General features: G+C 37.6%; 9 protein-coding genes and 1 long non-coding RNA gene across 19 annotated transcripts in view; 6 read left to right on the top strand and 4 right to left on the bottom strand.

Annotated features, from left to right (window-relative positions):
* Nucleotides 1-700: 700 nt before the first annotated feature.
* On the bottom strand, nt 701-27,843 carry si:ch211-133l11.10 (rho-related GTP-binding protein RhoU). 5 transcript variants are annotated; one of them, XM_058793507.1, is made up of 7 exons: nt 27,179-27,323; nt 26,158-26,351; nt 9,175-9,260; nt 4,593-4,791; nt 4,268-4,487; nt 3,988-4,046; nt 701-3,538 (listed from the first exon to the last, which is right to left on the bottom strand). In XM_058793507.1, exons 4-7 carry the CDS (start codon nt 4,593-4,595, stop codon nt 3,062-3,064), a joined length of 759 nt encoding a protein of 252 aa, XP_058649490.1. In that variant the 5' UTR covers nt 4,596-4,791; nt 9,175-9,260; nt 26,158-26,351; nt 27,179-27,323; the 3' UTR covers nt 701-3,061. The 5 variants fall into 5 exon arrangements, with proteins under 5 accessions (XP_058649490.1, XP_058649163.1, XP_058649247.1 ...); XM_058793180.1 differs by having other exon boundaries at nt 4,268-4,791; nt 27,179-27,843; XM_058793264.1 differs by having other exon boundaries at nt 4,268-4,791; nt 26,164-26,351.
* On the top strand, nt 4,684-6,078 carry LOC131552176 (uncharacterized). The gene is made up of 2 exons (XR_009273925.1): nt 4,684-4,821; nt 5,614-6,078. It is a non-coding gene; the product is annotated as an uncharacterized LOC131552176 (long non-coding RNA).
* On the top strand, nt 16,536-23,178 carry dla (deltaA). The gene is made up of 11 exons (XM_058788603.1): nt 16,536-17,675; nt 17,770-18,069; nt 18,164-18,224; nt 18,304-18,561; nt 19,331-19,391; nt 19,486-19,616; nt 19,854-20,023; nt 20,138-20,354; nt 20,444-21,278; nt 21,392-21,626; nt 21,745-23,178. The coding sequence occupies exons 1-11, from the start codon at nt 17,622-17,624 to the stop codon at nt 21,748-21,750; spliced, it is 2,328 nt and encodes a 775-aa protein (XP_058644586.1). The 5' UTR covers nt 16,536-17,621; the 3' UTR covers nt 21,751-23,178.
* Nucleotides 27,844-32,704: 4,861 nt separating the features above from the next.
* Nucleotides 32,705-41,239, top strand: triobpa (TRIO and F-actin binding protein a). 6 transcript variants are annotated; one of them, XM_058768450.1, is made up of 12 exons: nt 32,705-32,863; nt 33,589-33,651; nt 33,944-34,012; nt 34,207-34,296; nt 34,387-34,496; nt 35,089-35,515; nt 35,630-35,849; nt 36,535-36,631; nt 37,082-37,241; nt 38,416-38,529; nt 40,014-40,100; nt 40,851-41,239. In XM_058768450.1, the coding sequence occupies exons 1-12, from the start codon at nt 32,816-32,818 to the stop codon at nt 41,010-41,012; spliced, it is 1,647 nt and encodes a 548-aa protein (XP_058624433.1). In that variant the 5' UTR covers nt 32,705-32,815; the 3' UTR covers nt 41,013-41,239. The 6 variants fall into 6 exon arrangements, with proteins under 6 accessions (XP_058624433.1, XP_058624658.1, XP_058624507.1 ...); XM_058768675.1 differs by having other exon boundaries at nt 32,706-32,863; nt 33,613-33,645; XM_058768524.1 differs by having other exon boundaries at nt 32,706-32,863; nt 33,589-33,645.
* A 106-nt stretch (nt 41,240-41,345) lies between these two features.
* smdt1b (single-pass membrane protein with aspartate-rich tail 1b) lies at nt 41,346-42,391 on the bottom strand. Its single transcript, XM_058768919.1, has 3 exons — nt 42,191-42,391; nt 41,674-41,817; nt 41,346-41,593 (listed from the first exon to the last, which is right to left on the bottom strand). The coding sequence occupies exons 1-2, from the start codon at nt 42,350-42,352 to the stop codon at nt 41,680-41,682; spliced, it is 300 nt and encodes a 99-aa protein (XP_058624902.1). The 5' UTR covers nt 42,353-42,391; the 3' UTR covers nt 41,346-41,593; nt 41,674-41,679.
* A 1,148-nt stretch (nt 42,392-43,539) lies between these two features.
* dcaf15 (DDB1 and CUL4 associated factor 15) lies at nt 43,540-55,664 on the top strand. The gene is made up of 13 exons (XM_058774869.1): nt 43,540-43,660; nt 44,301-44,398; nt 44,483-44,621; nt 45,773-45,879; nt 45,973-46,118; nt 46,205-46,363; nt 47,379-47,963; nt 49,086-49,177; nt 49,252-49,374; nt 49,702-49,784; nt 49,874-49,978; nt 50,062-50,177; nt 55,061-55,664. The coding sequence occupies exons 1-13, from the start codon at nt 43,565-43,567 to the stop codon at nt 55,114-55,116; spliced, it is 1,905 nt and encodes a 634-aa protein (XP_058630852.1). The 5' UTR covers nt 43,540-43,564; the 3' UTR covers nt 55,117-55,664.
* A 370-nt stretch (nt 55,665-56,034) lies between these two features.
* rfx1b (regulatory factor X, 1b (influences HLA class II expression)) lies at nt 56,035-71,431 on the bottom strand. Its single transcript, XM_058774855.1, is given in 19 exon segments — nt 56,035-57,827; nt 57,954-57,999; nt 58,076-58,229; nt 59,401-59,609; nt 59,695-59,844; nt 59,923-60,020; nt 61,169-61,320; nt 61,398-61,507; nt 61,583-61,701; nt 61,788-61,909; nt 61,991-62,110; nt 62,501-62,682; nt 63,267-63,603; nt 63,710-63,731; nt 63,734-63,776; nt 65,193-65,270; nt 65,353-65,450; nt 67,724-68,085; nt 71,234-71,431. Coding segments are annotated over 18 exon segments (2,526 nt in total). The 5' UTR covers nt 68,064-68,085; nt 71,234-71,431; the 3' UTR covers nt 56,035-57,681.
* A 2,411-nt stretch (nt 71,432-73,842) lies between these two features.
* On the top strand, nt 73,843-76,190 carry rln3b (relaxin 3b). The gene is made up of 2 exons (XM_058784652.1): nt 73,843-74,171; nt 75,633-76,190. The coding sequence occupies exons 1-2, from the start codon at nt 74,000-74,002 to the stop codon at nt 75,929-75,931; spliced, it is 471 nt and encodes a 156-aa protein (XP_058640635.1). The 5' UTR covers nt 73,843-73,999; the 3' UTR covers nt 75,932-76,190.
* Nucleotides 76,191-77,335: 1,145 nt separating this feature from the next.
* On the top strand, nt 77,336-96,339 carry tnpo2b (transportin 2b). Its single transcript, XM_058786114.1, has 25 exons — nt 77,336-77,563; nt 79,197-79,296; nt 80,299-80,374; nt 80,465-80,614; nt 80,815-80,921; nt 82,999-83,132; nt 83,218-83,299; nt 84,022-84,144; nt 84,231-84,349; nt 84,486-84,546; nt 85,522-85,693; nt 87,254-87,406; nt 88,222-88,447; nt 88,528-88,699; nt 89,966-90,052; nt 90,201-90,308; nt 90,718-90,876; nt 91,502-91,589; nt 91,678-91,776; nt 94,029-94,124; nt 94,208-94,283; nt 94,579-94,678; nt 94,769-94,843; nt 94,941-95,086; nt 96,210-96,339. Exons 2-24 carry the CDS (start codon nt 79,198-79,200, stop codon nt 95,046-95,048), a joined length of 2,670 nt encoding a protein of 889 aa, XP_058642097.1. The 5' UTR covers nt 77,336-77,563; nt 79,197; the 3' UTR covers nt 95,049-95,086; nt 96,210-96,339.
* A 5,432-nt stretch (nt 96,340-101,771) lies between these two features.
* LOC131550186 (Na(+)/H(+) exchange regulatory cofactor NHE-RF2) overlaps nt 101,772-116,979 on the bottom strand; it is a 16,666-nt gene continuing 1,458 nt past the window's right edge. Inside the window, exons 2-7 of the mRNA XM_058792582.1 lie at nt 115,958-116,188; nt 112,978-113,190; nt 109,151-109,345; nt 105,308-105,461; nt 104,776-105,020; nt 101,772-103,705 (exon numbers count right to left, since the gene is read on the bottom strand). Coding sequence (XP_058648565.1) covers nt 103,490-103,705; nt 104,776-105,020; nt 105,308-105,461; nt 109,151-109,345; nt 112,978-113,190; nt 115,958-116,188 — 1,254 coding nt within the window. The 3' untranslated portion in view covers nt 101,772-103,489. The remainder of the gene's footprint in view (nt 103,706-104,775; nt 105,021-105,307; nt 105,462-109,150; nt 109,346-112,977; nt 113,191-115,957; nt 116,189-116,979) is intronic.

Raw genomic sequence — 116,979 nt, 5'->3', positions numbered from 1 at the left:
AAATGGGAAACCATTTGAAAAAATAACTCAGATATTATATTGTGTATTAAAAAGTAATGCTCTGCTTTACTAGTTACTTGAAAAAAGTAATCTGATTACGTATCTCGCGTTCCTTGTAATGCGTTACCCCCAAAACTGATCATAGGAGTCGCAGACACAAAAAACTTTTAGTCCTACTAGTGTCCAAACTAATAAAAAATGAACAAGAACAAAATGACTAAAACCAAAATTAATTTTGCTAATTTAATACAGAAACTAAACACAAAACAAACACTAATTCAAGATTTTAATAAATACTACAACAGTAGCCTTAGCCTATATATATATTTATATAAAAAACTCTAATGTAATTAACATGAATATATTTTCATGTTTCATGTTCAATAAATTCATGCATAACAGGGTTAAAGAAACTAGTGCAAGAACTTTTCAAGCTAAACATTTGACAAAATAAAGTTTATGTTTGAAAGGGTAAACCAACAGATGTAGCATTAAAATTAATAACGGTATGTATTGTGCCACTTTGTGTGGATATGCAAGGACACCTGTGTGAACGTGAGGAGAACTGTCTTCGTACATCTACTAAAAACCACCAAACGCCAGCTGAATAAGCACTGAGCAAATCTGAAGATAGTGAAGAAAAGAGGATCATGCAGCATTTGCAACATGCTGATACACACACTTAATTTGACTTGATTTTATTGATTTCAATGGCATTCAGACATTCATTGTGACTTAAAACATCCCTGCCAATAGCCACATGGCAGTGAAAGCATTAATGCCATCCCAGCAGCACCCGCACAGAAGATGCTTCAGTTTGGACGACCTTGACCTCTTGTGTTCACCTGATGTTCAGGACGTAACTCAATAGTGTCCTCTACAGGTGAAGTGCACTACTACTAGAGAGACAATTAAAGCCTTATATTGAATACTATTGACAGTAACAGTGTATTAAAATACGCTGAGTAGGAAATATTGTTTGCAGTCATGTTTTTGGAAAAACAAAAAAAAAGTAAGTCACTCTTTAGGATTGTCATCGCCTCAGAACACCAGCTGAACTGAATGATCTGTTTCAGTGAGTCAGACTGATAAAATCACCCAGGTTCAGCTCTCAAGGCCTGTTGTACTGGTGTTATTCCTGCAGCAGGTGGGGGTTGAGGTCAAGAGATCCTGTGAGGGGAAAACCAGTCGCCATCTGCCCGCCTAATTCCCACAGGTGGCTTCTGTCTCGACCCATTACAGGATCAGCTGCGGCACGGGAGCCGATCTGCCCACCTCGCTGCAGTAAATTCACTTTGAATTCAAATAAATCACTATTTCTGAATTTAAGTCCTCAAATACTGAGCACTTTGGTAATGACACCAAATAAATCATTACATCAAAACTGAAAATGTTCTGAAAGTTCATATGAAAAAAACAAACAAATACAATTTCCTCATTTTAAAACTTTGTATCATTTTTTTTTTTTTCTTAAGTAAATGCATGCATACATTTCTGTAGCTCAAATATTAAAACATGTTGCTAGCAAAGCCACGCTTATGGGTTTTAATTCAGTGCATGAACCGATAAAGACGCTAAATGCATAAAAATGTAAAATACTTCAACTTCCATGGATTTTGCAATTCATGTTTGTAGTTAATCAATATGAATTTTTCAGTTCTTCATGTTCTCGATACAGATTGACACACTGAGAAGAAGCTCAGGTGTTTAAACCTCACCAAACTTAGGTGGCTTAAAACAGTATATTTGCACGTATGAATCTCATTACTGTACAAGCTTCAGCCGGCACCTGCGAGTCAGATATTAGAGGCTGTAAACGCTGCTATTAAAGGGTTTTGTGTTATTTCAGTCCATTCAGATCCACTCAGAGCCTGTAGCCTACAGTAAGTGTCATTGTGCAGGTAATTGTCATTCTGTGATGGCGGTAATTACGTCTGCTGTGAGAGTCCCAGATTGCAGAGGGAAAAGCGTAACACAATGATGTAAATGAATCGGATCTGATTAAAGGCTTTAGGGCCATACGGACCTTTGACGGCTGTCTGAACAAGAGTTCATTTTCGTTGACGCAAATCTACTTTAAATGTATGAAACGAAAACACTGTAACACTTTCATTTCAGTTCCTTTATATGACTTATCATGAGTATAAAATGAAGTAAATAGTTGAAATGAAGTGGTAAACAAAATATCAGACTATACAGGAGTACAACAGGTGTAACGCAGATATCAAATCCGACTCCTTCAGTCTTGATCTTCAGTCTGTTCACAGGATCAGCTAATCCACTGCTATGAGTGCAGGGTACTGGGCCAAACGACACAAACGATTCTGGGTCACCGGTGTATACAACACGTAACAGGTGACGCTAAAGGAGGTCCAATTAAGACAGAAAAATAATTTTTTTAATATATTTACATTTTAAAATAACTTTTCTATTTGAATATATTGCAGAATGTAATTTTTTTTGTGATGAAAAACTTAATTTATTTTAGCAGTGTCACATGATCCTTTAGAAATTAACTTCTTTAAAGAAAAAAAGCATACTCCAAACTATCTATAATAATAATATATAAATTCACATATGGCTACAAATGGTATCCTCATCTTTTCCCTACTCTTACGACAAGGGCTTTTACAAAAAAAAAAAAGTCCTTGCAATTATTTATCAGTTGATCTGTCACGTACTTTCAAGTTTTTACATTAGCTTCTAATGAAAATGATCATTTTGTCATATCTAAAATGTCTAGAAGTAAACATGAATCAAAACTGACCCTATTTACTTTCCTAATGCACGTTTTCAGTATTGTGCACAATTCACTTCACATTATTCCAAACAAAAAAATGTTTGTTGTTGTAAACTTGACATAAAACAGCTACTTTTCACAGTAAAGTCACATCCCGTCCTACATTGTTGCTCGCTGAATATGCGGTTTAATTTGGAAATGCACCACAGTAAAATGTGTCTGTAAATCCCATTTCATCTGGACTTGACTTTAAGAGGGTTTGTTTATATTGTGAGCGGAAGGCAACTCAGACCGACCAGTGTGGCATAACTGGATCCTCCGTCAGTGAAGGTCAAAGCTCTGGACGCAGCTCAGTTTCCTCCACCATGTTTCTGAGAGCTGCTTGATTTTATCTGGAGTTTTTTCTCTCAGCGTAAGCATCCTCGGCCACGCCGCCTCCTCCGTGTGCCGCATGCTGGCCAGGATGGCGCCGTCGAACACTTCCTTCAGGTTCTTCTGCGTCAGCGCTGAGCATTCAGCAAATGTGGCGGCGCCGATGCTCCGGGCGCACAGGTGGGCGTCGTCTCCGCTCACTGGTTTCTCCTGGCCGTCCGCGAGTCGGATCAGCACCTGGACGTCCTCTCGCAGGTCGCTCTGGGTGCCCACGAGGATGATGGGAACGCCCGGACAGAGGCGATGAACCTCGGGGGCCCAGCGGGCCGTGACGCTCCTGAAGGAGGATGGAAGAACCACGCTGTAGCAGAGCAGGAAGACATCAGCTTCACGGTAACAGAGTGGACGGAGGCGCTCAAACTCATCCTGAAAACAGAAACAAAAGTGAGACAGCTGCCACATTTGACTTACTAATTCAAATACTGTCGCCTAAATTTATAAATATATGCATTGCAAAGAAGAGCAGTAATTACTTGCATAATTTTTTCAAACTTCTAGATTGCATGCGCTTTTCTATTTATAACAAAAGATAGCCTATGCAAGTATGGCAAATGATCTGTCACTGTGTGCGCAACATCACAGAGTCAATCTACTGGACAGTCACAAAAATCTACAGGACTCAGTACTAAGAGAATGCACGATCTGGTTCTAACACTAGGTGGCGCTCTTCCGTCATATCCTGTTGCTTACATATAGAGGCTGATCCGCTGCCCCCCATCTCTGCCATTCAAAGCACAGAGAGAAAAAGAGTTCACCCATCCATCAAGACAAACTGGTGATAGATAGAACGATAGATAGAACGATAGATAGATCACCTGTCCTGCCATGTCACACAGTTGAAGTTGAACTGGTCTTCCATCCACCACAACCCTAGCTGAGATAGTAAAAAACTTATGTTTATCAATCTGTATTAATATTTAATCAATCATGAAGCTGAGCTTAACGTATTGCCAAGGAAATATCACTAGCAAGGTGTCAAAAAGTTCATGACAGGTCTACATAGTCATATATAACTAATATAAAACGGTATATAAGGCACCAGGTGCGTACTTGAGCGCACGCTAGAGTCGATGTGGATTTTGAGTTTAACGTTACCTGTGAAGTTGTCAAAGGCGGTGGGAATGTGTTCTGCCGGATATCCGTTAGTGGTGTAGCTGATGATCAGGCTCGTTTTACCCACCGCCGCGTCCCCGACCAGTACACACTTGACCCGGCGCTCAGGTACGGCGGCGGACGCCGGTGAGTGTCGCTGAGGAGCCGCTCGCGGTGGAACCGGAGGCGGACTGTCGTCTTCATTTAGCGCCTCAGCCTCGTCCTGCGACGGCATTGCGTTGTCCGGTAAACAAGTGCAACTTTAGTGGTTCAAAACAAGCCTGTGGCCGGTCAAGACATCCTTTGTTCAATAAACGGCTTTATTTACCATTCCTGCATCGCTAAACGACGGCGCGGATCCCTCACGCACCTGCTGTGTTCTTTCTCTCGCGCTCTCAAGTCAAGTTCGAGCGCGCGCAGCCGCGTCAGGTTGATTGACAGACGAGCATCTGCTGCAGTAAGAGGATTAATACACGACACATGCGCGCAGTGTTGCGTTTCACTGAGCCTCACATCTCCTCTCAGAACTGAGAAGTTTAAGAAAACAAGAGAAAAAGGTATTTTCTCCTCCAAAACAAATCTTCGACTCCTTTAAAATAATATTTTTAGCTTTATAAAATTAATACACTAAAAACACACCAAAAAGTATATAGATGAATAGATAACTAGTTAGAATGACAGACAGACAGATAGACAGACAGGCAGACAGATAGACAGACAGACAGATAGACAGACAGTTATATATATACACATAGATAGATAAGATAGATAGATAGACAGACAGACAGATAGACAGACAGACAGACAGATAGATAGATAGAGAAATATTAGATGATAGATAGACAGACATATATATAGATAGATTAGAAACATTAGATGATAGATGGATAGATTAGAAATATTAGTTGATTGATAGATAGATTAGAAATATTAGTAGATAGATAGATAGATTAGAAATATTAGATGATAAATAGATAGATGGATGGATGGATGCACCAAAAGCAAAAATATCTCCTGAATAAAATATGAGGTCAAGTGATAAACGATGTGAAAGGTCAAGGATGTGGAGACAATTTGACAGTCCGTTACTATGAGCAACCAAGACTTGGTCTTGGTCTAAAGTTTAACTGTATTGAATTGATAAGTAAAAAAAAAAAAACATGCAGGTTGCTTCTCTCAAGAAGTGTAAAAACTGTTACTTGTGCTATCAAAACCATTGATTTGATATTCACTTTCCTTTTAAACAAGACTGTTTTGACCTCATATCTACTTCACAATCGTAACACTTTCAGTGATTATGATGAAAAACAGCAAGCTGATCCCGTCTTTTCTTCACCGCCATTTATCAGGTTCGTGTAGCTCCTCCTCAGTGAATCTGCAGCTATGAGCTGGTGCCATCTGTCCACCCGTGCGCTCAGGCAGCCACCAGAAGGCCTCAACATGTGCTGATGTAAATGGAGAGCTCAACTTTCCCAGGACAGAACTGACCCTGGCAGCCGCCCTCACACACACACACACACACACGCGTATATCACACCATCAAAGGCACCTCACGCCCCTCATCCATACACACACACACACACACACACACACACACACACACACACACACACACACACACACACACACACACACACACACACACACACACACACACACACACACAGACACAGACACAGACACACACACACACACACACACACACAGATCGGCTGAAAACACATTTGCTGAGTACAAGTCCATCAAACACCCGTCAGATCATGGCTAGATAAGAGCTGATACCAACACACACACACACACACACACACACACATTTCTGCTAACTTACAGGTGTGTATTTCTGTCAGTGCATGTTCACATCTATGTGGGTGAATATCATGAAAAATATCAAGAAATGTTCAAGTCTTATTTCACCCTAAAATCATTATAATTTTTTTTTTTAATTAATAAATTAAATGCATAATGGTAATGAGAGTTTGGATGGAAATGAGTTTAACTGGTCATTTAAATCAATATATGTTACAAATACACTACAATTATATTAGTTATAGTATATACACATTGTAACTATATACAAATATATTAAAACAACGTATTAGTATTTTAACATATCGCATCAGTAATGAGAATGATAAAAATGCATTATGGTAAGAATGTTTTCATTATGTAATGATTTTTTTAACTTATTTACTTATTGGATTATGGTAATGATAATTATTTTATTTTGGATTATGGTAATGAGAAGTTCTTGCGTTATGGTAATGATAATTATTTTATTTATTTATTTCATTGTGGTAATAATAATTACTTTATTTTTGCATTATGGTAATGAGAATTTCTTACATTATTGTAATGATCATTATTTTATTTACTTATTTTGTTATGCTAATGATAAATATGTATTTACTTATTGCATTATATTATAATCATTTTTCATATTGATTGCATTATGGTAAAGATAATTATTTTATTTGTAATATTATGGTAATGAAAATTATTTTATTTATTATTTACTTATTGCATTTTGGTAATAAGAATTATTTTATTTATTTATTTACGTATTGCATTATGGTAAAGAAAATTCCTTGCTTTATGAGAATGATATTTTGATGATCATTTTATTTACTCATTGTATTATGGTAATGAGAATTATTTCATTTTAAAATCAAGGTAATAAGAAATATTTTACTTATTTATTTACTTATTGCATTGTGGTAATGAGGATTATTTTATTTACTTATTTCCATTGTGTAAACAAGAATTGCCTAATTATCATTCAAATAATGTTGCAAAGCAAAAAATCAGAATGGTCCTAAAACGGGATTCTCTGTTTATTCAAAATATTATGTAAAACATATTACATGAAATATATAATGCAATTTTCTTTAGATTTTGAGGTGAAATATGACCTGGGCGTATGAGAGTCACTGTTTGAATGTGTACATGTGTGTTGACGCAGATGTGTCTCCACACACAATGCTTCCAATGCTGTCCCTCAGGACCTGCAGTAGTGTGAGTGTGTGTGTGTGTGTGTGTGTGTGTGTGTGTAGAGGGGGAGGACTCTATCTTAATAGTCTCAGTGTGAAATAAGGGGCCGGATCATCTGATGGGTAAAAATGATTAGAAGAGGAAGGGTCTCGCTGGAACACAGGACTCTAAGCTGGGGAGGGACGGACGGATAGAGAGATTCCCAAAAGAAAGAAAGGAAGAATGAGGGTGGGAGGGGAGGGATGAGAAAAGACATAGGGGATGCAGAGGGGCGCCAGGGCACGGCGATGTCACACACTTTTTTTGTGCCTCAGTCAACAGGCGTGTGCCATGATGTGTGTGTGAAAGCACAGCCCTGCTGTCCAGCTTTGCTTCAGAGCATGGGAACCAACTGAACACACACTCCTAATGACCCGCGTGCTGCTTTTATTATATCACTCGCACACACACACACTCCTAATGACCCCTGTGCTGCCTTAATAACACACCAACAGGCGTCATTAGATTCGTCCACACAATGGCATTATCACACAGATCTGCTTCTGCAACAGGACAACAGAGACATGGCCACATGTGTGTGTGTGTGTGTGTGTGCTGTCATCCTTATGTAGGTCAATACACATTCAACATGCTATTTTTAAGCTTTACATGAATGAAAATTACTTGAAATTACATTGCTTACATGTGTTTTCAGTCTTTCAAAATGAGTAGAAGAGAGTGATTTTTGAATTTTAGTTGTTTTGTGTAAAATAAGTTGTTTTATAGAGAAATATTCATTTTGAAAATTAGCAAGCCAAAAGAATGTTTAGGTTTACTTTTATTATATATATATATTATTATTTTCATAACTTTGCAGGAAATACTATATAATTGTTCATTACAAAATAAACATAAATTTAAAAAAATATATAATTAAAATTAAAAGCACTAATTTTAACATTAAAAGTTGTGTATGTAAATATTAGTTATCATTTATGAATAAAAGATTTCACTTGTAAAAATGATAAAATTAGAAGTTGTACAATAACTTTTAACATATATAATCTTGGTTAATGAATATATATAATGGTCAATTAATGAATATATGTGAATATACAAATATAATATAATTATAAATGCAATTGTAATAAATGTAACTGATGTTTAATTTAATATAAAATATTTGATATATCTTACATATAACAAATTCAAGTGAACTAATTTAAATAACAATAAAAATACATAATCATGTTTGGATTGCTAGGTTGCATAAAATTAGAAAACAATTAGAAAAGGTAGTAAAATGAAGAAGCAAAATGAAATTGTCTCTGCACACTCCTTAAACAATTATTTGTGGACAATTTGTTTTAATAACACACAATAAAAAGTAATGTTTGAGCACCGTACAGAGATTTCAGCATCAAAAAAGCATTAAAGTCACTAAACGCCTCCCTCGCACAATAAATAAGCCTTCATTCTCTATAACCTTGAATAAATGACACAGTCGCTCTGGAGTTTCTCTTATTATCTCATAAATGGTTGCGGAGTCTAAAGTGTGTGAGTACAGGTCACTCCAGAGCCACGGCCTCCATTGCATGCTGGACTTTGTCTTCATTAAAGTTTCGCAGAACCATGCCTTTGCATTTCTGCCTGTGAGCTGAATAGGCCACGGGTAATAGACAGAGTGTGTGTGTGTGTGTGTGTGTGTGTGTGTGTGTGTGTGTGCGTGTGTGGAGATGACCACTCCACAGCAGCTGTCTGTCCAGCTTGCAGGGGCATCGGCACACAAAAGCCCCTCTCCCCTGGGGCGAGACTCGCGGGGCAGGGGTCTAAGACCTCTACAGAGAGAGCACAAGAGCGACAGAATGCAGGAAGGCCAGAGAAAAACAGTGGAGGAAGAGAAGGCTGAGTGCTGAGAAAGAAAGAGCGCTTCACCCCCTCACCTTCAGGACCCCTGTTTGTCCCCGAGCGACCGATGTGTAAGAGAGAATTCCTGAAGAGCTCACAACAGGTGCACAGTGGAGAAACGCTGGAGAAAAAAAAGAAAAATAGAGAGAGAAAGGGGGCAACAGGAAGACAAAAAAAGACACTTAAGTCCAGTGTGACCTAAAAGAACGGACTCCACACCTGTTGTCAACAGGTGCAATCAAATATTAAATATTAAACATATACATTTACAACGCTGTTAATAAATCAGCATATTAGAGTGATTTCTAAAGGATCATGTGACACTGAAGACCGGAGAAATGATGCTGAAAATTCAGCTTTGCATCACAGGAATAAATTATATTTTAAAGTATAATAAAATAGAAAACAGTTATTTTAAATTGTAATAATATTTCACAATATAAATGTTTTTCTGTTTTTATCAAAGAAATTTATAATATATAAAATATATTTTTATTTGAAAAATAACAACTTTAATATAATTATTTTCAATATTCATTTATAAAATATGACAAATTAAATATACACAAAATTTCTTAATCAGTTTTTATATTACACCATGTTTATTATTAGTAGTACTATTGATGTTTACATTTCTTACAATAAAATCATATTAAAATCTATATCAAATATCAAAGTATATATATCCATATATCAATCAATATATATACATATATATTCAAAATGTCCTAAATCAACTCTTTATATTACACAAGATATATTATTATAATGTATTTGTAATGTCAATGTAATGTCATATTTATACATTATTTAAATTTAATTTAATTTAATTAAATAACAAATCTTAATTTAAAAATTATAATAAAAAGTCCATAGTCCATAGATAGATATCGATTATACATATACATATAATTTATGTGTGTGTATATATATATATATATATAAACTTTTAACTTTTTTTAACAATAAAAATATATAAACAATCGATTAAAATTAAAATATACATGCATGCATTTCATAAAAACATTAGTTAATAAAATTAAATAAAAAATTCACTGAAAACTGCCTTAAAAACTGACAGATTGATTGGCCTGGTCAATATCCATCATCAGTAACCCTCACTAAACAATCGCAAGGAACACAGGGGCTGGTTTTCGACAGTTATTGAGTTGTTTCGTTTAAAGGTGAACATAAACATGAGCATCATGGTGTGCGTGTCTGCGTCACTGATCTAGAGTCATATCTGATGTTGAGCAGTGATGGATGAGATGTCGGAGGACAGCCTTCGACCGCTGACTCCGGATCAGTGCGTGCATGGAAAACAAGTCCTTTTGTGATGAAGCTCTTCCCACGAGCTTCATCTTACCACCGACACACTCAACACCTGCCACCGGCTTTGTCTTAAAAGCTGATCTTAGTTATTCTGTTTTTCTGTGGCTTTGTTGAGGGCGGGTCACTTTTTGGAGGGTGTGACGCTGACATTCAACACTCGAGTTTGTTACAGAAGTGTGTTGGGGAGCGTGATTACTGTACCTGCGGCTCTTGTAACCTACAATCACGCCCAGTGTGTCCCATCACGCACCGTGCGTTTCATCCAGTGTGACACTCGAGAGCTTTAGCGTCCCATATAAATGAACTTGAATGCATGCGATGCACCCCAAACACTCACACCTGTGTTGTCAGCGTTGTTTGGAAATGAGCAATCATCTTGCAACAGATTGTTTGGGCTTGTCTGGAAGATAGTGCTCATGACAAAGGCTCATAGAGAGCTTGTGTCCTCAGGGAACATGTATGTGTGTGTGTGTGAGGGGGTGATGGAGGTATAGAGCAGGGGGTATAGTTACTGCCCCCTCCTCCTCTTTTACCCCTTTGTGGGCCCTTCTGAGGAGGATTGAGGAGGTTAAAAGGGAGGAGAGGGAGAAGAAAAGGAGGATGGGGGATGTGTGAGCCCTAAACACAGGTGCCTACATCTGTTCATCCTCAGGGCAGATGCTGCAACAGAGAGAGACGGAGAAAGAGGCTTCATTTTCAAAACAAAAGCCTGAAGTACTTCAAGTCAAAAGTTTGGACACACCTACTCATTCTTCATTATTACGGTTTTCACACTTTAGAGTAACAGTAAAGTCATCAAAACTATGGGGGAAACATAGATAGAGATCAAAACACAAAAAAATAAATGCTTTATTTCTGCTCATTCTGGACATTCATCAGTCATTCAACTTCATGAGGTGCATCTAAACACTCCTAAAAACAAAGCTTTCAAAAGGGGGTTTTAACAGTGATTCCATAGAAGAGCCATTTTGGTCTCTAAAGAACCTTTCAGTGAACAGTTCTATAAAGAACCTTTTTTTTTTCTTAGTGTGAAGAACATTTTAATATTCCACAGAACCCTTTTCTTCTATAGAATGTTTTGTGCAACAGAAAATGTGAAGAACATCATAAAAATCTACAATGAACCTTCTTCCACTATAAAGAACCTTTTGTGGAATGGAAAGATTCTATTGATGTTAAAGGTTCTTCATGAAACCATCAATGCCAATAAAGAACCTTTACTTTATGAGTGAAGGAGGAACATGAGCATTGATGGCGCTTTTCTTTCTCTGTCCTTTTCAGTTAAATTAAGTTTATGCACAATGACCCCAAAATGAATCTGACATCTAAGTTAAACTTCATGCCTGATTATTACTGCATTAGAGAATTTAAAAAAAATATTAGAGCAAGTGTCTTTAAAAGATATTTTCTCTTCGCTAACATTCCCTTTTTTTTATTTCTTTGAATAAGCTGGTGTTTTATTGATTTTTAGTGTATGTGTGAAGTCAGTTCTTCTCAAGTTCACACAGGCGTCTGAGCAGAATAGGTGGAGTTCATCACATTAATCATCAAACTAAAATAATATCAAGTTTTAATATAGTTTAAATAACCTAGTTTAATACTATTTTATAATTTAAAAACATATTTTTGAATGAATAAAAATGTTTTGTAAAGTATACTATTTTATATTAAATTTTTATGTATATGCATGTCTCATATTGGCAAAAATGTACAATTTAATTGGTATGTTATGCTATTTTATTTAATGTTTTTTAAAAATAGAATTTAATATTAATTAAATTGAATTAAAAAAAAAAAAAACTACTGCATGGTCCCATATTGACCAGATTAATCTGACTTGCATGATTTTTTAAAGTATACATGTGCTTCTTTAAAATAAATGGCACTTTGTTTGATATGTTCGTATCTACTGCAGTGACATTCAGTCATTTTCAATGTAGGTGTCTCAATACTTTTGAGGCACTGTATTTGTCTACAAAAGCTATTTAAGTGAATAAAGAGGTATTTGCAATCATTATAAACATACAGTGTGAGGTGAGTCCAAACTTTTGACTAATAGGCTAGCAAGTGGAACTACAAGATATAATTCATATAAAAAAAATTTTTTTTAAATGAATCATCACGTGGGATGAAGGCGCACTGCATCGACATCTTTAGCGTGGGGACCTTGGTGTCAAAAATGCCTATGACTTGTCAAATCAATATGCTGAGAGAGAGACAGAGGTCGATATGTTGTGGTGGCATCAGTCCCTGGAGCCCTCGAAGCAGATGTGTTTTGATACGCGTAGGCACGCGACAAGCGTCAGCTCCCAAACGTCCACGCCTGTCTCCTTACGCTCGCGCACTCCCACAAACAGACGCACGCGGGCGCAAATAAGAGGATCCCAGCGTAATTATTGAATGATTGTATCCCCGCGGGAGGCCCCCGAGAGAAGCTCAATGAAGCCACGACCATCATGTCCATGGCAACGGCGCATGATAATGAGCCTCGTGGTCAGAGCCGGGGCGCGCGTGGATTGTTGGGGCAGCTGGTCAAAGTAATATGATCTGAAACAATGCTCAGACCACAGGTAGCCAGATGAACGCGCCTGTACCTACGCGCTTTGTGTATCTTAGCAGAACCATAAAATAAATATGGGACTAAAACAATATTTATGATTCCAGGATGCGTCTAATTACCCCTGATGGAAAAAATAAAACGGGAACCATCAGAAATTCTAATGGCTGACTCTTTGCAAAAACCCGCCTTCCTTGGTTACTGTTGCTATGTCTGACAAGCTATGTTGCTCTCACACTACACATCATGTTCTCACGCAGTGAAAAATGCATCGCGGATCAAAGAGGAAACTGAAAGCACAAGACTTCTGGTGTGAAGGTCTCAGCTTTCAGATTTTGCCATTTTTTTAAAAGAAATTCAAACAATAAACCGTTTTGTGGCTCTTTAATGTGACAGATTGCTGTATTCAAGAGACACCCGAACCGACCATCTTTTCATATTTCTACTTAAGGCACGAAATAAACACGAATGAACATCAGAACGTATTTTATTTCAACCGTGGAAAGTTTAAATCCACCGAAGTTAATACTCTCTTGTGGGATTTGTTTGTCGGGCAAGATGGCGGATTCGGCGTCATGATTGGTCAGATCTCCTGTCAATCAAGCTCTTTGGAACAGTCCATCAACTTTTAACCATTAAAAAATAGTTTCCTGTATTGTGTTTTGGGACATGTTCCATTAGTATTTAGTGGTTTTAACAAGCCACCAATAAAAGGTGACCAATTATACCAGAAGAGACCGCATGGTCCATACAGTTCCATTAAAAACAGTACAATTCCCGTTAACCAGTAAAACCATTACAAATTCTGTGATGGTCTCTATTTGTTTTTTTGTTTTGTTTGTTTTTTTCCAGCAGGGAAGGCTTAAGCAAAGTCAAAACAAAAAGTTGGGTGTGTATTAGCAAAAGTGCTTTTGCTTATTCTTTTTTAAAAATGACAAGTAGTCTATATATTTCGACGGGTTTCAGTAATGATAAATGTTTAAAACGAACTAATCAAACGATAAGTCTCATTTTTTAATGATTTATTTATACATTTTAAAATAGGCTACATTACAAAAAAAATAAAAAATAAATAAATAATTAAACAGAACAAGGGACAACAACGACAAAAACACAATTAACTATGTAGGCTATACTAAACAAATACACTGAAGGGTTTGATTTTTTTCACCAAAGAAAAAAAAAAACGAATAGTCGCGTTTGCTTGAAGAGGTAACCATAACAACAATGATGCTGAGGAGCGATCAGTTTCGGGATATGTCGATAAAATTTGACAACTATTAGGCTATATCACAAACTACCAGAGCTTTACAGTGTTTTTTAGCTGTGCTAGTGGCGTCAAATTTCATTGCGCTAAGAAAATTAATTTTTATGCACATTTCACAATTGAGATCCCCTTAAAAATAATCAACCCCCTCCCCAAAAGTGATCTGTTGTGCGCACATCTTCCTCTCTCTCTCTCGCTCTGCTCTAAAATGTTACCTTCTTCAATCTAGCGCCGCGTTTTAAGACACAGCGGGGCATATCAAATCAGATTCTCCAACCCCTTCGCCGATCGATAGGTCGCAAACAACATTATAGCCCCTAATTGTGATCCCCACACGACTTCATATGATCGATCCCGTGTGATGCGAGCCCAGCTTAGGTTCCCACGGCCGCCCATGTGCTGTCTAACTCCGCTGGGACTGCAACACTTCTGGCTTCGCCTGCGCCATCTGGCCCCTGCCGGCCCATACCGTTACAGGTTCTTTAACATGCTTCTAGTTCAATTTAGACGCAGGGCAGTGAGCACACACACACACACACACACACACGGGCAGAGGGAGGGAGGAGACAGGCGTTTAGTCAGTGGCAGATGGTGTGTAAGGGTCTGGTCGCGTCTGAAGGCGTACCGTAGACCCCCTTCAGCGACTGTCCCCCGAGGGGCTTCACAATCAATGAAAAACGAAAGCGCAAAGAAAGGCAAGAACAAGAAGCGATCGAGTCCCACTGACGTGATAGTAGCTGAGGGGCTTGAGTTAGGCTACTGCAGGCTCCACACTTCACGGTTAGCTCATTCCACAGGGGAGAGCCAACGAGCAAAACAACCGGGCCAAAGCTGTGGCTCAAGAACTCGTTTTTGTACACTGTAAAAAAATAAATATAGTAAACACACTACAGTAAAACATGGCCTATAAAAGTACAATGCAAGTATGAACTATCTTACAACTGCCAAGAAAAAAACTCAACACAACACATAAAAATGACAAAAATAATATACAAAAAAATAAAAATACATGACCTAAAATTATAAATAAAAAGTATATGTTTTATGAGGGGAAAAAATAGCTAAATATTGCATTTGTTGAGCTTTATTAAAAAATGATCTGCACTGCTGTGTTTTATGTTGCATTATTGGTTGTTTAATCAATGTTTACTGCATTATGGTAGTGTTGTGTGTTATTGGCATTTTTATGGGTCACACTTTGTTAGCTGCTGGTGATGCCAATTCAATAAACTTTAAGTCATCAGGTGACATTCTATGTACCACTTGTGTTGTCATCAGAAAGTTTTACAGTTACAAATAAATGCAAAAGTGTAAATATAAGATTGGCTTGGTATTTTATTTATTAAATCGTTTAATGGCATTTGCAATTAGTAAAATATGCAGTACATTCAGAACATTATTTTACAATTAACAGTTCTTTAAATAATAAAATTGAACAGTAACACAAAAACATTATCTAGTTAGGCTACTAGAAATATATGTGATGGGGGAAAAATAGCAAGGAAACTTCTAAACTCAGATCATACACAGGGAGTAAACACAGAAAAGGAGGAATGCCATCTTTTCCCAGCTCATTCCCACTGTCCCACCCCTGCCCCCTGCAACCAGCAAAGTTTCACTGAATCCATTTTTTTCCACTCTATGATGTCAGAAAATTTGGCTCATTTAAAGGTTGGTGGATTGGAAATACAGAAAGAGTTCAAAGCATATCTTAACACAGTGATGTAATTTGTCTCACTTGTGTTTGGTTACTATGGACCTCAGGCGAAAAGCTTTTGTGCTTAAGAAAATCGCACTTAAATGAACGACCAAATTAACACCCCCCTCCACCACCCCCACTACACACGCGCAAATCTGCCTCTTTTTTCTTTTGCACACACACACACACACACACACACACACACATTTTTTTTTTCTCCAAACAACGAATACTGGCTTGGGGGGAAATCGTAGCGGGTTCTAATGTAAGACAACAGTCGGGCATCGAAGACGTTCAAAAGACCAGGAAAAACAAACATATATTTATTTAAATGGGCTGCTGAGAATGGAACGATAAGGAGGCGATTTGCTTGTTTTTGTGGGGCTCCGCGGATCCCCCGATTATGAGAACGGTAGCGCAGGTGCTGCTTGAATTACCATACAGCTGAGAGCAAACTTATTCCGCCTGCACACAATAGCGGAGCGCCCCGGGGATGGCCACGCGAGCAACACACACACACACACACACACACACCACACACTCACTCACTCACTCACGCACGCACGCACGCGCGCGCTTCGGACTCTTTCACTGCACGCGTTTAATACACACACACGCACACACACACACACACACAGCGGAAAAAGGAAAGCAAGTGGAGAATTTGGCCTCCATACAAATGATGCGTATTCTTTTGTGAGTTTGCCTGACGCACACACAGTGTTAGCCTGAGGAATGTTTTTTACACACAAATCAGGAGACTCCCTGAAGCAGGAAACGAAAAGGGAAGTAAACTGAGATTATCTGCCTCAAATGTGCTGTTAGTTAACTTTTAGATTAGTTTAATTACGCCAAATAAAACACACGGGTTTTTATAACTCCCTGAGCGAATAAACAAACACAAAACTATCACGCGTTTTTCAATTGCGTCGCATTGTACATATATTCTAATGCAAACAATGTATCTATAATAAATAATCTAACGTCTAAAACTTCAAGTTGTAAATTACAGTCACTTTTACGCACACACAAGCAGCGCTGATGTGTTGAGGAGAGGTTGGTTGGTAGGGGCTGGTTGCAAGGGAGCCGCATTGTAAAGCGTGGGACAGATTGGGGGTAGTGGTTCATTAGCATATTATTACCCCGGCATGTGGCACCCCGTATAAAACTGGCGGCAGGCGGCCTCGCTCCAGATACAAACGCACAGAGACCGCGGGAGAAGGACGTGAGGAGGGATGTTGGACCAGTGACGAACCCTGGTTTATAATCAGACCAAGAAGGAACTATAAGAACACACACGAGCATCTTTTCAACTTTTCTTCTCCGACTTCTGAGGATTATACCATTCTGACGGAATTCAACAAGTCCGTTTATTTTAATTTTGGACTTCTCTGATTGTTTCGGACACACTTTTTTCGGGGGAGAACTGGGAATTCTGTCGCTTTGTGCGCACTTGACATGAAAAGGAACTGCGTTCACGCTCAGTACCTTCTGAAAGCACGCCTCTTCCAATGAATCAGTCGGCGAAAAGAAAAGGCTTTTAATACGAGGGATCCCCTGACTGATCTGGGAGCAGCCAAGTTGCTCAAAGACTTTCAATAACCTATTTATTTATTATTTATTCATCATGGGACGCTACTTACTGTTGCTCTTCTCCATCCTGTACATGCTGCTCTGCCAGGTAAGACTGACTTCTCACTCATGTGTGAATCTAAAGCAGTGTATTAATTGCAATCCCATTTAGATCTAAAATTCAAACATTACTTCTTCTCCAGGCGTCTTCCTCAGGCGTCTTCGAGCTGAAGTTGCAGGAGTTTTTGAACAAGAAGGGTGTGCAAGGCAACAAGAACTGCTGTAAAGGTGGACTGACCACACCGTACCAGCAGTGCGAGTGCAAGACTTTTTTCCGCATCTGCTTAAAACATTATCAGCCCAATGCATCTCCAGAGCCGCCCTGCACCTACGGAGGCACCGTCACCCCTGTGCTGGGCTCCAACTCTTTCCAAGTGCCAGATACCTTACCGGATGGCTCTTTCACCAATCCCATCAGGATGAATTTCGGTTTCACGTGGCCGGTGAGTGCTGACGCATTGATGCATTGAGAAGTAATTCAGAAGTAATAATGTTCACTTCATTTTCTGATGGACAAATCTGTTTTTGCTGTTGCAGGGAACCTTTTCTCTTATCATCGAAGCAGTGCATGCTGATTCCAAAGAGGACCTGACAACAGGTATGTGGTCTCATAACAGAAAAAGAATGCAAATATGAATATTTTTGAATTGCATCACTGAAAATCATCTTCTACACAGAAAACCCAGAGCGTATCATCAGTACCATGACCACACAGCGGCACTTGACTGTGGGCGAGGACTGGTCTCAGGACCTGCACAGCGTGGGTCGAACCGAGCTCAAGTACTCCTACCGCTTTGTGTGCGACGAGCACTACTACGGCGAGGGATGCTCTGTATTCTGCCGGCCCAGAGATGATGCATTCGGTCATTTCACCTGCGGAGAACGTGGAGAAATCATCTGCGATGCCGGGTGGAAGGGCCAGTACTGCACAGAACGTGAGTTAAAATATTGTATATTAATATATCAAACATTGCATAAAATTCTGTAAATGTAATGTTGTAGGTTTGAAAAACTCAACCCAGATTTAAAGAAAAGATTGCGTGTAACTTATTTAGAAAAGAGAGGGAGAAAAAGCAAGGAAAAAAACAAAGTTAACGGTTACGAACAACTTGTAACTAATACCCCGCCCCCCACACTCACACTCCCCCTTCCAGCCCACTCTCACAACACACCACTTGATTTATTCCAGTCGGGAGGAGGAAAGTTTTTAGGAATAATCTCACGCGTGCCATAAATTTACATGCTGGCGTCCTATTGGTTGCTCCCAGAGTGGGCTGGCCGCTGATTGGCTGGCGTAAGGGAGGTATTGTTTGAAGTGGGCAGCTGCCGGGAGTGCGCAGACAATGGAGCAGCTGTCGCCCGCTGGCCGCGCATACACCAGCTGTCCACTCTTATCTTCCCTACCCGGAGACATTGAGAGCACAGGAGGGAGAAAAAAAGTTTTGACCCACAGTGAAGAGAGGGAGGAAAGAAGGGTCCCCTTGTTTGTGAGCGCCCTATTGTTGTCATGTGTTAAGCAGAAATTCTTCAGTGGTGATTAGGAGATTTGAGTATTTTTTAGCAAGAGAGACCGCTAATAGGTTTAAGTGACCCCACCTCCCTCTTCATTTGACATAAAATGTCCCAGTTAGGATTTACAGAAAAAGTTAAAATAAGAAAATTTACTTTCACAATCATAACGCAGGTGTTTTGTCCTCCTTACAGCAATTTGCCTTCCGGGATGCGACGAGGAGCACGGCTTCTGCGAGAAACCTGGAGAGTGCAAGTATGTTCATCTCATGTTTACGTCATTAGCTGTTGTTGAAATCACCTTCGGGATTGATTTTCTAATTGGACGATTTGTTTATGTTGTGCATCAGGTGCAGAGTGGGCTTTAAAGGCCGCTACTGTGATGAGTGCATACGTTACCCAGGATGCCTTCATGGAACCTGCCAGCAACCATGGCAATGCAACTGCCAGGAAGGCTGGGGTGGCCTCTTCTGCAACCAAGGTAAGAAAGCGAGCAAAACGAAAGACACACAAAAGATCAAAGAAAAGCATTTAGAATGGCCTTGAAAGACTAAGCGACACAGGGATGTTTGGTAGAGAGGAGAGAGGCTGTCTGAAAGAGAGATACGGGATAGACGTTTGAGCGTGCAGCAGCTGTCCAGCTGCGGTCCAGCCATGTGTCGCTGCTTTGGGTCGGATTAATCCACATGTGCTCAACATATGTCCGCCTCTGTTACAGATCTGAACTACTGCACACATCATAAGCCCTGCCTGAATGGAGCCACTTGTAGTAACACCGGTCAGGGCAGCTACACCTGTTCCTGTCGGCCAGGATTCACGGGAGCCAGCTGTGAGATCGAGGTCAATGAATGCACAGGAAACCCCTGCCGCAATGGAGGAAGCTGCACTGTAAGTTTGCCAACATGTAAATTAGACTTGTACACTATGTACAAACCAGCACTTTTGCACTAAACACTCATTCTCGTTGTTTTACTAAGCATCCCGTTCCTTTTGCATTCATAGGACATGGAGAACACCTACAGCTGTACTTGTCCACCTGGTTTTTATGGCAACAACTGCGAGCTTAGTGCCATGACGTGTGCGGACGGGCCGTGCTTTAATGGCGGACGCTGCGCCGACAACCCCGATGGTGGTTACTTCTGCCAGTGTCCCACAGGATACGCAGGGTTCAACTGCGAGAAGAAGATTGACCACTGCTCCTCCAGTCCATGCTCTAACGGTATGATGCACTTTTGGATTTGAACTTCAGGAATCTTAGCGATCAAAAGCGGTCCAGAATCTCATTCTCTTTCCTTTTTCGGTCCACAGGTGCACGCTGTGTTGATCTGGTGAACTCATACCTGTGCCAGTGTCCCGAAGGGTTCACGGGCATGAACTGCGATCGCGCCGGGGACGAGTGCTCGCTGTACCCCTGCCAAAATGGCGGGACTTGTCAGGAAGGAGCCAGCGGTTACATCTGCACATGCCCACCTGGATACACCGGACGGAACTGCAGCTCACCTGTGAGCCGCTGCCAACACAACCCCTGCCATAATGGCGCCTCCTGCCACGAGAGGAACAATCGCTACGTGTGTGCTTGCGTTCCGGGATATGGAGGACGCAACTGCCAGTTCTTGCTTCCGGACAGAGCGTCCCAAATCGTCGGCGACGTTCCCTGGACTGCCGTGGGATCGGGAGTCCTGCTGGTGCTGTTGTTGGTGGTTGCATGCGCCGTGGTGGTGGTTTGCGTTCGCTCGAAGGTTCAGCAGCGCCGACGGGATAGGGAGGAGGAGGTCGCCAACGGGGAAAACGAAACGATCAACAACCTCACGAACAACTGTCACCGAGACAAAGACCTGGCCGTAAGCGTCGTCGGGGCAGCGCCTTTAAAGAACATCAACAAGAAGATCGATTTTCACAGCGATCATGACGACCTGAGCATGACAACAGAGAAGGAAAAGAGGAGCTATAAGACACGACATGCGCCTGCAGACTACAACCTGGTGCATGAAGCAAAATACGAGGTGAAGCATGAGGTGAAACTGGAGCACGCTGGGAAGGAGATGGCGGCGAAGGAGTTGTCCGAGAGCTGCGAGGATGTAAAGTGCCAATCTCTGCAGGACTCTTCTGAATTTGAGGAGAAGCGCAGGAAACGTCTGAAAAGGTAAAAATTGTGTTTGAGTATTCTTGTCCAAGATAACAACTTCATTGACTACTCACTCAATGTCCACTAACATTTATGCACTGCTAACATGCTACTCTCTTTTTTCTTTACAGTGATGCATCAGAAAAGTCAAAATATTCAGAGTCGAGGTATTCTGAATCAAAGTATTCTGAATCAAAGTACTCAGAATCGAAGTATTCAGAATCAAAGTATTCCGATTCGCTGTATTCCGAGTCAGCATGTGCGTCGGCATGTGCATCGGCATCCACGTCGGCTTGTGTCGACACCAAATACAAATCCGTCATGGTGATGTCGGAGGAAAAAGATGAATGTGTAATTGCAACTGAGGTGAGTGTCACATGTAGTTGACTTTATACATTATGCAATGGAAGTGTGTCCACTTAGCATTCTTACCTTGAATCTGAGAACGAACTAACTGGCGTTTTGTTGTCTTTTCCCATCTCAGGTGTAATGGGCCTGCAGGAAGCCGATGCTCATTGTGTCCTATGGGAGACATTTTGAACTCCCTAAGAAAATGCTGCTGCTCGAAACCTGGTGGAAATGTCCCACCTCATGACTACTGCTGCTGAGAAACTAAGACTGATTAACTGATATTCAGGATGAGCTGGTTCTCTGTACTGAAAGAGGCACAGGCAGTGGTGGCCTGTAGGCTTGGAAGCTTGTGGAAATGATAATGATGGCAGGAGTGTCATTAAAATTTCAAATGTAGTTGTAAAATTTACCTGTAAAGCCATTTTAAAGGTGTTGGACAATATGTGTCCATTTTTAAATGTTTTTCAACGTGGGTTCATCACACGAGAATGGCATTAGGAAGGAAATAATGAAAGAGAAGAGAATACAAGAAAAGTAAAGTATCGCAGTGTTTTGCCATGTGATGTCCAATAATGTGTCAGCATTGTGGCAACGTTTTAGCAATATTTTGGCAACATTTGCTGGTTTTCCGCCAATAATTCCCACAGGCTTTTACTGTGCCCAGAGACTGCACCAAACATTAAGGATGTTAAGGACGTAGTTTAAAATAAATGTGTCACAAATTGTTTTGCCATTGACTGTCTTGACACCTTGGTGAAGTTGTGATAACATTTTAGCAATATTTTGGCAACATTTGCTGGCCCCACAAGTCAGTGTACAAGGGACTACATCAAAACAGTGGATGTTCAGCCATACTGGCCTGTCTTGCACTGGGTTAAAATGTCACATGATGTCATATCCTGTCACATGACCAGTGGAATCTATGTGTAAGTGCTCAAAAAAAAAATCTCAAAGTCTTCCAAGCCTCCGCTTTTTTGCATTATGGTTTAGAAAATGTATGTAATTTGTTTTTCGACATAAAAAATAAGTTTGTGTTGTTGATTATGAATAATATCCTTGTTTGTATGTTTTTTGTTTTCTTTTTATAACAAGAGTTGTATGATTTAAGTTAATTTATTTTTATTTAAGTTGTATTTCTAAATATTTGTAATGTTTTTAAGATTATTTAAGTTTGCGTTTTTCCTAAGTTGTTCCTGTTACTTGCAAAGGCACTTCGGGATGCTGGGATGTTTTGAGAAAAAGTTATTTAAAGAAGGATTGTAAAAAAATGTTATTAATGCTATTGTTTTCATTAACAGGCTTTTGTTTGATTTTCTTTCTCTGAATGAAGTTTTAGCTTAAATTATTTTTCCAAATAAAGATTATGAACTATCGAAAGTATTTCGTTGTTTTAGTAACTCCACCACACACTTCTGTTTTATATATATTGGGCTTAAATAGAGCATCTTTACATTCATATTTGAATGCTGACACAATTCTTACAGCATTTTCAGCCTAAAGAAAAGACAAACTTATAAACCACACAAACCACCAAAAACAAACTTTAAAGTATTGTGAGAGGCTTCTAAATTGGAGCCTCTTTTCTTGTAAGCCTCTTTTGTGGTGGTTCACGTTTTCTTTTCTCTGTGCTGGATTTATGACTTCTATGTGTGCCACTCTGTAAGGGTTGGAAATGGTTCTTTAGAAAATGGGGAATAGATTGGGATGCGGGTTCTTTATAGGGATGAGAACGAAGCTAATCATTAACATCTGCTCTGGCCTCTTGGTCACCCCATACTGGGCTATTCATGGCTTTACCCCACATTCTGCCTGCTGCGGGTGCATCGTTCAAGAGAGGGGCCTTTTAGAAACGCCGTCAAATAGCTGCAGGATGTTTACAAGTTTTCCAACCAGACTAGAGGGAGAAATTGAAGGCTTTGGGAAGGGGAAAAAAACCCTGAACTAGTTGGCACATTTCCTAACTATTTGGCAGGTGTTTTGGCGGGAAAGCCTTTCTTGATTTCAAACACACATCACCAAAACAACAACCAAAAACAAGTTTTTTTAATTATGTTCTCTTGCGCTATTCTAGAGAAAGTTAGTGTGAGATTTTGTATCCTAACACTGATGTAGCTAGAGAACAAAATGTCCTTTGTTGAGCCTTTATGGCTAAACATTAAGCTCGAGGAGAAGTTCAGAGGAGTTCTGGCTGAGGTCTCTTACAACACTCATCAATGGAGCTCTGGGGAACAGGCAGAGTCACACAATGTAGCGGCGGACAATAGCCGATACAAAAGGGCACCATTTGGGAGAGGCAGTGTGTGCCTATGAATGGAGGGAAGGGAGGGGGCAAAGAACGACAGATGTTGTCTGTCCTCCTGTGTCAAAGCGTCCTGCAGGCAGAAAACACCAGCTAGACCCCACATGGCCATGAAGGAGAGACACAATGGAGACCCTTCAGCTCACGTCTCTTGGTCTTCTCTGATATTTCGCAATGTAACTTTAAACTACTTCACACAGCGCTATAAAGTACTTCACTTGATTTAGACATTCAGCCTGAGATCAATCAATAAAAGCTTTTTTTTTTTACACTGTTTCGAACACTTTCTTTACACCATGAGTAGCCTCACTATTATTACTGCTCATATTTAAAGTTATAGAGTTTTCAAAACCCCTAACACCTAGCAACCTCATAGCAATGCCAAGGCAACCACTCAGAACATCTTCATAGCAACAGCCTGGCAACCACTCAGAACACCTTCATATCAACACCCTGGCAACCTCATGACAACTCCCCAGAAAGAGAATTAGAACACCTTAGTAACATCATATCAACATCCAGACAACCACTCAGACCACCTTCACAGCAACAGCCAGGCAACCACTCAGAACACTCTAGCAACCTTTATAGCAAACACCCTGGCAACCACTCAGAACACCTTAGCAACTCCCTCGAAACCACTCAGGACACCATAGCAACATCATAGCAACTCCCTGGTAACCACTCAGAACACCCTAGCAACATCATGGCAACACCATGGCAACCACTCAGAGCACCTTCATAGCAACACCCTGACAACCACTAAGAACACCTTCATATCAACCCCCTGGCAACCACTCAGAGCACCCTAGCAACCTCATGACAACTCCCCAGCAACAAATTAGAACACCTTAGTAGCATCATATTAACATCCAGACAACCACTCAGAACACCTTCACAGCAACACCCTGACAACCAATCAGAACACCCTAGCAACCTTTATAGCAAACACCCTGGCAACCACTCAAAACACCTTCACAGCAACACCCTGACAACCAATCAGAACACCCTAGCAACCTTTATAGCAAACACCCCGGCAACCACTCAGAACACCTTAGCAACATCATAGCAACACCCTGACAACCACTTAGAACACCTTCATGGCACCACCCTACCAACCTCATACCAATACCCTGGCAACCACCCAAAACATTTCAGCATCACGCTGGTGTTTCGCATGGACAAACACCACTCACATTCACTTTAGAAAGTGTGCAACCAAATGAGTACCTAAAGAGTAAATTTGGGTGTGGCCTTTTACATTAAAATAATAGCACATTGCTTTCGTCAGAAGGCCTCTGCCAAGTGCAACCCAAGATCAAGCTGGCCAAGCATTCTGCACTTCAATTAGCACCAGAGCTCGAGCTGCCATCAGTGTGACTTCATGGAAAACAAAGAGGGGAATAAGAGGTTTGCTCTGTGATCCCGTTGCATTTTAATGAGCCGATCATGTAGAGTCCTCAGGGATCAGTCAGTAACACTATATTCCGGCACATCACGGACAATAAAATACGAAACAGCAGCACACTTGAATCGCAAAGTCATCAGTCACGTCCAACTGAGCTGCGAGAGCTCGGCTCACGTCCACCGACACTGGTTATCGGCAGGGTGAAAAACTAACCGGAGAAGAACAAGAGCCAGAGCTGCAAATAACTGAGGAACACAGAGGACGAGAAGAAGAACATGTGAACTGGGAACAGGAGAACAAGGAAGCAGACTCGGGTGCAACAGGGACAGCGCAGGTGTGATGAAATAGTCATGAGGAGAGGCAGAGTCTAGCTTGAGTTACACCTGCCACTCCTAAAGTAATGAAGGAAAGAGCCAGAGGAGGAACGCCACAGAGATGGGGAGAAGAAGGAGAGATACAAGACGCTGGCAAGGGCATTAGTGAAGCCTCGGCAGCTTTGAGAAGGTTTGTGGAGTGTTTTATTTGTGCACCTCTGCTATTGAATTGATTCTATTCCATCACTGCTGGTTACTTTCGTCTTACGTTAAAAGGTGCATGTCTTGCTCACCTTGCATGTCTGTGCTGTAAGCTCATGCCTCATACATGTATAGATGTTAAACCGAGTTACTGTAAAATGAACATTGCTTGATTAGTAGCTCGAGCTCTGGCATAAAAACCATCTAACCTTTAAGCCTCGAGGAACTTGTTTAACCCACGAGCTACATTAAAATATCCTGTTTCTGGTACAGATCCTGCTAAGATTGCACTTATCGCTGTATTTAGGAGTTAAAAGTCTCTACCTTCACCTCAGAGATGTAAATTATTCAAGAGCGCTTGGATTCCGTCACAATCTGCCAATCAGGGAAATTAAGGTGATGCGTCCTGAACAAGCAGCCGCGGCGATGTCACTTTGTTCTTCGCCACTTTGTGACCGTGTGCGTCAATCCAGAGTGTGCATTGTTGAGTTGAAGGGCCGTCAGAGCAACCAGATGATCTACAACAAAACTAAAATAGTATAAAAATGCATTTTATGGTTTACATGTGAGGAAACACTTTAGTTTAGGAACCAGTTCTCACTATTAACTAGTTTCTTATTAGCATGCCTATTATTAACCCATTGGCTGTTTATTAGTACTTATAAAGCACATATTCTGCATGACCAATTCTACATCCCTAATCCTACCCAATACCTAAACTTAACAACTACCGCACTAACTATTAATAAACAGCAAATTAGGAGTTTATTGAGGCAAAAGTTGTAGTTAATGGTTTGTTAATAGCGAGAATTAGACCTTAAAATAAAGTGTGACCCAAAAAAACAAACAAACACAATTTAGTTGCGAAGTGGAATCAGACTAATGGGGAAAAATCTGATTAGGTTTTGCTTAAACCAGAGGTGCCCAAACTATTATTATAGTTAGCTAAAACTAAAACCATAAACAATTGTTTTTAAAACAAAGTAAAATAAAATAATTTAATTTAATACTTCTAATTTAATTTCAGCTAGCAATATTAATTTTTTTTTTGGTTCAACTTAATGTACTATAATAAATAAAACTAAAATTAAAATTAAAATACATTTATTCACATTTTAATAAAACATAAAAATATAGACAACTAAAAAAATAACTAATAAAAATAAAGAACACAACAAATTAAAATGAAAAATACACACACAAAAAAAACTATAATAGTATTTAATCTTAAAAACAAATAAAATCTTAACAATCAAATTCATTTATATTCTATACATTGTAATTAGAAAATAAAACAGACAACATGTTAAAACAAAAAATAAATTAGAAATAAAGTTTTCCCCACCGCTTTGCTCTCGTGATTTGGCATGGCAGGCCAAATCAAAGGTCATCATTGGCCAACTGGTTTGTGCATCTCTGTTTTAAATGGTTAACGATTACTCCTTGATTAAAAAATACAGCGAGCGCACCATTTACATGACCTGACATTTTGCCACACATCTGTTTCTTAAGATCAGTATCATTCTCCTCAAGCTGCAGGTGGAGTTGAACACTGTTGGAAATACGTCAATATGTTATTTGACCGTATCTAATTCAGATAATGGACGAAGATGAAGACTCATTAAAGTGTGTCGTGCCATCTGCTTTAATCTACTACTAATCAACTTTTCTGCAAACCAGGAACAAGCATCAAAGAACGTCAGTTTTTATAATATTTTAAACAAGTTATCTTATATTATATTATTTTATAGTTATATTATATTGAATTCCATGCTGCATATCTTCACAGATAACATAAAAAAACTAATGTGTGCCAAGCAAAGTTCAAGAAAATAGCCAGCAGAATAATCTGATGATGTTTTATGTGCAGCACAAGGACCTGAAAAACTCATCTATAAGAACACAACTATTACTGAACTAAGAGACCTAAAGCATGACTCAACTGGAACCGGCACTTCAGCGCTCAGAAAGTCGCTCTGTGATAGAAATGCAGAGCAGAAGAGGGAGCGCCAACACAAGCAGACGAGGAAGCATCAGCATGAGCAGAAGAGGAAGTGTCAGCCAACACACAGGTGAGATTTAACCCTGTAAAGCCTTACATATGAAATGATAATCAGAAAAATCCTTTTTTGAAGAAGAAGAAGAAGAAAAATGGCCCAAACTGAGCAAAATATGTAATTTGGTGTAGTCAGTGATATTTATATGACCAAAAAGCAAGAGGAAATTCTGATAGCTTGTAATGTAAATCAACGAGATCTTTATAATAGTAGACAGACTACTTACATAAAAAGCATTTAAATATCAGTTGTCACTTTATATTTCCAAGTATGTCTTAGTAAGATTTAATTGTAGTCTCAAAACTCATAATGCAATGCAATACAATGATGATTGAGAGATGAACAAATAAGCGATCCTCAAAAGCCTGATGGATCATATTTGAAACTCACATTTTAACATGGTTTTTCTTAAAAATGATGTGTGGAAAATAAAGTAAAGCTGCTTCAGTCCAGTAAGCGTTCATCTTGAAACAATAACAGTATAATAACAACAATAATTCTTACATTTACTTTTATATTCATTTATATTTACAATTCACATAAAAGGCCTTTTACTTGCTAAAAAAATAAATAAACTGTAAGAACAGAAGGCATGTAGTAGATTGTGAACAACAGTTGATAATTAGAAATGTGCATATAAATTATGATACAGTAGGCTTTACAGGGTAAGACTGCAAAAGTGAGTGTATATTAGTATATTTTGTCCTGTGTATTCAATAATCAATAAACACCACTTTAAAATTTTGGTCACACTTTATTTTTAAGGTCTAATTCTCGCTATTAACATACCATTAACTACGACGTTTGCCTCAATACACTGCTAATTTCCTGCTTATTAATAGTTAGTAAGGCATTTGTTAAGTTTAGGTATTGTAGGGCCCTATGAAATCTGTTTTATTTTTTTCCCAAATTCGCGCTTCAGTATGTGTGCAGTAAACGAAACCGTGCATCTGCGCCATTCATTCACACAGAGACACGCAGAACATGCAGGATTCATATTTAAATAGTATTTTCGCGGCTTAATATTCATAGACACTAGTCCATATCGCGTTTTGATTTAAGCGTACTGACGTTTTAATTAATTCATCCCAAATGGCAAATTCCATGATATTTCCTGTTATACAGTAAATTCTATTTTTATAGCTTGATACCGCGATTCCGTCCGCGTTTTCCGCATCTTAAAACATAGGAAGCCTGGGTAGGATTAGGGATGTAGAATTGGTCATGCAGAATATGTGCTTTATAAGTACTAATAAACAACCAATATGTTAATAATAGGCATGCTAATAAGCAACTAGTTAATAGTGAGAATTGGTCCCTATACTTAAGTGTTACGAAAATTTTAATTATTTAATAATTTAATTATTCATTTATTTCAATAATTTGTATGCATCAGCAAAATATCAATGCCATGTCTTCCTCAAACAGAGACTAGAAGAGAAACAGAACAAAGCAGCAGCAGCCGCGCCATTTTTAAAAGAGCCAATCGCTTCCTCTCACGGGACAGGGAACAGGAAGATGGCAGTCCTCTTGCTCCCATGCGCTACTTCGAGAGGGGCCACCCTCTTCCAGCCAATCACAGTCCTGAGCGCAAAGCCACAATCCCCTTCCGAAACCCCGACCTGGGTCTCCCGTCCTATAGGAGGCGCTCCAACAATCTCAGCAACGAGGCAATGAGTGGCCTCTCCCCCCAGCGACACATGTCCTATTCAAATTTCAGACGTGGGGACAGCCAATCCCGTGGAAGCCCTCGTTCTGGAAGCCCGAGATCTATGAATGTCTCTCCACAGAGGCGAGGGGAATCGCGCAGTTCGTCCCATCGCCGAGGTTCCACTGCGCACGGTCACCAAACGTCCCACACGTCCTCTCGACAGGCTTCTGGGAAATGCACTCCATCACGAAGACGAGATTCGGTGGTCACGCGCACAACAACTCCCTCGCGAAGCTCAGGTACGAATAAATATGGGGAGTCCTTTAGCCCCGCCCACAAAAGAAGCCCCTCCCAGAGCTCCTACGGACACAGCTTGGATTCTGAAAAGCTGTATAAGAATCTCAAATCAATTGCGAGTTCGGCAGAGTCAGATGTCTCCGAAGAAAGGAACGGCTGGTCGAAAAGACATTGTGATGTGGAAATCGATGGCGATTACAATGAACGCAAACACAGTGGTCGCAATAGCGGTCGCAGCAGTCGAAAGAGTGGTGGCCGCAATACTGGATACAAAAGCCGAGATTTCTCTCCTAAAGGAGGCTATTGTGATGACAAAACAAGCCACGTCAGTCGAAATAGTGGTTACAACAGTCGCAACAGTGGTTCTAACAGCCCTGGTGCCTCAACGCCTTATCAAGATTACGATGAACATGGTATACTAAAAAACGGTACTACGAAAAACAAAAGCCACAGGAATGGCGGATTCTCAGACACCTCTGACAAACAATCCAGATCTGATTCCCGCCATTCACTAAGCCCCACCCACTCCCCACTAAGCCCCACCCACTCCCCTCTAAGCCCCGCCTCACTTGCATCAACACCAAACATCTCCCAATCAAGGCCTAGCCGGAATCAGGTTCCATCCCCTGATTTGCCCAAATCCCAAGCCTTAATTGCAGAGACGGACAAGCCGGTCATTGATCGGAGCAGAAGCAACATCAGGCGGGGCTTGGAGGCGTTAATTCTTTCAGAGAACACCAGGTCTTCCAGCCAACCAGCAGTGCCAGAGATGACCATTGAGGACTATGTGATCATTGCAGATATTCCCCGATCGAAGCTGTACCCTGAGGAAGAGCAAGCAATAATAGTGAGAAGGAGACCGCAGAGCCAGAGCCCACGCAGAGACAATCAGCACAGGTCAGGGAATTGAAGCGAGACGGATAGTGGTACCACTTTTCCACTAACATGGTGCTGGTGCTAATGAATGATGGACATCCCATTACAAGTTACTCCAAATACGTTATTTACAGCTTCCATCTGAATTATAATTAAATATAATTTAATTATTGTGACCATTGCATAAGTTTTGGCAAAAGTTTGGCAAACCAAATTACTGGATGTTAAAATAAGGTCTTAAAACTAAGATTAAAACATAAATAAACAAGTAAAGTAGTACATTATCACAGGACTATTTTCCTAAAAACTGTGAATTTTTTTTTTTTTAAATCTATCTTAAAATTATATATATATATATATATATATATAGAGAGAGAGAGAGAGAGAGAGTAGCCAACATTTGAAGTGGATCAAAACAGTTCATCAAAGTTGTCCTAAGACAAGAATGCATTTTGGTTTTAGGTTTTAGGACAACTTTGGTGAAAGATTTTGATCCACTTCAAATGTCGACTAGTGTATATATACACACGCACGCACACACACAAATAAAGTCATGAGGACTATATAAAAAATAAAGATATGCTATTAAAAAGTTTATTTATTTTTAGTTTTTATCTATTTTAAAAACTAGAGCTGTCAATGACAAAAATATTTTTACTAATTTCATGATTTAAATTCCGTGAATTAAACATATTTAATTAAATTCAATAATAATAATAATAATTTTAGCATCCCTAAAAATACATTTAATGCAATCAAAAAATATTTTTCCTCTCAAAATATTTTCAGCGGCCCCAGTATCATCCACTTCATCCCATAAACCCCTTCATTACATCATCTTTTAGCTCTCAAGTCAAAATATGGACTGGTTCTTAGAGAGATTCACAGATCCCCATCAAAGCACCGGCATCATTTCAGTGGCAAAGTGAGTTTGTGAGAGAGAGGAAACCCCGTCAGTAAATTCTGCTTCTCCTTTCTGTGGTTAAAGCTATGGGGATGGGAGACACGACTATGAGCGTGAGGTTTCAGAAGAGCGAGGCAGAGGAAGAGAAAGAGAGAGAGGAAGAGACCGCAGAGAGAAAGAGCGGAGACGTCTAAACAAAGAGATGGGAGGCTCGTCAAAAACCAACAGCACTGCATCAGGCCATTCACAGGTGCCTGAGATTACAGTTTCACACACTGCTTCCCTTTCTCACTGATGTCATCTATTCTGCTGAATCTGCGGAGGCAAAAAATAAATAAATAAATAAAATTGGCATAAAAATAGCACATATTTGGGCAGATGATAAAACAGGCAAAATGAAAAATCCCATAGATTTACACTGAAAGAAGCATCTTAGAAGTAGTGTAACTATTTCAATTGCTTCATTAAAGTAACATAACTGATTACATTTGATAACTTTCTGATTACTTTTCTAAATATCTAATGTTTTCAACAGTTAATCATTTTCAAACATGTAAACCAGGCAGGGTTGACCTTACAGAACTCAACACTGATTACCTTCACCACTTGAATTAAGATTATAATCATTTAATTTTAAAGCACAGCCATTGCAAAATCAGACTTTAACACCTCTTTTTACTTTGAGATCATTCTGAGGTTAAATACAGATTCAATATAATAACTAGATATAGTTTAGTTGCTATGATACTGTTTTTGAAATCAAATCTTTGCATAGCTAGGAAACACCGGCATCTAACAATGCCTTGGAAATTAAATAAGCATGTGTGTGTCTTAAACTCCTGAAATATTGGTGTCTCATACTTAACAGCAATCAATGCAATTTATGAAAGATATCAATTAAAAATCTGTATGTGTGTGTGTATGAAAAAATTCAGATGTAACCCCCTTTGTAATCATTAACATTTTCATAAGTAACTGTAATTTAATTACACATTTTTCTCAGTAACTGTAACAGATTACAGTTGCATTTATTTTTAAATAATTAATTAAATTACGTAATTACGATGTGTTACTCCCCAACACTGATAGCTAGCAATGTTTTCTTGAGACACCATCTTAAAGATAACACTTAAAAATTGCTCAGTATCTCTCTGAATATGTTCTCAGAGGTCCAGCAAAAATGGAGAAAGCATTAGGATGGTAAACGGAAAACACAGAGGTCCAGGAGAGCCCCCTCAGATGCAGGTAAAGTCACCTGAAGTTTACCAACGCTGAGGTGTTCGGTTTCTGCTTCAGAGGCAGGTGTCTGTGCTCGCAGAAGGGACGAGAACGCACTTTTGAGCGCCTAGACAGCAAGTACATTATATTTAGCGCTAGATATAGAGGTTTTAGTTTAGCTATGAGAGGATTTGAAGCTTAAATTATGCTGAGAGAAGCTGTATAGCTCAGTTTGTTGATGTGTCAAACCGCGAGCTGCTTCGCGGAAGCTTCTTCTGGTCACATGACCAACTCTTAGAGATGCTCGCCTAGTCACGCAGGGATAATTTAACGTTTTTGTACAAGTTGTATTTATTTTAAAGCAACATTTAAGCACGGGAACTGCTTAAATGAGCGCGAATTTGTATTTATTTAATGCACGACTATATCTTTGTGCGAACACGCATTTCTGTGACATACGTACAAGCGAGAATTGAGCAACTAAAGCAGTTTCTTTCCTCTTTCATGCCTACAACCGGATACCCATGTCGGTAAGTCGCTGAAATGTATGTGTTTGTTGAAATACTTGAGTAAATGGTGTGTGTGTGTGTGTGTGTGTGTGTGTGTGAGAGAGTGTCCCGTGCTTTGGATTACTGAGCTCTGGAATGTCATATTGCTGCTCTGGGAAGATTTTTACTGTAGATGTTGAGCTGACTGTATTGAATTCCTTATACATGCACTTGATGCACGCAACTGATTCTGTTTCCTAAAAGCTTGATCTTCCGCACTGTAAAAAGGGATGGATGTATATGCTGGATGAAGATGAAGAGGTACAGGTCTGCTTCTGTTGAACTAGATCTCTATTGCATGACATTGCGTGACCGGCGACTGTCTATATGGCTGTTATAAGGAAGTTGGCATAACTTGCTATACTTTTGCTTCTTATATTTTCCCCTATTTTGTCATTTATTTATATACGCAAGTGCAAACTTACAGGTTTTTGGATTTTGCCTAAAATCTTGTTCAAAGAGCTAGAAAAATAGATAAGGTTTTGATTATTGTGCAATATTAATCTGTTGCTTTGTAAAAATGCACAGACTACTATGAGTTACTTGTTTTTATTTGAAGTGGAGGAAGCACTGGTTCGTGATCTCTGACTCAGGACTGAGATACTATAGAGACTCTGGGGCTGAAGAGGTGAGCGAGAATAACTGAAATTGCCATGCAAATAAATTATTGTCAAAGGACTGTACAGATATGTCATGTGGAAAACATGGAATAAATTTAAACATGGTAAAATTTGTAAAATAGAGCTGAGAGTACCATAGCATCTGAAAGCATGATCTGATTTAACGACACTATTTTGAATTCTGTGTTTTTCTCCTTGATAGAGAGATGAGGCAGATGGTGAGATTTATTTACGTCACTGCATGCGAGTGGAGGAATTTGATGCCGATAAAAACTATGGACTTCAACTGCATGTAAGAACTTGTCACAAAAGTTAAGAGGATCACTCATCAGGAAAAAGTAAGAATATTCCTATGTCTCAAACCTCTGCGATTGATCGGCAGATGCGTGATGGACTGGTGAGCCTGTCAGCGATGACCTCCAGAATCAGGAGGAACTGGATCGACACACTGAGGAGAAGAATCTCATTCAGGGATTCAGCTGAAAGCATTCGGTATGACAGAACTGAAGAAATAAACGCAATCAGTTACGGGGCGAATTTCATGAAAACTGTTAAGAACATGTCTGAAAGAGAAAAAAGATGACATGAAACCTATTTTTCTTTCCATAAAGTGTTTTTAATGACAATTAAGCATGTTTTATAACATGCAATAGTAGTATTTGCTGTATTGCAACTATATAGCATTACAATAATGAGCATCTAATGAGAATCATCGTTGATAATAATAATAATGAGAATTATGAACAAATTTAAAAAATAAAATAGCTGGATTACAGTGAAATTGTCATAAAAAATAATGTCCCATTGCAAAATATAATAATACAACATAAGCTTAATCCTCATGCTAAATGCAATTTATTTTGGTTGAAACATGACATGTTTTCATATATTCACCCATTGATCATTTATATCAAAATATATCAAATATTCATGAATCATTCCTATATTGATTATGGTCATCTGAAAGATTTGGCTTTGGACGTTTAAACTGAAATAACGTTACTGAGGTTTCACTGGAGCAGGTTTGAGCTTTGACTTAGGTTCCTGTTTTCAAATTGAAGTTGATATCTCTGCCTGTTCTCAGACACCCAGACAACAGTGACATTAGCGACAGAGAGAACTCCAGTTCCCAGAATGTACCGTCCCGAACCTCTCCCACACCCCATGGCCCGGGGTCAGATGATCGCCACATGATGTCCTCACCGTTAACCAACCGGCGAGAGGCCGGCGAGGGCCGCGACCGAGAGCTTGAGAGACGTCTGGAGGGCCGAACCAAGTGGTTCCAGGAGGGAATTTCCGACAGGGAGGGTGAAGACCCCTGGGATAAGGTGGAGTTGAAGAAGGGTGTCTTGACTCCAGTGATTTTGACCCGGCCGCAGGGTCCTGACGCTCAGACCGGGCCAGACATTGAGAAGAAGTGGTCGGACTTTGAGCAGCTTCCGATCGGAGAGAAAAGATCACCAGTTGGTGTCCAGAATCCCCAAACAACAAATGAGGTGCTTCAGCGAGAGGTGTGTTTTTAGATTTATACATCCTTTTGGTCTAGGACCATTTAATGTGCATCGTCTGTGTGTGTGTGTGTGTGTGTGTGTGTGTGTGTGGTCTGGATGCATTGCGTTGGTCAGGTGGTGTCTCTGAGGCAGCAGATCGAGGCTCTTCGTCAGGTCCGTGTGGTGGCCGGTGTTTGTGGTCCTGATGCGCCCTGCGCTCTGAAACTGGAGCAGATGGAGAAAGAGCACCGAGAGAGACTGCAGAAGATACACGACGAGCATGAGAGAGAAAGCAGAGAGATGGAGAGAGACAAACAGAGACTGCTGCAGGAGGAGGCCAAGAACGCAGTCCAAGGTCAGTGTGGGCTGCAGAACATCACAAGGGTCAAATAAAAGTGATAGAACATAAAGGTGTTATATAATCATTTATTGTTAAAAAAAAATAAATGCATTCAATTGGTCAAAGGTGGCAGTAAAGTCATTTATAATGTTACAAAAGATTTCTATTTCAAAGAAATGCTGTTCTATTGAACTTTCTATTTATCAAAGATTTCTGAAAAAAAGTATTATGTTTTCTACTAAAATATGAAGCAGCACAATTGTTTTCAACATTAATAATAATCAGAAATGTTTCTTGAGCAGCAAATCAGCATATTAGAGTGATTTCTGAAGGATCATGTGACACTGAAGACTGGAGTAATGATGCTGAAAATTAGTACAGGAGTAAATAACATAATATCTCACAATATTCATGTTTTTACTGTATATTTCATCAAATAAATAACCTTGGTGAACATAGGAGTCTTCTTTAGAAAAACATGTTAAAAGACCACAAACTTGTGAACAGTATATATAAAGGTAAATATAGTAATTAAATTGTCTAAATATCTAATTCAACATATTAACAAAAACCGTAGTAGTAAGTCAATGATACTAAAGTAACCCTGATTTTGATATATGATCAGGTGAGATTTAGTGACTTTTATCCATCATTTTAAGTGCTAAGCTTCTCGTCATACGTCTCATCTTCAATCCTGCAGCGATGGAGGCTCTGAGGAAAGCTCATCAGGAGGAGATTGAGAAGCTGAAGGCTCATGGAGGAGGACAGACGACAGACCCCTCCATCAGACAACAGCTGTACGTCCACATTTATACAATTCATACAAAATACATTCAGCAAGATAATCATGAGCAAACTAGGATATCCAGTATCTATGGACAATCAAGTGAACCTAATAACAATATAGGTTATTCTGATGTTTACTTAAAAAATTTGTAAAGATTTTGCAGCAAAAATACACGTGAACCATGACTTGAAGGTGGTGCAATTGTACAATTACACTAAAAGACCTTTTACTTACTAAAAAAGCCAACAACTTGTTCATACTCTCATGGGAATCCAGTGACAATAATCAATACTGTACATAAGCTCTCAGCTGTGCTCACGGCTCAGAGAATCAGAACACAGCAGGTGGCAGGTGTTTGACTGACAGTTTGGAATTGACAAGAATCCCACTGAGAGAATCAACTGATCACTCATCAGTCAGTGATTGAGTTAATCAATGCATGGCTTTGTGTGTCTCTCAGGCGCGAGTCGCTCTCTCTGCAGCAGGAGTTGGGCGGTCTGTCGGAGCGCTATTCCGAGCAGTGCGTGGAGCTCATCCGCATCCAGAACAGCACCGAAGAGCGAAACGGAGAGATCCGACAGAAGGAGAGAGAGATGGAGCAGCTCCGGCAAGAGAACCAGGTAGACAAGAAGTGGGATGAGAGGACTGGATGACACACAATCACCATCTGACGCTAAAATTTCAACTTCTAGAGTCCAAAAATGACAGATTTGCCAGTTAAATAATGTATGATACACACTTTGTGTGGATCCACCTTGGCTCTGAGACTCATAATTATATGTGATTTGATTTGGTTTTTTTTAACTTTTTGAGTAAAACAGGAAGCTTTTTTTACTTCTAGCATGACATAAAGCATTAGATGTGAAACTGATGTTTTATTAGCCACAAAGAATTATGGGAAATGTATGTTCAAAAGTTTGGGGACTGTAAGATTTTTAATATATTTGAAAATGGCCTCTTCTGTTCACCAAGGCTGCTTTTATTCAATCAAGAATAGAGTAAAAATAGTAAAATAGCAAAATATTTTTTTTACAATTTAAATAACTGTTTTCTATGCGAGTATATGTTAAAATGTAATTTATTCCTGTGATGTATAGCTGGATTTTCAGCATCATTACTCCAGTCTTCGGTGTCACATGACCCATCAGAAATCACTCTAAAATGCTGATTTGATGTTTGATTTGATACGATATATATCGTTTCAAATCAATTTGTTTTTCTTCAGGACTCTTTGATTAATGAAAGTTCAAAAGGACAGCATTTATTTGAAATAGAAGTCTTTTGTAACATTTTAAAAGTCTTTACTGTATCTTTTGATCAATTCAATGCATCCTTGCTGAATAAATTGTTACGTTCATAACGTGAAAGAAGCTTACAAAAGATTCCCAATAATAATTACAGAGCGCTAATCTCATAAATGCGATCATACAGACACCACATTTCATCCGTATGTCAGATATTGAAATCTAACTCCCAGCAGCTTTAAAATTACAACACACATATCAATTAGTCAGAGGGGAAACAGATAGAGATTTCAGTGTCTGTACTATGATGTCTCAACAGACAGCATCCTGTTTCATTGTTCTCAGAAAAGCGACTGTCTGGGTTTTGTTTACTCACCCAGTGCTGGATTACTAATACTAATCAGGGTTATTGCCACTATACAAATGCTACAAAATGGGTTTCAGATCAGCATGAAACACAAATGATGTCAATGTGTGAATGAGCATGTCTTCGTTTGTGGTTTTTAGTTTGGATGTGTCAAAATCACATTTCCTCTTGCTGTTCTCACAGGAACTTCAGGCGCATCTGACGGAGGAGATAAGTCTCATGCGATCCTTCATCACAGGTCAGAGATCAGGAGTTGTTCCCCTTGGCAGCTACGAAAGGAGCACCTCCGAACTAGAAGTAAGGCTCTGAACTTTAACCTATACATGAAATTAAAATATCTGTCACCATTTAATGATCAGCTTTTTTTTAAAAGAATAATGATTCAGAGAGATGTATATGGACATACAAGATACATCTCAGAAGCATGTTAGAATATTAAAATCAATGTAAATAAGTCAATCAGCTTTTAAGTCCCCAAAAACATACACTATGGTTCAAAAGGTTTGGATCATATTAGAGTGATTTCTGAAGGATCATGTGACACTGAAGACTGGAGGAATGATGCTGAAAATACAGCTTTGATCACAGAAATAAATTACAGTTTAAAATGTATTCAAATAGAAAACTGTTATTTTAAATTGTAAAACATATTTCATAATATTACTGTTTTTACTGTATTTTTGATTAAATAAATGCAGCCTTGGTAAGCAGAAGAGGTTTACATTTAAAAATCTTACCGACCCAAAATTTTGAATGGTAGTGAAATAACACAGAGTAGATAAATAATTAGATAATATATCAATAGTTACTAAAATTCAAACACTGTTATTATACTAGATCAGTCATGTATTTAATGCTCTGCGCCAAAAATAATCTCCATCAAAGAAATGCAAAAACATGGGGGAAAAAAACAAGGATTTATCTACACACAAAAAGTTGTTCCCTTCCCCTGCAATCCTCCTCTTGTGTCCAAAAATAATCCACAAAAATACTTATAAATCCTAGATCGTAGGTGAAGTTACATTCCCATATTGTCCATTTAGGGGAAAATAGATGGCTGTCATCTTTGACCCCATTTCCTTATTTATTTAACCCTAATTAAAAGCCCCCTGCACTTCCTATTCTGGGCATAAAGTGGTATGATGCAGAGTCTAGGGCTACTGGTCACTGTGAAATAAGAGGAGTGAGAATGAAGATGCTTCTGGAGTCCAGATGGTGTAATTACCACATCAACCAGCAGGGGCTAACTAGCCGAAACTTGAAGTGTAGACAAGTAGACAAACACTGCCATCTACTGATCTGATCACCAGCGAACCACTGCAAACCCTCTCCAGCAAATATCAGTCAATATGTTATGTTTTACAGCAATATATAGATTCAGATATATAGATAGATATAGATTTAACTTATAGATTCAGTTTTTTCTTCTTTGTCCTGCTAAATGAACTGTAATTTGTTGTCTTTGTCCATTTGTGTGGGTGGTTTATATATTATTCATGATGACACTAGTGTGGGTGTTAACAATAATACTGTTTTTTTCCCTCCATTCATGAGGGAAAGAGTATAGTTTAGGTGCTGTGACTGGTCACTGTTTCATTTTCACCAATTTGAATAATCCTTCAGCTTTTTTTGAAGTTTTGCAAGAACAAATTGTATGTAGTTTGTTCATTAAAATGTGGTCCAAAATGAATGAATAGTTGTATTAGAATCGAATCAAAATGTTATTTAAAGTAGTTTTAAGTGGAGTATTGTCATGCTGACATGTCTGTGTCCGTCTGTAGATGTTACTGAAGGTGAAGGAGAGCGAGGTGGAGTTTCTACACAAAGAGATCAGCTGTCTTAGGAAAGAGGTCCAGACTCTTACTAAGGTGCTAAAGTTTGTGTGTGAAACCCAGCATGAAATCTAAATGAATACTATTCACTTTCTTTATACATGTTCCTAGTCTTATTGCAGTGACAAAAGTGTACGTAATAAATCTAACTTCAGATGTTTTGGGTCAGTAAAAATGTTCTTTTAAGGAAATTAATACTGTTTTATTCAGCAAAGATACATTAAATTGATCAAAAGTGACATTTATATTTAGATTTCCATTTCAAATAAATGCTGTTCTTTTGAACATTATATTCATCGGTATCAAGAAAAAAAAGAATCACGGTTTCCACAAAAATGTTGAACTGTTTTCAACATTGATAATAATGTTTCGTGAGCAATAAATCAGCATATTTTCATGATTTCTGAAGGATCATGTGACACTGAAGACTGGAGTAATGATGCTGAAAATTCAGATTTGATCACAGGAATAAATTACAGTTTAAAATATATTCACATAGAAAACAGTTACTTTAAATTGTAATAATATTTCACAATTTTACTGGGGTTTTTTTTTTGGTCAAATGTATGCAGTCTTAGTGAGCAGAAGTGACTTCTTTCAAAAAAATCTTATCAACCCCAAATGTTTGAACGTTGGTGTAAATTAAATAAACCAAACAGTGTTTATCACTTTTCTTCAGTATTAATGTATATTAAAATTAATGTATATTAAAATCACTTTAAAGTGATGCTTAGCCATGAATAATGACTGTATTGATCGTTTATAGTATGTGTTCTCTGCCTGTAGGAGAATGAAGCGTTGAGCGAGCGCTATAAGCAGGTGTATGTTGAGCTGGCTGAATTACGGGGCCGCAGTGAGAGAGACATCAACGCACTTAAAGAACACCTCAAACTCACTAATGCTGCACTGGAGGAGGGGCGTCTCCTAGGCAACAGCACCAACCAATGAGAGCACAGCAAGAGGTCAAATGAGATGGATGGGATGCACTGATTTCTCCATCTCCCTTTGGTCATGTGTATACAGGATATTGTGTTATGTGAAGCTCTGTTTTTTTTTTTTTTTTTTTATCTTGTTGGTTAGAAACTACAGTGGTGCTGAAAGAGAATAAACATTCCAGGCTCTTAAATCAAGATATATTTTAAGTTAAACACAATAAAAAATAAAAATAAATTACATCTGTTGGATGTGTATGAAAGTGTATGAATTTCAATGTAATATTATTGCAAAATAAACCATGTATGATAAAAATGTTACATATAGAACAAAAACACAACCAGCAACTAACATTCAAGCAATTTATTAAATAGAAGAGAGGCGGCTGATGAGGGCAGCCTCAAGTCATTTTGTCTTTGACAATATTTGGAAACATAAAAACAGCATTAAACTTTGGCTTATGGACATGGTTAGTGTAATGCAGGTATGTAAACACAAAAATGTGTTGACAATCTTTATTATTGCCTAAATATATTCTGTTCATCCGCGTCTGGAACCGCTCAGAGGATCTTCAGACTGCTGGAGTGAAACATGCTCTAAAAAAACAAGAACATGAATATCTGAAAACCACAGACACACGATATATATGGTTATTAAATTGATATATTACTTGTACCTGAACTCAGTCATCATCATCATCATCATCTGGGACGAAGATCTCATGTTCCTCCAGAAGAGCAGCGAAATTTTTACTGATCAGGTTACCGACATAAAGGAACGGAACCACCACTATAAACATGCGGGTCAGACCGAACGGGACCTGCAGAAATATGATAGAAGTAGATCAAATTAAATAATATTAGTAATTATCAACAATTTTAATAATATATGTGTGCTGATCGAAAACTACAATTGACGTTTTAAAAAATATGGAAATATGTTTTGCATAAACAGCACGCAAAAAAACGCAGTCGTTAAACTGACATATCTTTAAATAATTGATTTTTAAAAACAACCGTACACGAAGTACTTCCTTATTTTATCAAATATGTGCCGCTCCAACAATTTGATTGGTTATTAGTCATGTCAGTCAAGCCATTCTTAGTTCTCATTGGCTAGGACGAAACCCAACCCTGGTTACTGCGTCCCTTCGGGAGTCTCCAGCAGCAATGTTTAGACACGTATAAACGCACCTTAACTGGTTTAGGAAGGACAGCCCCCGATGTGGTTGACACGGCGGTTCGACTGAAAGTCGGTCCTGTCGCGTTTACTGATTTGGAGCCAGTGTTGCGACTCAGTTTTGCTGTATTTCTAATGAAAAAAGCCCGAAAGAGACGACCTGCCAACGACGCCATGTTTCCTGCTTGCGCTTTTTAGAGACACGCCCAGTAGACCCGCCTCTTTTGGGTTTGTAATTAGGGGGCGGAGTAAATGTGAGCTGTTACTGAACTCAGCAAAAATTATTTATACTTCTGTTACAGTAATTTTTTATTAAATAGTTGTATTTAATTATTATTACATAATATTAATTAATCGTTGGTACTGTATATTTTTTACTGTATATATTTTTTTATTCTTTAGCTGAGTCCATCTTCAAGAATCGGCTAAAAACACATCTCTTCCATCTTTATTTGACCCTCTAACTCTAGCACTCTCTATTCTAATTCTGTTTTATCTATCTGTCTTCTTTGTATTTATTAGTGTTCTTTGTATCTATCTGACCGTCTAACACTAGGTTTCTTTTATCTACTTGTTTTCTTTATATATATATATATATCAAAATAAAAACACTTGCTACGTGTACTGCCTTAAGCTAACCGAGACTTGTCACAGGGCTTGCACATTGTTGCTCTTTTGTTGGTTTTGATTGCTTCTATTGTCCTCATTTGTAAGTCGCTTTGGATAAAAGCGCCTGCTAAATAACTAAATGTCTAATGTAAAATGTATATTTTGCATTAGTAATGTAAATAAAGCTTAATTATGGCTTGGGACTCTACATGTATGCATATAATAGAAAGGGAGGGATTTCACACAAACATTCATGTATCAACTATTTCAACAGAGACACACCTTCAGATCATAGGTCCTCCACCCCATAAGTCTCGACAATAACACTATGACAGTGTGACACAAATGTAGCACGTAGAATGGCAGCTTTCAAAAAACATTGTTCAAGTTTAAATTAATTAATTATTTTAATGAAGCATTGCCGAAGCGTACCTGAAAGTGATAATATAATAAAATAACATATAAAATACTTTTATAATTTACTGCAGTGCGTAGATTGAGACGGCGTTGACATTATTAGCAGACTAATCAGAAACCTCATAAAATATGAACTTATTTACAAACAATTACTTTGAAACACTTAATATGCATTATCGTAAACAAAAAATAGAGTTGTTGATTGGTGAATAATATGCAGAACCCAGCAGAACACCCGCCCTCTTTTCTTTGATTGACGACGTTTGTGACCAATCAAAGCCCTCATCTGAGAACGCAGAGCCAATCAACGAGCTGGCCGGGCTGAACTCAGGGCAAATCCAAAGAGCTGGCAAAAATCAAAAATGGCGCCCAGCTCGAAATCAGAGAAAGATGACAACAAACAAAAACAACAGAAAAAACACAGAGATCACATCGTCAAACTCCTCACGCGTGGGCGGGTATGCAGAAAGGGGGATGTGGGCAAAAAGTGGCATTTATAACGTTTAAATGTTTTTTCCTCTAAGCGTAACGTAGATAATAATGTGTGTGTTATTAGCATTTTTAGCTGTAGCTTCATTTAACGTCATTTTGCGTCTCTCATTGTTTATTATTTATATATGTGAACCTTTTAATGGACGCAACAATGGAAACATTTTTATTTGCAGTATACGGTTCTTTGAGGCAACAATAAATATTCAACAAACAATGTTTATGATTGTGAATCTGTCATGATTGATCTGCACATCAATGGTCAAATGTAGATTATGCATTATTCTATATATTAAGTAGAGTGCATTATTCTCCACTGACATCTATTATTCTCATTGTGATAACAGTTTACATCCTAAATGCCATTTCATTACTGTAAATGGGTCAATATTTAACATGAATAAATGCTAGAAATGCCTCAGACAGGTAGTGTTCAGTGCAATCTTGATCATCATAACTGTCATGGATTTAATATTTAACCAAAACTACCTTGATTAAGCAGCTTTCTCTACAAAGTCAGTCTAACAGCCAATTTAACTGAACTTATGGCTAATATTTCCAGGTGTATTACTCTGTAACTGTATTATCATCTCTCTTTATATCTGTCAGTTGAATGGGCATCTCTCTCAGCGGCTCTTCCGGAAACTCCCTCCACGCGTCTGCGTCCCGCTGAAGACCATCGTCAGTGAGGAGTTCCTCAGAGCAGGGTGAGGAGAGGATGCGATCTGTCCCATCCGTTATCTTGGAGCGATATGAATGCTGTATCTGATTGTGTCTCTCTGCTGTCACAGGCACATCTTCCTGGGCTTCACCAAATGTGGCCGGTACGTGTTGTCCTACACCAGTGACTGCGGAGAGGACGACGACTTCTCCTTCTACACGTATCACCTGTACTGGTGGGAGTTCAACCTGCACAGCCGCCTCAAGCAGGTATATATATGTTCCAATTTGAATAATAGAAATTTCTCAATTTGTGTGGATGGGTGCTCATCCTCTAAATCAGTTTTGACTTGTGGAGTTCCTCAAGGTTCTGTCCTTGCTCCCATTTTATTTTCTTTATATGCTCCCGCTGGGTTCAATTTTTAATAAGCACAATTGTTATGCTTATTGTTATGCTGACAACACTCAAATTGATGTGCCTTTTAAGCCAAATGACAACCAGGGTTTAAGTGCAACTGCTTGTCTGTCTGATATTAAAGCTTGGATGTCTCCTAATTTTTTGAACCTCAATGAGAGTAAGACTGTGGCAATTATGTTCGGACCTCTAGCTGTATCTGACAACATACAGCAAGTGCTCAGTGATCTGGCCGCATATGTCAAGCCCTCAGTAAAAAATATGGGTGTTGTGCTTGATTCTGCTTTGACTTTTGATGAGCAAGTAAATGCAGTAGTTAAATCAAGTTTTTTTCAGCTTGCTAAGGTGAAGAGTCTTTTAACGTGTGCTGAGTTCAAGAGAGTTATACATGCTTTTTTCTCATCTCGACTAGACTACTGCAATTTAATGTATATTGGTATTAGCCAATCATGTATGAATCGCCTACAAACGGTACAAAATGCAGCTGCTAGACTTTTGACTTTTGCACTCGCAAATACAAACATAGTACCCCTGTCCTACTGTCTTTGCACTGGCTGCCAGTCCATTTTAAAACAGAGTTTTTACTTTTTGTTTTTAAGATTTTAAATAGACTGACCCCAGCTAGATGCCTAAGGTCATCGAATCAGAAACTCTTATTGGTCCCTAGATCTAGGCTGAAGAAAAATGTGCAAGTAACAAAAGCAACAGCCTTTCTATGTCTAGAACAGTTGCAATGCAATCCCTTTTTAAAACAAGGCTAAAAGCTTATCTTTTAGAGAAGGCTTATAGTGTATGAGCCAACACCAAAAATGATCTGGCTATTGTTTGTCTTGTCATATTTTATGTGCTTTGATTTCTTTTAAACAATATTGTTCGGCACAATGGTCAACGATTGCTGTTTAATATAAATAAAATGAACTGAACTGGTATAAAATCTGTTGTATATAACAGACATCTAAAGATTACCCCATGATATAACATGAACTTTATCTGTCTCTCTCTGCAGGTGCATCATGTGCGCTTGTTTGCGGGTGAGGACATCTACAGCGATCTCTATCTGACTGTTTGCGAGTGGCACAATGATCATTCCAAGCTGGTCGTCTTTGGCTTTAAGTAAGAGTCTTGCTCCTCTGTGCTGTCTGTTATGAGCCAGTGGCTGGGTTAAAACATGTGTAATCTAAACATGTGCTCTCTGTGATCTGTCAGCACACGCAGCTCCAGTTCAGCCCTGATGAACATGATGATGAGCGATGAGAACAACAGGGACATCTACATCACCATCACCTCAATGCCTCCCGCACAACCGTGCAAACAGTGCTGCCCCACGTCCTCCGTGTCCACCATACGCACAGGTGCATTGGTGTTTTATTAGCATAGACGAATTGCTCCTTTCTAGTTCCTAGCAAACAAACACTTTTCTCCGTTCACGTGTGAGCAGGTGGCGAGTGTCTGCAGCACGGTTACGTTCTGAACGCTCGCTATCAGGTGGTTTATCCGTTCCCCACGTTCCAACCGGCGCTGCAGCTGAAGAAGGACCAGGTGATTCTGCTCAACACCAGCTACTCTCTGGTGGCCTGTGCCATCTCCCTCTGCTCAGGTACACAGCCAGTGTTTGTTCACAGCAGTGTGTGTTGGTTTGTTGATGGCCACATGAATGTGTGTGTTTGCTTTCTCTCAGTGCAACTTGAGTTAGGAAATCAGATTGTTTGGACAGTTCTTTTAAATTAAATGAATAAAGGAATGATTCACTTATGAGTCGTTACTCAGTAGTAATGTTCTTCAAACTGACAAATTAATTCAAACCACTGAATCATATGGAGTCATTTGAAATAAATAAATAAATAAATACAAAAAGTAAATAAAAGATAAATACCTGTATATAAATTAAAAAGTAAAAAATCTTTTGTCTTGTGAATTCTTAAATTGAAATACTTCTGTTTGACACTGTTTTCAACTCCTTCATGTACATTATCGTTCATAGTATCATAGTATAGTACTTTAATACTTTCATAATTCATACTTTTATTCAGCAAGGGCTGAGTAAATTGATCAAAATTGACAGTAAAGACATTTATAATGTTACAAAAGATTTCTATTTCTAATGATTGCTGTTCAACTTTTTATTTATGAAAGAAAATGTATTACGGTTTCCACAAACATATGAAGCAGCTCAACTGTTTTCAACATGGTTAATAATCAGAAATGTTCTTGAGCAGCAAATCAGTATATTAGAATGATTTCTGAAGGATCATGTAACACTGAAGACTGGAGTAATGATGCTGAAAATTCAGCTTTGATCACAGGAATAAATTACATTTTACAATATATTCAAATACAAAACAGTTCTTTTAAATTGCAATGATATTTCACAATATTACTGTTTTTACTGTATCTTTGAACAAATGAAGAGACTTCTTTCAAAAACATTAAAAATAAATTTTATATAAATTTCAAACATTTTACTTTTTAACATTTAATTGCTGCTATCTAATCAATGTTTTAAATGAATTTATAGTAATTATGGTGTGTTGTTTATTGATTTTAGTGTTCACGTATTAGTGTGATTTAATGATCTCTATTTCATTTGATGTGTGAATTCCTCATCGGTGTAGGAGACGGGCAGCAGGATGGTCAAAACAATCAGATTCTCTACCGTAAGAGAGATGCTTCCTCCTCTTCTCCTCCTGTTGGACCTACATCGCCTTCCTCATCCTCATCAACCTCGTCTCAGGGGTCACCTGACCTCAGACAGTTAAAGCCCCATTTCACCCCACTCTCCTCCAGCCAATCACAGGCGGCTGTGCGAGCCAGAGAGTTCGCCGCTGACATTTTCCGCCGAGCTCAGGCTGGAGCGAGGGAACACGACAGAAAAACCAAAGAGAAAGAAGAGACGGACACCCAGCGATTTCACAGCGAGGAGGAGCGAACAAGAGAGAGACCGGAACGAGACACAGAGGTCCCAGGACCCTCGTCTTCCTCCTCAGGACAGAACCAAAGTTCAGTGCCGCCCACAGAGGCAGAGGACAGTGCTGTGTGTAACACAGTCATGTCTCCTGGATCCACCTCCTCTGTTTCCTCTCTGTCTCCACATGCTCATGAGCCTTCATCCTCCTCTTCCTCCTCAGAGCCTGCTTACGTCAACTACACCACTCTCAGATACAGACTACCGCAGGCCAGAGCGTCAGAGCAGCCGAGCGGTACGACATTTCTCATCTGTTCTTGTCATTAAAGGGTTACTCCACCCCAAAATGGCCCAGAAAAGTATGAAAGACATCGTCAAAATAGTCCATCTGCTATCAGTGGTGGACGCAAATAGCGTACGCTGTTCTGTGTCAGCTGCACCACATGAATACGATGTTTTCGTTCAAATCAAAGCGTAAAGAACGTAGAAGACGTATCCGTGAGGTGCGGCTGACACAGAACAGCATACGCTATTTTCGTCCAGCGGATACTCTCCAAAATGGTGCTATGGTGAAACCGATCTGACATATTAGGTACAGTCATGGATTCCCTAGACTGATTCAAACCAGTAGCTTGTCTTTTTGAACTTTTAAAGGGTTAGTTCACCCAAAAATGAAAATTCTGTCATTAATTACTCACCCTCATGTCATTCCAAACCCGTAAGACCTTCGTTCATCTTCGGATGACCTAAAGTTCTCTTTAATTCCCAGAACCGGAGTCATTTGTTCATGAATCAGACTACGCCGGTCATGCTGTGTTTTTGATTCACTGATGAGAACTGATTCACGAGAGCCATTTTATATATGTATAAGACTATGCCAGTAAGGTTGTATGTTTTTTAACTAAAAAGATTAAACTCATAAAAGTAATTTGTTCATGAATCAGACTATACTGGTCATATTGTACATTTATGATTCACTGATAAGAAACTGGTTCATAAGAGCCACTTGGTTGTGATCACACTACACCGGTCGCACTGCATTTTGTTTTTGACTTACTAAAAAGAACCAACTCCAAAAGAATCATTTGTTTTCTGATCAGACTATAACAGTTTACGCTATGTTTTTCACTCACTGAAAAACAGACTAATAAATCAGACTACACCTGTTGCACCATGTGTTTTTGATTCACTAAATGGAACTGACTCATAAGAGTCTTTTGACTGTAAATCAGACTACACTGGTCGCGCTTTATGTTTATCTTTCACTTAATGGAGAACTGACTCTTGTTCATTTCATTTTCATTTCATTAATGATTATAAAGTATGAAGTGTTTATGATTTTTTCCCTCATTTCTTTCTGTCTAGAGCTCACCTGAACTGGTATATAATCTGTAATGTGTCTGTCTCTTGTCTGTAGGAGATGAGGATGATAAAGTCCTGCTTCCTTTCACTGTGACGGATCTGAAGGGACGAAACTTGCAGCTGGTGACGGGACAGTTCAGCGGTCAGGTGTGTGTTGATACCGCACGCGTCCGATGCTGCAGGGCTGTGTTTGATCTCTCGTGTGTTTGCGTCTCTCTCAGTGTGTGTGCATCGAGCAGCTGACGCTGGACTTCGAGTATCTCATCAACGAGGTCATCAGGAATGATGCTGACTGGGGCTCCCAGTTCTGCTCCTTCAGTGACTACGACGTGGTCATCCTCGAGGTGATGGGATTTTCTTCAGGAGGAGCTGCTGTGTTATGTGTTTCATCTTTGTTAGGATTTGTTGTCCCATAGTGCTGCCCATTTTTTCTGTTGCGTTGGTTCTGGAAGCGTTTTTTCCATTCATCTTTCCCATAGGGATTTTTAAAAAGTCTTTGTTAAAGTGTTATAAGCTACGAGGAGAATCACAGCCTGACAGTATTTGATTTGAAGTAGAAAAGTATTTGAGAATCAGACAAAAAGACAAAGATGAATGGAATGTTTACTTTGTTGCGCTCTATTGGTGCAGTGTTCTAATTTGCATGTGTTCTGCTGTTTCTATGGCAACAGGTTTGCCCGGAGACCAATATAGTGGTGATAAACATTGGGCTGCTGCTGCTGGCGTTCTCTAACTGTGAGGATGAGCACTGCAGGTACACACACACACAACACACACACACACACACACACATACATATGATGAAATGTTCATTAATACTTTGTTTTCTGTCTGTGTGTGTAGACCCAAGTCGTATCACTCCAGTCTGCAGGTCAGTTGGGATTTGAACACTGGAGCGTGTCGTACAGTCGGTGTCGGTGACCTCACTGAGGTCAAAGGTCAGACCAGGTAATGACCTTCGGATGTGTGACCTGTGTTGTCTGTCTGTTTGGCCTCGCTCAGATGTTCTCATGTGTTTGTTTCTGCCGCAGTGGAAGCGTGTGGAGCTCCTACAGGAAGTCGTGTGTGAACACTGTCATGCGGTGGCTCGTTCCCGAGAGCAGCTCGCGCTACATCAACCGCATGACCAATGAGGCTCTGCATAAAGGTGTGGTTTAGACACACATGAGCAATACACCTACATTAGTGTCCAAAGGCTTTTTTTTTTTAATGTTTGTGAAAGATGTCTCTTCTGCTCACCAAGGCTGCATGTATTTGATCAAAAATACAGTAAAATCAGTAATATTGTGAAATATTATTCCAATTTAAAAATAACAGTTTCCTATGTGAATATATTGTAAAATGTTATTTATTCCTGTGATCAAAGCTGAATTTTCAGCATCATTACTCCAATCTTCAGTGTCACATGATCCTTCAGAAATCATTCTAATATTCTGATTTGATGATCAAGAAACATTTCTGATTGTCAGTGTTCAAAACACTTAATATTTTTGTGTAAAACTATGATATAATTCATTTCAGGGTTCACTGATGAATAGAAAGTTCAAAAGAACAGCATTTATTTGAAACTTTTGCAAACTTATTAATGCCTTAACTGTCATCTTTGATCAATTTAGTATGTCCTTATAAATAAATTAATTAATTAATAAATATTACTGACTCCAAACTTTTGAACTGTAGTATTTACATGATTTTTATTTTGGGCACACATCCTCCAAACCTTACACAAATTTATATACAGTATATATATATATATTTATTTAGACATATAGTCATTTTGCAGACGCTTTTATCCAAAGCGACTTACAATTGGGGAATACATAAAGCGATTCATCTTGAAGAGGCAATCAGACAGTGGAAGTGCTCGCAACACCAAGTCTCAGGCATTGTTCAAATAAGTCCAAGCTAGCAAGGAAAGGAATAAATAAAGAGAAAGATAAAGTTTTTTTTTTTTTAATTTATAAGTTTAGGATGAAGTCAAGTAGTGTCGAAAGAGATGAGTTTTCAGATGTTGCTTGAAGATTGACAGGGATCCAGCACTCCGGATAGGGGTGGGAAGATCATTCCACCAGCCAGGAATGGTGAACGAGAATGTTCTGGAGAGGGATTTTGAGCCTCTCTGTGATGGTACCACGAGGCGTCGCTCACTAGCAGATCTCAGACTTCTGGAGGGGATGTAGATTCGTAATAGTGAGTGGAAATAGGCGAGTGCTGAGCCAGTGGTTGCTCTATATGCAAGCATCAATGACTTGAACTTGATGCGAGATGCTAGCCAGTGCAAGGAGTTAAAGAGAGGTGTAACATGGGCTCTTTTGGGTTCCTTGAAGACCAGTCGTGCCGCTGCATTCTGAATCATTTGTAGAGGTTTGATTGTGTTTGATGGAAGTCCAGCCAGAAGAGCATTACAGTAGTCCAGCCTATAAATGACAAGGGCTTGGACAAGAAGTTGTGCAACATGCTCCGTCAGAAAGGGCCTGATCTTTCTAATGTTGTGTAGTGCAAACCTGCAAGATCGAGCAGGCTTTGCAATGTGCTCTCTGAAGGTCAGCTGGTCATCAAAGATTACACCAAGATTTATGATTGAAGTTGATGGGGTAATTGTAGAAGAACCTAGCTGGATGGTGAAATCATGCTGTAGAGTCAGAGTGGCAGGGAAGACAAGAAGCTCAGTCTTTGCCAGGTTGAGCTGTAGGTGATGTTCTTTCATCCATGCCGAGATGTCCACCAGGCAACCTGAGATCCGTGCAGCTACTGTTAGATCATCTGGTTGAAAAGAGAGATAGAGCTGTGTGTCATCAGTGTAGCAGTGGTAGGAGAATCCATGTGCCTGTATGATGGGACCCAGTGATGTAGTGTATGTGGAGAAGAGGAGGGGTCCAAGAGCCGATCCCTGAGGAACCCCAGTGACCAGTGTATGTGCTTTGGATACCGCCCCTCCCCAGGCCAACCTGAAAGACCTACCAGTGAGATAGGATTCAAACCAGCGAAGTGGAATTCCAGCGATGCCCAGTGATGAGAGGGTGTAGAGGAGTATCTGATGATTGACAGTGTCAAACGCGGCAGATAGATCCAGCACGATGAGGACTGATGATTTGGAATCGGCTTTTGCAATTCGCAGGGCTTCAGTGACTGAGAGTAGTGCAGTCTCAGTTGAATGGCCACTCCTGAAACCTGACTGTTTAGCTTCCAGTTTGTTGTTCTGTGAAAGAAACAATGATACCTGGTTGAAGACAACTCGTTCGAGTGTTTTCGCTATGAATGGAAGGAGAGAGACAGGTCTGTAGTTTTCTATCAGAGAAGTGTTTAATGTAGGTTTTTTGAGCAGCGGGGTTACCCGAGCCTGCTTGAATGCAGTGGGGAAGATGCCTGTGAGGAGGGATGTGTTGATGATGTGTGTGAGTGCTGGTAAGAGCGTGGGAGAGATTGCTTGGAGAAGGTGCGAGGGGATTGGGTCTAGAGGACATGTTGTACGCTGGCTGGAGAGAAGTTTGGATACTTCCACCTCAGTGAGGGGACATAAGGAGAAGATGGGTGTATTAGCAGTGGTATGTGGTTGGTTGGTGGTTCTGTGTGCGTGGAGCTGAGAACTGACTACTGATTGTTCTAGTTTTGTCTGTGAAAAAAGTGGCAAAGTCATCGGCTGTTATAGAAGTGGTGGGAGGTGGTGGAGGAGGACAGAGGAGAGAATTAAATGTTCTGAAGAGATTACGCGTGTCTGGAGTGCTATTGATCTTGTTGTGGAAATTTGAGGATTTGTCAGTGTGGACTTCAGCAGGGAAAGATGAGAGCAAAGACTGATACCTGCTCGGGTCCAACAGATTGTTTGATTTGCGCCATTTTCTCTCTGCCGCTCTGAGTTTGGTCCAATGCTCACGAAGAACATCTGATAACTAGGGGTTAGAAGGGGCAGCTACTTTAAGAGGTTAAAGTAGAGCATACAGTGTCAGTAGCTGTATTCACATCCAGAGATGAGAAATGGGTAGGTGAGGGAAGAGAGGAGGATACTACAGAGGAAAGATGGGAGGGAGAAAGGGAGCGTAGGTTTCGTCTAAAAGTAATCGGTAAAGGGGTTGGTGGCATACGGGTGGCAAAGTTTAATGTAAAGGTAATGAAGAAATGGTCCGTGATATGTAGTGGTTTTACCAAAATGTTATCTGCAGTACAATTGCGTGTGTAAATTAAATCAAGTTGGTTGCCTGATTTGTGCGTGCTAGTAGTGGTAAGGCGTTTGAGATCAAATGAAGCTAGGAGTGAATGGAAGTCTGTAGCATAAGGCTCGTCTAGATGAATGTTGAAATCGCCAAAGACTAAAGCCCTATTCGGACTGGATTAGTTCTACAAGGGTAGATGGAGTAATGTTAATTTACCTCAGGATGTCTGTAATATTAATGGCCAATTCGCACAGGATAAGAAATCTCAGTAAAACTAGCAGAAGTGGGAGGAGCAACTCGATTTATGCACCGCCGTCCCTCCCTGTCGTCATGTGTGTGCTACATCCATCGATTAATTAATGAAATTAATTAAATTATGATTGGATTCTGTTTGCAATAGACACTTACCTAAAGCTATCAGAAGTTTCGTGCCTCTAACAAGCACTTTCGACCTTCTCTTTGATCTGAATGGTATGCATTGTCATATGCAGAAAACATTCGAGGTTTGCCGCAGACTTGTCCCACCGCCTAGAACGCAACTGAATGTTTCTTCAAGCGTGGAAAAAACGTGGAAAACTACTTTTAAATAGGAAATTGCAGAATATTTACGTACATATTTACAGCTGGTCTATTCGCACAGGATTAGTATTACCTGAGGCAATTCTTCCCGACCTTTTCACAGAAGGTAAAAGTCGCTGTAATCTTTACTGACATCGTCTGTAATGATTGCCGAGATGGCGCATTCGGATGGTACTAAAATCACTGAGAAGCTCTGGTAAAATTACTTTACCCCACCTCTCCATGTAAAACTAATCCCGTCCGAATAGGGTTTAAGAGTGGAGTGCCATCCTCCATGAAGGAGGACAGCAGCCTGTCCAGCTCCTCTAGAAGGTGCCTAGAATTTGGTCAGGGGGGCGGTAAATTACCACAATCTGGAGTTTTATAGGAGCTGTTACAGTAATGGCATGAGATTGAAATGAGTTGTAATTGAATAGTGGAGAGTGGGTTGAGTATTTCCAATTGTTTGAAATGAGCAGACCAGTGCCCCCACCCCGGCCAACTTGACGTAGGGTGTGAGAGAAAGAGAAATTTCTCTTTCTCTCACACCCCACGTCAAGTTGGCCGAGAGAGAGCAGCTGGGGTTGCTGAGTCTTCTGGACGAATCCAGGTCTCAGTCAAGCCCAAGATGCTGAGTGAGGATTGTAAAGAAAAAGCAGAAATGAAGTCTGCTTTGTTGACAGCTGACTGACAATTCCAGAGACCCACAGAGAAAGAAAGAGGTGCAGTAGAAGAAGTAGAGATAGGGCGCAGATTAGCAGGATTACGTTGCCATCTGCATGTGATGTTAGAGCAGGTTTGAGAGAAAACCGGAATGGTTTGGAAACACATGATAGAGGTAGAAGGAAAGAGGATAGGAAAAGGAGAGTGTGTGAGGGAAGATAGAAATGATACTTAAGTGTGTTGTTCGGGGTCGTTGCTCGGTTAAAGTCGCGCAGGAAAAAGTCGACGGTCTTTACACTCGTCAGTCTTCACACGAAACGGCTGAACACTCGGACATCAAATAAATACACCGTCTAAGAGACTAGAGTGAAAACAGCTGTGGCCGGTTTCTGATTAGCCCAGCCAATAGCATAGTGCAAATAGCTCAGAAATGAGCTTCCATGTTTAAAATTACATTTTTGTAAATGATTGAAATATTTTTTTCAGTAGAAATATCTTTAATTAGTAAAACTAATTAATAAACTAATTGTATTAATTCATAATAAAAAACACTTTGTTACTTTCAAAAAATAATTTGATTATAAAATGCATATTTTATGTTAATTTTAATGTCACCTACAATACTTTTTGTGACAATGTTTTTTTCTGCTCATTGCAGGTTCTTCTCTTCAGGTGTTGGCTGATAATGACAGAGGCACGTGGATTGTCCTGTGAGAGAGTCGACACACACACACACACACACTCCTCAGCGCTGCTCTGCTGTGTTCTCAGTGTTTCTGTCCGTGTGATTGTGTGGGAGCGGGTCATTCAGGGACCGAGCAGTTTCACCTGTACGCCGACAGCGCAGGACACTCTGGGAACATTTTATGAAACACGTCAACGATCACCTTCCCAATGCAGAACAGAACTGAACGTCTGTCTCTGTTAACCTTGTTTTGATGTTAGTGTAATGGACTGAAGTAGTTATTTTTCTGTCTGAAATGCCCTGTAATTGGAAAGTGCAGCAGGATATTTCCGTGGACAGAAATAAGACGTTGCTTTGGGGCTCATCTGTATTTGTTTGCTTGATTTGTTTTGTTTGTTTCAGGATGCAGTTGTTTACATCGTTTAGACCGAGTCATCAGCCAATCAGAAGCTGTCGACCCCTCCTGCCCTTTTTTAATACTGGTTGTGGCCTCACAGCTGGACTGGATGAGAATATTGTTTTTATGCAACGTTGTTTTACTTTATTTTTGATAAAAATTAAATATTCCTTCAGTACATTACTGGTTTTATGACTTTTCATTGCATCAAAGTGAGCAGTGTTATTTTAAAATGACTTGTATACAATAATAATGTTTTATTATCATGTTTTTAATTAGATTTATTTTTTCAGCTTTCATTTTAATTTTGTTGTAGTATTTTACATTAATTTTGAAATATTTTTTTAATATTTCAGTTTTAGTTTTAATAATGTTATTTCAGTTCATTGCCAAGGCTACATTTCTCATTTTCAGATTAAATGTTACTTTTTCATCTAAAATGTATACTTTGTTTCAGCTTTATTTCAGTTAACAAAAACTAAGTGAACTGCATGTTTGTAACAAACACAAAACATCAGAATGAATAATTTTCTTAAAAGCTTTTTTTAAAGGGACACTGAACTTCGAGGCACAATAATACAGATTTTTACATGGATCTCTGCTACGGGTACACTTCAAATAAGGCCATTATGGTTTCAACAGTACAAGATCATAAAACTATATCATATATTAGCATAATCATACACGGGAATAATAATAACTAAAATCATACCATTTGCAGCAACTCTTATAGTACAATTAAAGAAACACACATATATATATATATATATATTCAAAAACAATATAAACCTGTGCTAAACTCTGTTACATTAGTATTCATAATCATCACTAGCATATCTTCTTTTTTATATATATATATAATTAAAACTGCTGCAGAATTGTTCCACACATTAGATGTGGCTCCATAACCACTGGAGAGTTACACACTAGCTGCTGATTGGCTGTCAAAACCACCATAATTAGATACGGAATATTCATGAACTGCACCAAAGCGTCCAATCACAAAACATGTCTGTACTCTCCACTAATAAACGTGCTCAGTGTTTGCTAGAAATGAATCGTTTGTGCTCGGCTACATTTATGTGGATGTAGAATGAATGATTTGTGTGAAATGAGGAAAAATGACAGATGAAATGAATCTCTTCATGAACACAAGATGCTTTCATTTAATACAGTGATAAATCAATGATTAAACATTGAATCTCATTCATGTCAACCAAACTTTATAACTGAAAATGGTTTTACAATTTACACGAAATTGATTCTGCTTGTGTTTCACAAATGAGGCCTGATAAGATTTCAGATTTAAAAAAATAAAATAAAGCATTCTCATGATTGTTTCTGACATTTACTTATACATTTATGGATCTCTAGATTGAATAATCCTCTGAAGGCACGTTTGATCCATTAGCATCAGACTCAAATCATAAAGCATCAAAGATAAACAGCTGATAAAAGCACAACAATTGTATATATAATTTTCATTATTTAAAAAAAGAAAGAAAGAAAGACAAAGTCAAAAGCATGGAACGACGTGGTGTTACAGCTGTGAAAGGCTAAATCTGCTGCTGTACTTTTCAGCTACACCTGAAATGACCACACTCATGAATATTAATGAGGAACAGGCCTAGGTGACATATGATTGGCTTTGGCAAAGAATGATTTCTATGGCAGCATGGAGCAGGTGGAGGTTCATCAAAACAAGACTCTTAAAGTGACAGTTCGCTCAAAAATGAAATGTCCATCTTCAATTATTCACCCTCCTGTCTTTATACAACTTTCATTCTTCTATGGAACACATTTTTTGGAGATAGATGACTTTGGAATGACTTGTGGGGGGGTGAATCCTTTTAATTTTGGGTGAACTGTAACTTTAAGAGTCGAGAGACGAAACACATGGCAGATTTGATTGACAAAGGGAAGGCAATGAAAATGTGTGTTTGTGCACTTAATTAAGGCATATGAATGTTACCGTTTTCTAGAAAAGCTTCATTAGATCATACAGCAGCTCTGAGGGCTGATTCCCCTCAGGAAACTCAAACAATTGCTCAGTTTCTCTGTGTTTACAGGAAATGAACTGAAACTGAACTTCCTCTAATAATTAGCATAACTGAAGATTGTATTTCGAGCCAGAAAAATGAGCTCAGCATATAGAGTCCTTGTTTGCAGAGACTGACAGTGTCAGTGTGAATAAACGTTAGTTTGGTGTGCTGCTGTTGTTGTTGTAGAGCTCCGTTCGGGCGAGTTTGGTGGGCGGCTCCAGTGACTCCTCCCCCACAACCACAGGAACAGCCATGTCCTGATCCTCATCGGTCTCATCGTCCTCTTCCTCATCCTCCTCATCTACACACATTCACACACAAACACGAGATTCACAATGAGATTTCCTGTTGCTACAGTGTTTGGGTGGTTGCTAGAGTTTTCTATAAAAACTTAAAGTCTCAGGCATTTCTATGTTTCTTTACATACCTCTATCAGGATCCATTGACCTTTGACTTCTGTTCAGACAGGCGAACTGAAACAACAAACACAAAGTTAAATCTCTGCATGACTATCTGTTTGACTACGCATGTGTGTGTTTGTACGTCTACCTCTCCCATGACAGAGATGGGCGTCTCTCCTTTGGCCTGTGCGACTCTGTGCTCGATCAGGTAATACATGTACTCGTCATACAGCAGTCTGATCAGATGAAACGAGCCGAAACTGGCAGCACTGCGCAGGGTCAGATCTCTGATCACCACAGAACTACAAAACACACACAAACACTGTGAGATTACGGCAATATAGCAACTAAACGCACACTAAAACCCATAACATGGCATCAGCTTTTTTATGGGCTTTTATTAGGATAGGACAGTAGAGAGCTGACAAGAAAGCATTGAGTGGAGAGAGGGGGGCGGGATCGGCAAAGGACCTCGAGATGGGAATCGAACTCGGGTAGCCGTGAGCACAGTTGCGCTGTATGTTGACGCAGCATGGCATCAGCTTTTTGACTCGTTATTTAATCAGACTGCCAAAAGAGATTTTATACACAAAATTGGATTAAAAACGCATAATGAGGTCATGTGACAAAATGTAGCACGTTTGAAATGTTTCTGTTGCCTATTGTGCATTGTTTCACATGCTGTTTTCCACTGAAGTGCCTTGAAGCGCACAGTGTCATTCAGTCATAGACTATAAAAAAAGATGGATGACCCATCTCCACGTCCTTCCACTACAGAAAAGTGAAACCGTAACATCTCAGTTTGGCCGCCGTCATCTTGTGAAAACGACGTCATTTGGAGTTTGCATGATAGTGGTTGCATGGTGGAGCCGTGGTATCAAAGTCCCGTCCAAACTTCCACAGACCCAATCACAAGATCACAATCATGACACCACACCCCGTTTTTATAGCATCAAATAACTAACTAACAGCAAACTTATTAGATAAACATATATCTGCATGATGAGAACTACCTAAAATGACAGAAACCATCTTTGGAAAAAAAGGATTTGAAGTGGAATTTGATTATTAATTTGTCTCACGTCCCATTATATTACATGGAGAGGGAGGGGTTTATGACCTACACTGGGTCCAACCACCTGGGGGCAATCAAATGTTTTGGCTTCATATTTCAGGACGTGTGAAGCACACTTGTATTCAATTTGTTGACTTATTTCAACTGAAGCAGGAAGACAGGGCGGAATATATAAAGCAGCTCCGCCCCTTTTCTTAAATAGCCAATAGTATTTAGTTTGATCCGTCATCAAAATCGTCAATCCATATCTGTGGAAGTGAGAGACTATAAATTTTGAATGCGAATTTTATAATTTTTTTGGAGATAACCGTAAGGCTAAAATATTCATACTAAAAGCCAAAAAACTTAATGGGGACTTTAATATGCAGTATGCAGTGTGAAATAAGCAGGAATCTCACCTGTAGAAGCTCCATTTGAGCAGGAAGAGTTTGGCCGCTTTGGGGAAGGCCGGGCTGCCGGTGTACGGCTTCAGGACCTGTGAGACAACCCCATCCAGCCATGCAGCCCACTGCTCCAGAGAGTTCTGATGCTGCAGGGTGAGTTTAAAGTCCTGCTCCAACTGCTGGACCACACCATCTTCACAGCCACACACCCATGAGGCCTGCTCCTAAACTCACACACACACACTTGTAAATTAAGAACTGAAGGGAGATCTGCGGATGACAGGACATGAACCGAGCGAGCCGTGTTACCTGTACGTTGGTGAAGTCGACACGGTTGAGGTCGCTGAGCATCTGTGTAATCTGAGCCGTGTTCTGCAGGACGGCGCGGGCCGCCTGAGCCAGATGATTGAGAGATGTGTAGCGTCGCAGAGTCTGAGCGAACGCTCCAGCACACACGATCTACACAACACACACAGTGTTAGCATAAACACACCGAAAACAGAGGGATGTCAGAGGAGATCTGTGTGTGCTTCAGACCTTGATGCGGACCATCTCCTCCGGGATGTTGATCATGGCGTTGGTCAGCCAGTTCTCCAGACTCTTAGCAAAGTTACGGATGGCTTGAGTTAAGGCACCTACAGGAAGAGAGACAGAAAGAGTCAAAATAAAGACAGGAGACTAAATTTCAAATTCTGCAAGTATGGATCTCAAGTATGGAATTTATTTAAATCCATGGTCATTTGCTGCAACAAAAACTATAAGAAAGTGTTGAGAATCTTGAGCTGTACTGAGTTCTGTTGAAGTGCATAGAGGCAATAGTTTACACTAACATCATATGGTTGCATAGAGTTAAGCAACTGTTACTTTTTTTTCCTCGAATTTTGCATTTCACAGATTATGGAGTTTATAGGTTTATATCAAGTTGTATAGAGTGTGAAAAATGTTATATTTTTGTGTTGCTCATGGTTGAGCTTGTTTATAAATTGTATAAAGTTTTGGTAACTGTGTAGAGTTTTGCAACCCTGTGAATAGAATTTGTATAGAATTTGTATAGTTTTTTTACCAAGCTGTGTAGCTCACTGGGGATGTTGTTTATGTAGAGTTGTGCAAAACTGTATAAGGTTTTGTCATTTAAAGTTTGTATGGAGCTGTGTAGAATTTTATAAATCATAGAGACTAGAGTTTATATAGAGTTAGTTTTACATTGTGTAGGACTATGTAACTCACTGAGGATAGTAATGTAATGTAGAGTAATGAAGAGTTTTTTAACTAACTGAAATGATGTTTATACAGTTTTGCACAGAGTTATGTAGAGTTTTGTAACTAATTGAAATGGTGTTTGTATAGAGCTGTGTAATTCCCTGGGGATGTTGTTTACATGAAGTCTGAATTTGTACAAGGTTTTATAGGTTTGTGACTTATAGAATTTTTAATTGTCTTATAGAACGCACTGTGGATGGAGTTGATATAGAGTTTGTATAGAGTTGTAACACTGGAAAGAAGTGCATAGAGTTTGTGTTGTGTTATAATTTGCTGAGTTGTTTATATGAAGTTTGTATGTAGCATTTTGTAATTCATTGCTGTTTATATAGAGTTGTGTAACACAGGAAGTTGAATAGTTGAAATTAATGGAGTTTATAGACAGTAGTTACTGTAGTGTTGTGAAACTTACTGTGCATGTTGTTTAAATGGAATTGTATAGTATTTTGTAACAAGCTGCTGAGTTGATAGTTAGTTACTGTATAGAGACATATAGAGTTTGTGTAGAGTTGTGAGAACTCACTGGGGATTGGTCTCAGGACATCAGGGATGAGGATCTCCACTAGGCTTTGGTACAGTAAATTGTCGCATTCGCGGGCCCAGTTGAGGACGGGCTCATATTTACACAACAGAACCAGAACTGACTTGGGCAAACGTTTCTCTGATTCATCATGACTGTAGAGACAGAGACATCAGTGAGACACAACACAACATCACAAGTTGTGACTGCACTTTAAGTCAATATGTCTCACAGGTCGAGTGTATCCGTGTCGCTGCTTTGTCCTTCACTGAACCTCCAGAAACTCTTCCAAAGCGTCTCCACAAGAGGGAACTGCAGGTTTACCATCACGTCCAGAATCGCCTATAAACACACACACACATTATTCACCAAAACACTAAAATAACCACACATCTGACATCCAGCACACACACTCACCTCACAGTGATCTCTGTAGATCAGCTGATATGTGTGTACGTGTTGAGGATGGAGTCCATCTGGAAGAGGTTTACCCTCATCTTTGAGGTCAGGGAACTCCGGCAGACTGCGAGAGGCATCTGAGACACACATTCAAAAAGTTGATATAAAGTAAGATTATATATCCAAAGGGGAGAGCTGCTCCGACATTTTGTGTTTGTCTTACCTAAAAACTGCTGATACTGGTGAACCTGGGCGCTGATGTCGGATAGACCCGCCCCCTGTTGATGCCCCACCCCCAGGCCCATTCCATTGGTCAGTCCCTCCACCTTCTGCACAGGCTTTATCCTATATCAAGAGATGAGGGCTATCAGTCAAACTAACAACAGAAAGTGATCAACAACGCACAAACTACAAACACACACACACCTCTGTTTCTGCGAGTACGGCTGTTGTCTCATGGCCAGGTGTTGCTGGTCCTCCACCAGTCTGTGCAGGGGGGAGTTGCTCTTGATTCGAAGGCCATAGTAATGGTACTTAGAGTTCCCTCTGAAATACACAAACACACAGACACAGACACACAGGTGTTTTAATATTAGCCTGTTCTGTTATTTTAGTATCATTCATATACTATTATAGTTTTTGTTAATATTGTTGTTTTTTATTTTATATTTATATCTCAAATTAGCATGTATACAATTTATTTTTAATAATTCTAGCAAATAAAAAAAAGTGCTGCACAACATTATGCATTCACAGCTAATCAGAACACATTTAATGTTTAATGCGCAGTTATGTGGAGCAAATTCTGGACCAGATTTTACTGTGGGTGGAGCTACCCAGTACAATGAATATGCAAATAAAGAAAAATGGTTCATATTGCTTGTTGAGGCTTGAAGCTTTATTGCATCACAGCTGGTCCGGACAGTGTGACTGTACCTGGTGCCGAGACGTCTGGTCCTGAGGCCCATGAACACGGAGCGGATGAGTTTGCCAAAGGAGGCGGCGTTCACGGGTTCCAGCTTGGTCTGCTGGCAGTGCAGGAGGTAATGACAGTAGAGAGTACAGCGAGGAAGACTCACACCTTCAGCTGTCTCGTAGTTATCCATCAGCCACTGCACCTGAACACAGACGGCAGGTGTTAATTCACTGACTATCACATAATCAAAAACTCATTTTTTACCTGTTTTATGGGTGGATCCAGTGTTTTTTTTTCTGTGTATTTTAGCATTGTTTATATACTATTATAGTATTTATTCATATTTTTTATTAGCTTTATTTTTATATTTTCAGTTTTCATTTTTATTTTAGTTTAAGTTTTAGTCATTCTGTTATGTGCTATTATTATTATTCTATTACTTTTATATTATATTTATATTTTGCTATTCTATTGTTTTTTATATTATACTAATATTTTATTATTCTATTATTGTTTTCTATTATTTTTATAAATTTTGTTATGTGCTAAATTATTATTATTAATTTTTAGTAGTAATTTTAGTACTTAAACTTATTTTATTTCAGTTAACCACCCAGGCAACACTTCTAATTTTCATAAAAATTTCTAAAAAGTTAAATTTTTTTAAACGTTTAAGTTTTTCTTCTAGTATTTCATTTTATTTTAATTACTAAAATTAATTTTAGTTACCAATAACAACACTGGGTGAAACTCTGAATCATCATTCAAGACAACAAATACACTCACAGTCGCGGGTGATGCGCGTGTGTTGTGTGAGAAATTTTGGTTCCCTCCACCGGCTCCACCGAGCATGTACCCTCCCTGAATCACATAACTCCCCGCCCCTCCGCTGGTGACCACGCCCCCTGATGAGGACCCGCCAGCCACCACGGTGATCCCCGAACTGCCCTCTGAGAACATGGAGACCACCCCTGTGCCCGTCCCGGACGTCACAGACACAGGCTGAGTGCTAGCGGGGGACGTGACCTGCGAGCCGGAGGTGGGCGACGTCTCATAGTAAGTGACAGAGGGCGTGGCCTGAGAGTAGAGGGAGGGGTCTGGGAACTGGTAACTACTGGAACGACTGAAAAAGGGAAAGAGAGGGACAAGTACAGAGAAAGCTAAACGTCGTTTCAGTAGTAAAGAGAAGCTAAATATACACCAAAAGCACTGTGTGTGTTGACGCTCACATTGCAGTATTGTTGTAGTTGAGTCTCCCTCCACAAACTGGCTCGGGTAAACATGCTGTACAGGGACCTACACACAAACAAACAGCAGTTTCACATCAGCAGTGTTTCCCATACATTGATTTATTTGTGGTGTCCTGCTACAATATCAAAACTGAACACCACAAATAGATTATCCAAAAGGCTTTGACTTCATTGAATAAACATGAGCACTGCACGTTTCAAAATCGAAACCCGGTGCAGGTGTTTTTATATCACTGTATTTCTGAAGGAAACCAACTGTATTCAGAAAATTTTGGATGTCATTTTCATCTCATCTTGCATGTAATGAATGATAAAGCAGCTTTTGTGAGCAGAGCGCTGCTTTGTGTACAGCGTTACCGGGGAAACCTCTATCTCTACAAGCGCCTCCTGCTGGCAGAGAATGAATTTGAATATATATGCCACCACAAATAGATAGTCTGTGGGAAACACTGATCAGACTCCTAAAAGTCAGTTTAATCAGAGTTAGGTATGAGGGGAACATCACAAAGCATGTCTATATAATGTCAAATCTAAATCTTTACTTAAATACGTTAAACTAAACTTTATATATAAACATACAAACAATATACAGACACAATGTTTAATGTTCATTTGCAACTGTAAAAAACTAAATTTACCAGATTATTTCTCATGAGACATCTGAGACAACAGAATTCAAATATTATAATAATTAGACAATTACAATTAAATGACTGTCAAATTAAACTATGTAAACTATGTACAATTTGGAGGAAAAACATGAATGTATATATATATATATATATATATATATATATAATACATTCTGTACTTTTATATATAAACATTTTTAATCTGTCAGCTAGAATTTTATATAGACGTGATTTGACGTTTGTTTTTCAATTTTATTAATATAAAAAAATCAAATGTATACATTGTTGTGTACATTTTATATTTAGGTAAAACATCAAAATAAAAATATAGCAAGTAATTTTTCATTTCTATTAATTCTGATTTCTATTAATTTTAATTAATATTATTAATATATATATATATATATATATATATATATATATATATATATATATATATATATATATATATATATATATATATATATATATATATATATATATATATATATATATATATATATAAATAAATGTGTGTTTTTGTTGAAAACTATTTCTAGTAATCACGTTATTATACAAACACAATAACCTACCCCAAAAGTATGAGCACTCAAAACACACTTAAAAAAATTTACAGTATAAAAGTCATTGCTTGCTACATTGCAAAAACATTGCGAAATATTAAACCAAGTCACACTGCTTGTAAAGAAATATAATGCAAGCATACTTTGTCAAACTGATATATACTACATAACTGAAGAAGAACCCATTACAGTAGATGAGACCTCACATATATGTGGCAGGCATGTTATAATGTTATTCTGCTTAAAGCAGTTATGAAGTGTGTGTACCTCAGGTGTGATGTGTAGATTACTGACCCCCAGTTGTCCACTTTGACTCTTGGTTGTGGCCTGAACCACGGACCTCTGCTGGACACAAATCACACAGTTTTGGAATTCATTTGATCTTCATGGCTTTTATATCCCATATGTACACATGTGTGTGCATTACCTGTGCTGTCTGCACCTGTTGCACTACCTGTGTGGGAACGCCAGTCTGTCCCGCGGGAGGAGAATTCGATTCAGAGTCATTCGAGTGAAGTGAACCCTCTACACAGAGACAGGCAGACCAAAAACAAGCCACATAAACATCAAACTACTGTATAACACGCTTAGATTCTCAGACAGAAAATCATTTGCATATTAAAGAATAATATAACTGAAACAGCACTGTTCAGAATGTTTTGAGATTAAGTATATGAAATTGAGTACAACTGTATGAAAATATACTGTAAATGTAAAAACTCAATTACATGAGCCACAACAACCTGTTTAGTTTAAATGAACATTTTGGGTTCAAAAATGATTAAAAACAATAATGCAGCAGAAGTGTAGGATATGGTCACACTACTGAATCTCACACTGCAGATCACTGTGTGCGTGTGCAAGAGAGACACACACAACGAGAGGAAGACACACTGAAGAGAGAAATAAAGAGACAGAAAACAGAAATGAGAAGGAAACACATGACAAAACCGCTCTCAGAAAAGAGGAAATAATGACTGAGCGAAGGGGAAGACTCGTTTTGCTCAGTACAAAACCTACAGGAGGAAATAATACCAAAACAATAACACACAACCATCAAAATCAGTTAACATGTGCTCATACTTACGGTACAGCACATCCAGACTGTACAGACAGCTACTGTAGAACATGATCTGAACACAGACACACATGCAGCCATTTCTCTTTATATCAGGCTCATACGGGCCGGCCTTGAACAATTAATCTCCACAGATGGGCCGAGAAATCTCTCGTTCGGGTAAACACAGGTATCAGATTGAGAGAGAGATTGAGAGAGGAGTAATCAAGCTCAAGAAAGGATGAGGACGTTTACTTAACCTGTGCTTTTTACTTTGGTTTCCATTCTGTATTTTCCAGCATCCTCCAGTTTATCTCTCTACTCGTGTAAATTATTCTCTGATATCACAATCCTTGTGATCAGCTTTAAACTAAAGCCTTTCTACAGGTGTTTTGCTGTTGTCTTTTTCATACAGCAGATTAATGTTCATCATCTGCTATATACTGTTATGAAATGACATACTTACATAAAAAAATAGTTAATTTAGTGTCATTTTATATAGAAACGTTTCAAACTGTCAGCATTCATTTCATATACACATACATGGAATTTATGTTGAGATTTTACTAATATATATGTAATTTAAACAAATATATATATTTTTAATTTTATTTTTATATTTATATAACAAAATATCAAAATAAAAATCTAGTTTTTATTTTCTATTAGTGTTGATGTTTTGATCATGAATTTTAAATATACACGTAATATACGAACAAGTACGAGTACATTTTTTTATGTTTTTGAAAGAAGCCTCTTCTGCTCACAGAGGCTGCATTCATTTGATCAAAAAATACAGTAAAAACACCAATATTGTGAAATAATATTACAATTAAAAATAACCACTTTCTATTGTAATATATTTTAAAATGTAATTTATTCCTGTGATATAAATCTGAATTTTCAGCATCATTGCTCCAGTCTTCAGTGTCACATGATCCTTCAGAAATCACTCTAATATGCTGATTTGCTGCTCAAGAAACATTTCTGATTATTATTAATGTTGAAACATTATCAATGTTAACTTGGAAACCATTATAATTGTATTCAGGATGCTGTGATGAATAAAAAGTTCAAAACAAAAGCATTTATTTCAAATTTTGTAAAATTATGCTGTCACTTTTTTTAAACACATCCTCTCTGAATAAAAGTATTAATATATAAATTAATTAAAAAAATTAATTACATTTTTAAAAAAGCTTTGAAAATGCTAGTGTATATATTTACACAATTTTTTCTTTTGATATTAATTTAGATTTTTTATTTTGATATTGACATTTAAAATCTAGTTTTAAATAGACATTTTTTGTGGTCACCATATTTATTCTGTCAGGTCTCACTATTGTCCTTCTCTGCGGTAGTTAATAAAGCTGCTGCGGTAAGAAGTTCATCCACACGCTGCGGACGCTGAGTAGGCAGTGCTGTCATATCGGCTGCCAATTAGAGCGGTACAATGTTCAGTCATCAGAAAGAAACGTGTGAATGTGTGAGTGTGTTAAATAAAAAGCACAGGCAGAAGGGAACGTGTGTGTTTGTTGGGCTGCGATACGCACTGCTACTCTTGCGTGTTTATTTCGAGGTCCTTCTATTCAGGGAGAGGCCTAGAAAGTGTCAGGTGTCTGACAGATCGCATTACACACACTTTCACACACGCAATGCATATAAACCAGCGGTCTGCTCTGCAGCTTCAGTCCTAACTGGGAGAAAGTCCACATGTATCTAGTAAAGTGCGAGTGCTCACCGGTGACGGTCACCACTATGTACTGCTGGGCGCTCTGGCCGTTTCCTGCCTGGGAGGCGGAGCTTTGAATCTCTCCTGCCACATACTGCGCTGCTGTCACGGCTCCTTGAGGGGGCGTGGCCAGAACCACTTTCTTTTGAGTGGCAGGGGGCGTGGCCTGCGCTCTTATGATGGAGGCCGTCTGTGCAGGAGCGGATCCCGGCGAGCTCTGGATGTCGGAGAGGAACTGGGACGTGGTGGTGGACGTGGCTTTCTGTTGGGTCGCCGAGGCCGTCGTGACGTTGCCCCCTTGCGATTGGGAGGGCGGAAGCTCCTCGGCGGGGTAGCCTGAAGTTGCCATGGTGACAACAGCCCAAATCCCTCTGCAAACAGAAATTAAAAGCGCGGATTAAGCCCTGCAGGAAGTTGAAAGCAAACAGATTTAGACTTCTTTACTTGTTTCAATGATAGATGGTATTGCCCTGGAGATTATTCCTGCACAGTTACACTTAAATTGCACTTTCCGTGCACTGGTCCATTTTGAGATTTTCATAATATGCCTTTGTATCAGACTAGAGGAAAAAAAAAAACATTCAAAATGCATATTTAAGCGTTTAATTTATTATGCTTTGTCTATTTGCGTCTGTACATTTCAGTTACAATACAGATCTTTAAAGGCTGTTTACTCAAAATGAGTTTTTTCTCCACTTTAGTGGCAACTACATAAATCAAACTTTACAGATTTATTCCTATCTATATACTGAAGGTGTTTACTGAGGGGTTTGTTCATGAAACACTTATTTCCTTTTAAAAAAATATGAATTTCTGGCTGTTGACAGGATTGTCTGATTTGATAAGTGATACAAAGACTTCAAAAATCCTCTCAGTAAAAATCTTTACAAAATATTGAACCTGGCTCTATCCAATGTTCTAATTTCTGTAAATTTAAGTAAATTATTAGATCATGCGTGTGCAATATTTGAACATAACATTTCATAAAAACAATTCAGCTGAAAAGATGTCAAGCATTTTGTCTCACTTATGCATAGAGTACATTCCAGCAGTTTACTGTGAGACTGCATGTAAAACTAAACACATTTTCTTTCCCTGTCAGATGCACGTAAATCCTTGAGCTGGCTGAACTTGTTTAACAGTACTCTCATTTTCCTTAAATTAGAGGCAACAGGCGGCGTTGCGTGCCCTGTCTTGTGATGACAGTATGTGTTCGTTCATATGAAGTTATTGTGAGAGAGAGAACATTTCGCAATGAATCATCAGAATTAGTGTTAACCAGCTTAAAAAGAATTCACTTCATTAGAATTATTCCCGAAGACACAATGCTAAATAAATTAAAATTTAACCCATTTTAATTTAATAATTTAAAATTTGAATTTTCAACAATTTCAACAATTTTTCAACAATTTTCAACAATTTACCATCATATATTTACAGCTAATTTTCAAATATGCTAATATATTTACATCCAAAAAGCATTTTGCTGAACATTTTTAGTCATACAAAATCCTGTGTGACTAAACATTATATTGTGTCATTTATTATTTATTATCTCCATGGTATGTAGTATACAGTCAATGTTATGGTTTTAATGGCAAAATATGATCCTCATGCATGATTTTGCCTCAATAATATATCATCTATTTTATGTCTATATTAAATATAACATTTGTATGTTTTGTGTTTTAAAATTTATGTTTTGCTTATTGCTGGCAGAGGACAAATTATATATACACACATATAGTTACACAACGCTGAATAAAATGCATAACTTATAATTTACCTGAACAAGCATAATATATTCATAGGTTCAAATATGCTGACAAATTTACAAGCAAAATGTCACAGTGTCTTGCTAAACATTCAATGTCATAATGAATCTTGTGTTATAACTTCATAGACTATAATATAACAAAACATTATGTTGTGTAATGTATTATTTTTCTCTCTCTGGTCCATATGTAGACTATATAATCGATGCTATGATTTTAATGCCAAAATATCTTCGTGCATGATTTTGCCTCAATAATATACCATCTATTTTAAGTTTCTATATAAAGAAACCAATTCTCAATAAATTCTATACAAACTGACAGAGACCTGCTGGCTGAGAACATTAAGCATTATATATTCATAACTTATTGTCAAATATGCTGACAAATGTATGTGCAAAATGTCATAAAGCGTTTCGCTGAACATTTGATGATCATAAATTTGACAAAACATTATGTTGTGCAATATATTACTTTTCTCTTTATGGTCCATATTATGATTTTAATGGCAAAATATCATCTTCATGCATGGTTTTGCCTCAATAATAATATAGTATATATTTTAAGTTTATATTATATATAACATTTCTTACAAATGTGTGTTTTAATATGTATGTTCTGTGTATTGCTGGCAGAGAACAAAGTATGCATACCTATGTAACTGCATAGACATATGTGACCCTGGAGCACAAAACCAGTCATAAGTAGCACAGTTACATTTGTAGCAATAGTCAATACATTGTATGTGTCAAAATGATCGATTTTTCTTTTATGCCAAAAATCATTAGGATATAAAGTAAAGTTCATGTTCCATGAAAATATTTTGTAAATTTCCTACCATAAATATATCAAATCTTAAATTTTTGATTAGTAATATGCATTGCTAAAGACTTCATTTGGACAACTTTAAAGGCGATTTTCTCAATATTTTGATTTTTTTGCACCCTCAGATTCTAGATTTTTAAATAGTTGTATCTCGGCCAAATATTGTCCTACCCTTACAAACAATACATCAATGGAAAACTTATTTATCCAGCTTGCAGGTGATGTATAAATCTCAATTTTCACTAATAGAAAAAAATGGACCCTTATGACTGGTTTTGTGGTCCAGGGTCGCATATGTATGTTTTTTCTATTGCTGGCAGAGAACAAAGTATGTATATCTACATAACTAGATAGACGTGTCAATCACGCCCTTTTAACTTCCTAGACCACGCCCCTCTCCAGGCCACGCCCCCTCCGCCCCTCCCTCCGCGCTGGAGCTGATCTGGCACACATATGGCTGTTCGACGACTCCCTCAACAAAGTTTTTAACCCGATAAAACACAATTCCCGGGAGTTTGATCGGCCGAACGGCTGCATTCCATCGGCATTCGCGTTAAACAAACTCCAGCAAACCGGACCAGCGAAAAAAGACCACAGTCGAGTGCGGTTTGACTGTCAAAAGTCGCTCTTTGACATTTGATCCTAAGCTACTCGTCTGTTTCAGTCATCAAATCAGCTAAACGCGCTTCTGACGTCACGCTCACCATAAACAAAAACAACAAGTAAAAGTCACACACGCTCACGTTACAACACCCGCCATTTTCTAGCAGATTTGACATCGTCATAACAACCGCCAGCGCGTGCGAGAGGCGCGGGGTCGAGTTCAACCGCGATAGCTGAGGAAATCGTGTCTAGCACACTTCGGCACTTGTAAGAAAAAACAAGAGGAGGACGCGTGAAATAAAGTTGTTACTTTCACCTTTCGCTTCCCGCCGGATGATCTTAGTTTGGCGCGGAGTTTTATATTCTTAATGGTTCAAATTGTTGTTGTTGATTCTCGTTGCTGGGTTCTTGTCGCCACGACTACCGTGACTATGGCGCCTCGTCCTCACCGGGGCAACTGTTGCTACCCACCCGTCTAAGCACCGCCCTCTTGCTCAGCGGCGATTGGCTGCGCGTCGCCAAGGGAAACGGCCTTCTCTCTTTATTATTGGACAAGGCGAGTGTCTATAACAACCTAACCTTGTCATTCGCTGACAGTCGCTGTCAGTCGAGTTACACTATTACGCAAGAAGAGCACGCCCCCTTTGCGCTCATTTATTGGACCTCATTTCTGTCAATCAAACGTTACGTTCGACTCCTCTGACTCAGTTTAACGTGCATGTAATTTATATGTATCAAAATAGCGTTATATTTTTGCACAAATGGAGAAAATCACATGTATAATCATTACCCTACAAAACGTTACCATATTAAATATACTTCTTGTACATCAAATGACAGTGGTACTTTGACTAACGTTAAATGTTCTTCTACATTTTTCCATAAAACTGTATTCTGAATAAAGTACCCTGAATAAATTAATAAAAAGAATATAATTTATTCGTATTTTAAGCATAAAATACTGCAAATGTAGGCTATCATTTTATTTCTAATTCTAGTGACTCTATTAGCATATTAATCATAATACTATAATCACAGGGGTCAGACAGGCAAGCAATTAGCCCATATGCTGCAGGCTCATCCATGTGCTGTTATCTGTGTGAATGCCAGTGTGTGAATCATATTGTCCAGACTTTCTTATCTCGTGACTGTATGATTATGAAGAAATAGGCTTTTGCTGATACGCTTATAAGCCGGTTTCTGAGGTGCTGGGACTCTTAATAACCACACACACATAACAATCACTCAGTTCTCACATCCATATCCTTTTATCTGTTTGAAATGTCATCTGGGCACCTCGTGTCACGAGAGGTCAGCTAAACCAGCCTGCTCTGTGTATGTTTAATATTCTTTACATCTTTATTCTGTATTGATGATGTTTCATGGGAATTCTGCGGTAGGTATATGAATATGGAAATCATACAGTACAGTGCGGGGTAGTAACTGATGTCCTCTGTGTAATCTGGATTACGTAATTGAGCACTTGATTACATTTTAAAATGCTCATAATCAGATTACTTTGTTGTGGATTACATGATTACATATTATTCAAAATGCCAGTAAAATATACATAATTTATTGATTCTCCCTAATTCTTCTTTTTCCTCCTTTAAAGTTTCCTTTCCAAAAATCCTACTTTGCCATACTTTTAGCTTTGGCTATAGTCACAATATAGAATGGCCATGTAAATTTAAATTTACATTTAGCTATTTAGTCATTTAGCAGACACTTTTATCCAAAGCGACTTACAAATGAGGACAACAGAAGCAATCGAAAGCAACAAAAGAGCAATAATAAGCAAGTGCTATGACAAGTCTCGGTCAGCCTAACGCAGTACATGTAGCAAGGTGTTTTTTTTATTTTAACTTTAAAATTGTCCAAATGAAGCAAAGCATATTAATAATAAAAAATTAAGTTTTGATATATTTACAGTAGGAAATTTACAAAATATCTTCATGGAACATGATCTTTACTTAATATCCTAATGATTTTTGGCATAAAAAAAAATCGATAATTTTGACCCATACAATGTATTGTTGGCTATTGCTACAAATATACCCGTGCTACTTATGACTGGTTTTGTGCTCCAGGGTCACATATAATAAATAAAAAGAAAACAAATACATAGAATAGAAAAAGAATGGGGAACGCTAGTCTTTGTAAATGTTATGTAAATAATTTAGTAACCGATGATTCTACATTTAGGGGAAAAAAGCAATGATAGGGAAAAAGTAATATAAAAAGTAGTCAGAATACATTACCTAAAATGAATAACCTCGATTGCATTGCTAACTACACTGAATTTCAGTAACAAACTACAATTTGTAAGTAATCTATCCAGCACTGCCAATGAATTGCCTCAGACTGGATCTTGGTCTTGGTTTATGTTTTTCGCATGACCCCACACCGGATCAGTAATTGTATTATTATTATTCCCATGAAACAAATTTGCATGAAAGTATACAAGTCTTGGGTTTCAGTTTTCTGTTCATCAGAAAAATGAATCTGTGGTCAAAGTGTACCATATATGTCTCAATAACATTTTAAACTTAAAAGTAAAAAGTATTACTAGAACCATAACTTTTTACATTTTTAAAATGTATTTATTAACAACATCAAAAAATTCACAAGGATTAAGCATTGTGGCATTGAGGTCAAATAAAATAAACTTGGTTTAGAAAAGCATTTACATTTGGATTAAATAAGATTTGGCACTATAGACTAATAATGTAAGTATTTACATGCATCTGATTAAAAGTGCAGCGTTTGTGTCGGTGCGAAGGTGCAACATCATAATTCATAATGAGTGTATGACAACAAAAATGTCAGGAGTGATGAGATTAGGTCGCTTCATTCGACATCACCTCCTTAGAGGTGCACAGGTTCATTATAGAGGCGCTGGGCCTGGCCTTTGTCTTCCTAAAGGTCTCTGCCCTGCTATCATGGTCCATCTGACTGACGTGCAGCAGCACAGGCTCCGTGAGCCCCTATAAAAGACACAGCAGGGCAAGAAGAGGATAGACCATCTTTCTGACCAACAAGGAGCACTGAGAAACCTTTCCAGCACCTCTAACACCTGGTCATGTGTAAAGCTGCAGTTCTCACACTCGGCCTGCTGGTGGCGCTGCTGGGCGGCGCTCGGGCCACAGACGGACACCCGATCTACGGAGTCAAGCTGTGCGGCAGAGAGTTCATCCGCGCGGTCATCTTCACCTGCGGAGGCTCGCGATGGAGGAGGTCTCTGGACGTTTCAGGTATGAGACAGATATGAAGTAAAAAAAAAAAAAACAGGAATTTTGTTTACTGTATATTCGTTTCTTCCAATACAATACACACCCATTCAGAGGAACCCAATTTTACTTCCGTAGCTTTAATGCAGCACACATTTATATACAAAAATTATTTAATTGAACTTTTGCATATAGCCTATCCTTGAGTTATTTTGACACAGTTAGGCTACAACAATAAAAACATTCATATTATTATTATTATTAGGCTATTATTGATAATACCCACACATTTAGAGGGCAATTTTTATGTTATTTTATATTATTATTAGTGCCGTCAAACGATTAATCACGATTAATCGCATCCAAAATAAACGTTTTTGTTTACATAATATGTGTTTGTGTGTGTTGTGTGAATTTATTATGTATATATAAATACACACACATACTGCATATATTTTGAAAATATTTACATGTATATATTTATATTCATATAATTTATATCATATAGAAATATATTTAATATATAAAGGTAACATATTTTTCTTAAATATATACATGCATGTGTGTGTATTTATACATACATAATAAATATACACAGTACACACATATATTATGTAAACAAAAACTTTTATTTTGGATGTGATTAATCGTGATTAATCGTTTGACGGCACTAATTATTATTGATAATACACACAGAGGGCAAATTGAGCTACATGTAATCCACAAACCCATTTTTATGTAAGTTATTTTAACTTTCTTAAAAGGGAATAAAAAATGTAATAATAATAAAATAACTAAATGATCTTTAGAGTACAACAATAAAAACATATTATTTAATAATAATTGATAATATTAAGTAACTAAATTGTTATTCATTACATTGTTAATTTATTGTTGTATACATATATATACATTACAGTATTATTAGTAAAATATTATTAATAATTAAATTATTAACTGTATTAATTAAAGTGTTATACATATATATATATATAATAAAAACCATTTTCATATCATTATTAATAATGTGTGTATGTGTGTGTGTGTGTGTGTGTGTGTGTGTGTGTAAAATGACCTGACCGTGATGCTGCTGGTTGGCAGGGTGTTGCTATGCAGTTGCTAGGTTGTTTGGGGTGGTTGCTAGGTGGTTGTTTACTGGCCAAAAGAGTCTCACCTCAAGTTTCTGTCATATTCTGTCTCTATGGCTGATGTTTGTCATTCAGTGTACATTTCTGAAGATTCTCACCCATTTTATCATCTACCAGGTGACAATTCACAAGTCTCATCACTTAGTAAAATAACAGCACACCTATCTTCGATGAGACACATGATTTGAGGATCCATTCACTTCTAGTACACTAACTCTGCATGACGAGTTATGTGCTGAAGTTTAATGCTAAAGGTTAAGGGTTCATTTGAATCACTCACAGTAACTATGAGTAACAATAACAGTGACATATCTTTGTGGTGTTGTTCTCTGATCAGGTGACCTCTCCAGTGATCTGCTCTCGGCTCATGACGACGAGGCCTCTGACAGGTGGGCCGCAAACCCCATCGTCCCTGGACTGTCATACAGACCCCGTCCCGACGCAGAGGCCCCTGCCTGGGTGGGAGAGGGCCAGGAGAGCCCCGTGTTCAGCCGGCCCGCCCGCTCGCTCATCTCAGAGGAAGTGCTGGAGGCCTTGCGCACGTCAGACAGGAAGGGGCGGGACGTGGTGGTCGGGCTGTCCAATGCCTGCTGTAAATGGGGCTGCAGTAAGAGCGAAATCAGCTCGTTATGTTAAAGGTCTGCGTGACCCCTTTTCTCCGCCCTTCCTTGTTCATTCCAACCTGAAGAATGAAGGTGGAGAGGTTGTTGAAGTTTGTTCCTATGAAATACTGAAATATATGTGTGTCAAATATGTAGGAATAGCAGATTTGAGCCAAAGTGAAGAGCCTGTTTGTCAGTCTATTCAAAAACTGTTCATCTCCGTTCTTGTGATTCTCTTGTATGGTTATTGATTTAATAACAGCAAACTGGAATAAAGTTTTAATTGTGATAGAGTTTGGGGTCATGTGGTTATTAAAATCATTTTAATATGAAGTTTACAGATGCTTGAATTATAAACTGTAAATAAAAAAAGAATGGAAAAGCTAACAGATAGCTTAGCTTAAAATATATTAGCATACTACTTAGTGCAGTATGTACTGTATTCAGCACATTATGCAAATTAAGCTGAATGAATTACACAGAATATCTTTCACAGTTGACAAAATGTGCAAAATACAGAACAGAACAGACCTCACTGGACACTGTATGCCCACAATGCAATGCTCTCAAAGATATACGTCTCTAGACGAGAGAGAGAGAGAGAGAGAGAGAGATTTAATTGATTTTCTTCCTAAATTGCTGTAAAATATGAGACACATTTATTCGATAACTGTTTTATTTCCTATTCGATAGGTTTATGTATATGCTTTATTTTTTTTAGATTAACTGTTTTTTTCCAAGGCATTGTTAGATGCCATTGTTTTCTGCCGTAGATATGCAAAGATTTGATTAAAAAAACAACAACAACAACAACCAATACCATAGCTATTAAACTATATCTAGTTATAACGTTAAATCTGTATTTACATCAGAACGAAGTAAAAAGAGGTGTTAAAGTCTGATTTTGTGGTGGCTGTGCTTTAAAATTAAATTATTATAATCTTAATACAAGTGATGAAGGATTTTGAAAGTCTGTGTTGAGTGCTACTGTAAGGTCAACCCGGCCTGCTTTAAATGTTTGAAAATAATTCATAATTTGGAAAAAAAATTGAAAAAAGTAATCAGTTACATTACTTTAATAAATTAATTGAAAGTGACTACTTATTACGTTTTAAATAGGGTAACTGGTAATCTGTAACCTATTCCATTTCCAAAGTAACCTTCCCAACACTGATCTGATGGCATGATATTTAGTAGTGAGGCTAATGAACCGGAGTGACCCGTTATTTCTTCTTTGTCTCCATCTACAGGTCACAGGATGAATTACAGACCTCTAAAATTACGTTATATCCCCCATAAACCTTCATTCACGAAATATAGAGCACAATTAATATGTGTTAGTTAATATATCTAGCTGTTTCTTTGAATAAAACCCTAATGGTCAGTACTAGAGTTTAATTTCGTTTTATGCTAATGAGGCATGACATCAGCGTCACGGTACGGAAGCCGCTCAGATCCACACCGCGCGATTAACGCGTCCGCCATGCATCAGGCGCCGCCGGTGAGAGAAGAATAACAGCAAACACTCCGATTAAACCCCACAGAAACCACGCAGAAACCTGCGGCGAGGCATCCGTTACCGCGAACCGACGGCTATCAGCGCTTGTGCCGTGGCAGAGAGAGATACACCCAGACACAGAGAGAGAGAGAGAAACACTGACTGAAGGTGAGAGCGTTTGGCGGGTTAGCACAGCGGCTAACGGCTACATAAGCGGCTGTGTGTGTTTATTCCGCATCATTATACACACTCATCACGCATATATAACGGGTTTAACGCGTTTTATTTCATGTGTGATCGGTTAACGCGTCTGATGTGAGCTCGGGAATTGGGTTAAACCGGGCTGCGTAAACACACACACAAACACAAACACACACACACACACACACACACGGCCTACACATACACACACACACACACACACACACACACACACACAGAGATTAACGTATACATATAAACTACACACTACAGTGTATATATACACACACACTCACAAACATATACGTACACACACACACACACACACACACACGCTCACAAACATACACACAAACAAACACACACTTCTCAGTCATATGCTTATATGTTTATAATATTGTATGTATATATGTGACCGTGGACCACAAAACCAGTTATAAGGGTCAATTTTTCGAAATTGAGATTTATACATCGTCTGAAAGCTGAATAAATAAGCTTTCCATTGATGTATGGTTTGTTAGGACAATTTTTTAAAGGATAATAAAAGGACAATATTTGGCTGAGATGCACTATTTGAAAATCTGAATCCAAAAAAATCCAAATATTGAGAAAATCACATTTAAACTTGTCCAAATGAAGTCCTTAGCAATGCATATTACTAATCAAAAATGAAGTTTCGATATATTTACGGTAGGAAATGTACAAAATATCTTTATGAAACATGACCTTTATGATTTCTGGCATAAAAGAAAAATTGATAATTTTGACCCATACAATGTATTGTTGGCTCTTACTACAAATATTCCCGTGCGATTTACGACAGGTTTTGTGGTCCAGGGTCATACATATGTATGCACATGTATCCATGTAACTAACTATATGTATGTTTATGTATATAAACTCACATGAATAGACATTTATACAAACATACACTTATGTACTAAAAATTAAGTAGACAAATACAAATTGGAACTTTGTAAACAAAGCAACTTTGTAACAAAATGAGCGGTTTTTGAATATTCTGCTCTATTTCTATGTGTCTACGCAAAACTGAGTGACATTTATAATGTACAAACGATTCCATTAAAACATTTGAAATCATGCTGGTGAACAGGTTTGGTTGCTGCTGACTTTCTCAAATGAATCTTTACACTTAAATTGTTATGCAGATGAAATAGTAGCATATGCAATGAAACAACTGATATTAAATGAAACCGAAGCATCTTCCTGCAGAGCCACAGAAGAAATACTCGCTCATTCACACACGGCCCACACGTAAGTCAGACACTCGCACATCACAGCCTCCTCGCACATTCACACTCTCGTCTGCCTCGATCCCACTAAAGCAGATCAGATGGTAAAGCAGATGTGTAACCCTGCCGTCCAGGTGCTTGTGGTGGATTAGCCTGGCTTCAACAATTAAAAGTGTTTTAAACCAGATATTTGGTCTGAATGCATGTGTCTGTGGATGATAGTTATGTGCGTTATTTGCTCGCTTCAGTTCTTTCTTCCTAAAACTGTGCCAAGAAAGCAGTGATGGCCAGGAGGGCGTAGTGCACTCATTTGTCATCTGTGCTTCGTGTGTGTGTGTGTGACTCAGGATGGAGTGGCAGCCGGATGAACAGGGTTTACAGCAGGTGCTGCAGCTGCTGAAGGACTCACAGTCTCCAGATACGGCCACACAGAGAGCCGTTCAAGAGGTATATTACACTATCATTATGATCAGTTATATATGCCTTTTAAAGTCATACTCGTCGCTGGCATGTGTAACAGTGTCAGTCGCCAGTTGGCGGGTACTACTTTTACAAAATATAACAATGCAATGTAGTGAAAAGAACAGCCAGTTTTAAAGAGATTTGCTGTTTCTGACATAAGCGAATAAAATAATCGTCCAAAGACAAGATCCTTGTGATTAGCTGTTCTCTCATAAGCGACAAGAGCGAATCAAATAATAGCATACAGGATACAGGCTGATAAGGTCAGAGCAGTGTGATGGCCAGCTTGTCCCTAGACACGGTTCTAATAACTTTTACCTGAGAAGATATTGCTGCTTCATTTCGGAAGATTAACTTTTCTCTTCTTTATTCTTCATAATCCGAAAATGTGGCGACACATACCTGGGGTTACGCCGGCTAAACAGTGCAGTGAAGTATAGTTTGAAAGGCTGACACATACACGAGCCGCTTTATACAGCGCACCAGTAGCGCTTCAACGGATGAAAACACACACAATTATGTCAAAATGCACGGTTTTGGCGAGTTACCTCGTAAACAGTCTTCAATGAGTTATAATGTCTTAATTGAACAGCAATATCTTAAATGAACAGCAATGTCTTAAATAAACAGCAATATTTGCCTCTATTTGTTCCCTAAAACATTTTAAAACCTAAAATGCAATGCAGAGGGTTGTAAATTTGAAGATGATTTGTTTAATCAGAGTCTTGGAAGTGATTTATTGATTTAATCTGACAGTAAATCAAACTTTGTCACTCTAGTCCCATTTTTTTTTTTTATATCTAATCTACTTACGTAGTTTATAGGCAACATAATAGTCTGTTTTTAAAGCGAATTAAAATAGTTAAATGAGTAAATGTTTTTTTTGTGTGTGTACATCTTAATAAACATCTCTGGTCTGAGATCAGATCTATTCTTTCTTTGCTGTCTGTTGAAATGATCCTTATGTTTTCCCGACTCTCTCATTAGAAACTGGAGCAGCTGAATCAGTATCCCGACTTCAACAACTATCTCATCTTCGTCCTCACCAGCCTCAAATCTGAAGGTCTGTAATATCCCATCATGCATCATCTGCCTCAGTGTCTCACACACTCTCCTGTCACTTCTCTAAAGGCACATCTCTGTGTCTCTGCAGACGAGCCCACCCGTTCTCTGAGCGGTCTGATTCTCAAGAACAACGTGAAGGCTCACTACCAGAACTTCCCTCCGGCCGTGGCCGACTTCATCAAGAGAGAGTGTCTCAACAACATCGGAGACCCGTCCCCGCTCATCCGCGCCACCATCGGTCAGTCTGAACCCGGGTTTGAGACTGTGTAGTAGTTGTGGAGTAAACATCTACAAAACTCGGATTAGATGCTTTGAGCTGATTTCTTTTCATTTGATTTGATTGGTTGTAATTACAGAAGTATTCATTGTCTTTAAGTGACACAAATAGCTTATTCAGCTTTGTGTTCTAGTTGAATTTGTGTCCGTGTGTGTCCTCAGGTATTCTCATCACTACTATCGCGTCTAAAGGGGAGCTGCAGACATGGCCTGAACTGCTGCCTCAACTCTGCAACCTCCTCAACTCAGAGGATTACAACACCTGCGAGGTAAAGCACACGCACAGCTCTGAGTATGTTTTAACCAAACTCCCATTGTTGACCGAACACCCAATTTTAAATGAATAATTAATCATTTCTTTTATATGCACCAACATAAGAATTTAGTGTAATAAAATACAGTGTTTATCTCTATATTCTGTGGAATAACATCATAATACTTTGACGTGAATGCAGTATGCTTACTGATTTCAACGTGCACATTCAGTAATTTCTTGGGATGTAACGATATCAAAATCTCACAAAATCTCGATATGAAGTCCACGGTACGATATTTATTGGGATATTTAAAAAGAAAAAAATAAGTAGAAAATGAAGACTTAAATTCTTCTATCCAATGCACTTTGAAAGTTGACAATTAAGAGCTCCAACCCATGTTCTTAATTAAGAGAACTTAAGTCAGAAAAAGTCAGTGAATTGACTTGTACCTGAACTTTAAAGGGGACTCAACCCTCTTTTTATTTGTGATAGACTGTCTCAGTCTAAATTACATTCACACTGGTGTTTTAGGAAGCCAAACAAATTAGATTATTATTATAATAATAATAATAACAACAATTTTATATTATTGTTATTTCTAAGACCGTAATAGCCGTATATTGTAAAAGAGTTGCACTGTAAAATAAATAAAAATGAATAATTCATAGGTATATTATTTTTGTTTTACACTACAGTAGGGAAAGTACAGTACTTATTTCCTAATTTCTACACTTGATAGAGATATTTAGAATTTGGACTGCATTTAAAGCGCTAGCTGTCAGCAATTCATACTGCACTTTTATGCTTTTATTTTGAAGGAAAACTGTAGCTTCAGTGAAAACAGGCTTACAAAAACGCGTCTCCCTACAAATCTAGTGAAATGCTGTAATCATCTACCGTCAAATTAAAGCCTGACTGGTGGCCGTGCGTTCCTAAATGCGCGCTAAACTTACAGCACATGAAATAAACGAGTTCACTGAGGCGCGGAAAACACCGGATCACGAGCTGATCGCCTGAACGAAAACAAACTTGATGAAGGGATTAAGCCATATTGTGCTGTCGGTTTTAGTTTGTTTGACAGATACTTTGCTAAAGTATAATGGCCTAAAACATAACTTTAAAGACCTTTTATGTTAGAATAAGAAGCTTAAATATATTTTAAAAACTAAATTTTTTGCCTGGAAGACCTATCATTTCATATCGTCACGTGACCATGATGATATTGAGACGGTTTTGCTTTTGCGACACCATGATATTTATAATACATGTATGCGATATTGATAATCGTTACATCCCTATTATTTTCCCAAAATGTGCAACATTCATCCCACAATGCAGAGCACTTGACATGACCTTCTGTTTGAACGACAACAGTTGTGATTTGATTGGCTTGCCAGACTGCATTTTTCACGCAATTAACTAGCGTGTGTTCAAGAACATAACAACAATGTGGTGAGTAGACATCAGTTGATATCATACAGGTAATTACAGGTGTTGCGATTTGAAGACCGTCGGTTCCCTTCAAAGATACATTCATATAAAACACCTGCATCGTGTTTTGATTTTGAAATTATTCAACGAAGTTGTGGTGGGCCGCCACAAATAAATCAGTGAATGGGATACACTGGCAATGTATATCAAAATATCGGAAATGTTTAAAAATCATATCACTGTTATTGAAAATAAATATATCGTGATTATATATTGATATTGAATTATTGTCCAGCCCTACTTAAACTGCTTTACTGAACTAGTCTTAGGTTTTTTGATCAACGTTAACAAAACTAGTGAACTTGTGAAGTCTCTGGACTACCTAGATCAATAATTATCCAAAAATTTGAACTTTAGTATTTAGATGGTTATAAAATTGTCATTTAAATTATGGTCGTGACCAGACATACTCAAAATTCCCAAACCAATCTTCATTAAATTATCGTGGCACTATAACAGTTGTTACAGCTTGTACAAATATTCCTCTCTTATTTATTATAAACCCAGAATGCAGTGGGATTTCCAACAGAAATTTTATTATTTTAGAAGTTATTTTTCTTATTTGCTTTGATGTATATATGTGCGTGTGTGTGTACAGGGTTCTTTTGGTGCGCTGCAGAAGATCTGTGAGGACTCATCTGAACTGCTGGACAGTGACGCTCTGAATAGACCCCTCAACATCATGATCCCCAAATTCCTGCAGTTCTTCAAACACTGCAGCCCCAAGATCAGGTGAAGAACCACACACACATCTCACTGATACACTGTCTGTGTTTGATAATGAGGAGCAATGTACTGATTCACACTCTCTCTGTAGGTCTCATGCCATAGCATGTGTGAATCAGTTCATTATTGGCAGGGCTCAGGCTCTCATGGACAACATCGACACATTCATAGAGGTGAGTTGATCTCCAGCAAACAGTGGTTTCTGTCCACTAAAAAGCAATAAGTAATATTTCATGCAGTAACTGTAATTTTAAATTTGGCAGCAGAGTTTTCAGCTCATTGAATGAGCGAGTCATCTGAGCTGATTCGATGAGGAAATGAGCTAATCGATTCAGTCCATAATAAGAGTGATTTAAATAAAAATTTTATTTCACAGAATAGTGCACAGTTCTTTGTGTATATATATATATACATATATACATATACACTGATGCTCCAGAAGGAAAAAACATGCATTAAGAGCATAAAGGTGAAAACTTTTTATTTTGCCTAAATTTCATATTGATATCATATAAATATCAAAATTTACCCTGATCTTCAAATTCAAAAAGTTTTCACCCCTTGGCTCTTAATGCATGGTTTTTCCTTCTGGAGCATCAGTGAGCATTTGAACCTTCTGTAATAGTTGCGTACAAGTCCCTCAGTTGTCTTCAGTGTGAAAAGATGGATCTCAAAATCATAGTCGTTGTTGGAAAGGGTTCAAATACACAAAACACACAATTTTTCCCAAACAAACTTTGCCAAATCAAGCTTGTAGTTCTTTCAAGGAAGCACACTTTTCAGCAGCCTAGTATGTCAAAAACACAACTACAATCCGGTTTACGTTGACCCATGCATTTGTAGCTATTTCAGTGGTGAAGGCTCAGCTCATCTGTACTGTGTGCTTTGTTTTCAGTCTCTGTTTGCGTTGGCGGGTGATGAAGACTGCGAGGTGAGGAAGAACGTGTGCAGAGCTCTGGTCATGCTGTTGGAGGTCCGGATCGACCGCCTGATACCGCACATGCACAGCATCATACAGGTGAGACCAGCACAAACATCTGATGTCTTACTGTCGTTTAAAGGTATTGTAGGAGCTTTATATCTGGTCTGTGTCTCTTTCTGCAGTACATGCTGCAGCGCACGCAGGACGCGGATGAGAACGTGGCGCTGGAGGCGTGTGAATTCTGGCTGACTCTGGCGGAGCAGCCCATCTGTAAAGAGGCTCTGTCAGGACACCTGGTCCAGTGAGTACTGCACCACACACATCTGAGCTTAAACTGAACACACAGATGAAGCCTCTGTTTAGTTCTGTCTGAGAGAGATGATCTGAACTCTTGATGATTGAGTGAGATGATGTAATGTTGATGTATTTCTCCACAGACTCATCCCCATCCTGGTCAACGGAATGAAGTATTCTGAGATTGACATCATTTTACTGAAGGTGAGTCACCATATCTGAGACATGATTCAGGGATATTCCTTTGAATCAAATCCTGTTTATTGCATTAGTTGAATTTTCATTCACATAATATTCAATTATGATTCACAAGCATTCGATTCGATTCATTTTGAGTGTTTTAATATTGGTGTTACTTTAGTGTTATTTTTTTATGATATTACAGTATTTATTAATTTTGTTAATTATCTTTTATTATTGTATTTTCAGCTTTAGTTCAAGTCGTAGCAAATTTGTTACTTTTTAAAATTTTTATTCAATTTTGCTTTTTTTAATTTCATTTGTTTTACTAATTTAGTTCACTAATTTTATTGCTCAACTTTCAACTTATTTCACTAGTTACCAAAGTAAAATTTGTAGTAATTTTAGCCAAGGCAGCATTTCCAATTTTTTTTTTTTTAAGTTCATCTAATATATATATATATATATATATATATATATATATATATATATATATATATATATATATATATATATATATTTTTTTTTTTTTTAATTTCTGCTTTATTTCAATGACTGAAAATTATTTGTAATCAAATAAGTTTTAATTTGAATTGACACACTGATTTGGATTCTTGAATTTAAAAGAGAATTCTCTCTGCTAATGCTATAAATTATACAGGAAGTATTTCCGACTGATTCAAATCAGTAATTCATGATTTTTGAACTATTCATTCAAAGAACCGGCTTGTTTTTAAGATTTGAGCTACACTGGTTTCACTGTGCTCTCATAAGTGTCAGAAGAGCTGTTCACAAGAGTTTTGTTCAGATCACATCGGACGTGTTGCATGCAGCCTGTGAATAGAAAGAGTTTTCTAGATCTACTTTTTTTTTGCAAATTGATATCGGAGTTGTAAATTTTAGAAAATCAATTTTGTTCCTCAGCCCTACTCATGTATCTGCAGTGAGTGCTCTGTAGGGACCGTGTGAATCAGAATTCTCTCTCTCTGTGTGTCTCAGGGTGACGTGGAGGAGGACGACAACGTTCCTGACAGCGAGCAGGACATCAAGCCTCGCTTCCACAAGTCACGTACCGTCACGCTGCAGCACGAGGGAGGAGAGGGGGAGGAAGGAGAGGACATCGACGAAGACGAGGATGATGACGACGACACGCTGTCTGACTGGAACCTACGTGAGTAAACCAACCAATCAGAGCGCACTTGCTGTAAATCAGTGGTGTATAAAGTACCTGAGAGCCATACTTAAGTAAAAGTACGGATATCTTACCAGAAAATGACTTTGGTAGAAGTTGAAGTCACCATTTAGAATATTACTTGAGTAAAAGTCTTAAATTATGTGATATTTATTGCACTTAAGTACAAAAAGTATTTTTTTAAACTTAAACCTACTTAAGTATTGAAAGTGAGAGTACAAGTAAATGGAAAAGAAGCAAATGAATATATATAAAAAATGTTCATACACAGCTTGAGTAGCAGTTGTGTTCAGTTTGAACTATTTCTTCCATTTTGTATTTTTGGGTAAGAATAAGAAGGACTTCATCCGGTATTTAGTGTCTTTCATTCCAACATAAGAAAACATTTCTGGAATCTGCATCTAAAATAGCATTTAGATGTATTTACACAGTTTAATGTATCTTAGAAGGGACATTGATGCGTTTAAACTGCAGTTACAGATGCATAAATAGGCCTAATGTTTTGTTTTTAACATAAAATGTTGAATACTGATTTTTGAAATAATTTAAAACATGAAAAAATTGATGAAATGTGAAATTAAAACTGCCAGTAGGTGACAGCAAGCGTCTGTTAATGAGTGAGTCATTGAGATTCAACTGATTCATTCAAACGTCTGATTCATTCAGGAACAAAGCATTTGACTGTTAATGAGTGAATCACTAAATCATTTTTATCAACCGATTCATTCAAAAAGCTTATTCATTCAATAAGTAAACGGCACCCATTGCTCAGAGACGCAAAACTGTGCTGTGATCTTTGTTTGGAGCTATTTTCATTGGCAAAATTGAGCAAAAACAAGCAATATTATGTCTGAAATGTAAGTCACTTATTGCTTTACTGAACTTGTATAAAATGATTATTAAATGTGTTATGCTGATATCTACAGAAAAACGGTAGGCTACTCTTTGTGTGATAGATTAGGTTAACTATATTAAATTATATAAATATAAAAAGCATACAGAAGCATTTTTGCTGTCTACAATTTAGAATACCTGGAATTTTGAGTTTTAATAGACTAATAAATCAACGTGCGTGCACTCTGTGTGTGATTTGGTGATATAGCCAACTTGATAATGTCAGATCGCACATCATTACAACAACACTTACCATATTATCGCAGAAGATATATTGTATATTGCACACCCAGATTCGATTTGAGTGGAAAATGAATTATCCGCGGTTGTGCACGCACTTGTTGGCACGTGAGCAAAGGTGTTTTTAGGAGTCTAACTTGCAATCGCCAGACCACTGATTCGTCAAACCTGCTTTCTTGCAGTCTGTGTTCTTCTGACTATTTTGTAGTAAGTAACGAATATGCTTCGGCAAAAAGTATCGGAGTAAAAGTATACATTTTAATGAGGAAATGTAGTAAAGTAAAAGTTGGCTGAAATATAAAAACTCAAGTAAAGTACAGATACTCCCAAAAAATACTTACTTTGTTACATTACACCACTGCTGTAAATACTCTTCCGTGTGTGTATATTTTTGTGTGTTTCTAGGGAAGTGCTCTGCGGCGGCGCTGGACGTGTTGGCTAACGTCTTTCGGGATGAGCTGTTGCCGCACCTGCTGCCGCTGCTGAAGGGTTTGCTGTTCCACCCGGACTGGGTCATCAAAGAGTCTGGGATACTGGTGCTGGGAGCCATCGCTGAAGGTGTGTGTCTCACTCACACATACTGAATTCACTTTAAGGGATAGTTCACCCAAAAATTCGAATTCTGTCATTAATTACTCATCCTCATGTTGTTCCAAACCCGCAAGACCTTCGTTCATCTTAGGAACACAAATTACGGTATTTTTGATGAAATCCGAGAGCTTTCTGACCCTGCATAGACAGCCATGCAACTGCAACGGACATCAGTAAAATAGTCCATGTGACATCAGTGGTTCAACTGTAATGTTATGAAGCTACGAGAATACTTTCTTTGCGCAAAAAAACTAAATAACGTCTTTATTCAACAAATGTTCTCCTTCATGTAAACAAGCCATGCATGTGCTGATTCATATGTGTGTGTTAACGTAAGCAGCAGCGCTATGCACATGCGTTGTTTACATGAACCGGAAGCAGAAGCGTTATGATGCTCTCTCCACAGTGGTGGCGTGCCGCGGCAGGCTGGATGAGGAGGAGAAGAATTGTTGAGTAAAGTTGTTATTTTGGTTTTCTTTGCTCACAAAAAGTATTCTCGTAGCTTTGTAAAATTACGGTTGAACCACTGATGTCACATCAGTTTTAATGATGTCCTTGCTATGTTTCTGTGCGCTGGTCATGGTAGTACTCTTGCTGTCTATGAGAGGGTCAGAGAGCTCTCGGAATTCATCAAAAATATCTTAATTTGTGTTCTGAAGATGAATGAAGGTCTTACGGGTTTGGAACGACACGAGGATGAGTAATTAATGATAGAATTTTCATTTTTGGGTGAACTAACCCTTTAATACTAGGTGTTTACACGTCCTTTCTCTTTCCGTCAGGCTGTATGCAGGGTATGGTCCAGTACCTGCCCGAGCTCATCCCGCACCTGATCCAGTGTCTGTGTGATAAGAAGGCTCTGGTTCGCTCCATCGCCTGCTGGACGCTCAGCCGCTACGCACACTGGGTGGTGAGCCAGCCGCCGGACGCACACCTCAAACCACTCATGACAGAACTGCTCAAACGCATACTGGACGGCAACAAGAGGGTGCAGGAGGCTGCCTGCAGGTGAGTGTTTGAGAGAAATTCACATCTGAAATATCTATTGTTGAATTAGAGTTATAAAACAACTGTGTAATGTTTTTCAGTGCGTTTGCGACTCTGGAGGAGGAAGCGTGTACGGAGCTGGTTCCGTACCTCAGTTTCATTTTGGACACTCTGGTGTTTGCGTTTGGAAAATATCAACACAAGAACCTGCTCATCCTCTACGATGCCATCGGCACCCTGGCAGACTCTGTCGGACATCATCTGAACCAACCGGTAATTAGAGTTTCCACCAAAACAATTTTCAGTCTTCCTAAAAAAAGATTTTTTTTTATGTTTTTGAGAGAAGTCTCTTATGCTTATGAAAACTGCATTTATTTAAAGAAAAATGCAGTAACAAAATGGTAATATTGAGAAATATTATTTCAATTTAAAATGACTGTTTTATGTCAATGTATTTAAAAACGTAATTTATTCCTGTGATCAAAGCTGAATTTTCAGCATCATTACTCCAGTCTTCAGTGTCACATGATCCTTCAGAAATCATTCTAATATGCTGATTTGCTGCTCAACAAACATTTAATATTATCAATCTTGAGAAGTTGTGCTGCTTCATATTTTTGTGGAAGCACTGTTAGTTTTTTTTTTTTTTTTATTCTTTGATGAATAGAAAGTTCAAAAGAGCAACATTCATGGCAAAAATCATAACCACGATTATTTTGATCAATATTGTAATCACGATTATTTAACATGATTATGAGTGGGCCATATGACCTTTTTCTCTTTTTTTTTTTAAAGATAGTGATACATATCAAATATCTATTTCCTGTAAATAAGGTTGCTATGACATCTGCATTGTAGAGACTATTGCTTTAATAGGAATCAATCTATATAGTGTTTTATTTTTATATTTGTTCATATAATTTCTTGAATGCTCCTGCTAAATGGTAAATTTATGCTAAAATGTCTATTTTACCTAAAAATAAAGCACTGTTTGTTTTATTTGTATATTATGTGTATTTGTAATGTGTATCTTTGTTCTTATTTTTAATAACAAATATAAAATAATGACAGATTTTCATCTTCGCCCACTTTGGCCTAAATATCCATCATTCTTTTTTATATTTTGTTACCTTGAAAGGCTTTGTCTTTATAATACTGCTCAGACAAAATAGTAAAACCAACACGACAAAGAATCGTGATGAAATCGTGATATTTCAAAAAAAAAAATTGTGATATGATATTTTTTGCCATATCGCCCACCATAACCACAGATGCAAGTAGGGCAACTCAAAAGATCAGATACCCTTTTTTTTTGTCAAAATGTATGCCAAAATGATGGAAATCATCTTCAATTATATGTCAGGTTTTAAAAAAAAAAAAATTGTTTTTTTAAAACAGTAAATGACACGTTTTTTGGTTCAATCTGCCTCTGCTCATCCCTGCCCTTGCCAACTTGTTTTAAAAAGCTAAATATTATTAGTGCATGTTTGTAGGCGTAGGGATCAGTGGTCTTATCTTGTGTTGTGTGTGTGTGAACAGGAATACATCCAGAAACTGATGCCGCCTCTGATCCAGAAGTGGAATGAACTGAAAGACGAGGATAAAGACCTGTTTCCTCTGCTGGAGGTGAGAACCGAATGAAAGCCTTCATTTCATAGTTTAAATTTACTTTATTTTCATGCCACACAATTGTACATTGTTTTGCTAAAACAATTGTAATTGAAAGTGAAAATAGACAATAAATGACTATCGTCATCTCTGTGTTTGTGTGTAGTGTTTGTCGTCTGTGGCTACGGCATTACAGAGCGGTTTCCTCCCATATTGTGAGCCCGTCTATCAGCGCTGTGTTACTCTGGTGCAGAAAACACTCGCACAAGCCATGGTGAGAACACACACTTACACGCACACATGTTCGTTTTTGTGAAAAGTGGAGACATCCCATAGGCGTAATGGTTTTTATACTGTACTTACTGTATGTGCTATTGCCCTGCACCAATCCTACACCTAAACCTACCCCTTACAGGAGACTGTGCATTTCAACTTTCCCCAAAAAAACCTCACTCTGTATGATTTATAAGCGTTTTGAAAAGTGGGGACATGGGTCAATGTCCTGAAAAGTCACCTTCACCTTGTAATACCTGTCATACCTTTGTCATTATACAAATCTATGTCCTGACTTTTCACAAAAACGCGCGCGCACACACACACACACACACACACACACACACACACACATCTACATGAACATCAGTGGACCACACAGTCATTAATCCACCTGTGTGTGTGTGTAGATGTACAGCCAGCAGCCGGATCAGTACGAGGCTCCAGATAAGGACTTCATGATAGTCGCTCTGGATCTTCTCAGCGGTCTGGCCGAAGGTCTCGGGGGTCATGTGGACCAGCTGGTTGCCCGTAGCAACATCATGACCCTTCTGTTCCAGTGTATGCAGGTACAATGTGTGAGAGAACATTTGAACATTTTTTGTTGTTCTTATAATTATTATATCAAGTATTTACAATTTGATATTTTATATAAAAATATATTAACATTTATTGTTTGTTTTTTTAATATTTAATTCAATTTAATATACAATGAATGTATTGTATTATTGTTATAAAAAGTCATTTTAATTATTACTGTTATTTACTATATTTATAAAATATATATTTTATACATTAAATGGATTTGTTTATATTGTTGGTGTAGGTATGTTGTATTTTATTATTTGTGTTAACGATTGTTATAAATTTGATTTATTATTATTTGAATTATTTACTACATTATAAAATACATTTGTTTAGTTTATTTAATATTTATTTTTAAATTTACTTTCTTACACACCAATATTTTATTGTTGGTGATATGTATATATTTAAATTTTATTTTAATTATTGTTATAAAATTGATTTATTATAATATAAAATTGTTTACTATAATATCAACTTGTTTTAGATTATTTTTGTTATTATTACTTTAGTAGTTATTTAAATATTTTATTTATTGTTGCATTATGAAACATTAGGCTGATTTACTGATATGAATGCAAATTAAAAGCGATACTCTCTCGTTTGTAGGACACTATGCCTGAGGTGAGACAGAGCTCATTTGCTCTGCTGGGTGATCTGACCAAGGCCTGTTTTCCACACGTCAAACCCTGCATCGGTAAGACGAGTTCATTTGACCTGCATGATACACCCTTAACTTCATAATAAATTCATAATAATCACTGAAATTGTGTATGTGTGTTTAGCTGAGTTCATGCCGATCCTGGGGACGAATCTGAACCCTGAGTTCATCTCGGTGTGTAACAACGCAACCTGGGCCATCGGAGAGATCTGCATGCAGATGGGTGAGGATCATCACACTGATTCTGCATCAGTTACATCTGTAACTTTGTTTGACGTCATAAAATCTGAAATTATGTCAGCGCTAGGGGTGTGCGAAATGTATCATCTGCGATAATTACGTAATTGTTGTTTTAACGATGTGTGATTTGACATTATCGAAGATTTTGCAATAACCATTCAAAACACCCCAACGGAGTGCAAGCATACATTACGTGAAGTCTAGACTACTGCAAGTGTGCAATCTGCGCTTTTAGAGTGTTCTTTCACTGCATGATTCAGTCTAATAAAATGCATTTACAATTATCACAAAATTCAAGATGTGGGAACAGAAAATGTATATATTTATATCATTTCATATCGTTAAACAATCACACAATCATATAGTCATATCGTACAGATAAGAGTAATAATCTTTTGAATCTGTAGAGACTACGTTTATTTGTGTGCACTCAGAATATCAACGAAATGTTGTGCTTTTGTAAGATGGTTAAAGCACGCAGGATGCTTTTTCAAAATTATTCAAAAGTGCCCCTCTCAGACAAATATCAGTGATATTGTGGTCAATAAAACAAAATGCATTTGAATTCTAATTAACATGACAATTTGTACAAAACAGTAACTAATCACTCAAGTCGGAAAATTCCTGTTTACATATGTCAATCTGAGGCGTTGCTATGGGTTGTGTGCGTTTTGCTCGATTGACTGATATTCCAGTCTGTTCGGAAACCTAGCTCTCGAGCCATATATGGTTCTTTCAGTGAGTGGGTCGACGGAAGGGAAAAAGTAAACCAAACAATATTTTAAACATTTTTCATCAATAATCAAAGCTAGTGTGTCGATTTAATTAAAAATCCATATATTATATATTTTTGAATAGGCTATTACATAGGCCTAATTCATCAATGCCCGTTTGTCATGTATAATACACCAACCAATCATGATCTGGCACAAGAAGTTCACATTTCATTGGACAATAATGTGAAGTGGAGCGGTTCTTTTCAGTTCTTATTCATAAATCGGCTGAAAATTACATGGACAGACGAGCTTATTTGTGGAGCAATCTAGATCTGCGGTTTGTCTCATTTTATAAATAAAATTACATCGCTGAGAAAATAGATGACTACAAAAGCACTGCACAAAACCGTGCAGCACCAAAAGTCGCAATAATGGTAATCAGTAGGCTATTCAATTCACTTATATTTATGTATGATATACACCGTTTACTATTTGATGAAACTATCATAGTTAATGAAGCCCAAGTGCCACCTACAGGCCTATTATGTGAAGTGTAGGCTGGCAAAATGGTGATGTGAAAGTGACTTTATTATATTACCAAAAACTGTAGCCTATTATTGTGAAATATTATTACAATTTAATAGAATGTTTTTTTTATAATTATTTTAATATCCTTTTATACTATTTTTATACTATTTATATATTTATTGGAACCTGTGATTTATCAGTTTTTGGGGTTCACTGATAAATAAAAAGTTAAAAAGAACAGCATTTATTCCAAATAGAGATGTTTTCTAACAATATCAATCTTTATCACTTTTTCTATCAATTTAACAAATCCTTGCTGAACAAAAATGAATTGCTTTCACACACACACAAAAAAAAGTACTGACCTCAAGTACTGCTCTTATTTAACTTTATTCATCAAAGAATCCAGAAAAAAGTATCACAGGTTTCCAACATTGCTAATAAATCAGCATTGCATAAAATGCATTAAGTAAATCAAGTGAATTAATAAAGTATATTAAAATTTTGATCAAATAAATGCAGGCTTGATGACTAAGTGACCTCTTGCAAAAATATAAAATGGTAATGTATCCAAACTTTTGGCCTATAATTTTATTCCCCTCATATTGCCCCTTTTTACATTTGAGCCCCTGCCCCTGAGGAACTCTCTGCACATAAATTGTTGTTTTGTATTAGTGTACAATGTTTAAAAATAGTTTATTTCATGTAGTGTCCATTTCATTTAATATTGAGGCTTCCAAGTTATTTGACACATTTGAACATTTCTTTTTTTAAAGTAATGCAATAGTTACTTTCCCTGGTAATTGGTTACTTTTATAATGATTCAACTCAGTTACTGTTTGTGAGAAGTAACTATAACTAATTACTTTTTTAAAGTAACTTGCCCAACACTGGTCACTACTATTGCACTATAATGCTGCTTCTGCCACCTCATGACAATAGATTTACACTTTGGTCACATGACGTCACTGACCTGACTGTGTTGTCGTAGGTGTGGAGATGCAGCCGTATGTGTCTCTGGTTCTTCCTCATCTGGTGGAGATCATTAACAGACCCAACACTCCCAAAACCCTGCTGGAGAACACAGGTACGACCTCTGACCGTACATGACCATTTACCTTTCACACAGATAAACAATCAAACCTTAACTCCTCCCACTTCTCCTTACAGCCATCACGATTGGTCGCCTGGGTTACGTCTGTCCACAGGAAGTGGCTCCGATGTTGCAACAGTTCATCAGACCCTGGTGAGTCAAAACATCTAGAGATTTCAAATCATCATATCAGTAATGATGCTGCAAATTCAGCTTTGATCACAGGAATAAGCTACATTTTACTATATATTCAAATAGAAATCAGTTATTTTAAACTGTAATAATATTTCACAATATTACTGATTTTTACTGAATTTTTGCTCCAATAAATTTGGCCTTGATGAGCAGAAGACGTATTTCAAAAACTTAAAAAAATATTGCTGATACCAATCTTTTGCCAATAAGTTGTTTCCATTTTAAGCTAATATAATGATTTTTCTTTTTGCAGGTGCACATCGTTACGAAACATCAGAGATAACGAGGAAAAGGACTCGGCCTTCCGAGGCATCTGTGTGATGATTGGTGTGAATCCTGGCGGTGTGGTCCAGGTCAGTTCTGATATTCTGACCCTGTTGTGATTGACCGTGATGTTACTCTTTCCTCCATCACTCATTTCCTTTCACTCGTCTCTCCCTCAGGATTTCATCTTCTTCTGTGATGCGGTGGCCTCCTGGGTCAACCCTAAAGATGACCTGAGGGACATGTTCTACAAGGTTAGATGAGCATGGAGTTGCGTTAATCACGTTGTGCCTGTATAGCGGTGACATTTTGAAGATCCATGTTGATGAATGAGATTGTGTCTCTGTGTAGATCCTACATGGTTTTAAGGACCAAGTCGGAGAGGACAATTGGCAGCAGTTCTCAGAGCAGTTCCCGCCCATCCTGAAGGAACGCCTCTCTGCATGCTATGGCGTGTAGCCCCGCCCCTCTGCTTCACACACAGCACATGCTGTCAGGTTAGTGACGACTGCTGATATCTTGTGATGTTATAACGTGTTGGGACAAAGAATCTGTTGCTGGTAGGTATTTCTGCTCAGCTGCGGTATATGCCAGATAATTTGAGCTCAGCTGCCTGCCCTTCTCTTGACAGTCGTACATCACACATCACTGTTCATTTGCATAATGTTTAACACTGATCAATATGCCTGAGATTTACTTTTATTTATATATATATATATATATATATATATATATGTGTAACTATATGCCTAATAGACATTTTTAATGCTTTATTTTGGCTTTTTGACATTTATTTCTGGCTACAAAATAAATGAATATTATTTAATGTATAATTAATGTTTTTCTATGAATACTTTAAAAATAACACTATGCATGACATTTATATTTACGCATTTAAATTGTTTCAATCTAAATTGTCACAAATAGAACCACAAGGTTATTTATTAGATGTGCAGTTAAAGAACCAATAACATTTTTAGTTATCAGTCTGTTACATTACTATCAGACACTGATATATCACCTAATATTGCATCTAAAATAGAAATATAAAAATGCGAAAAGATCAAATATTAAAGTTTTAATATCTGTAAATATTAATTTATCGACCAAACAGATTACTGTTCTGTTGCATAATTGACCATTGTTGCGTTATTTGCCCACGGTCACTTGAGTGATATCAAAGAACTTAAGCATAAAAGTATTTGTGTTAGAAAATTATCGGTCAAATTGATAACAGATTAAATTATTGAAAAAAATGATTGGTCCAGCAGTCTGTCACATCATTGACAGTTGTTGCTTATGTTGCCTTTATTTGCTCACAAGCAATTATGGAATATTAAAGAACTTATACACGATTAGGTATGATAGTATTTGTGTTAAAAAAAAATATTGTCAAATTGATAGCAGATTAAATAAATGTGAATATCGGTAAAAATAATATTATTAGTCAAACAGATTACTGGTCTGCTTATTTGTCCCACAGTCACTGAAGTGATATTGAAGAATTTATTAAATATTAGGTATAGAAGTTGTTAAAAAATATATCGGTCAAATCAACAATTGGTCAAAAAATTGTTCTTATTTGTCTCTCTCTGTTTTTTTGTTGTTGTTTTTTTCCAGTTGAACCTTTAGGAGGGGGGAACTCATCCATCTGTGTATTGCACTGCCCTGATCGTGGGGGAGAGGGACGCGATTGGCCGCTCCGCCAGACGGACAGATCCCACGCCCTTTGTGTGTCCATGAGGGTGGGTGGGTGGGTGGGAGGGGGGAGGGGACTCCTCTAGTTAACTGCAGAATGCACCCAATCACGGGGAATAAACCTAAAACGTAGGGAAGACGAGAGATAGCGTAACCGAGGGAGAGCGAAAAACAAACTTAAGAGAGCGGGAGGGAGGTCGTAGGTTAAACGGGAGGGAGGTATAGACAGTTATCTGGGAATAATCGCTAAAAAGAGTAAGATTAGGGAGGGAAGCTAGACAGCAACTGTTATACGACTTTTTTTTTAATCTCAAGTTAATCCCAGGCATAAGAATCAAACGCATTCACACGCAGACTGACCATAGAAACACTTGCACATAAAGTTGCAATAACTACGAGCGGCCTGCGGTGCCAGCGCTGCCGTAGCAATAGCATAATCAGACTTTAACACTGAGACTATCTAGGAAAGACTAGCGTCGTTTTTCTTTTTTTAATAATTACTATTGATGAAACGAGAACAATCTCGACTTAAAAAAAGATGGTTAGCGCGCTATTGCGAATTTGTGTTTTTGATCGTTAGTAAGGGAGCATCTATGAATTCACAGTTTTCTTCATCATCATCAGCTTTGTCGTCGTCGTTCTGTCCGATTGTCGTCACGATTCTCTGCTTGCGTCTCTTATGCCGTATCGTTTATTTTCCGACGTTTCTTCTCACTTTTTTGCGTAGTTGGCTTGTAGTTTTTTCCTGGGCTTGGTCAGTGTTCGCTGTTGAAACTCATCGTAGTTTACAGATTTCAATCACACCGTAGTTTAATCTTGTCGTGATTACGAGAGATTTGGTCTCGTCGCGAAGGAGCTGGAACGGAAACTCCACAGTATAACGATCATGACTTGCGTTATGTATGTATTCGGTTGTGTACGTGTGTGTGATTTGTGTAACGGTAGCTGTGTTGGGAGCTTTTAAGTGTGTTTTGTTAGTGTCATTGCCATGTATTTTTTTCGTAATTCGCATTTCGTATGTGTATTCTTGCGTTAATAGGTTGTTAATTGTTTTAAGGTACCTTACACTTGACTCCTGGACCCCTATTGACCTGTAAACTGTGACCAACGATGTGTGCGCGCTTGTGAGTGTGTGTATGAATGTATTTGTACCGATAAATATTGATGCCATATTGATATTTGGTATTTAGTGATTTAATCAGCTTATCCAACAAACTACAACTATATCAAATATAGTTTTACAACAATAAGGTTAATTTTTGAGGTTTTTTTTAAGTTTTGCTGCTATTGCTAATTTTTGGTTACTTTGATAAATAGAACCGAATTCACAACATTTAGATTTTATCGGAGCAAACTGCGTAATTTAAATTAGGATTATCGCTTGTCATGCACTTTTTGTTTTGCTATATTTTTTTTTTTTTGTAAGGAATTTGCTGGTAAATTTACTGATAAAACTGTTCGATTCATCATGCGTCTTGTTTTTTCTTGTGACAATATTTGTTGGTTGGACGATTTGAAATAAGAGCGAGCTAAAAGCAAAGACAGGACGTGACAGTTGGAAGGATGGCGAGGCAGAGAACGATTGCTGCGTGTGGAAATCTGCACTGAGACTCTGAAAGAAAAACAATCACACCTTTCTCTCTTTACCTTGCCAGGAAAAATAAAATGATTTTTTACCAAGCTGAAGAAGTCTTTTGTGTGCTCTTGATTTTCTCTCTTATATTGAATTATAAAAGTAATGTTTTCAAGGCAAACCTAAAAACTACAACCAAAATTGGAGTGTTTTGGCTTTCGAGCTCATCTGTATGCTAGTGTACACCTAAACATTGACAAAAATTGAGCATTTCTCTTCCTAAAGAACACCTTAAATCATCAGTTTATGTAAATGCAGTCTAGAATGAGAAAGTCCCACTCCATGAATAAATTATTGCTTTTTTGATGGTTAATTAGACCTGTGTTGTGTCCATGTTAAGGATTTTGATGGTAGCTGTTGCTTGAATAGTCATGGAGGCATAACGGCAAGAAATTTTCAATGGAAATCTTTGGGATGTTGATCATCAGTTACGGGAAAACCAAAAGCAACACCCATCAGAACAGGCTGGTCTGTGCCAGGAAATTTCGAGTTCAGGATTTAAAAATCCCCAAGCCATAATGATTTCCAGCAAACTCCAGTGATTCAGAAGACATGATTCTGCCTTGAAGCTTCTAAATAGGTCCAGGCTGTCTGTGCTAATCAGAATCAAGTGCTTCTCTTGTGATTTGTTGTCCTGATGAATATGGTTTGTATGAGCAGTTTCAAATTTAAAATGCAGATTGCAGCAGGTAGTTCCTGTAGATTTGAGGATGTACTTCAGTGTCTCTCTTTTTCCAACTGTCTGTCTTTCTGCAAGAAATGACTAGATCTTCACAGGACATCAGTCACTCAGTCATGCATACACGCTGCAATAATGGAGATCATTTACAGCAGAGACTCACCTTTACAAATATAATCCAGAAGTGGACCAATTTGTACATCTGAAGTCTAACGGTGCTGTTCACCAGCCATCGGTCATGCTGATCACTGTGTCTGTGTTTTAATAGTTTCTGAGATGATGACCCAGCTTTGTGTGTGTGTGTAACAGCTGCAGCTGTCTCACTGCATCACCTAACGTGCTACAAACCCACATACAGGAAACAGACAAGTGAGGACAGGAAGTTTGGGTTTAACACATCTATAGTATTTACTGTGCAATCACGCATGACTAACAAGATATTTAAAAAGTATCAGGAACTATACTGAATTCTCAGTGTGTTCATGTTTCATCAATGGGTTTCCATGTAAATCTGCATTGCAAGTTGAGGTTAAAAACTTAAAATCATACTAAAGCACATGTTGTCACAGACTCAGAGAGTGTAAACTTTAACTCAGAGTTTGTTTTGCTATGAGACCTGAGTGAGAGCTGTGTGTACAGTGAGAGAAGGTGGGATGTTTAAAGTGTGTGTGTCGTGTGACTAGGCATTATTAAAGTGAAACTCTGGAGGGCTGGAACTAAACCAACTGAATAGAGGAAGAAACACCAGAGCCATCAGGAACAGTGTGTGTACACTATCATACACAAAACACTCGGTTAACCTTTTTTTAAAATAGATAGTTTACTCACCTTATATTGACCTAATTTACCTTATATTTAATGTAATTAATTGGCTGAACTCATCAAGTGAGACAAGACAAGCACTGCACCTGAAATATGTGTATTTTTTTGTTTAATATACTTTTACCAAGGTTTTAAATAACCATTTTAATGGTCTCTGAATATGGATAAACAAGTAATAACACATTTAAGTGATATTTAGTTTTTTTTTTTTAAATTTTATTTTAGTTTGATGAGCTGTAATGGATAGCACAAAAAAAAAAAAGCTTTAAGGAATAAATGAAGGGATGTAGCTTTGGAAAATTCATTAAGAAGCGAATCGGACAGAGTGAATCATCACTCGAAAGTATATGGTACTATTTCAAGTTGTTAACAACAAAATTAACTGGATCATTTCCGAAATTATTAGCATTAATCATATAAATCTTGCTAATATTAATCATTCACAATATTGGTCACATTTTTAACTCCAACACAGTAATTGCTCACTACAGCATTGCGAATCGGTTCACCTGAATCAGTTAAAATAACGATAACGATAACGATAAAATAACGAGGGAACTGGATTCAAATTTGTTGTATATATATATATCTTTTTCACATTTCTGGGTTTCTCAGCAGCGGAAGTCATAGTTGGGTTAACTTCAAGAGCAGTGAATGAGCAAGTTAAGTTTGTCATAACTTAAATATATTGGGTTTCTGCTGTATGTATGTGTATATATATGTAGCCTATGTGTGTGTGTATATATATATATATATATATAGCCTATATATAGAAGAAACTTTATTTCCTGTAAAGCTTCTTTGCAACGATTGTATGGTAAAAAGCGCTATACAAATAAACTTGAATTGAATTGAATGAGTACCACAAATATATATATTTTTTGCATTCCTCAAATAACAAAAGAAAAACTTCAGGATAGTGTTTTCATGACTTTCAATAAAAGGAAAAAAATTGAGAGAGACTGATAACGGCAGTCATAGACGCTGCATTAGAAACCTTTGATGCAATATAATACAAATAGTGTTATAAATGTACATACATTTATAAAAAAAAAACATGAGGATTTATGATGCTGATGACCATTAAACGCATCATCACAGTCTTGTAAAAAGTAAAACTCCTTTTAAATAGAAGTGGAAGAGAACAGCAGTATGAAGAGATCATAAAACGAGGGGAAATCATCCAAAAATACTCACTTTACTGAGACTATCAGAGGAAGCCGTTTCATTCATCTAAAACACAACGACTATAGAGAAACATCTATCTGTCTGCATAACAGATCTATACTCAATAAAAGCTCTGAAGGGTTACAGAAGCGTCTCAGAAGCAGGGCTGGTTTCATGATCTCCTCTGCAGTGCGTCTCTGTCTCTAGCGACCGACAGAATAACTGCGACCCTCAGAGAGACCGCCAAGTTGCACCGTGTCAGTGTCACACGAGACTTTATGACAACTTCTGTCTAAAATACTCTGTTTATTTCGGTTAATACGTGTTTAAGGGCGAGCCCAGTACATGAGAAAACGGACATACAGAAGATGAGGGCGACAAGAACCATTTATGAGAGTCATTCTATGGAAATGTCCATTTTTACTGACTTTACAGAAATATTACACTTGAAAAACACTCTAGGGTTACAATTTCTTTATATTTTAAAATGAGACAATATTTGAACAATTACACCATCTTGAGACATCAATGTGGTAATATTTGTTTGTTTTTTTGCAGTTCAGTTATAAAGAATTCCAAGCACCACAAAACTGCTCGTCCCCACAGCCACGTTCAGAGGGAAAGTGCTTTATTTTGAGGTCAAAAACAGGTTTTTATGCCATTTAAAATACAATAATGTATTCATAACTATCAAATATATGATGTAAATGACATAAAAACAAAACAAAATGCCAAATAAATATTATAAAATGAAGTAGTGGTCGCCGGTGCTATACCGTTTAACAAAAAATAGTTTATTTTAAAAATAAAAATCACACTGATGACATCCCTTGACTTACTTTTTCCTATTTCCTGAAGATCTATGAAGAATGCAAAATCCACTGTCTCTCATTTCTCTCACGATTTAATATGAAGCTTTTAGTTAAACTCACTAGTATGACCTACTGTATTGTTAGGGAATTGTAAAAATATAATACAAATGGAGTAAACTACTTAATTTAGTGAGTATACCATGATTGACGACATGTGGTTTGATATCCTGCAGCAGACATTTTGTAAAATGAATTTTTTCATGAAAATTGTCACTGGTGTCACCTTCCTTATGGGCAACACCAGTGAAGATCAGTTCATGTTTATGTTCTTTTACTAACTGCTTTCACTAAATGCCAAATGTAACAATTTAGTCTCATTTACTTAATTAAAGTTGAAGAATAAGGAACTTTGGTCTTGTAACTTGTGATTCATTGTGTTGTTTTTCTGTCTCATTACATAAAATGTGTCACGTGTGGCATGATAATCATTTTACATCCATTGAATTCTGCTACACTCAAGAGTTAAGATTTAAAGGATTGCATCATTACTTGTTTATAACAAATATTTTCATTGTTATAGCAAATACATGAACTCACATCATTCAATCACACTTTTAACAAACCTGATTAAAATAAATAAAACATAATCTCTTTATTTGTTGCATTATCATTATTTTTCTGTAACTCTGATTACACTGTAAAAAAAAAAAAAAAAAGTTGAGCCAACTTAAAATTTTAAGGCAAGCAGCTTCAGCAGATTTTTGAGTTTGACCCCCTAATGAAAAATCATTAAGCTGTCATTTATGTGTGTTCATCAAGTCAAAAGGTAATCTAATAATATGATCTAAGTTTAAATGTTAGAAAAAGAAATACATTTTAAAGTGTACATTTCTGTAGAATGACTCGTATACATTAACAAAACAAAACTGACTTAAAACAACATGCCTCAGATGTAAATATATTTCAGCTTTTTCTGTAATCGGTTACATTGTTGCATTACTTTACGTTTTCAGAATACACAATTATGTTATTAATTATTAATAGCTAGATTTCTGTACATGTGTTAGTGTATTTTTAAAGACATTGTTTGACTTTTGATTTTTGAAATCCACACGGAGACTGAGGTCAGAAACAGTTGAGGTTCACTGCTCGAACAGACTGGGTAATATTGATCAGGAATAAGATGATAATCACAGCCTGTTGAACTATAATGTTTATAAATACTCAATATTCAATATCATTTTGAAATGTTAAACCAGCATTTATGGGAACACGGCAAGAAAATAAATACATAAATATTCTTTTAGCTTGGGACATATTGAGGAGATCGTCCCTTTAAAAAAAAACAGCCATTAGCCGATATGCTAATTCTAGAGAGTGTTTGATTGGACGAAAATCTGTGCAGTGCTATTTCTGCTAAGAGTGAATGTTGTGAGGATTTAGGAGTAGGCTACACTACTCAGATCTCCACCTGGCCACAGGTGTTCACTGTGCAAAGACCTCTGACTGAACCTTCTCTTCCTTTTCTTCTGATCGTTCATTGTCAACCAACACAACTTACTGTGCATTTCTTTCTTCAGGGGTTTGAACCTGCAACCTTTGGCTTCTCAGCTCAATGTTCAGTTGCCATCATTTCTTCACTTTAACTATTACACTTTCTCTTCAGTATGTCTTTCCTTCTTACTGTTTCTGCCTTGCAATGACGTCTTCTTGCTCTCTTTACTCTCTTTCCTTATTTTCTGGTTTGTGGAAGCCGCTGTTGCGTTTGAGAAAGAGTAGAAATGCGATGGCAGTGAAGTGGCTTCAAGAAGGGAACTTGTGCATTATTGGGTAAAACAAGTGAAACACTTACTAGCAACAAAATGCCAAATTAAGCTCAGTTGAACCCATAATATGATGTCCATCATGCATTTCTGTCCAAATCATACTTTCAGATCAGCCTGAATCCAAACTCGAAGCTTTTCTCTCACTCTTTCACTGGTTTCCGGAGGTTGATCTAATCTGGTCTAAGCTGCATGTCTTTGGTCTGGTCTGTGTGTGTTGGTGGTGTCTCTCTAGGACTGAGGTGAGCTTTCCGATGTGAGGCTGCTCAGAAGTTGCTGAAGATTTCCTGTTTCTTGCTCCAGTCCATAGGGGGCGCTCTCTTGTTGGGCCGTTTGGCCCGGGCTTTCTGCTTGGCCTCCGCCGCGGTCAGACTCAGATGCAGACCGCTCTCCCAGAACGGATCGAGCGGCCGCTCCTCAGATTGCACATCTCGGTTTGGTTTAGGGGCGTCATCGCTGGAGTGATGGTCAGAATCTGTGAGCTGTGAAAAACAACACAAGGTTTAATTGCATGCATTATTGTTTCAATCTAAATATATCATGCAGAGTAAGCTATCAAATGAATGATCAATGCATTCAAGGTATAGGTTTTTTTTTTTTTTTTTTTTTTAAATGAAGTTCATGCGTTCCTGGGAATTGAACCCATGACCTTGCTGTTGTTAGTGCCATATAGTACTGTTTGAACTACAAGAAGCTCATTAATAATAATAATAATAATAATGATGAAATAATTAATTAATAATATATCAAATGATCAAATTATTATCATTGTTTCCAACAACGCTAATGATAATTTTTACCAACCATAGATCATTTTAAAACCATATTAAAAACATTAATATTAATAACAACAAAAATTATTGTTAACCAACAATGCTGATAATAATTTATTATTACATTAATTAATAATATTCCATATTAAAAATAACATTAATTATTATTATTATTTTATTATATTAAAATTTGAGTATTACTGTTACCAACAACAATAATGATACTATCAGTAAATACCATAATACAATTAATATATTATTAATGTTATTTTCCAATCATTGATAATATCATATTATTAGATATTAATATAACTAACAACGAATATAAATAATTATTATAATTAAATAAAAATAAGACCATATTAAACTATTATTACTAATATTAGTATTATATATTTTGATTATTATAATATATCATATATATCAATATATATATCAATATATTTGTTACTAACAACAAAATAATAATAATTATTATTAAATGAATAATATATCATATCAATAAATTATTATTATTGATATCAACACCAAGTGTAATAATAATAATAATAATTTAGATTAATATACAATATTTGAAATGGTTAAAATACTGTTGTTACAGACAACAACATGTTTTATAATTATTTAAATAATAACAATAATTATTATTAAATTAATAATATATAAATACAAGCTTATTATTAATAACAACAACAACTATATATATATATATAATTATTATTTTTCTTTTAAATAACTAAGCCACTGTGATTTTACTCAGTGATTTTCCTGGCACACACCTTGTTGCTGGTGTCAAAGCTGCTGATTTCAGCACTCGTCTCTGATAAAGTGGATCGAGAGGAGGAGCTTCTGTGACTCTCGTGTCTTGGGGAGCCGTTGCAGATTTGTGGGTCAGTCAGTGTGACGTTGATGATTGGTGGAGAGATCTTGGGGGCGTCTGGGACCGGTGAAGAAGACACAGGGCTGTCTGCGGTTGGATATGTTGTTCCAGGACTCTCTATGACTGGCCCGTCCACACAGTCCTCTGTTTGACAGAAATTAATTGGTAAGATAATTACTGACACGTCGCCTAGTTATGAATTAGAGCTTGTTTCTAAGTGCACTGAATGTTACTAATGTTTGCATAAAGCATCAGCTGTGCTTTGCATGAACTAGTGAACACAGTAGCAGTCAGGTGAGGTTAAGTAAATACAAAGCATTTAAATATCATCTTTCCCATTTGGTTTCCTACTGTGGACTTTCCCAGAACTCCCCGGACACATATAGGAGAATCCTATTAATTTACTGTCCATCCGAAAACACGCACTGTACCTTTAAGATGAATAGATGTGGGCACGATGCCCAGTCGGTTGAAGAGCTCATCTGTCTCGGGATCCACCACCAGCAGACGTGTGTCTGTGCCGCTCGCTTTGATCAGCGCCACCACCTCCGCGTGACGCAGACCCTCGATGCTCGTGTCGTTCACCTGCAGACATGACAGACAGAGGAGAGAGAGCTGACTTTGACTGAATACTAACTATTGCACACTTTCTATACTATATACAGTCATGGCCAAAAATATTGGCACCCTTGGTAAATGTGAAAAATCTGCATTGTTAATCCTTTTGATCTTTTATTTAAAACATTCACAAAAATCAAACCTTTCATTGGATAATAAGAATTTTAAATGGGGGAAATATCATTATGAAATAAATGTTTTTCTCTAATACACATTGGACACAATTAACGGAACCCTTTTATTCAATACTTTTTGAAACCTCCATTTGCCAGTTTAACAGCTTTAAATGTTCTCCTATAATCCCAGCTCCATGTTGGTGCTTCTTCTCTTCAGTTCACCACTCATTTTCTACAGGGTTCAGGTCAGAGGACTGGGACGGCCAGCAGAAGCTTGGTTTTGTGCTCAGTGACCCATTTTTGTGTTGTTTTTGAGGTTCGTGTTTGGATTATTGTACGGTTGGAAGATCCAAACATGGCCCATTATAAGATTTCTAACAGAGTCAGTCACTGATTTTTAATCTGTTGGTATTTGATAGAATCCATGATGCCATGTGTCTAAACAAGATGTCCAGGACCTCCAGCAGAAATATAGGCCCACAACATCAAAAATACAGCAGTATATTTCATTGTACACATGGGGTACTTTTTATCCCTGTGTTCACCAAACCCATCTTGAGTGTTTGCTGCTAAAAAGCTAACTTTTTTAGTTTCATCTGACCATAGAAGCCAGTCCCATTTGAAGTTCCAGTCGTGTCTGATAACTGAATATGCTGGAGTTTGTTTTTGGATGAGCGAGGAGAATTTTTCTTGAAACCCTCCCAAACAACATGTGGTGATGTAGGTGCTGTTTGACCATTTTTTTTAAGGTTTTCTGACCCCAAGACACAACTATTTTCTGCAATTCTTCAGCTGTGGTCCTTGGAGAGTCTTTAGCCACTCAAACTCTCCTTCTCACCGTGCATTAGGACGATATAGACACACGTCCTCTTCCAGGCAGTTTTGTAACATTTTATGTTGATTGGAAATTCTTAATTATTGCCCTGATGGTGGAAATGGGAATTTTTACTGCTCTAGCTCTTTTCGTAAAGCCACTTCACTAATTTGTGAAGCTCAATTATCTTTTGCTGCACGTCAGAAATATATTCTTTGGTTTTTCTCATTGTGATGGATGATTAAGGGAATTTGGGCTTTGTTTTCCCTCCTATTTATATTTCTGTGAAACAGGAAGCCATGGCTGGATAATTTCATGTTCATAATCACCCTGGAGTGCTCAAAATTGTGAATATGAATGGGAATATACTTCAGAGATATTTTACTCATAAGAATTTCTAGGGGTGCCAATAATTGTGTCCAATGTGTATTTGAGAAAAACATTTATTTCATAATGACATTTCCCCCCATTTTAAATTCTTATTATCCAATGAAAGGTTAGATTTTTTTGAATTTTTTAAATAAAAGATCAAAAGGATTAACAATGCAGATTAATTTCCACAACCTTCTTTGATCATATTTACCAAGGGTGCCGATATTTTTGGCCATGACTGTAGATTGCAAGATTACGATTCAGGCCTTAATTGAACCCCAATGCATCCAACTCAAGCTACACCTAAATTAAAAACGAGAGAGACTGAACCTATACATCTCTAGAAAGAACATCACAACATACTGAACTATATTTTTATTCGTTATTATTTATTATATCATACAAATATACTATTTTTATATCACATAATGTAATAATATTATTATTTTTATGATCTTATTTATGATAATATTAATTTTATTCATTTATTATATTACATAATAAATTTTACTATTACGTAATATATAATAATAATATACTTAAATACTTTTTATTTAAATATTTTTATTTTATATGATTAATTATGTTTATTTATTATATAATAAATACAATATTATTTTATATTACAGTGATACAATATTATTTATTATTATATTATTACTTAATACATATATTTATACATACACTGTATATACATAAAAATATAAAATGTAATTCTAATTAAATAAAAATCATATAATATATTTTAATATGAAATAAAACCATAATATAATATATTATAGTGAACTACATTATTTATTTTATTATTAACTACATTTATTTATTATATTATAATGTAAGAAATACAATATTATTTTATATTACATACTAACATATAATATTATTCTAATTAAATAAAATATATTATATATTATAATAATGTAATTAAAATATGTATATCATTTGTCTCAATACTTTACTAAACAAAGAGAGATGGAAGAGAGGTTGAATCAATAGAACTCAATAGAACAGTATCATGTACACAACATGTTCACTTCTCATACTTAACTATATTATTTATTTATTACATTATTAATTATATTTATCTATTTATTATATTATTTTACATAGTAATATATTATAATATTTTTATACTACACTATTTATTACAGTGTTGATTATATTCATTTATTATATTATAATATACTACATTTTATAATTTAATATAATCTATTATAATATTAAATTATATTTATATTCATATAATTTCTCTCAGCACTTTCAGGTGCAACACATAATAATTGTTGGTCAGTATTTGTCCAGCAGGTGGAGTGTGATTCCACTTTCTGTGGAGCTTCCTCTTCCTCTTCCTCTCTTTGAAGAAGCCTTACATAACAAACTTTCATCTGACATTTTTCCTCTGTTTCTCCAGCTGTCTCTGTCTGATAATAGAGTTTGGGGTGTGCAGGATCCTGTAGCCGGTCAAACACAGAAACTGATGTAATGCATGTGAAAGTCTGAGGCTTCCAGACGTTCAAACAGGAGGAAGGTGTTTATATGCCAAATAATAAAAGGTTTGTCAATGACTTTCTAATAAAGTGCGTCGCAACCACGTCACTACACTTCTGAGGAATCTTATTCATAAAGTGCCACGTCTAAAATACATCTTGCATTTTGTGAGATGCTGTTTTCCTCCTAATGTCACTTTGTACTGCAGATCTAAACATTGAAATTAGATGACTTTTTAAAATTAAATTAGATTTTGAATGTAGTTCTAAGAAATTAGGATGACAGATTTTTTTGGCCAGCGCCATAATGTACTGTTGGAGCTACGGGAAAGCACATAATCATTTTAATGAATTGATAATATACTATATTATTATAGCTGTTACATAACTTTTGGAGCTCAACCATCACACAACATTTGTGATGTGATTTTCTTCGAAAATGTAAAAATTTTGTTTGAAAGTTGCCTTTTGAGATGGTGCTTTAAACTATTCAAACTATAATTCACATAGTTAATAATTGACTATAAATAAGTGTTTTGCTAATGATATTCAAATGCAATCAGAGACAAACACTGCTGAGTGAATTAAACACTGTTTGTCAGTCATAATTACCAATCTGTCTGTGATAATTACAGAAAACAGCCGCAAATTAAATCCATTAGGACGGATTTGCAATCTGTGACGATCACGGCACACACACACACACAAGCTCTCTGCTCTAAAACAGGATCCTCCCCTCACGAAGCTGCGAAGCAAACAGCGCTTCTCTTCATTAGTGTAATCTACGTCTCTCCAAAAGCTGAATCTAATCTGATCCAGTGCTGCTAATCTGGGCGAATGGAGGTTGCTGTAATCCCGTGCCATCACCTCGATGAGCCGGTCTCTGGGCCTCAGGCCGGCGCGCTCCGCCGGAGAGTCGGGGTCCACCGAGCGGATGAACTGACCCGCGCGCGACTTCTTGCAGTGCAGGTTGAAGCCGTAGCCCTCCTCGCCTATGGTGATGTGACACAAGCGCGGCCGCAGGTCCTTCGTTACCACATCCTCCTCCAACGCCATCTCCTCCTGGAAAGAAAAAGAACAGCAATGAACTCCAAAAGAAGTTTTTAGGACAACAAACCAGGAAAACTGACTGTTTTAGTTCCAACAGTAGATAATGAGCCGATCTAAAGAGATAGCTCACCCAAAAGGGAGTTTCTTTCTACTATTGAACACAAAAGAAGATATTTCGAAGAATGTTGGTGATTGAACAGTTGATGGTAGCCATTGACTTCCATGGTATTTTTCCATAATAATCAGCTGTTTGGTTACCAAACCATTTTTGGTTTAATTTCCAGAGTGAGATAAATCAGAGGAATACAGTGAAAGTTATTTGTTCAACATACTGTGTATAGCCTATATTCTGTATATTTACTCAAAAATGTGTGAAATAATCTGTATTTATATTATTTCAAGATGGACAGAAATTCTCATCAAACAGTCTTTACAGACACATTTTTCTCAATTTTTCTGGTGTTTTCTATATGACAGCTGCACCATTAATATTTTTAATGTATGCATTTTTTGCTTGCATAAAAACTGCAATTGATCGTTTTACATGTTGGTCAGATGATTTACTTCCTATCTTATTGGACAGTTCTTGGCCAGAATAAGATGTATTATAGGTCAGGCTTTATGCAATTTAGCCAAAGGTCCAAATGCACTAGTATTCATTAAGAAACGAATAGTGACAAACAACATATTTCACATTACAAGCATTACCAGTGCTACAGCCATTCAAGTACTAAGTTAATGCAATTATAAACACTCCGACTATCAAATAGTTGCAGTTATTTTTATTCATTTTTACAAGTACAAAGTACTCACAATTTCCCCGAAATTTTAACGATGAAACTGTCTTCCATTACATTGCACATTTTATGCAATCATTTAGAGTCATTTATCTCACTAAAATACACAGTTGCACTTATGTTTTACAGTTAATTAAAAAAATTAATTTGCCTTCAGTACCATACACGGCAAGTCACTCGAAAAACGTTTTTCTTATTTAATCAGAAATATGGTTGCAAAGGGGAGGAAACTTTCCAAAAGTTTCCGAAAATTCCCAACATTTTCCAAAGAAATACTGGTAAGCTTCCAAAATTTCTAGAAAGTTTCAGAAATGTTCCACCTTTTTGTATCTCTAATCATACATTTTTAATGGTAAAACTGCCTTCTATTAAATGACAAACTTTGTATTCAATCATGTAAGCTCATGCATCTCAATAAAATACACAGCTGCAGTTATTTCTTATGATTAGTTTTGACAATTTATTTGCCTCCAGTAGTGTACACAAGAAGTCACTAGCAAAAATTAGTTTTTGATTTAATTATAAATATTTTTTGGTATAACGGTCAACAACTTTATGATACTCAAAGTAAAAAAATATTAGAATGCAAAAATTGCATTTCATTAATATAATAAATTTTTTTAACGATGTTGAGGTGTTGCATTCTCAGTGTTGCCACAAGGGGCGCCATAGAGGACATCAATATAAACAGTCAGTTTTCTTCTTCTACTGTCAGTTTTCTCGTTCAGGTCAATTAGTGCCTTAATAATAACAGATCTGATTTAATGACACAGACATTTGAAGTAAACTATCGCCCACTTGAGTACGTATGTTTGTTGTCGCCAACGAAAATACACGCACAACAAGACTGCATTCTCGCAGTACCTTTATCAGGCATTCACGTCTGCGTTTGCGCAATGTTTCTGGCCAAAGACAAAGGAACAAACCATCCTGGCTGTTATCATACGCCGTATGATACGATATACGCACAACCCTAGGCTGTGCACGAGGACCTGCCAGCATGTGTGCGTGACCATTGGCTCATTTCCTTCAAGAAGTGAAACACGCCCAGCAGGAATAAGGGACATTCTGTGAGACACCATGTCACTTCCTGTTCTAAGACAATACAAGGGTGGTGTCTGTTTGTGTCCCATGGGGTAGAGTGACTGAAGAACCTCGCCTTACATACACATGTGCTTCAGCTCCAGAGGCTGAGACGCCGCTTAATCTAATCCTGCACACACACACAAACAACACTCTCACTGAATTCTGGGAAAATACCCAGAAATCAGACACCCAGGACTAGAGAGTGGGAACACAAAGCAGGTAAATGAGAATTAAGGTCACAGAGAGAGGAAGAGAGAAGGTGAGGACAACAAATGAAAGAAGAGAGACAGAGAGAGATGCAAATGTAGTTTCACTTAAAGGGGTCAGATCTAGTTATTTATTTTTTTTAACAATTGATGTTTCCTTTGGTCCGCCTGCACTGCAAAAAGTGCTTTAAGAGCCTTTTTTTAACCTCCTTTTCATGTTAACGAAGCACATATTTTACTGTATTTAATGTAAGTTAAGGTTTCTTGCACAAAAAACACCCATAATTAATTCTAATAAACAAGCTTATTTTGCTACTGTACCTTTAAGGCTTCCATATATACTATATACACTACCACTCAAAAGTTTGGCGTCAGTAAGATTTTATATTTATATATATTTTTTTAAATGAATAATAATAATAAGAAAATAAGAAAGAGATACTTTTATTCAGAAAGAATGCATTAAATTGATCAAATAAAATTGAAATAATGCAAGGATGCATTAAATTGACAGTAAAGACATTTATAATGTTATTAAAGACTTCCATTTCTAATAAATGCTGTTCTTTTGAACTTTCAAGTCATCAAAGAAAAAAATATGGTGTCCACAAAAATATGAAACAGCACAGCTGTTTTCAACATTGATAATAAAATTCAATGTTTCTTGAACATCAAATCAGCATATTAGAATGATTTCTGAAGGATCATGTGACTCTGAAGACTGGAGGAATGATGCTGAAAATTCAGCTTTACATCGCAGGAATAAATTACATTTTAAAATACATTCAAACAGAAAACAGTTATTTTAAATTGTAATAATATTTCACAATATTACTGTAATTTTGACTAAATAAATGCAGACTTGCTGTTTCGAAAACTGATTTTTGAACGATAGAGTATACTGAAGTACTGTACCTTTAAGGCAGACCTGTGTTATGATTGGCTGACCTCTTCACAATAACAACATACTTATACTATCTCTAAACTTATAGATATGTGAAAGCATTTTTTAAAATGTCTATACATTTATACTGTACTGTACGTATCAGTGTCTATTCAAACTAACTGCACTTAAATACAAATACCTACACTGTAAAAAGTGATAAGTTGACTTAACTTAAAAAAATTGAGGAAACCCGTTGCCTTTAAAGTAAATGATAATTTAAAAAAATAAGTTAATTGAATTGTCAAGTTCACTTAACTTTTTATTAAATTATTATGTACTTAATCATTTTAAGGCAATGGGTTTCCTCAATTTTTTTAAGTTAAGTCAACTTATCACTTTTTACAGTGTACCAATACTAGTCCTACACTCCTAAAAATAAAGGTTCTTTATTGGCATCAATGGTTCTATGAAGAACCTTGAGCATGCATGGAACCTTTCAAATGCAGAAAACTTTCTTTATAGTCAAAAAAGGTTCTTTAGATTTTTAAAATGTTCTTCAAAATGGTTCTTTTAGTAACTGTTCACTGAAAGGTTCTCTGGGGAACCAAAAAGAGACAGATCTGCACATCATAATAATCTCATCATGAAGCCTCTGCTGCCTAACCTCACCTGTGTGCTGGTCTGTGATCCGCTGAGCTCACACACGGGTTCAGGCTCGGCTGTGACGCTGGACTCCTCAGTGAGTTTGGTGAAGGGTTCGGCCTCCGGCTCAGTCTTGTGTTCACCGGGTGACGGCAGCGGCAGAAACACGGGTGACGCCAGACGGGCATGAGCTCTGTAGAGCGGCGAGCCGTTCATCACTCCTCCAGCGCTGCTGGGACTCTACCAGAAGACAGTGAAGTAGACATTCAGCTGAACCTGAACGGCTGTGGTCGGCGTCTCTGTACTTTCAGTGGTCCAGCGTGTGAATGTCAGTATTGTTTGTGTTGCATTTGGGGAAGCTGCTTTGAAACTGTTGTTTGACAAGAAACAACCTACTCATAATTTAAATGAGTAAAACCACAGTCAAACTAGCCTTCTGTTCGGCTTCTGTAGACGTTATCGCTCTCTACACCGGTGCAATAATCAAAAAGATCTAAATAAAACTATAAAATCAAATTAAAGCAAGAAACCACAAGAGGTTGTCTGTTACAGTGATTTTACTACAAGCAATGTTTTTGAAACTGTGGTAAAATCACTGTATTATGAGACCTCAAGTGGCTTCTTGCTTATATATAATGAAGACAGAAGCATTATGAAGAAAATAGATACATTCGTACAATAATACTTCCACCAAGAAGTTTAGTTCATTAGCAAAACTATAGGTTGTTCATGGTTGCGAATGCAGCTCATCCAATCAGAATTAAGAGTCTGATTTATTAAAGCAGAAAAAGGCTTAAAGGTGCAGTGAGTGATTTCTGAGAAACACTGTTGAAAGTGAATCGGACCGAATGCCAAAACACACTTGTAGCCAATCACCAGTAAGGGGTGTGTCAAACCATGCAGGGGGAGGTGCTTGTTGCATAACATGTTTGTGAATTAGGGGGCGGAGCTATACAGTTTTAAGTTGATCAAAATGAAACAAATGTGCACAGAAACAAGCGCCTCGTTGCTAGGTGACACATGACAAAATAAAAACGAAATGTTTTAAAATCAGCTCAAAATATCAAACGTGTTTAATATCCTTTGACTGAATAGAATCAAAGTTGGAAGCTAAAAAAACGTGAATTCTGTCGACTCTGACTGACTCTGACTTTAAGCGACTATGTGTTGACTCATCCAGACAGTAACTGAGGGTGAAAGTCATGTAGTGTTTTCCAGCCTTACACTTCAGCTTTTATAAAAGAAATGAGAAAACTGGAAACAAACACTTTTAGTTACTTTTCGTTGCTCTCCAATACTGTTAGATGGTTGTCGGTTACTAATAAAACAAACAATAACATGACTGCAAGTTGACCATCTCTGGATTATGTTGTTTACAGGACTCTTGCTGTGTGCTGATCCGGCAGCCGTCTGCTACCTGGGCAGGTGTCAACACACTTCACCTGACCTGGACACATCCAGGTCTGTAAAGAGCTTAGACAGCTCCAAGCAAGCACCTCAGAAGCTCCTGATGCACGGCAGGTGTGTGTGTGGATTAAATCTATCCCTCAAGTTTTACCACACACATACTGTGGCTATGGTTGATTTCACAGAAGTGTAAATCAAAAATATGATTGTCCTAAAATTCAATATTTTGAGATGTATCCAATCACTTGCATAAACTCAAAAATCCACACAATTATTAGTGATCATTTTTATAGCTTGAGTGTTTGTCTTACATGCTAATAATATCCTGCATGAAACACACTGTGGTCAGCTTATTCTTGTTGCGCGTGAAGCCATGTTTAACTCGATTCATATAATGTTCTTTGCATTGGTGTCATTTTAGTATTGTTGATGTATTCATTTTTTTGGTATTTTGTTAATGTTTAATTTAATAACCCTGCTTTGCATGGTTTTGGTTTCCAAAAAAGTCACATAACCTGTCCATGTTCACACGCCTAATTTGACTAGCTACTATCAAGTGACACATTTCTATTATGTAGACTTCTTCTTACGTAGAGCTTATTAAGCAGATCCAGAATACTTTTTTATCATGAATAAACCTAACTTGAACAAAACAGAGCACACTGAATTTAATTAATTTAGTTATTAATTTAATATCATTCACCAGTCTGAATACTTAGCTTTAATAAGCGGTCTTAGTTACCTAAAATGAAAATTCTCTGTTGTTCAAAACCTGTATGAGTTTCTTTTTTTTCTGTGAAGAAAAATGTTGGTAACAAAACAGTTGCTGGTAGCCATTGACTTCCATATGGTATAAAAATACGATGGAAATCAATGGCTACCAGAAACGGCAACATTCCTTAAAATATCTTCTTTTGTGTTCAACAGAAAAAGAAAAAAAAAACATATAGGTTTGGAACAACATTGTTTTCATTTTTGGGTGAACTGTCCCTTTAAATGATATATTAACACAAAAATTCTGCTTTCAATTCTGAATCCATTAATGATTCTTAGTGCTTGTAAAAAAGCATTAAATAATTGACCACAATTTGATTAAAAATACAATTTTGGTAACTTTTAGAAAATAATAAATTGCAATTTCTTATAATGCACTGTATGTTTGGTGTCACATGCAGTCAGAGATTAAAATAGGCTAAAAAGAGGTGTTGTTTATTTATTATCTTTGTATTATTTTGCATTATATCATTTTAGCAGAAGAATGCAGTCATTTAACAATCATTAACACAATGAATGTCATTAAAACTTGGATCTGTTTTTTTTTAATGTAACTGTTTTGAATTCTTGATTCCCAACCCTGTTCTTCATACAGTATGATCTAAATATAACACACTGCTCCTCTCTGGACTGGATTTCCTCCTAGACTTCCTCTCATGAAGTCTCCAATATGAGGGAAGTTCTTATACAGAGAAAGAGACAGTATGGCCACTTTATTCCATGTTGTGTCATGTTTCCACCTATCCAGAAAGTAACAGCACAGTGTGATGGTGATGGGATGTTTCACTTACACAGGTGCAAGCACTCACATGAGAGATCTTCTCACCTTATTAATGAAAATGCCCTCAGAGCTCTGTCTGCTGTAGGGAGGAGTGGCGGAGTCTCGCGGGGAGGCGCGGGGAGAGGACGCCGCTGAGGAGCGAGAGGACAGAGAGCCCATCTCAATCGCCCTATCCTCCGTACACGGCATAGCGTGAAACTTCAGGAACTCTTCGGTGACCCGGTCCACCACCAGCAGCCTGGTGCGGTGCTCCACCTCCAGGATCCTCTGCACGACCTGAGAGACACACAGAACATAGCACTCACTCAAACATACCACAAATTACCATGTGATTTTGGAACATGGTACAATATAAATTTTGCAAACAAAAGTAAAGTTCATCAGAATGAAAACTTTTTTCTGCGTGAATGCAAAGTTTATTGGGGAACGCAAACCATTTGCGCACAAACACAAAGTTTATTGGGAGAATGCAAAAGTTTTGTGAACAAATGCAAATTCTGAACATAAAGGTTTTGCATGTGAAATCAAAGTTTATCAGGGGAACTCAAAACTTTTGCAAATGATCAAAACGTTTATCAGTGGAACACAACAGTTTTGCGCATGAATGAATAGTTTATAAGAGGAATGGAAAAGTTTTGCACACAAACAAAGTTTATCAGGGGAATGCAAAAGTTTTGCACATGAACGTAAAGTTTATCAGGGGAACGCAAAATTTTGGGACGTAGCGAAAATTTGATCATGGGAACACATTTTTGGATGTGAACGAAACGTTTAACAGGGGAACGCAAAATTTTTAGACGTGAATGAAAAGTTTTTCATGGGAATGCAAAAGCTGTGCACGTGAATGAAAAGTTTATTGCGGAAATTTGTTTATTGTACACAAAGTTTGGCAAGAAAACACAAAAGTTTTGAGTTTCTCTGGGAAAGCCAAAGGCATTGAAATACATATTTTTCCTCACTTTTATACCATCACCATGTCCCTTACCATATAAATGCCATAGTATGAATATGTCATTCAGCATGCTATTCAGTATTTTATATATTTACAGTACTTTTGTAATACAGTA

This window comes from Onychostoma macrolepis, chromosome 01, assembly GCF_012432095.1.
Source record: "Onychostoma macrolepis isolate SWU-2019 chromosome 01, ASM1243209v1, whole genome shotgun sequence".
Classification (NCBI taxonomy): domain Eukaryota; kingdom Metazoa; phylum Chordata; class Actinopteri; order Cypriniformes; family Cyprinidae; genus Onychostoma; species Onychostoma macrolepis.
This window is presented reverse-complemented; position numbering and strand designations above follow the sequence as displayed.

Coding starts and splice junctions, on each gene's coding strand:
- si:ch211-133l11.10 (XM_058793180.1), bottom strand. CDS start 4,499: ATGCCGTCGCAGGACGAGGCTGAGGCGCTAAATGAAGACGACAGTCCG. Junction 4,047..4,267: donor CGCCTTTGACAACTTCACAG/GTAACGTTAAAC, acceptor TTACTATCTCAG/CTAGGGTTGTGGTGGATGGA. Junction 3,539..3,987: donor TGTGTGACATGGCAGGACAG/GTGATCTATCTA, acceptor TTCTGTTTTCAG/GATGAGTTTGAGCGCCTCCG.
- dla (XM_058788603.1), top strand. CDS start 17,622: ATGGGACGCTACTTACTGTTGCTCTTCTCCATCCTGTACATGCTGCTC. Junction 17,676..17,769: donor TGTACATGCTGCTCTGCCAG/GTAAGACTGACT, acceptor CTTCTTCTCCAG/GCGTCTTCCTCAGGCGTCTT. Junction 20,024..20,137: donor GCAATGGAGGAAGCTGCACT/GTAAGTTTGCCA, acceptor TTGCATTCATAG/GACATGGAGAACACCTACAG.
- triobpa (XM_058768450.1), top strand. CDS start 32,816: ATGGTAAACGGAAAACACAGAGGTCCAGGAGAGCCCCCTCAGATGCAG. Junction 34,297..34,386: donor ACTATGGACTTCAACTGCAT/GTAAGAACTTGT, acceptor ATTGATCGGCAG/ATGCGTGATGGACTGGTGAG. Junction 34,497..35,088: donor GATTCAGCTGAAAGCATTCG/GTATGACAGAAC, acceptor GCCTGTTCTCAG/ACACCCAGACAACAGTGACA.
- smdt1b (XM_058768919.1), bottom strand. CDS start 42,352: ATGGCGTCGTTGGCAGGTCGTCTCTTTCGGGCTTTTTTCATTAGAAAT. Junction 41,818..42,190: donor TCCTTCCTAAACCAGTTAAG/GTGCGTTTATAC, acceptor ATATTTCTGCAG/GTCCCGTTCGGTCTGACCCG.
- dcaf15 (XM_058774869.1), top strand. CDS start 43,565: ATGGCGCCCAGCTCGAAATCAGAGAAAGATGACAACAAACAAAAACAA. Junction 49,178..49,251: donor CGGGACAGTTCAGCGGTCAG/GTGTGTGTTGAT, acceptor CGTCTCTCTCAG/TGTGTGTGCATCGAGCAGCT. Junction 50,178..55,060: donor CAATGAGGCTCTGCATAAAG/GTGTGGTTTAGA, acceptor TGCTCATTGCAG/GTTCTTCTCTTCAGGTGTTG.
- rln3b (XM_058784652.1), top strand. CDS start 74,000: ATGTGTAAAGCTGCAGTTCTCACACTCGGCCTGCTGGTGGCGCTGCTG. Junction 74,172..75,632: donor GAGGTCTCTGGACGTTTCAG/GTATGAGACAGA, acceptor TTCTCTGATCAG/GTGACCTCTCCAGTGATCTG.
- tnpo2b (XM_058786114.1), top strand. CDS start 79,198: ATGGAGTGGCAGCCGGATGAACAGGGTTTACAGCAGGTGCTGCAGCTG. Junction 84,547..85,521: donor TTGACATCATTTTACTGAAG/GTGAGTCACCAT, acceptor TGTGTGTCTCAG/GGTGACGTGGAGGAGGACGA. Junction 85,694..87,253: donor GCTGTCTGACTGGAACCTAC/GTGAGTAAACCA, acceptor GTGTGTTTCTAG/GGAAGTGCTCTGCGGCGGCG.